General features: G+C 40.5%; 1 long non-coding RNA gene, 1 other non-coding gene and 1 pseudogene across 2 annotated transcripts; all 3 read right to left on the bottom strand.

Moving 5' to 3' along the window:
* Positions 1-43,501: 43,501 nt before the first annotated feature.
* LOC110128997 (small EDRK-rich factor 1 pseudogene) lies at positions 43,502-43,696 on the bottom strand (annotated as a pseudogene).
* Positions 43,697-48,264: 4,568 nt separating this feature from the next.
* LOC110129000 (uncharacterized) lies at positions 48,265-77,279 on the bottom strand. Its single transcript, XR_002311342.2, has 3 exons — positions 76,107-77,279; positions 71,126-71,261; positions 48,265-48,503 (listed from the first exon to the last, which is right to left on the bottom strand). It is a non-coding gene; the product is annotated as an uncharacterized lncRNA (long non-coding RNA).
* Positions 60,094-60,252, bottom strand: LOC139030724 (U1 spliceosomal RNA). The gene has a single exon (XR_011483130.1). It is a non-coding gene; the product is annotated as a U1 spliceosomal RNA (small nuclear RNA).
* Positions 77,280-144,179: the final 66,900 nt, after the last annotated feature.

Raw genomic sequence — 144,179 nt, 5'->3', positions numbered from 1 at the left:
TACCTGTATATCTACATATATAGATATACAGATAGTTTTCCTTGACATTTATGGTGCAAATGTATGCAGACACCTAGCAAATAGGTGGTGATTAACAGTTGCATCATCTTTTGATGAAATGACTGTACACTGAAAAAAATCCCCCCCCCCCAAAATGAACTGGAAGGAGAGGGTCCTCACCCCACTTTCCAATCCTTAGTCCCACTCTGAGTTTCTCATTGTGAAACTGTGGCAGGTCTGGATGAGATGATGAACATCAGGAGTGGGAGAAAGGATGGGGGTGCCTGAGGCTGGGTTTGGGGGAGGTAGCCCTGTCCACACTGCCAGGGGTGGGCGTGTTCTCCCTTCACCGCCAGCCATGCATTTTCTACTCCTTTCTCCCACTGCACACACTGTCTATGTCGGTTTTAAGTAAAGGGTACATATGATATAAATTTCTTACTGGAGTTAGATTTAAATAAATAAGAGCCTTAGAAATGTGTGGTAGCTTTGAGACACTGGGCTATCTAAGCTTGTGACTCTATCCGAATGGTGTGAGTTGCGTGTAAAAGTACCCAATTACCAAGATTCAAAAAGAAATTGGTAGGTTTTTGGCTGGCTTGCTTCTTGTCAGTTAGCAAGGACGTGATCAGAATCCCACTCCACCTCTTGTGGGCTCCTCGCTCGCCGCTTGCATTACTTGCAGATTCAGTTAGCGTGTCTCCAGCCAAGCGGAAAGCCGAGCGCAAAATGCATCTTACAAAACCCAACAAAGAGCGGGGGGCCAGCACGTCTTCCAGAGTTAAAAATCTAGTCTGTGTTGGTACATCTATACCATTTAGTGGCACAGAATAATCATTTTTTAAAGCCGCGATGCGCAGAGCACGCCCCAGCGTCTGATGTCATTTTGCTAAATGACCCTCTATAGAATGCACATTGAGGCTTCAGTCCCTTTCAAAGAGATGAGCGTAATTAAGGGGGGAAAAAAATCAGTAAATTCCTCATAGCCATAAATAATCGGACTTTCTGCCAGCAGTGGGCCAATTTAGAGCTTACTTGAGGGAAGTAATGCTTTTGAGATGCCTGCTTTATTTTTATCTTCTCATTTGTTGCACCGGACCTCGTTCCCCCCCACCCCGACCCTTTCCCAACCCTCCTGTGTTTCCTTTTTTCTTTTAATTTAGCTCCTTTGCAAGTTTCCAGATAAGGTACGCAAAGAAAGTGTAGCAAGTCATTTATGGCTATGAATATAACATTAGGATAATGTTTCAGCCCCCACAAAGGGGATTTTTTCCCCCCGTTCTTGTGAAGACAGGTGTTCTTTTACTCAGTTCTGAATGGGAAATATCCAGTCTCGTTAAACTCGGGGCAAAGTTAGCCGTTGTTTGCCACAATGCGGAGGCAAACTCTAAAAATTCACAAAAACACACAATTTTGCCGAAGCTAGGAAAGGCAAAGCGGGGATTGGGCAAAATCTCATTACATCTGCTCTAATCGCTTAGCAACACAAAGCCGGGGCTTGTGCGGCGAGGGGAAGCCGTTGAGGCCGCTCTGACAGGCCGCATTCAGCCAGCATTAGTCAGCTCCATAAATCACCGCTGCCCATTGGCTGCGCGGCGGGCTTTGGAGCGGCCCTGGGCTGTCAGCGAAATACAAAATGTAGACCCCAGCGGCTAGCAGCAGCGGCCTCTCCCCAGCGTGAGCCCCCTCTCCTGCTTTCTTTTTGGGGAGGGTGATGCTGGAGAAAAAACTGCCTTGACTTTATTAACTTAGAAATCTTAACTAGTCAAAAAAAAAAAAAAAAAAAAAAGAGCCTGGAGACCACCGAGTTAAGACTGGAGTCGCCTGAAATTGACCAGGAGGAGCAAGCAGGCGGGAGAGGAAAGATAAAAAATAGACCCGCCGCTGGCCGCAAAACTGTTGAATGCGAGTATTATCAGAGGCTGTACTGGAGCTCCTGGGACGCACATCGCATTTCCCTGACACTACCTTTCAAAATTTTAAATTGCGAGGAGGAGGATGTGCGTGGAGTGGAGAAATATCTTCGGTTATCAGACGGGCCCACCAAAGAAGAGGGAAAAATAACCGGTCTGTTCTCTGCCTAGAGCATCAAAGGGCTAGGACTGAGAAAGAGGGAGTACAATGTGCGTTAACACTTCACTGTTCTTGCAGAATTGGGGATGTGAGATGAGAGAATCCACATCTCCTTCTTGTTTGCAACATGTGGCTGGTGGTACCCACCGCAGCAACAGGATGCTATGTAAAAGGACTTAGCACATGGCCTTGTGGGGGAGATTACAACCTATATGTAAATGTGAGCACCTGGTGTTGTTATTCTAGTATCTCACTTTCACAGGGACTGGTCAGTTAGTTGATGCATCCAAATCAACCTAGATTTGAGGTTTACCCACAGGAAAAAGAAATCTGTGAATAGAGGTAGTCTTTCCAGGGAAGCCCAGCCCAACTTACCTCAAATGCCACCTCTTCCGAGAAGCTTTCCATGATCATCCTATGTAAAGCAGCTTTCTGCTGGCTATAGTCACGCTTTATCCATTTTTCTGTTTCTCCTTCCTGCCATCTACTACTACGCAAAAACCAAAAACAAAACAAACTCCAGCAAACAACAAAAGACCACCTATTTGTTTATGCAGTTGCTGTACGTTGCCCCCTATTGGAAGGTAAACTCCACAAGGACAGGGAGCTTACTTGTCTTGTTCTCTGGAGTCCCTCCAGCTCCTACCCTGCTCTGCCTCTTCCTTGCATACAAAGGAAGTAGGAATATAACTTCCACCTGAGCTTAGAGCCCAGCCCTCATCATTCCTAGTGGGAAAAGAACGTTAGTGTCAGCGAATCCACTTCCCTTCCTCCCTTTGACTCTAGATAACCTGGAGTTTCTGGGGAAATCTGAAAACAGATCATTTCTGGGTCCAGGATTGGAGAGAAGGAGAAAAGAGTTCAGAGACTTCTCAGCAACTGGAAAAGGAAAACAGCTTGGAGAGCACTAGGTACCCCAGAGAAGCATCCATTGTGTTTTGAAAACAGGTTGCCATAAAAGGAGCTGAGAGACTTCACTCTAGAAGATACAAATTAAGACAATTAAGTCCTAGAGATGTTGACTAACCTTAATCATCTGCCCTCCCCTTTCATCGATGAATGCAGACATGGACGAGTGAGTGAACGGGTGAATGAAAGCAAGAACAGCTTCCCAACAGCACCATGGTCTTAGTTTATCTTGGTGGCAAGACCCCTTTCTTCCCTAGGTCTCCCTTGCCCTCTGGCTTCCTGTTGGGTTTGGCCACTAGAAGGCGCCACTAGGAGTTTGTGAGGTAGGAGGGAAGGTAGGTCTGACCATGTTGATCCCGGCTCCGCACTGAAAAGATCCTCAGTTGCTTTAGCAGTGGCTCTCCTCTTCCGTCTCAGGCCTCGGCTCTTGTCAGGACCTTTCTCTCCCATAGTAACAACTCTTGCAAAGATGCAGTAACAGCTTCCTCTTCTGTCCCCTGAAATCCAGAGATGCTAAGGACACCCCCTTGTTTCTAGTCTCTAGGTGCTGCATCTTTTTGGTTCCTTTAGTTCCACCCACCTCTGTCTCTCCATTAGACTCTTTTCATTTGCCCTTTCAAGGGCACTGCCGGCTCCTGCTGACCCTGTCTGGTACCCAGGCTCTCCTGCAGAATCTCAGGGATGTACTTGTTTTGAGTAAGATTCTCAGGAATCCTATGATGGCCCTATGGCCATCATCATGAAGCTTCCTAGGGCAGAGGTGAACCTAGCTTTATTCAAAACCAAACTCTGGAAGAGCAATTCATCCTTTGGCACTGGGAATGACTTACTTGAAAGTTCGCAAAGTTAAGTCAATTTCAGCTTTCTCTTCTAGAAAATGGGTGTAATGACTTGTCCCTTGCATAGACAGATGGATAGAGAATGAAAGGGCTTTAGAGCTGGCCATGATTATAGCAGCTGAAGGGATACCCACTTCTCACGATCTTCCAAAACCAGGTAGAACGATGGTGCTGGGGACTTGCCATCAAGATAAACTAAGACCATGGTGCTGTTGGGAAGCTGTTCTTGCTTTCATTCACCCGTTCACTCACTCGTCGATGTCTGCACTCATCAATAAAAGGGGAGGGCAGATGATTAAGGTTAGTCAACATTTCTAGGACTTAATTGTCTTAATTTGTATCTTCTAGAGTGAACTCTCTCTGCTGGTTTTATGGCAACCTGTTTTCAAACACAATGGATGCTTCTCTGGGGTACCTAGTGCCCTCCAAGCTGTTTTCCTTTTCCAGTTGCTGAGACGTCTCTGAACTCTTTTCTCCTTCTCTCCAATCCTGGGCCCAGAACTGATCTGTTTTCAGTTTTCCCCAGAAACTCCAGGTTATGTGGAGTCAAAGGGAGGGAGGGAAGTGGATTCGCTGACACTAATGTTCTTTTCCCACTAGGAATGATGAGGGCTGGGCTCTAAGCTCAGGTGGAAGTTATATTCCTACTTCCTTTGTATGCAAGATTAGGTTGTTACAAAAGAGGGTGTGTAGGTTAATGGCAGGAAGCAAGTTGCAGCGCAGAGCAGGGCCCTGAGCGCGTGTCAGGCTTAATGATTTATTCAGGCTGCAGCGCATCCGGGCAGCGATTGGCTGCAGGCATGCGTCCGCTGTCAGCTGCGCGCGCCGGGACCTGCCCGGCTACCTGATGGCAGTGTTGGGGGTGTCGGGGAGAGGAGGCTTGTCACTCGCTCGGAGGCGAGAGGTGGGGAAAAGGGAGAGGGCGGAGGTGAGAGAAAGAGAGAGGAAGCCAAAGGTGGAGGAAGGGAAGGAGAGAGAAGAGATGGAGAGAAAAAGAAGAAAGAGAGGGTGGGATGGGGGAGAGAGGAGAGAAGGGAGGGAGGGAGGGAGAGAGAAAGAGGAGGAAGAAGAAACGAGAGGGAAATAGAGACAAAGCAGGAAAAGAAAGAAGAATGAATGAAAGAAGACAGAGGTTGGAGAAGGGAGTGGGACGCGCTCCCAGAACGCCCCACGTGCGCCCCCCTCCAGGCAGCCTGCCGGCCGCGGCTCACAAAGCCGCCTTTGATGAGCTGGCGACCAGGACTATTTTGGGGACGAGATGGGGGAAAGGCGCCAACCCACACTCCTTGAAGGGAGTCACTTTCTGCAAAGTGCGTTGGAGAGGACTGGGCCTTGGGTCCAGGCAGGAAGTGGATGCAGGGGACAAAAGCCAGGCACCTGCCAAAAGCAACAGCAAATCATCCTCGCCTCCTCCCTCCTCCCCTGCAGGTGGGGAGGCTGCTCCTGAACCCTCTTCCCACCATTCTTTGGGTCTCTAACTTCATCCAAGAGTCACTTTCTCCTACTCCTTTCTTCACTTTTTTACTCTCTCCCATTTTTCATTATTATTTACAATAGTAGGGCTTCACTGGTGGCTCAGAGGGAAAAGAATCCACCTGCAATGCCGGAGACCTGGGTTCCATCCCTGGGTTGGGAAGATTCTCCAGAGCATGGCAAACCACTCCAGTGTTCTTGCCTGGGGAATCCCATGGAGAGAGGAACCTGGCAGGCTACAGTTCATGGGGTCACAATAAGTCTGGCCTGACTGAGCCACTAAGCATCCTTTGCGTCTCTAACTTCATTCAAGGGTCACTTTCTCCTTGTCTTTTCTTGACTTATTTGCTCTCACCCACTTTGCATCATTATTTGCAATAATAATAATAAGCCAGCACTACCCAAATATTTGTAGACTGGAGTCTTACTCCAGCCCATGAACCCTTCGGAAAGAGGGATGGGGCGGGGGGGGGGGGGGGGAGAAAGAGCAGAAGAAAGCTACTGGGAGGGGAAGGGAGGGGATTTGAACATCAAATGGGAGAACCAGAGGCTGTGTGCATTTTCCTGGATAAAGTTGTAGAGCCTGGAAAGTCGGCAGTAGGAGGGCGGCTGCCTGTATTGGAGCAGTTGGAAATTCTATCAATAACCACCCCTCTGCCCAGGACCAGGACAGAAGTAAAGCTGCCCTCCGCAACCCTCCCTTCCCACCTCCAGGACACACAGCCCATGGCCTCCCCCAGCTTTTCTCTTTACCAGGAAAAACAGTCTGCCTCCATTGTCCAGGTGCCAGCGGGGCCTTTGGCGAAAGGGAGGCCGGCCAGCCCTCTGATCAAACTCAAAGGTTAGTTAAAAGACAAAAACAGCTGAAAGTCTTCATGAATAATGCTGGGCCAGCACCCTTCCCCCAGGATGCCCCCTCCCCCGCCCAACCACCCAGCTCAGCGCAGTGCAAGCCCAGCTCAATGCCCTGCCGTTTGGTTATGCTGCTCGCCTAAGTCAGAATTTCACAGAAAGCTCGAGAAGAAAAGCTCCCACAATTAGGGGTCGCCTGTCAGAAAACATTAACGCCTTCCTCTCCCAGCCTGTCAGGCCGGCTGCAGATACAAACCGCCATGGCGAATTGGCCATCCACCGCGTGAAGGGCCCGCCAGCCAAAAGAGCAGGGATTTCAAAGCCAAAGAAGCTGGAGGCCGCCTGAGTGTGGTTTCTGCAGTGTCAGGATGTGAGGAGATACACTCAGCTTCTTCCTTGGAAGAGTCAGCACAAGATGCTTGAAAGAGGTCATTAAGAGGATGGACAGGTAAACAGACCTCCCAGGTCTGGGCAGGAGAGCAGGACCTTTTCCTGCAGTGGATATGGTTTAAATGGCTACTGCTTCATCTCTTGTTTAATGAGCATTTTCCAAGCTCTGGGCATCTTATTTTGCTCATAATCAGGGCAATCCTATAGGGTGATGCATTATTATATTTGCCTTATAGATGAAAAAACTGAGGAACAGGGGGAGGTTATCTGACTTGTCCATGATCACAAACCCAGGTAGTGGCAGAGTCAGAATTTGAACTCAGGTTTGTCTGACTTCAGATTTCAAGTTTTTCCACCATAATCCAGCCGATAGTTTCTCCAATAAGATCCAAAGACCAACTCTATACTTGTCTGCATCTGAAAATGCTACTAGTATGTGAGCATTTCTTTGCCATCTTCCTTGTATTACCAAGAATATTTCCTGCTTCCAGAACATTCTGGCATGTGCTGGATACTAAAAACATATGAAAGGAAGGGAAGAGAGAAGAAAGGGAGACAGGAGAAGAGGGAGGAAAGGAGGGATTCCTTAGATTCCTTTTGATTTTCTTTGAATAAAATGTTCTAGAAGATACTTAACTTGGGGATTAAGAGACCTGACAGGGATTCTCCATGCATCATCACAAATCTTTGTTTCCTCATCTGCATAAATGGAGATGATAACACCTGTCTACATGGCTAATGATAAAGATAGAATTAAACACACTATGTAGAAGTGACTAGCATAGTATCTAGCACATAGTAGGTACTCAAGAAAATTCAGTTGAACATGATATAGGATTTAGTCTTTTATTTTTGTGTATCAGAAAATATGCCACACATCCAATTACATTCATGAAACATATGACATCAGGGAATTTTATCTTCTGTTGTATGGTGCTCATACCACAAGGATGGTGATCTAAAGCAGAGTCCATGTTCATGGATGTTAAGGGGACTGCCTAGTGGCGTAGAAGTGTTTCAGTGCCTCTGAGAAGTGAGCAGTCATTCTCTGGTTAGAGCAGAATATTTGTGCTGTTGCTCACTGCCCCTGGTGATGTAGGGAGGAGGTTGTCAGCCCAGTTCATGGAAGAAAAAAAAGACAGCCCAAGGAGTGATGACTTTGCTGGGAGAAAGTGAGCCCTAGAGTTAGAACTGGCCACTGGGCCCTGCTCCAGGACCTTTGGCCTCTCAGCATTCTGAACTGATTCAGAACTGTGGCCTCTTCCCAAGTCTTGGAAGCAAATTTTTCCAAAAAGGCATTTATAGAAATTCAAGGGATTGCCAGCACTTCCACTGCATCTCTCAAGATTATCTAGATTATTTAGATTTGCATCAACTCCCAAACCTCCAGTACTGCTATTGCCTCCCAACAATCAGTTTTTCCAAGTTCCAAGATACCAATTTAAAAAAAAAGTGAGTGGGAAAAGTTTATAATCCCAGTAAGGTTTCATAATTCTGCAACCAGATCAGTTTCTCAGTGACTGTTTTCCCACTGATTCCAAGTGTGAATTGTTTGGCTTCCAGAGATCAGGGATGATCTCCATGGCCTACTCTGTGTCACATTTCTCCCTTTTCCTCCTTCCCTGGTCCACCTTCCTCATATTCCTGAAGACAGATTCTGTCCTGGATATATAATCATTAATTCATGGACTGCTAGCCAAAAATAATGGAGGAGTGTAAACATGAGGTCACTTTTGAGCTATTTCATGAAAATATATCATTGGCTGAAGATGTTCAGAATGTAGTCATGTTTGAAAGGCAGGCCAACTATATGAACATGCCATGTCCCAAGAACATGATACCATATGGGCATTCTCAGTGAAGTCTGGCTCTTTGTGACCCCATGGACTGTAGCCCACCAGGATCCTCTGCCCATGGGATTTTTCAGGCAAGAATACTGGAGTGGATTTCCATGCCCTTCTCCAGGGGATATTTCCAACCCAGGGATCGAACCTATGTCTCCTGCATTGGTAGGCACACTCTTTACCACTGAGACACCTAGGAAGCTCAAGAACATGATATAAGACTGCTAAAGTGAAGACTGTAGAGTTTGTATAACCAGTGATCTAACATCGGTTCAGTTCAGTTCAGTTCAGTTGCTCAGTTGTGTCTGACTCTTTGAGACCCCATGGATTGCAGCCCTCCAGGCCTCCCTGTCCATCACCAACTCCCAGAGTTTACTCAAACTCATGCCCATTGAGTGGGTGATGCCATCCAACTATCTCACCCTCTGTTGTCCCCTTCTCCTCCTGCCTTCAATTTTTCCCAGCATCAGGGTCTTTTCAAATGAGTCAGTTCTTTGCATCAGGTGGCCAAAGTATTAGAGTTTCAGCTTCAGCATCAGTCCTTCCAATGACTATTCAGGACTGATTTCCCTTAGGATGGACTGGTTGGATCTCCTTGCAGTCCAAAGGACTCTTATAAGTTCAGACCACCTGACCTGCCTCTTGAGAAATCTGTATGCAGGTCAGGAAGCAACAGTTAGAACTGGACATGGAACAACAGACTGGTTCCAAATTGGGAAAGTAGTATGTCAATGCTATATATTGTCACCCTGCTTATTTAACTTATATGCAGAGTACATCATGAGAAATGCTGGCCTGGATGAAGCACAAGCTGGAATCAAGATGGCCAGGAGAGATATCAATAACCTCAGATATGCAGATGACACCACTCTTATGACAGAAAGCAAGAACTAAAGAGACTCTTGATGAAAGTGAAAGAGGAGAGTGAAAAAGTTGGCTTAAAACTCAACATTCAGAAACCCAAGATCATGGCATCTGATTCCATCACTTCATGGCAAATAGACAGGGAAACAATGGAAACAGTGACAGGCTTTATTTTCTTAGGCTGTAAAAATCACTGCAGATAGTGACTGTAGCCATGAAATTAAAAGATGTTTGCTCCTGGGAATAAAAGTTATGACCAACCTAGACAGCGTATTAAAAAGCATAGACATTACTTTGCCAACAAAGGTCCATCTAGTCAAGGCTTTGGTTTTTGCAGTGGTCATGTATGGATGTGAGAGTTGGACTGTGAAGAAAGCTGAGCGCTGAAGAATTGATGCTTTTGAACTGTGGTGTTGGAGAAGACCCCTGCGAGTCTAACACTTGTGGTTTATATTAATTAGTGATGGGGTCTTTCCTGTGAAAAGACAGAATGAGTCAGCACTGCAGCCCTAGGAGAGGGTCAGCATCCGTGGCGTTTATAGTATCTCTGCTTCCCAAAGACAGCGAGGCGGAGCTTGGTAGAGAAGGAGCGCATGCCCCGGGCAGGCACCTTCCCCAGGCTCTTCCTGTTGGACGATCAAGAAGAAACCTTCTCCACACCCATCTCCCCATTCCCAGGAAGTTTTGTCACCTTGCTTCCCTGGAACACACAGATGAAGGCGATTTATTCTGTGGCATCTAAAGCGGGTATACTTCTCAGAGAAGAGCTAATTGGTTGCTAGGCAGCCTCTACAGATGACAGCAGACATGCTAATTCTAATTCTAGGTACTTTTTCTAAGGAAAAAAAACCAGACATGCTCAAAAGACACACAGCAAATAGTGCTTTTTGTAATAGTAGTAGTTGTAGTGTTTTTCATAGTGTTGAAGAATATGACACAAACTGAAACTTTAATGCAGGAGACGTAAAACATGCAGGTGCAGTCCCTGGTTTGGGAAGATCTCCTGGAGGAGGGCATGGCAACCCACTTCAGTATTCTTGCCTAGAGAATCCCATGGACAGAGGAGCCTGGTGGGCTACAGTCCATAGGGTCAGACACAACTGAAGCAACTCAACACACACACACACACACACACATCATGGAAATAATCTGTGATATAAGTATCTTGTCATAAGTGAAAAGAATAGCCATCACCTATAATTCTGCCAGCCAAAGGAAACCAGACAATGTCTAATTACATGTGTGGTTATTTTGACAAGGTGGTACCATGTAATTCACTTTTCTTCTTAAAATATTAGCTTGGCCAAAAAATTCATCCAAGTTTTTCCCATAACATCTTACAGAAAAATCCAAATGAACTTTTCAGCCAACCCAATATGACCATTAATCAATTTAGTCATTAATTCAGCAAATATTTTCCCAGGCCCTATTCTATACCCTCGGGATACAGTAGTGGCAAAGACCAACACAATCCCACACCTTATCGTTTATGAGGTAAGAAAGACACTCCAAAATCTGCTAGTTACACATTTCTAAATCCTCACACAGTCTTCTGCAACATAATTTTAAATGTTAATTGAATAACATCTTTAACCAATCTGTAGTTTTACTCAGAGGTTTCTTTTAATTTCATTTTTGCTATTTGTGAATAAATCCTGTGATGAAAAATCTTATAATCAAACAATTATACAAGACTATGTTTCCAACACACAGCTGAAGAACTGTTTTGTTAAAGGGAATGTGTTTTCTGAAGACTTTTAGACTCATAACACCTACAACTGCCTTCAGCAGATATTAATATAATCAGTGTGGTTTTCACCAGCAGAGATTGAGTACACATCAGGTATTACATTTATTGCATTTTAAATAAGCAAACAATGTTGCCAATGGTAACTGATGCCTCGTCCTTTCATTCTGCTACATCACCAATGATGGTCAATTACTTTTTCATGTCTATTTGCATCAGTGATTCTCATATGCTGGACTGAGATGAACTGCTTCACAATGAACACAGGAGGATGTCTACTTAAAATACATGTTCCTTAAAATACAGATAAATCCTGATTAACTGTGTGCTCTGGACAGTGACTGTAATTTTAACCCTTCTGGGGAGATATGCCAGATAACTAACTTTAGAAGCAACATCTGTGATAAGACCACTCATGGGATAACGGTGACTTCTATTCCAAATTTACTTTCTCCAGGTGCCAAGGGTTAAATGCCCCCAGTGGTAATCTGTGGGCGGGGAATGCAAAGGATTACTCTAGCCTCTGACTCCCCAAGTGTTCCTACCCTCCTTTCCCCCCTCTTCCTATTCACGCTGACCTCCCAGCTCTGCCCCCCACCTGCTGCTGGCCTCAAGAAGAAAGCCATTTCCATTGGCCTTGGCTGCCTGGGGAGATCTATATTACTCTGGGGAAGACGAGAGCTGTCCCCATCTTGGTAGAGTGTGAAATTCAGTTTTGATTGCAAAGGGAAGCCATTTCAATGGGATTACACCGTGACCATGTAGATTAAACCCAGCCATATGGTCCGGGGATGCTTCTTCCTCCTGTCAGGTAACAGGGTCTTGCTAATGACGTGGTGATGACATTTTCAAATGAAAAAAGAAAGCCACCTGGACTTAGAATAAAAGAGGTGAAAAATGACAAGATGCTGGTAAGTGGCACAACAGAGCTTTCAGCCCTCCATGGGCTTTGAAGAAGAGGTAGGATTTGTTCAATTTAAAAGTAAAACCAATGATCATGCGCCTGACATTATGAAAGGAGTTCTGCCTGTTTGACACAGCAGAAAGGGATTCCAGTGTTGACTCAAAGGGATTGCTTAACCTCACTTAGCCTCAATTTCTTCATCTGTTAAGTGGGCAGAAAACCATATTTCACAGGGTTGCCACAAGAACAAAACAGGTTATATGAAGCTGATTTGCAATCTGCTAGTCACCCTACCAATATGAAAAAATATATATGTTTTTTAATGTCAGAACCCTCAGGTGCAAACAACAGAAATCAACTATGGCTGATTTAAACTGAAAAGAAACTTATCAAATGGCTTTGAGTCATTCCTAGAATTACTGAAAAGGTTAACTGCAGAGTCAGAAAGTGACCAGGAAAAAATGGGACTGAGCAGCAGCCAAAATCATTGATAAAATCACCCTGCACTGTAGCTGGGTGAGATTGCATCCACCTTGCCTCCAGCCTCTGGACTCTGCTATTTAGACTGACACCATCTCCAGGAACAGCCCTGGATGTCCTGCCAGCAGAGATGGTGCCACTGCTTGGAAACTCGTTGGCTGGACCCATAGCCCCAGATGCCATTGTGACAAAAATGGATTCTCTGCTGTCCTTGCTTCTTAATGACACTAGTTGTCCAGTCTATGGGCTTCCCAGGTGGCACTAGTGATAAAAATAAACCTACCTCCCAATGCAGGTAGACATAAGAGACGTGGATTTGATCCCTGCGTTGGGAAGATTCCCCTGGAGGAGGGCACAGCAAGCCATTCCAGTATTCTTGCCTGGAGAATGCCATGGACAGAGGAGCCTGGTGGGCTACAGTCCATAACATAGGGTCGCGAAGAGTCAGACATGACTGAAGCGACTTAACAGGCATGCATGCATCCAGTCTACATGTGGGGTGGGAGCTTCTGATTTGTCAAGACAGAGATGCAAGGGAGGCCAAGAAGGCAGTGTCTGACCTTGCCCACTTTTATAGCAGGAGATGGACTCTGCTTCCTACCAAAATGCTTAAGAACCTCCAGTGGAAGGGTGCTCAGATGCTGGGCAGCCCCAAAGCAAACCAAATAATGAAGAGCAGCAATGAGAAGGAAGACAGCTTTCAGAGCAGGGGTCAGCCAGCTATTTCCATGAAGGGTCGCAAGTAAATATTTCCTGTATAGCAGTATGAGAGAAGCAGGAACTCTGCAAACTGAAAAATACAGGTGTGTTCCAATACAGTTTTTATACATAAACAAGCTTTGGCTTTCAGGTCATAGATTGTATATCCTTGCTCTAGAGTGTGGATGGTGGTGACAACTTAAGGCAACTTGAGAAACTTGCCTCTGTGTCCTGGCTGGAGATGGGCGCAGGTGGAGAAAGCAGAAATTCTTTAAAATTTGCTCCTCTCATCTTTGTAACTTACTTCTGGTAACTGCTGGTTTTACAATGAAAACTGTTTCCTAGGTAGGGGTTTAATCGCATGTAAACTACTGTAGCTGTTCAGTCACCAAGTTGTGTCTGACTCTTCGAGACCCCATGAACGGCAGCATGCCAAGCTTCCCTGTCCTTCACTATCTCCTGGAATTTTCCCAAGTACACTATTGGGTTGGCCAAAAAGTTTGTTTGGGTTTTCCTGTGAGATGGTATGAAGAACCCCAAGTGAAACTTTTGACCACCCATATATTTGCATTCAAATAGAATTATAATTCAGATCTGAGCATTAGTGGAGCGCCCCCTCCAGGCGAGGAGTGTGGCAGAGGCTAGGAGAAGAGACGCCTCCTCCATCTTCTGCCCTGTTGCGTGACTACCCAAGCTGCCCCCGGCCTCCCAGGGGCTCCTTTCCTCAGCTCTGTGGCGATACCACACCTTTAGGGCCAGTGTCATCATTGCTGGCCACGGATGGTCTCAGAAGGGCATTTAGTTCACTCCAGGCGCCTGGGTATTAGTTTCTTCCTGAGGGGATGCCAGTCACATTGGTAAAACAGTCAGTAGCTTCTTATGTGAGGTCCCCATGGGTTGGTTTTATGTGACCTGGGTAGGCAAGAGAGTCAGGCCAGTGGACTGAATGACAAATCATCAGACATGAATGTTTGCTGTCATAGAGGTAAGATAATTCCTTGATGGAAAAAGCTTGTTTCCTTCTTTTCACTATATTTATTGACATCATAGAAGTTTTGACCCTAAAGTATGCCGTGTCTACACTGTGCAGTGGGGCCCTGTTGCTGCTTTTCCGAGACCAAGTCGTGTCTGACTCTTGGCAACCCCATGGACTGCAGCACGCCAGGCCTCCCTGTCCCTCACCCTCTCCTGGAGTTCGCCCAGGATCATGTCCATTGAATTGGTGACGCCACCCAACCATCTCATCCTCCGTCACCCTCTTCTCCTTTTGCCTTCAGTCTTTCTCAGCATCAGGGTCTTTTCCAAGGAGTCAGCTCTTCACATCAGGTGGCCAAAGCAATGGAGCTTCAGCTTCAGCATCAGTCCTTCTAATGAATGTTGGGGCTATAAAGATGAATAAAACATGGTCTCCATCCTGGGGGATGTTCAATTAGTTTTGTCATTATAAACAAGCTTTTTTTCTTTTTTACTCCTGGGAACACTCAGTTGTTATATCTGTTTCTCCCCAGCACATGTTGCAGGGAAGTGGGCTTATTCATCCCTCTAGGAGGGAGGTCAGCCCTCACTTTGATCAGAAAATTCAACCTGTGAGGGATCTTCCTTCCTGCTTCCCAAGGAGGAGGTCCGGATATAGCAATTGGGGTTGTATCCTGGCCCACAACACTCTCAGGCCACAGGTGCTGACTAGCTGCCATCCTTATTTAATGTTTGGCTTGGCGCCTTGTGGTCCCAGGATGACCGCCCTGACTCCAGATGATGTCTGCTTTCTAGGCAATAAGGGGAAGAATAAAGAGCAGAAAGGTTGTGCTGTCTAAAGCTGCTCTCCTCTAAAATGCTTTTCTATAAGCCCCCTCTGTAAATCCCAATCATAGCTCTCAGGTCAGAACTGTACGCACGGCTACGTTTAAAATAGATGACCAACAGGCATGTACTGTATAGCACGGGGAGCTCTGCTCAATATGATGGAACAACCTAAGTGGGAGACGAATTGGAAAAAAATGCATATATGTGTTTAACTGAATCACTTTGCTCTACACCTGACACTAATACATCATTGTTAATCAACTACACCCCAATATACAATTAGAAGTTATAAATAATAAAACATATTGGAGAATGGAAAAAAAAAAGGATGAAAACGAACTATATTGAATGGCTATTGGAAGGGACCAAATAAGCCAGGAATTGCCTTTTAAGCCAGGAATGTTGCTGCTGCAAACATGTGTTGTTGCTGTTGTTCACTTGCTAAGTCATGTCCGACTCTTTGCGACCCCATGGACTGCAGCAGGCCAGGCTTCACTATCTCCCAGAGTTTGCAAGTGGGATTCTGTTAATAAGAAAGAAGGGGAGGATGGATACTGGGTTTCAAAGAGACTCAAGATGCTTCCCTGGTAACTCAGATGGTAAAGAATCTGCCTGCAATGTGGGAGACCTGTGTTCTATTCCTGGTTTGGGAAGATCCCCTGGAGGAGGGCATGGCAGCCCACTCCAGTGTTCTTGCCTAGAGAATCCCCAAGGACAGAGAGGAGCCTGGAAGGCTACAGTCCATGGGGTCGTAAAGAGTCAGCCACGACTTAGCGACTGAGCACATCACAGCACCCTGGGAGTTGATTTGTACCAGTTCATGGACCCCCACCAGCAAGCTGGCTCTGCTCCCAGTCCTTTCAGCCTTCTATATTTGTCTGTATTTTTAAGTGTCATCGATATCATTTATAGAGCCATTGAATGTTTAAAGGTGGAAGCACTTAACCTCTATCAAGCTTTTGAGCTACAGATGATAAACGGAGGCCCAGAGTTATTAAATGACTTGCCCAACATCACACAGTTAGTAAGCGGTATTCCCAAAATTAGATTGAGTGGAGAGAATGCCAGATATATCCTTTCAAAATTATGTTCTCAATCAGATTTCAAGATTACAAGAATTTCAAACCATCAAGACTGGGAGAATCTTTTGTAACTAGTTCCTTTCATTAATAGAACCTGCAACTAAGCCCATAGCACTGGCATTAATGTTTGAATTGTATTCTCAGTCTTTCCTATTTTTTTCCCATTCCTAGAACCTCTCAGAGTCTCAGTCAATCCCTTATTAGGTGTTTGGTAGGCTCTGAATATGTTGGTTGAAAGAACATGCCAAACTTGCTTTCCAAATCTTGGTTTCTAATACTGTCATTCACCCAATATCTTCAACCAGAAATCCAAGAATTTTTTCTAATCCTCTCTTTCATCCTTTCAACTGGCACCTGGTACCTGAAAAAAGTCTGAAAAATCTATAGAAATAGGGAGAATATTCCAATTATTTATTGGACTATCCCCCCAGATTAATGATTATACCCTAAGACTTTGATCTGGAAGTTGAAGGAAACAAACATACAAAGCATGTTATTTGCAAATGTAACTAATGTATTGATTAAATACATTTTTCTCTGTTTCTGGACTTTCAAGATCTCCTGTATTTATCTCTTAGTTCAGCTCCTGCTTTCTCAGCCCCATCGTTTCTGCCTTTGTTCAGGATTTTATCATTTCTCCCTGGGCCCCTGACTCTTAATCTCCTTGTTCTTGTCACTCCAATCACCTCTGCATCACAGTCACCTGAGTACTTTAAAAATAATATGTAGACACACTGCTACCACTAAAGGGATCTTTCTGACATGTGATCATCCATATCTCTTGTTTAAAACATTACAAAGGTCTCCCCACTGTTCATGATAGTAGTTACCTTATTGGGTCTACAAACATCCATAGAGCTTCCCACTATATGCCAGTATTAAGCTATATGATGCTGAATAAGGCAAACATGACAGCTACTCTACTGGAGCTTCCACTCTAATGAATGACTGATGACCTAGCTTCTCTCTGAAGCCTCATCCAAATCTCCAACATCCTTGTTGATCTTTATAGCCTAGCAATACCAAACAGCTTACAGTCTTGCACACATTATACTTTTCCTCCTCACTATCTTTGCACACATCCTCTTTGTTGGTCTGGTATATTCATTTATCCTTTAAGTTTTAGCTCAGACATCACTTTCTCCAGGAAGCCTACCTTGACCTCATATTACACAGATGAATCACTTTTTCCTGGAACTTTTACATAATCTGTTGTTATTTAGTTGCCCTTATCACAATGTTCCCTAATTTATTTGATTACTGTCCTTCCTTTTTTCTTAGAGTGGAGAACTGAGAAAAAAAAGGATCTTTATTGCATTTAAAAATTTTTTTAATTGCCAGAATCACTTTTTTAAAAGACTCCACTGTATCAAGAAGAGAAATGATGACAATTTTCGTATTGACCACCAGGAGTTACACTGAGCATTCTGCTGCTCTGAGAACAATAGTTGTTAAGAAAAGGAGCCAGGAAGTTCATGATGCCTCATCTCACTCAACTATAACAATTTGTGAATTCTCATTTATTGTCTAAAAGTAACTGAAATAAAAGGGATCATTAGCGTATGCTTCATAATAGGGACAAACCCTCAAGTTTCAGAACACAGAAGAGAACTATTCCTTTTTTCTCTTTAGGTGTCAGAAAGTCTAGGGAACAGAAAGAATAGTCCATAGCAAAATGTGAGAGTTTTTTTTCCCTCAGCTTAAAAACAATCCTAGCAGTAAAATAGAGGCATGGAGAGAAAATTTAAGGAAAACTGACTCATGTAAAGGAGAAACTCATATTTCTATTCATAGAATACATATATATACATATATACACATTTATAAACTTATATAAATGCAAATTGTATAAAATGTATTTATATATATTGCACTCAGTCATGTCTGACTCTTTATGACTTCATGGGCTGTAGCCCCCCAGGCTCCTCATCCATGGAATTTTCCAGGCATATTGGAGGGGATTGCTGTTTCCTACTTCAGGGGATTTTTCCCACCTAGGGTTCAAACCCTCATCATGTGTGTCTCCTCTATTGGCAGGCAGGCAGATTCTTTACCACTGCGCCACCTAGAAAGTCCCATTTACATACATTATATAAGGTATATATATTTATAAAAAAGAGCTTTTATATTTTGCTTTCACAATAGACTGTTAGATATTTGGGAAAGAGATTTTTCTTTATATACTCAATGCTTAGTGGAGACATACAGTAGGCGCTCAATAAATGCAGATTTTAATTAAATGACAGTATGTTGCTGGTGACTGGTTTTGATGGAAAAAGATCTAAAATTTAATAAGAGTGACAGACATGACATGAAAAATACATTCACTACGTAAAACTGCAGGTCACAGAGCATTACCTCATTCTACATTTGGGGCAGTCAGGACCTGTGCCCAGCAATATATGTACACAAAGATATTGGAATGCAGATGGGCCATATATAGAATATATGTACACATATGCATAACTTAACACCCCTTTTTCTGGGGTCCCCAGAGCCCCCTTCTCTTCTATTGCCTTTGCTAGTGACATGGCACTATATTCCCACATTTTTTATTTTCAACTTTTCAAACAAACTCAAGCAGTCCAGGTATAAAGAAGTGGAGTGGTCCTGGGCTCCATTCTGGCCCTTTTGGGGCAGAGTTTAGGCTTCCATTCTTTCCATCCTAATTCGTAATTTTTCATTTTGTTCCTGGATCCCTCTTCTTTATAAATCCATTCAGCAATTTTTAAAATTACACAAGTTTAGTGTGTTCATGTGGGTTTTGGGTGGGCTGTGGAAATTGATTTTCGAGTCAACCTCTTTTTTTCTTGCATCTCCCGCTTGAGTGGTTTGTCGGCTCCAGGCCTTTCTTTCACTGGAGGAGAATAAGGTTGTCTGTGGAAGAGGTCAGCATTTCAAATTGGTGGAGTTCAACTGCACAAATGACATAGAACTGACAAGAAAAGACAGGGGGTTTGGAGGTCACAGACTGCATAGGTCTCGCTTAGGGTTTTGCTTTGTGATGAACCCTGGCACCAAAATGAATTAAATAACAGGCTTAAGGACTATTGAGGGAGGACTGAATGCAAATCAAAGATAAGTAGAAGTTTTCTTTCCTAAAAGGGGACTGATTTTTTTCTTTCCCTCTCCCCCTGCCATATCTATGCCGGCAAGAGCCGTATGTGAAACGTGATTTCGCTGGCATTATGCTGGGTGCTTTCACCGCGCTGGGGCTGTGATGGCCTAGCTTGGCCTATGATTAATGACCTGCTCGGCAATCTGGAAGCCGTAATAACTCCGCGGTCCACACACAAACCATATAGTCACATTCCTTTTGCGGATTTGCCAAGCTGTTACCAAGGGGCCCGCGTAGGAGCCGGATTGCTCGAGAGATAGCAAAGCATTGCTGCGAATGCCATTTGGGCCTTATCTGGCTGAGAAGTGAGATGAGCAGTGGGCTCATTTACAAAATCCAAAGCGCAGATCTCCTGGCTTTTTTTTTTTTTTTTTCAGCCCAGATTAAGGAAAACAAAACACAACAAAAATCACTCCAAAAAAAAAAAAAGCCTGGTAAAAACTGATCTCTAGGTTTTGAGTGATTACACAGACAGCAGGCAGGGGTGCTCCCAAATTTTGAATAGGATTCATCAAGGCCTAATCATGATAACACCCTCCAAAAACAAAAAGTGAAGTTCTAAAGACTCTTGGTGGAAACAAAGGCTCCTCTTTCATGTATACTGTCTGGAAGGGTTTGTGTGCACATGTCTAAATGGTAAACCTGTGTGTGGGCGTGAATGCATGTATATGAATGGCTGAATCCCCACCTGAAACTATCACTGACACTATTAATGGGCAATACACCAATACAAAATAAAAAGTTTAAAAAAAGCTTTTAGAAAAAAAATGGTATAGGTCTGGTCTTCCGTTCAGCCACTGCCTTGCTCGATGGCTGGGAATGCATTTCTTCTCCTCTCTGGGCTGTAATTTTCTCATCAGTTCAATGAGAAGGTTGGATTTAGCAAACAAGCCCATAGGCTTTTTCTGGCTCTAAGTTTTCTTCATGTAGCAGATATGCCCTGAGTGCTCACGGTGTACTTGGCACTCTTCCAGGCACTTGAGCTATTTAGAGGAAAAAGAAGACAAAGCCCCCTATACCCAAGAAGCTTACATTCTAATGGACTGAGATAATCGTTAACAAAAAAGATAATTAATAAGTAAATTGTTTATGTAGAGGATGATGAATACCACCGAAAAGGGAAAATTAGGGCAGAAGAAAGGGGAACAGAAGCACCATGTGTTGGGCATTGGAGGCAGACGGCATCATGAAACATAGTGGTCAGGATAGGCCTTGGTGAGAAAGTGGATTTTGGCCATAATCTTCAGGAGATGAGAGAGTCAGCCAGGCATATATCCAAGGGGGAAGAATTCTGGCAGAAAGAATAGTCTAGAACAAAGTCCTTAACAGTCTAAGAATCTACTGATGCTGTCATCTTCTTTGAAATTGACTGGCTTTCAATAACTTACCTAGCTGGTGAGAACTTTATTACCAAACCTCATGGTTTTCAACTCTGGCTGCATGTTGAAAGTATCTTGGGAACTAGAAAAATGTAGAGGCATGGGTCCCACTTACAGACATTCTGAGTTAATTGTTCTGGGGTATATCCTGAGCATCAAGAATTTACAAAGCTCCCTAGGTGTCAAGGTCAAGAACCACAGATCTAAAGCAAGCAGGTCAACTCCGCCATAACCTTTCCAGGGCTGTTTGTCATTGAGAAAAGCCATCTTACAATTCACTGTGTCAGGACGATTGTCACTCAGTCCACAGGCAGTATCTCATTAGGAATCCTCTATGCACAGGCTCTGTGCGTAGCCCTGGCCATCGCAAAGGAGAGAAAGATGGTCTAGGCTATCAGGGAGTTCACAGAGTATGGAGAAGACAGACACAAACACGATTCGATTCTTCAGACGCTGAGGTTTTTACAGAAAAACAGAGCCTGTTGTGCAAGGCTGAAGGTCAATTTTTCTCAAACATAACTCATTCAGTTATGACATCATTGCATTTGCCATATCCATGTAAAATCGACTCATGCCTTTAATTTAAATTTTTACTTTGTCATAGTCCTAATTGATAATATCTGTGAAATCCCTTGTTTGATGTGCTAATTATGTCTACTATAGGTCAAATGAATCACCTCATTAAAAAACAGCTGCACAAAGTTTCAAAGTATGCATCTACATCCTAAAGACAGCCATTGTTTGTCAATGTTGCCTGACTATCCGTGCAGATACTTCCCTTAGCACACACCTCGTCACACATTGATGAGTTTGTCTCCAGAATAGGCACTGAAAAGTAAAATTGCTGGCTTATGGGGCATTAGCATTTTTAACTTTAATATATATTGCCAAATCAGCCCCCCAAATAACCTAACCAACTTACACCAGGCTGTAGGATCATGTGCCACTTCTCATTTGTGTCCTTCAAGCAGTGCCACTGTTTACAGGTGACACATTCATTGAAATCGTCTCACCTATCACAGTAGGGATGTATTTGCCCACATATATCTATGTTCTTATTTACAGCACAGAGGAGTTTGCTAGAAGTGGCTGGAAACAGTATGGCATTATCTAGCCCAGGGAAGGTTGGCACTCCTCATCTGAGCACTGTGCTTTAACCAACTGAGCTGAGCAGTGCTCCAGCATCTTAGAGCAAGGAACTGAAAATCACAGTAACTGTGACACCTTCTTGGCATATATATGTCGCACTAATTAAGATATAAGGCGTTAGGATATAGAACAGACACCCAAAATACTACTGGCTAAAATCAGCTTAGACTAGGAATTCTCTCACATAATTGTCCAAGTGTAATAAGGTCAGGGATGGTACTGAAGAGTCAGTTCTCTTAAGGTGTTGTCCCAATCCATCTGATCCAAGATGGTGCTTGACCACATCCACGTTCTGACCAGGTGAAGAAGGGAATGCGCCCAGAAGTCACATTTGATCTGCTGATACACAACATGTAGTCACATGGCCACATTCATCTACAAAGGGATCTGGAGGACTTTTTTTGATAGCCGTGCACTCGTCTAAAAAATAAATTACAGGTCTACTATTTATGAAGGACAAGGTGAGAGCAGGTACGAGCAGACAATAGTAAACTTGCTACATATGTCAAAAGGGCCATTACTTGGTGTCTCAACCATGGGAACAGGGCTCATTACATACCTACAGTCATTTATATTTTACAAAGCATTTTCATATATGTGGTCTCTTTTTACTCTCACATAATGTTGTGAATTATTATAAAAAGTCAAAGAGGGAAAAACTCAAGAACCAACAGAGTAGATGTTTCAGAAAACCATACTATGAACGGCCACTGTCAGCTGCTATACTTGACACAAAAGCCTCATTTGGTCATTAACGAAACACACTCCATTAGCCAAATATTTGCTAATGCAGGAGAAGACACTATTTCTGAGAGTATCTCCACTATTTCTGAGTGGAGAGTTTTCTTATTAGGATGCAGAAATGAAAGCCAGTTGGAAATAACTACACAAAGCGGAGAGGTGGAAAATACAGGGAATAGATTTGAGGTGCTCAGCAGACACACAGGACTGTAGGGGTGAATGGCATTTTGAAGGGATGCACTCATTTTGTTCTGAAATCTATGAGGGGTAGAGGGACTGAACAAAATCTACCGGAGAGCCCTCCTGGGCAGCGATAGTGGCTTTCTATACCTCATGACGTAAATTCTCAGTAAAGGAGTCACCATTGTCCCCCTCCCTGAGTCCAAGTCCATTTGGCACATGGCTTTGCCATCTGCCCATCAAAAGAAAGGATTCATTTCCCCAGTTTGAATCTGGACTGGTCTTGTGACTTGTTTGGCCATAATATCACAAAAATTCCCTGCCAATTCCAAATCTAGATCTTAAAAGGTTTTGTGTGTTTCTGTTCTGTGTGCTTCTGGAACCCTATCCTTCTGCCATCAGAAGTAAACCAGGCAAACTTTCTGGAGGATAAGAGTCAGTGATGCAGAGACCAGCTATTCCTGCTCTGGCCTCCAGAGATCGGCTACTTCCTAGATGACTCAGCAGCTGACCGAACATGCATGATCATGTGTAGCCAAGACAAGAAGTGCTCACCTGAGCCCAGCCCAAATTGCTGACCCATACAATCATTAGCTAAATAGATAGGTGTTATTTTAACCCACTAAACATTGTGCTGGTTTTATTTTGGGGGCAGTAAAAGCTGACACTTCACTTAATGTTCCATAGTTTCTCAGGATTTATAATTTATCATGTACTTTAGTTTCCCAGGATTTCTGTAACAAGTAGCACACACACAAGGTAGCTTAAAACAATGGAAATTTATTCTCTCACCATTCTGGAAACAACAGATCTGAAAGCAAGGTGTGGGCAGGATTGATTTCATCTGGAGAGTCTGAGAGAGAATCTGTTCTGTGCTTACCTCCCCACTTCAATGGTTGCTGGCAATTCTTGACGTTCTTTGAATTATAGATGCATGATTCCAGTGTCTGCATTTGTTATCACATAATCTTCAGTTCTCTATATGTCTCTCCCATTTCCCCTCATCTTATAAAAAACATCAGTTCTTAGATTAGTGAAAGTCACTCAGTCATGTCCAACTCTTTATGACCCCGTGGACTATACAGTCCATGGAATTCTCCAGGCCAGAATACTGAAGTGGGTAGCTGTTCCTTTCTCCAGAGGATCTTCCCAATCCAGGGATCAAACCCAGGTCTCCCACATTGCAGGTGGATACTTTACTAGTTAAGCCACAAGGGAAGCCCAAGAATACTAGAGTGGGTAGCCTATCCCTTCTCCAGGGGATCTTCCCAGCCCAGAATTGAACCAGGGTCTCCTACATTGCAGGCAGATATATTCTTTACCAGCTGAGCTACCGGGGAACCTAATCTTGGATTAGGTTCCAATCCTAATCCAATATTACCTTAATTTGGTGACATCTTCAAAAACTATTTCCAAATAATGTCACATTCACAGATTCCAGGGGTTAAAATTTCAATCTATCTTTTTTGAGAGACACAAGTCAAATCACAACACACATGCTAAAATTTCTTGTCTTGAAAGATTCATTCTGGGTTCCAAATAATACGTGCTAAAGGAACCTCTGGAACACCATCCACTGGTAAGCTGGACCTTTCCCTATATGTATATTCATGTAAGCTTGTGCTATTTTATCAAGATTGGTTCAAAGATACAATTTGGAGAGGAAGAAAGAGGGTAACATTGATGGTACATAAATTGTCTCATTGAATTGAATTCTTACAACTCCCTTTTGTGTAGGCATAAAAATTCCATTTTATAGCTCAGAGATGTTGAGAAATTTGCCTAAAACACACAGTAAATACATTCTGCAACAGGCATTTGAATGTAAGTCTGTCTGATTTCAAAGACATGGTTTTTCTACCGTACCCATGTCCATCTCCTTTGTGTCAGAAGATCTGGATTCTAGTCCTGGTCCAGTTTCTACTAAGTACTGTGACCTGGAGCAAGCCTTATGATCTCTTAATTTTGCTAAAATCTCTCCTCTTAAAAAATGGAGTTGATAAATATTACCTTTATTGGCTTTCTTTATTAGTGTATAAAAGATGAAGTAGAATATGGAGGTAAGGGCTGAGATTTTCATTTAAACAGCCTTAATTTGGAGTCTTGGTTCTGTGTGCATTTGGGCACATCATATAACCTTTCTAAGTCTTAATATTTTTATCTATAAGAAGGGAATGATATCCCCTATTTTTAAGACTTGTCAAGATGAAATAAAATTATATATATATATATATATATATATAAAATGACATATAATGTATATATATATGGTGAAATATATATGTGTATATATAATATATATGTACATATAATATGTATATAGTGAAATATATATGTGTATATATAATATATATGTATATATTATATGTATATATATTATATATCATGCTTAGTTCAATATCTAGCCATAGTAACCCCTCAAAGATGACCTCTAGTTAGGTGTTTAAAAGCAAAGGGCAATTATCTAGGGTGAAACAGATCACCAGCCCAGGTTGGGTGCATGAGACAAGTGCTCAGGCCTGGTGCACTGGGAAGACCCAGAGGGATCGGGTGGAGAGGGAGGTGGGAGGGGGGACTGGGATGGGCAATACATGTAAATCCATGGCTAATTCATTTCAATGTATGACAAAAACTACTGTAATGATGTAAAGTAATTAGCCTCCAACTAATAAAAATAAATGGAAAAAAAAATTAACTACACCAAACTGTAATGATAAATGTATCTGGATTATTTAGAGAATAAAAATAAAGGGAAAAAAGGCTTAAAAAAAAAAAAGCAAAGGGCAAAGTTCTAAATAATACCAATTATTAAAATTCCATGTTATTTTGGTTTGCTGGAATCATGTGCTTTCTGAAGCTAGAGTGATTTCTCTGGGGTTTTTTCCTAACTGAGCATCACCCAGGTTTGACCATCAATCGTGACTCAACCTCAAAGGCAGAGCTACTCTCCTGGCTGGAGGCTGGCCACATAGGAGGACAAAAGTTCTTGAAAGCCCCACTGCTGGGGGAGGGCAGGGCTGTCAGCCCATCTTAGGCTCTGCGAGGACTCAGGATCTCTGACAAGTCCCTCATTAGCTCCTCCTAGTCCGCACACTCCGTGACCTGCTTGGCTCCCATCAGTCTGGGGTTGTTCCAAGTTACCATGTGACTGGTTTCCCTAGACCAGTTTCAGCCTGAGCAACTCAGGGCCAGACAAAGTGTCTATCAATGTATTCTCCAGGGTTCTCTAATCAGCCTTGAAAACATTTGCCTGGCTCCCTCTGCTGATACCCCCAGGGATCCCTCATTTATAAACTTAGCCTTTTAGTGTCCATCCTCAACTCTTCTTCATCTCACTCTCAATTCCTTCTCACTCAGACAAAGGCTGGTACAAAACCTACTGTACCAGTTCACCTCAAGAAACAAGAAAAAAGTCAAATAAATAACCTAACTCTACACCTAAAGAACTAGGGAAGGAAGAAATGAAGAACCCCAGGGTTAGTAGAAAGGAAAGAAATCTTAAAAATTAGGGCAAAAATAAATGCAAAAGAAACAAAAGAGACCATAGCAAAAATCAGCAAAGCTAAAAGCTGGTTTTTTGAAAAGATAAACAAAATTGACAAACCATTAGCAAGACTCATTAAGAAACAAAGGGAGAAGAACCAAATCAACAAAATTAGAAATTAAAATGGAGAGATCACAACAGACAATACTGAAATACAAAGGATCATAAGAGACTACACTACTACCAGCAGCTCTATGCCAATAAAATGGACAACTTGGAAGAAATGGACAAATTCCTAGAAAAGTATAACTTTCCAAAACTGAACCAGGAAGAAACAGAAGATCTTAACAGACCCATCACAAGCATGCAAATTGAAACTATAATCAGAACTCTTCCAGCAAACAAAAGCCCAGGACCAGATGGCTTCAAAGCTGAATTCTACCAAAAATTTAGAGAAGAGCTAACACCTATCTTACTCAAACTCTTCCAGAAAATTGCAGAAGAAGGTAAACTTCCAAACTCATTCTATGAGGCCACCATCACCCTAATGCCAAAACCAGACAAAGAGGCCACACAAAAAAAGAAAACTACAGCCCAATATCACTGATAAACACAGATGCAAAAATCCTTAACAAAATTCTAGCAAACAGAATCCAACAACATATTAAAAAGATCATACATCATGACCAAGTGGGCTTTATCCCAGGAATGCAAGGATTCTTAAATATCCACAAATCAATCAATGTAATACACCACATTAACAAATGGAAAGATAAAAACCATATGATTATCTCAATAGATGCAGAAAAAGCCTTTGACAAAATTCAACATCCACTTATGATAAAAACTCTTCAGAAAGCAGGCATAGAAGGAACATACCTCAATATGATAAAAGCTATACTCAATATAATAAAAGCTATATATGACAAACCCTCAGCAAACATTATCCTCAATGATGAAAAATTGAAAGCATTTCCCTTAAAGTCAGGAACAAGACAAGGGTGCCCACTCTCACCACTACTATTCAACATAGTTTTCCAAGTTTTGGCCACAGCAATCAGAGCAGAAAAAGAAATAAAAGGCATCCAGATAGGAAAAGAAGAAGTGAAACTCTCTCTGTTTGCAGATGACATGATCCTCTACATAGAAAACCCTAAAGACTCCACCAGAAAATTACTAGAGCTAATCAGTGAATACAGTAAAGTTGCAGGATATAAAATTAACACACAGAAATCCCTTGCATTCCTATACACTAACAATGAGAAAACAGAAAGAGAAATTAAGGAAACAATACCATTCACCATTGCAACAAAAAGAATAAAGTACTTAGGAGTATATCTACCTAAAAAAACAAAAGACCTATACATAGAAAACTATAAAACACTGATGAAAGAAATCACAGAGGACACAAATAAATGGCGAAATATACCGTGTTCGTGGATTGGAAGAATCAATATTGTGAAAATGAGTATACTGCACAAAGCAATTTATAGATTCAATGCAATCCCTATCAAGCTACCAATGATATTCTTCGCAGAACTAGAACAAATAATTTCACAATTTGTATGGAAATACAAAAAGCCTCGAATAGCCAAAGCAATCCTAAGAAAGAATAATGGAAGTGGGGGAATCAACTTGCCTGACTTCAGGCTCTACTACAAAGCCACAGTCATCAAGACAGTATGGTACTGGCACAAAGACAGAAATATAGATCAATGGAACAAAATAGAAAACCCAGAGATAAATCCATGTACCTATGGACACCATATCTTCGACAAAGGAGGGAAGGATATACAATGGAAAAAAGACAACCTCTTTAACAAGTGGTGCTGGGAAAACTGGTCAAGCACTTGGAAAAAAATGAAACTAGAACACTTTCTAACATGATACACAAAAATAAACTCAAAATGGATTAAAGATCTAAATGTAAGACCAGAAACTATAAAACTCCTAGAGGAGAACATAGGCAAAACACTCTCCAACATAAATCACAGCAGGATCCTCTATGACCCACCTCCAAGAATACTGGAAATAAAAGCAAAAATAAACAAATGGGACCTAAATAAACTTGAAAGCTTTTGCACAACAAAGGAAACTATAAGCAAGGTGAAAAGACAGCCTTCAGAATGGGAGAAAATAATAGCAAATGAAGCAACAGACAAAGAATTAATCTCAAAAATATACAAGCAACTCCTGCAGCTCAATTCCAGAAAAATAAATGACCCAATCAAAAAATGGGCCAAAGATCTAAACAGACATTTCTCCAAAGAAGACATACAGATGGCTAACAAACACATGAAAAGATGCTCAACATCACTCATTATCAGAGAAATGCAAATCAAAACCTCAATGAGGTATCATCTCACACTGGTCAAAATGGCTGCTATCAAAAAGTCTACAAGCAACAAATGCTGGAGAGGGTGTGGAGAAAAGGGAACCCTCTTACACTGTTGGTGGGAATGCAAACTAGTACAGCCACTATGGAGAACAGTGTGGAGTTTCCTTTAAAAACTGGAAATAGAACTGCCATACAACCTAGCAATTCCACTCCTGGGCATACACACTAAGGAAACCAGATCTGAAAGAGACATGTGTACCCCAATATTCATCACAGCATTGTTTATAATAGCCAGGACATGGAAGCAACCTAGATGTCCATCAGCAGCTGAATGGATAAGAAAGCTGTGGTACATACATACAATGGACTATTACTCAGCCATTAAAAAGAATACATTTGAATCAGTTCTAATGAGATGGATAAAACTGGAGCCCATTATACAGAGTGAAGTAAGCCAGAAAGATAAAGGCCAATACAGTATACTAATGCATATATATGGAATTTAGAAAGATGGCAATGATAACCTTATATACAAGACAGAAAAAGAGACACAGATGTATAGAACAGACATTTGGACTCTATGGGAGAAGGTGATGGTGGGATGATCTGTGAGAACAGCATCAAAACACGTATATTATCAAGTGTGAAACAGGTTGTCAGTCCAGGTTGGATGCATGAGACAAGTGCTCGGGGCTGGTGCATTGGGATGACCCAGAGGGATGGGATGGGGAGGGAGGTGGGAGGTGGGTTCAAGATGGGGAACACATGTAAATCCATGGCTGATTCATGTCAATGTATGGCAAAAACCACTACAATATTGTAAATTGATTAGCCTCCAACTAATAAAAATAATTGGGAGAAAAAAAACCTGCTGTACCAACTGCCCTCTCTGAGGGAAGTCACCTTATGCAGAAATCTTGATGCTTTCTAGCCACATGAATATGACCGCAGCTATTTAGATTGGGGATTAGTGCTGCCCCCAAAGGAATGATCTGCAGGCAATCAAAGAAGTAGCCTGGCTTTAGATTTCTGACCAGCAAGGGAGCACTAAGCCTTCAGGTGAACACAGCTCCCAGAGAACTCTTTTCTCCTAAGGAGGTTGGGCTGGAGACACCTGAAACGAAATATGAACAATGAAATGGCATCAGAAGAGGCAAAGTAGTAAACAGAAGCCACTGCGAGCATGCGTGCTAAGTCACTTCCATCACGTCCAGTCCAACTCTTTGAGACCTTATGGACTGTAGTCTGCCAGGCTCCTCTGTCTATGGGATTCTCCAGGCAGGAATACTGGAGTGGGTTGCCATGCCCTCCTCCAGGGGATCTTCCTGACTCAAGGCTTGAAACCCATCTCCTGCAGCTCCTGCACTGCAGGCGGATTCTTCACCGTTGTGCCACGAGGGAAGCCCAAACAGAAGCAATCAGGGAACAGAAACTAAGAAACAGAGGGAAGTCCTGTCCCAAGAGAAATGGAATAGAAGTAGGCAGAAAGGAAGTGAGTCCTGTGTATAGAGGAGTTGTGAATAAGATCCTATAAAAAGGTTGTTAGTCGTGTGGCTTTTGAGTCCCTAGAAGCTTTTCAAAGAATCTCAAAGAATAATCAAGACTAATCTAGAGTCTATTATTTTGTTCTTAGAACCACACAACAAAAATGAACCCTGGTAACTTGGAGAAAAAGGAAGTGTGTTGGCAAGATGTTGGAAGGCTTTGAAAACTAAAGCATCACTGAAGATGTTGGCTTGGTGAAGTGCGTGAGGCAGACCTCTCTAGAAACCCAGGAAGCAAGATCCTCCCGAGTTCTGCCTCTGCAACAAGTCAAGTTCAGCTCCAACTTCTCTTCACTCAAGAGTTAAAATCCCCAAGACTGAATGCCTTATCTCGACTTGCTTATGGTTAGAAAATTGTAGGAAATCACTTTTTTGGTAGAAATTAGGCTTCTTTAACTAAAATAAGTGGGTCTGGATGCTGGCAGGGCCAATGAAATAGCCATCTTGTCCTCTGAGGGCTGGCTGTGTGGCTGCTGATAGTGGTTGCTGAGGCTTCATCTTTCCATCTGTAAACTTCAGTCACCTGAGACTACTTGCGTCTGTTTCATGGAAGTGATACTCCTTTATCTTCTTCGGTTTTGCAAATCTTACCCATTCTGAAATGGCATTTTCTCTTTCTTCTATTGGTCCGCTCTTTTCCTAACTATATATACTCCCACCAGCAACATATGAGTTATCCAATTTTTCCAAGTCCCTACCATCATTTTTTGTCATAACTATTTTTAATTTTAGTCATTCTTACAGATGTATAACAATGTCTCATTATGGTTTTTATTATATTATCATTGTTTTATTTGTTGGTTGTGCTGGGTATTCACTGCAGTGTGCAGGTTCTTCATAGGCTTTGTCTAGGTGCAGAGCCTGGGTTCTAGAGAGTGGTCTCAGTAATTGCAGCATGGTGGGCTCTCTAGTTGCAGTGCCTGGGTTAGTTGCCCTGTGGCATGTGGGATCTTAGTTCCCCGACCAAGGACTGAACCCACATTGCCTGCATTGGAAGGCTGATTCTTAACCCCTGGACCCCCAGGGAAGTCCCTCATTGTGATTTCAATATGCATTTTTTCAGATGGCTAATGGTTGATTGATAGATTGTTTGATTCCTGGTGAATTTTGAAACTTTCTTATACACCATACATAGCTGTCTTTTGTTGGATATGTAGTTTGCAAATTCCCCCCCACCCCAGGGTGTAGGTTATCTTTTGATCCTTTGCACATGGTGTTCATAAAGTAGAAATTTCTAATTTTCTTACCATTTGATTTATTAACTTTTCCTTTTATGGATCATTCTTTTGGTGTCAAGTCTAAGAACTCTTTGCCTAGTCTTAAGCTGCAAAGATTTTTCTCTCATTTTTTTATTTCTAAAAGTTCCATAGTTTTACATTCTATACTTATGTTCATGCTCTATTTTAAGTTAATTTATACATAAAGTTTGAGGTTTAGGTTAAGGTTCATTTTTATAACTATGGATGTGCCATTGCTCTAGTACTATTTGTTAAAAAGACAATTTTTCCACCATTGTTTTGTTCTAGCATCTTTGCCAAAAAGTTGGGCATATTTATGTAGGGCTTTTTTGGATTCTTTATTCTGTTGCATTATTCTATATATTGATCCCTCCATCAGTACCACACTATCTTAATTATTATACGTATATAGTAAACCTTATTATTGGGTAGAGTGGTTCTTTCCATTTTATTCTTATTCGTTGGGATTATTTTAGATCCCCTAGTATTCAGAATCATGATTGGCAGTAGTTTCCTTTCAGCGCTTCAAAAATGTTCTGATTTCTACAGTTTCAGATGGTAAATCTAGTCAATAAGTTGGTATTTCCCTATAGGTCCTGTGTGGGCTTCCCTGGTGGCTCAGTGGTAAAGAATCCACCTGCAATGAAGGAGATGGGGGTTTCAGCCCTGGGTTGGGAAGATCCCCTGGAGGAGGGCATGACAACCCACTCCAGTATTCTTGCCTGGAGAATCCCATGGACAGAGGAGCCTGGCAGGCTAAGGTCTATATGGTTGCAATGAATTGGACACAACTGAAGTGACTGAGAATGCATGCATGCACAGGTACTGTGTATATTCAAGATTTTATCTTTGTGTTTAGTTTTCATAAGTTTATATTGTGTCTTTATATGAATTTCTTTGAGATTGTTCTCCTTGGGTTTCACTTGGTTTCTTAGATCTGTAGATTTGTGCTAAATTTGGAACATTCTGAGAGATTATTTCTTCAAATCCATTTTAGTCAGCTCACCTCCTCCTCCACCTCCTCCACCTCCATCTCTTCCACCTCCTCATCCTTCACCTCCACCTCCTCCTCCACCTCCTCCTTCAGTCACTCAGTCATGTCCAACTCTTTGCGACCGCATGGACTGCAGCACACCAGGCTTCACTGTCCATCACCAGCTCCCAGAGTTCACCCAAACTCATGTACATTGAGTTGGTGATGACATTTAACCATCTCATCCTCTGTTTTCCCCTTCTCCTCCTGCCTTCAATACTTCCCAGCATCAGGGTCTTTTTCAATGAGTCAGTTCTTTGCATCAAGTGGCTAAAGTACTGGAGTTTCACCTTCAACATTAGTCCTTACAATGAATATTCAGGACTGGTTTCCTTTAGGATGAACTTGTTGGATATCCTTGCAGTCCAAGGGACTCTCAAGAGTCTTCAACACCACAGTTAAAAAGCATCAATTCTTTGGCACTCAGCTTTCTTTATGGTCCAACTCTTAGAACCATACATGACTACTGGAAAAACCATAGCTTTGACTAGATGGACCTTTGCTGGCAAAGTAATTTTTCTGCTTTTTAATATGCTGTGTAGGTTGGTCATAGCTCTTTTCCAAGGAGCAAGTGTCTTTTAACTTCATGGCTGCAGTCACCATCTGCAGTGATTTTGGAACCCCAAAGAATAAAGTCTCCCACTGTTTCCATTGTTTCCCTATCAGTTTGCCATGCAGTGATTGGACTGGATGACATGATCTTGGTTTCCTGAATGTTGAGTTTAAGCCAACTTTTTCACTCTCATCTTTCATATCATCAAGAGGTTCTTTAGTTCTTCTCCACTTTCTGCCATAAGGGTCGTGTTATCTGCGTATCTGAGGTTATTGATATTTCTCCCGGAAACCTTGATTCAATCTTGTGCTTCATCCAGCCTGGCATTTCACATGATGTACTCTGCATATAAATTAAACAAGGAGGGTGATAATATATAGCCTTGACATACTCCTTTCCTGATTTGGAACCAGTCTGTTCTTCCATGTCCAGTTCTAACTGTTGCTTCCTGACCTGCATACAGATTTCTCAGGAGGCAGGTCAGGTGGTCTGGTATTCCTATCTCTTGAAGAATTTTCCACAGTTTGTTATGACCCACACAGTCAAAGGCTTTGGTGTGTCAGTAAAGTAGATGTTTTTCTGCTTTTTTGATGATCCATGATGTTGGCAATTTGATCTCTGGTTCCTCTGCCTTTTCTAAATCCAGCTTGACCATCTGGAAGTTCATGGTTCAGGTACTGTTGAAGCCTGGCTTGGAGGATTTTGAGCATTACTTTGCTAGCGTGTGAGTTCAGAGCAATTGTGCAGTAGTTTGAGCATTCTTTGGCATTGCCTTTTTTAGGGATTGGAATGAAAACTGGCCTTTTCCAGTCCTGTGGCCACTGCTGAGTTTTCCAAATTTGCTGGCATATTGAGTACTGCACTTTCAAAACATTATCTTTTGGGACTTGAAATAGCTCAACTGGAATTCCATCACCTCCACTAGCTTTGTTGGCAGTGGTGCTTCCTAAGGCCCACTTGACTTTGCATTCCAGGATGTCTGGTTCTAGGTGAGTGATCACACCATTATGGTTATCTGGGTCATTAAGATCTTTTTTGTATAGTTCTTCTGTGTATTCTTGCCACCTCTTCTTAATATCTTCTGCTTCTGTAAGGTCCATACCATTTCTGTCTTTTATTGAGCCCATCTCTACATGAAATGTTCCCTTGGTATCTCTAATTTTCTTGAAGAGATCTCTGGTCTTTCCCATTTTATTGTTTTCCTCTATTTCTTTGCATTGATCAATGAAGAAGGCTTTCTTATCTCTCCTTGCTATTCTTTGGAACTCTGCATTCAAATGGGTATATCTTTCCTTTTCTCCTTTGCCTTTAGCTTTTCTTTTCACAGCTATTTGTAAGCCTCGTCAGACAACCATTTTGCCTTTTTGCATTTCTTTTTCTTGGGGATTATCTTGGTCACTGCCTCCTGTACAATATCATGAACCTCCATCTATGGTTCTTCAGGCACTCTGTCTATCAGATCTAATCCCTTGTATCTATTTGTCACTTCCACTGTATTTGGCAATAAGGAGTTCATGATCTGAGCCACAGTCAGCTCATGGTCTTGTTTTTGCTGACTGTATAGAGCTTCTCCATCTTTGACTGCAAAGGATATAATCAATCTGATTTTGGTGTTGACCATCTGGTGATGTCCATGTGTAGAGTCTTCTCTTGTTGTTGGAAGAGGGTGTTTGCTAATTGCACTCATCTCACACTCTAGTAAAGTAATGCTGAAATTTCTCCAAGCCAGGCTTCAGCAATACGTGAACCATGAACTTCCAGATGTTCAAGCTGGTTTTAGAAAAGGCAGAGGAATCAAAGATCAAATTGCCAACATCCACTGGATCACTGAAAAAGCAAGAGAGTTCCAGAAAAATATCTATTTCTGCTTTATTGACTATGGCAAAGCATTTGACTGTGTGGACCACAATAAACTGTGGAAAATTCTTCAAGAGATGGGAATATCAGACCACCTGACCTGCCTCTTGAGAAACCTGTATGCAGGTCAGGAAGCAACAGTTAGAACTGGACATGGAACAACAGAATGGTTCCAAATAGGAAAAGGAGTATGTCAAGGCTGTATATTGTCACACTGCTTATTTAACTTATATGCAGAGTACATCATGAGAAACATTGGAAGAAGCACAAGCTGCAATCAAGATTGCTGGGAGAAATATCAATAACCTCAGATAGCAGATGACACCATCCTTATGGCAGAAAGTAAAAAAGAACTAAAGAGCCTCTTGATGAAAGTGAAAGAGGAGAGTGAAAAAATTGGCTTAAAACTCAACCTTCAGAAAACTAAGATCATGGCATCCAGTCCCATCCCTTCATGGCAAATAGATGAGGAAACAGTGGAAAGAGTGGCTGACTTTATTTTTCTGGGCTCCAAAATCACTGTGGATGTTGATTGCAGCCATGAAATTAAAAGGCACTTACTCCATGGAAGGAAAGTTATGACCAACCTAGACAGCATATTAAAAAGCAGAGACATTACTTTGCCAACACAGATCTGTCTAGTCAAGGCTATGGTTTTTCCAGTGGTCATGTATGGATGTGAGAGTTGGACTATAAAGAAAGCTGAGCGCTGAAAAATTGATGCTTTTGAACTGTGATGTTGGAGAAGACTCTTGAGAGTCCCTTGGACTGCAAGGAGATCCAAACAGTCCATCCTAAAGGAGATCAGTCCTGGATGTTCATTGGAGGGACTGATGTTGAAGCTGAAACTCTAGTACTTTGGCCACCTGATGCGAAGAGCTGGCTCATTAGAAAAGACCCTGATGCTGGGAAAGATTGAGGGCACGAGGAGAAGTGGATGACAGAGGATGAGATAGTTGGATGGCATCACTGACTCAATGGACATGAGTTTGAGTAAACTCTGGGAGCTGGTGATGGACAGGGAGGCCTGGCGTGCTGTGATTCATGGAGTCACAAAGAGTTGGACACGACTGAGCGACTGAACTGTACTGAATATTCCACTGTGTGTATGTACCACAGCTTTTTTATCCATTCATCTGCCTATGGACATCTAGGTTGCTTCTGTGTCCTAGCTATTGTAAACAGTGCTGTGATGAACATTGGGGTACATGTGTCTCTTTCAATTCTGCTTTCCTCGGTGTGTATGCCCAAGAGTGGGATTGCTGGGTTGTATGGCAGTTCTATTTCCAGTTTTTTAAGGAATCTCCACACTATTCTCCATAGTGGCTGTACTAGTTTGCACTCCCACCAACAGTGTAAGAGGTTTCTCTTTTCTCCACACCCTCTCCAGCATTTATTGTTTGTAGAGTTTGACAGCAGCCATTTTGACCAGTGTGAGATGATACCTCATTGTGGTTTTGATTTGCATTTCTCTGACAATGAGTGGTGTTGAGCATCTTTTCATGTGTTTGTTAGTCATCTGTATGTCTTCTTTGGAGAAATATCTATTTAGTTCTTTGGCCATTTTTTTTATTGGGTCGTTTATTTTTCTGGTTTGAGCTGCAGGAGTTGCTTGTATATTTTTGAGATTAATTGTTGGTCAGTTGCTTCATTTGTTATTATTTTCTCCCATTCTGAAGGCTGTCTTTTCACCTTGGTTATAGTTTCCTTCATTGTGCAAAAGCTTTCAAGTTTATTTAGGTCCTATTTGTTTATTTTTGCTTTTATTTCCATTACTCTAGGAGGTGGGTCATAGAGGAAGTTTAGTCTAAATTTAACTTCAACCTAACTTGAATTTCTAGAAATGAAAATTACAATGCCTCAGGTGAATAAAAACATTGATAGGCTCAGTGGCAGATTAAACAGTTGAAGATTATTTAAGTTGAAGACATAACTAAAGAAGCTATTTAAAATGAAATGAGAGGGAAAAAAGACTAGAAAAATAAATAGAACATCAGTAGTCTGTAAGAAAAAGATATGTAGCCATGTACATATGTAAAAATTGAAAATGTCTTTCTTTTCTTCTGTTCTTAGAAGAAAAGAATCTAATTTTTCCCCATTAATTTATAACATTAGCCATATGTGCTTCATAGATGCCATTCATCAAGCTTAAGAACTTCCTCTAGTCCTAATATTCTGAAGGTTTCTCTCTTTTTTTTAATCAGGAGTGAATGCTAAATCTTGCCAAATAGTTTTTTTTTAATTTATTGACTTAATCATGTTTTTGTCTTTATTAGTCTATTAATATGGTGAATTAGATCGATGAATTTTAAAATAGTAAGCCATCTTTGTATTTTTAGGATAAATTTCACACTTCATGATCTACTGATAAGTTTGTCCTTAAAATAACTTTATTTACTTATTTTTGACTCTGCTGGGTCTTCATCGTTGTCTTCAGGATTTCTCTTAGTGCGGAGAGCATGGGCTACTCTCCAGCTACAACACATGGGCTTCTCACTGTGGTGACTTCTCTTGGGGAGCACAACTGCTAGGATGCTCTGGCTTCAGCTGTTGCAGCATGTGGGCTGTAGTTGTGGCTCCTGGACTCTAGAGCACGGCCTCAGTAGTTGTGGCACATAGGTTTAGCTATTTTAGGGCATGTGGGATCTTTCCTGAACAGGGATCAAACTGACATCTCCTGCATTGGCAGGAGGATTCTTTACCACTGAGCCTCCAGGCAAGCCTGATAAATTTGTTTTTGAAAGATTTTCACCAAGTTCAGAATTCTAGGTTGGCGGGGTTTCATGCACCCACCCTGCCCTTGCACTTAGAGTGCTATAAAGATGTTGTTCCGTTATCTTCTCACTCATACCCTTTTCTGATGAGTTTCTGATGTAATCCTTATGCTTGCTTCTCTGTATGTAAATGTCTTTTCCCCCCCTCTGTTTGATTTTAAGATTTTCTTTTCACAACTGGTTTTAAGCAATTTGATTATGATGTACCTTGGTATTTTTTTCATATTTCTTTACTTAGGACTTGTTGAGATTCTAGGAATTTTGAGTTTATGGTTTTCTTTAAATCTGAAAAAATATTGGCCATTATTTCTTTTTTTTCCCCATTATTTCTTTAAATTTTTTTTTCTAGATACTCCCCTCATCAAACCCCTGCAATTTGGTGGCTCCATTTATGTATGTGCAGGTGGTGGATCAGATGGTAAAGAATCTGCCTGCAATGCAGGAGACCCAGGTTCAATCTCTGGGTCAGGAAGATCCCCTGGAGAAGGGAATGGCTACCCACCCCAGTATTCTTGCCTGGAGGGTTCCATAGACAGAGGAGCCTGGCGGGCTACATCCATGGGGTTGCAGAGTCAGAAACTTTGAGTTCTTATGTATGTACATGGTTGCACACTTTTTCTCACAGTCTGTTGATGTTCTGTTTATTTTTCTAGTAATTTCCTTCTCATTTAATTTTAAATAGCTTCTTTTGTTATATCTTCAAGTTCAGTAACCTTCAATCTGCCACTAATCCTATCGGTGTTTCTTTTCACCTGAGGCATTATAATTTTCATCTCAATAAGTTAAATTTAGGTTAAAAGTTAAATTTAGACTAAACTTTTTCTACACACTTGAATATACTTGACTCCTCACTTCCAGTTTAAATTCCTACAGATCAAGGACCAAATCTTAATTGCTTTGTCTCCCCTTGAAACTAAAAGAAATATATGGCTGAATGACTTTGGAAACATTAAAAAACTTTTCTGAGTCTCAATTTCCTTGTTTATAAAAATAGCGATAATATTACCAGGTTATTATGATGATTATTAAGTGCCACCTGAAATTATCCCCACATTGTTTGTCAGTTGTACTCCAAAATAAAATAAAAAGGTAAAAAAATACATTAATAAAAGTATGTCCTAGTGCCTTCACATACTATGGTCTTAACAAACCTGAATCCCCTTTTATCTCAAGTATAGCAATATTACATTAAACTTTTCTATAGCCCTAGAATCAGGATTAACTAGGGATGTTCTAGAAAATATTTAACAATTGGCTCTGTAGTGGGGGGGAATAGCAGCCTGATTTGTAGTATTCTCTGTTATCTGGAAATCTTTCCATTGCAGTTGATTTCAAGCAATCAAAATGATATCACTGAACACAGAGCTGGGAAGAGTTGACTAGTAACACAGCATTCCATAATATTTCCACCATACAGTTACAGATATAATAGACATAACCCCAAGAGCATAGATAATAATACGTAGGGGAAAAGAACATGATGAGTTTTGGATATAACTTATTTTGGAATAGTTTATTTTGGTGTAAGCTAATTTAACTTTTATTAGTGGTCATATTTAAAAACTGGCTCACAAATCCAGAAAAATTTAGCAATTGGCTCTTGTAAAGCAGTATCAGCCAACTTTGATACCTGCCCCCCCATCTCCTACTTTCCCCAACCCACCTTCCAGACTTTCTTCCTTGAGTGTGCAGTTGAAACAGTGGGAGCTTTCCTCTCATGTTCCTCTGGAACTGAGCTTCGGAGCCTGCTTCTCAGCATCCTGTGTTCTCTATCACTCCCACTTCCACCTTGGGTCACTGCCTGGATGACCGCAGAACACCAGAGAAGTGGCTGAGGGTGGGCAGTCTCTTCTCTGACAGTCCTGCCACTTTAACCTCCCAGCACCACTTCACACAGAGCTGCAGGGGTGATTACGGCTTTCCTTAATGAGTCATTGAAGAGTAATTAGGGAAAATTATAATGTTGGAAGGGAAAGAGAATCTAAAAGCTGTTCGATAATGGTGACTTCTCCAGAGTCCAAGGGAAAACATATAAAACACTAAATTCTTCACTTTTTAAATTCAAGAACTATTTATTTGACACATACTCTGTGCTAGGCATGGTGTTAGATCTATTTAATAAGGGGACATATTCCAAGTTTTCATTTGGCTATCCCATTCTTGGTTTTTATGTGCAAAGATTAACTTATTTCATTAAGCACATAAATATATCTTTGAAGGGCAAACACTAATTCTCAGTGCCAGTAAACACTAAGTCCCTAAGAAAGAATAAAATGTTTACCCAATGGTCTTATAGCTTGCAAAGCACCTCTTGCCATGGAGAAAGAAAATGTACATTATTACACAGAGAATTTGAGCTCCTTTGTTTTACCCCATTACTCCTAAATTACACTCATTCATGACTTCCAGGAATAAGGAACAAGCACATTGCTGGTCTACTTTGCCTCTTACAGGTAATGCTACCAACTGAGTTTCAGATGGTGATACTGAAATTTCAGAGAGATGAGATGAGACCCGGTCCCTATTATTGGGGAAAACACAGATGGACAAATGAAAGTCCATGATATTATATGATAAATGTCATAACAGCATAAACTCAGTGGTGTGGAATCTCAGAATGGACTCCATTCTGGCTGGAAATGCAGAGGGTCTTGGGAAGTCTTCACACTGGCAATGACAGTGAAAGGTTAGAAGAGGTTTGCAGGCAAAGAAGACTGAATGATGGTAAACAGGCATGCAAGTTATAGAAGGTTGTGCTTACAAACAGAAACCTTTGAGTGGCAGAATTGTGTGAAGTTTACTATGATAATAGTGCATGTCTGTGTGTGTGCGCATGTGTGCACATGCATATGTTGGGGAAGGAATGATAAGGTACGAGACCAAAAAGGGTAGAGCAAAACGTCAAGGGTATTTGATTATGATAACAGGTTTGGACTTTACTTTGTAGGTGTGTTGGCCCCAGATGATATAACCAATTTATGTTTTCAAGTAGAAGACTGAGGATTGTTGAGTCGGCTTGTTGGGAGACACTGGAGGCAAGGAGATTATTAATAGACTGTCAGGGTAATCTACACTTTAGAGGTCTGAACTAGAGTACTTGGAGTGGTAGGCAGGCATAAAGAACATGATGGAGCAACATTTCATAGAAAAGAAGGAACAAAAGAAGAACCGAAGAAATCTTCAGTTGAATAAGCCTCTTCCAGGCAAGTGGTGATGCTGTTAACATGAGAACATGCACCAGTAGAGGAACAGGAGTGGGAGACAACATTCATGTGTTGAATTTAAAGTACCTGGAAAACACCACGGTGGAGATGTCCAAACCACGAGTTACAAATGAGCTCAGGACAGAGGTCAGGATGGCAGATTAATGGATTTGGGTGAAATGGGGGTTATATTAGCTTTTGACTGATGTTGTAATAAGTTACTAAAACTTAGGGGCTTAACACAAACTTACTATCTTTCAGAAGCCTGAAGTGAGTCTTTCAAAGCTAAAATCAAGATAGTCAACAGAGCTGCCTTCTTTCTGGAGGCTTTAGGGGGAGGTTTTGTTTCCTTATCTCTTCAAGCTTCTAGAAACTGCCTCCATTCCTTGGCTCATGGCCCCTTTATCTATCTTCAAAGTCCATCACCCAATGTCTGCTTTCTTTGCTTTCATTGCCTCATCCTGGTTCCCCTTCTGATTTAGATAGTTCAGAGTAATTCTCTCATACCAAGACATTAACTTAAGCATATCTGAAAAATCCCTTTTTTTTTTTTTTTAACAGAAAGGCACACATTCACAGGTTCTAGGGATTAGGATGTGAACAATGTTGGAGGGAAATTGTTCAATTTACCACAGGGGTAGATGACAAAAAAGCAATAGAATGAGGAAATAGAAGGGCTGAATGCAAATACCTGGGGAACATCAATGGCAGAAAGAGAAAAGAAATACCTGAATAATAAGTGTTTCTCAGAAAAAAAAAATGAAGCAAGAAATTTCTAAAAGAAGGAATTAAAACTCTCTAACAGTCTTTCCTCAGACCCTCTAAGCCTCCTGTTGTTGTTGTTTAGTCACTAAGTCATGTCTGACTCTTTGTGACCCCATGGACTGCAGCATGCCAGGCTTCTTAGTCCTTCACTACCTCCTGGAGTTTGTTCAAACTTATGTCCATTGAGTCTGTGATGCCATCCAACCATCTCATCTTCTGCCACCCTCTTCTCCTGCCCTCAATCTTTCCCAGCACCAGGGTCTCCTACTCTCTAGATTTACCTTTTGCTGACCTTTAAAATGAGCAAAAGCACCAAATCAGATATGATTTGATCATCCAGGACCTATTTTCCAGTTCCTGATATATTAGCTCTCCAGACCTTCTCTGCTGCTGCTGCTAAGTCACTTCAGTCATGTCTGATTCTGTGCGACCCCATAGACGGCGGCCCACCAGGCTCCCCCGTCCCTGGGATTCTCCAGGCAAGAACACTGGAGTGGGTTGCCATTTCCTTCTCCAGTGCATGAAAGTGAAAAATGAAAGTGAAGTCGCTCAGTCGTGTCCGACTGTTAGCGACCCCATGGACTGCAGCCCAGCAGGCTCCTCTGTCCATGGGATTTTCCAGGCAAGAGGACTGGAGTGGGGTGCCATTGCCTTCTCTGCCAGACCGTCTCTAATCAACTCTAAACTCCAAATTTGACTCTCAGATCCAACTCTAGACTTGATATTCAGAAATGTGGTCCTTGACCTTCCTTTCAGAATTCAGGCCGACTTGCCGTCTATTTTCATTGTTTCTCAATGTGGTAGCAGTGAGAACAGTGGCTTTCAAGAGTCTTAGGGACCTTCAACTTCTAAAGTTCACTCTTGCTTCCCTCAGGCCCCTTGAGGAGAAGTGGAATCCTGGGTTCCAGAGGTGTCACTTGGATCTTTAAAAAGATAGAAGCACCCACAGGAAGGCTGTTCTCTGTTTCCCTGGTGCTATGTTCTCCATCTCTGGTGCAATGAATTAGCCAGGGATTGTCTGTGCCTAGGATATCTGCCTTCCATCCAAGTGAACAGAAGGGTACTCTGAATTGCAATAATTGCAGGACCACATGGAATAGGAGAGCTAGTTCCCCTAAGAAGAGGAGGTTGCTATAATGACAAGAAGGAAAGGAAGGATGCTGGGCAGGTAACAAAGCAGATGTCCACTATACTGGGGATAGACTTCTAACTTTTCTACTAAGGAGACTATGGAGTTCATTTAGCATCATCAAGAACTCCATGCTTAGATAATATGTATCAGTGAGGCCAAGTAATGATCATTCCTTAAATCATGCAACCTACAAAGAGTACATTCCGTTCTCTAGAATCTAGTCCATGCATGTATGCGTGCACAGGCACTCAGTCATGTTGGGCCCATTGCAACCCTATGAACTATAGCCCTCCAGGTTCCTCTGTCCATGGGATTCTCCAGGCAAGAATACTGGAGTGGGTTGCCATGCCCTCCTCCTGGAGATCTTCCCTACCCAGGGATGGAACCTGAATCTCCTGCTTCTCCTGCACTGGCATGCAGATTCTTTACCACTGAGACACCTGGGAAGCTCCCTAGTACCTGGTATTCATATAAAATGCTGTGGAAATGATATATCTGTGTAGCCCCTAGCGCACTGCTTGGGACATAAGAGGGATTCAGTGAATACTTGGTTAATTAATGAATGCATAAATGAACATCCTGCATATAGATAGCGAAAATGAAAGTCACTTAGTCATGTCCAACTTTTTGTGACCCCTACTGAAGTGGGTAGCCTTTCCCTTCTCCAGGGGATCTTCCCAACCAAGGGATGTAACCCAGGTCTTCCCATATTGCAGGAGGATTCTTTACCAGCTGAGCCACAAGGGAAGCCCAAGAATACTGGAGTGGGTAGCCTATCCCTTCTCCAGGGGATCTTCCTGACCCAGGAATTGAACCAGGATCTCCTCCAGGCAGGTTCTTTACCAACTGAGCTATCAGGGAAGCATATAGATATGTCAGCTCTTAATCTACAGGTGCTTCCAGGAGGCAGTGCTGTGTTTTTTTTTTTTTTTTTTTTAAGTTTAAAATAGTTTCATAAGGATATAACACATGTATGGCTGTCCATTCTATAAAATCTTCATCATAGAACTTATGATACACCTAATTAGCAGTAGCACTCAGAGTTTCTAAATAGTCATTGTTTTTCTCTTCTCTGCATAGCCTTCTTTTTGTTGGCTGCCTTCTGCTTTTGTTGCATGATCTCAGATTCCTTCTGTTTCCTCTGAGAGGTAGTCAAACGACCTGCTTTTCTGTTTCCCTTACTAAGCTCCTGGGATTTCTTTATGTATTTCTGATGGGCAACTTCTCCTCCTTGATTTCCACAGGCCATGCTGACCAGCACACTGAGCCTGGAGGAGAGCAACTCGGGAGAGCCATGACTTCCTTACAGGCTCTGCGGCGGAACCCCTTTGTCTGGAAGACTGAGCTTGCACGGGTGCCCCCAGTGCTGACTTTTTTCCTTAATGAAGAATTTATTTTGTGGACCTACACCCAGCAGTAAAAGTTTTAAAATTTTGACTTTTGAGGCAGCATTTTAGAAAATCTACTTTATCCTCACACGCTGGCATTGGAAACCAAGAACGTCTGAAAGCTTTTGTATAATCTGATTAAGAGCTGAATAAGAAGAGGAAAGGGGTTAACGATTAGTGGTTTAACACCACATTTACCTAAGCTGAAAAGGTTTTTCTAAAGATCTTTTTAGAAACTTTTGTGAAGTATGTAATATGAGGGCTGGGCTGGAAGCCCAAAGTTAACACATCCACCATCCTTTCTGCCCATTCTTGTCACTTTCAATGGCTAGAATTCTTCCACACCTAAGCTCTGAGACAATCCTCCTCCATTTTCATCAGGCATGGAATTAATTCACTGGTTTTTTAGCACCAACAGAAATCTGTAAGCTTTTACTCTGAGTGACTGTTGTTGGTTATCACATGCCTTCTCAAGGAAGCTGACATCACTCTGAAAGAGGCAAAATCTGGTCCTTAGGGTGGGGAAATCTTAGACATTACACTGACTTACAGCTTTTAAAGGACCACAGTACATTATTAGATATAGAACATATCTCTGATAGTTTCATAGGAGACAATGAGGTAAAAACAATCTTTAAAGCTCATTTAGTGGAGCAGTAATAATAATTTTTTTAAAGTTTGGGAAACACTAGGGTTATATGGAAGGACTTAAAAACACATGAACACTATTCCTTTTCTCATCCCACAATGCCCTCAAGAAAAAGGACATTGCATTGTGAATTAGAAGACTTGAGTTCTAACTTTCATATCTACCACCAATGAGCAAATACCTTCATTTATTTATTCAGATATTCATTGAGTACCTTCTATGTTCCAGACACTACACTAAACTCTGGGGGTACAAGATAAACAAGGTGTAGGGTTCTAATAGAGGTTATGTTTGAGCCTGGAGCAGATAAGAAATAAGATCCAAATATATATAAATAATAATTATGATGGTATTAAATACAATAGGTGGCTATGATAAATTGTAATTAATTATAAAAATTATAATACATGCTATAAAGAATTTATAAAAGGACAAGAGGAAGTTAAGTCAGTAGAATGTGAGCAGGGATGGTCTTCTAGAGACAGTGGCATGTGAGATGAGTCTTGAATGGTGAGAAGAATCCAGCCCCACAAGATCTGGGGACAGGGTTTCCAGGCAGAGAGAAAAGCAAAGATGGAAATCCTGAGGCAGAAGTGAGTTTGTTGTGTACAAAGAATGAAAGGATGTGGCTGGCATGGGCTAAGCCAGGAAGAGAGAGGTAGAAGATGGGACAGAGATGGGCCAGTCCAGATCATGCAGGGCCACGCAGGCTGTGGGGCAGAGCTTGGTTTTATGCTAAGTGCTCTGTGACTTTGGGCAAATTATTTGATGATTTCTGTCAAACGATGAGTGTGGGGTGGTGGGGGTGGAGCAGTTGAATGTTCTAGAATGCTAAGTTGAGCCTCCTCTAATTGAGGACCTGGGAGAGACGCCATAAATCTCCAATGTGAGGAGAAAGTAAGGTAGCAGGTAAAACAGACTGCAAGGAGATCCAACCAGCCAATCCTAAAGGAAATCAGTCATGAATAGTCACTGGAAGGACTGATGCTAAAGTTGAAACTCCAATATTTTGGCCACCTGATGCAAAGAATTGACTCACTGGAAAAGACCCTGATGCTGGGAGAAATTGAAGGCAGGTGGAGAAGGGGATGACAGAGGATGAGATGGTTGGATGGCATCACTGACTCAACAGGCCTGAGTTTGAGTAGGCTCCAGGAGTTGGTGATGGACAGGGGGGCCTGGTGTGCTGCAGTCCATGGGGTTGCAAAGAGTCAGACACGACTGAGTGACTGAACTGAACTGAAAACTGAACTGAACTGAACTGACACCTCCAGGGTTGCTCATCACTGGGCTGGGGCAAACTCACATTTGGCCTGGAAAGGAAGGAGCAGGAAGGTCTGGGAGACGCATTCCTCCGAAAGTGGAACCTGCCTTCCTCCCATTTTCAATTTTTGAGATGCACGGAGTACTTTTTCCTCACTCTGCCAATCTCCTCCTCATGTGACATTGGAGCTGCCTAGTGAGCATAAGCCTGGGATTGGGGGTCAGGGACCTTGGGCTCTGGACCCCCACCTCTAAATAACTCGTGACACCAGCCAGTCTCTTCCTGGGTCTGGGCCTCCAGACCCTCATCTGGGACCATGATTAAGATTCCTTCTAGAGCATGGACTCTGATTCTATTATCTTCCTCTTCACCAGAGATGAGAAGGAGTATAAACCGTGCATGGAAGTGCACCCAAACTCTCCTAAAATAATAAAGCAATTTCCTTTGAGACGGTTGACAAGGAAAGCCAGGAGGCCCTTGCAGAAAATGATGAAACCCAGTCCCAGCTGAATATTAAGTTAGAGAGAGGTCTGCAACCGGGCCGGGGGGCTGAGAGAGGGGGAGATGCCAGGGTGAGGGGAGAGAGAAATTTTAATTGCGATTGTTTGGCCTGCTGAACCTAGGCAAATGACAAGGAGCCCCCAAGCAGCCTCAAACACGGATATTTGAAAGGCAGAGAAGGCTGGGGGATGGTTTGGCTTCGCCCTCCCCTCTGAGGCTGTTTGAGGAGCAGTCTGCGGCGCTGACAAGCACGGGTTTTGGAGGCCATTGAAAAGTTTTGGGCCTAAATAGGGTAGGCAGCTTGGCTTAAGTGTTGCTATGGAATACCTGGCAACCGGCAACAATAGGCCTTTTAGAGAATCCAGGGCAAACAGTGACCGTGGTAATGGGGTGGGCTTAAGGGTCTCCTTGCCCGGCTGGGCCCCTCCTCTCCTCACAGAGGCCTGGGCGCTGGGCTATGTTCCGGAAATTCCCCGCACAAAGCCCCATTCAGTGGGAGGAGGGTCAATGCGTGTGCTTTTGGAGGGGGCGGCGGCGGGACTGGGGGGTGGGGAGCGGCGGGGGAGGGGGTACAGGCGAAGGAGTTTACTGCCAAAAAAAAAAAAAAAAACTCCCTCAAGTCTCTTTCTTCTCGCCAAGACTAAAAGAGGCACAGAAAGTGCTAAGTTTGTAAAAGAGGCTGAAAAGGTTCAGAAAAGTAGCATAAAAGGGCCGGGGAACGCCCCGTGAATTTTGAACAGAGAGCAGAAAAGAGACCCTAAAAAGCAATTAGTGATGCTGCTTGTAAATGGAGGCAGCGCGCTGGGGGTGGGAGCTGAGGGCTGGAGGTAGGTGCGGAGGCGGTGAGAGGCTGGGGTGGGGGGGTGGTGTGCTGGGAGCAGGTGAGGAGAAGGGTGGGATGGGTGAGGGGCCAGGGAGGCCGGGGAGTCTTGGAGGGGTGGACAGCGGCGAGCCCTCCGCCCCAGCCAGTCCTGGCTCTAATTGCATGCCTTCAAGCTGCTCTCTGCTGGGTCTGTGCGGCTCAGACTGTCCCCTGGTTCCAGCAGCCCCCCCAAAAGGCCGTGGAGCCTGAGACGGTGACCGGCCTCCCGCCCTTTGGTCCATGATGACCATGAAGGAATCCTCAAGTCTCTGAGAGAGTGGCTACCCGCATTCTCTTGGCAGCGGAGTGATGGCAGGGTGCTGGGGAGCTGGGTGTCTTCCTGAGTTCCGGGGCGAGGGTGGGGGAGGCTCGTAGGACAACCCGCGGAGCCCGGCAGGGCAGCCAGCAAATTAGCACTCTGCAAACCCCACGTGCCCGCGCTGCCTAACATCCGTGCTCCAACACCCTACTCCACCGCTCTAAAGATAATAATTTTATATTTCCAGCAGAATGTGCACAGTGACAATTATCTGTATTCCTACTGTGTCGCAGCATCAACGGATCATCAAGAGAATTATGTTCCAGTTGAAAGCAGATTTAAATAAACAGACACTAAATGGGAGCCAATAATAGATGTACCAAAATAGTCCAGGCGAGAAAGCAGCCATTTAAATACAGAACTGTTGAGTGGAGAAGGTAAGAGGCGTCCAGACCCCAGGGTTTACAGTTCCCAGACTGCAGCTCAGCCCGGCTGATTCTTTCCAATGATCTCTAGGGTTCTGACCAGAGCGCTATCCTAAGCTGCTGCTTCCCTTTCCCTGCCTCCCTCTCTTATTCCTTTCTCCCCACCTCTCTCCTGTCCTTCCTCCTTCCATTCCTCCCTCCTTCTTTCCCTTTCACTCCCTTCTTTATTTCAACAAACATTCATTATTCATTATCAACTAGCCGCCTTTGGGTGCCTTTATCAAAATTATTAAGCACCACACATCTTGATATCTGTGACCCTCTGCTCCAGATTCAAATTGGATCTTGTTGCCCCTGTATGGGGCAGGGGAGGAAGTTGTTAGCCCCCAAGGAGAAAATCAAGCTGCTGTTTCCATAAGAAGGGAGAATGGAATGCTGAAGAGGCAAAATAATGAAGGTCCAGTACATATTCATTCAACCATCACATATTTATTAGAGGTTACTCTGTGTGCCAAGCGCTGTTCTAGGTCCTGGGAATTCAAAGATCAAAGTGTAGGTCTCTCTCCTCAAAGAGCTTCCAACCTTGCAAAGAAAAGATAACCAGGCCGCTGGATGTGGGTGGGTGTCACATACACTGGAAGCACCAGAGAAGGACCTGCCAGAGTGAGGCGAAGGAGACTTCAAGAGGAGCCAGCTGTGACTTGAAGGCTGAAAAACAGAACACATTTTGCTGGGCAGAAACCTAGCCAGGGGACATTCCTAGCAGAGGGAAGAGGTTGTGCAAGGGTAGAGAAACAAGAGAAGAGTTGGTGTGTTCAGGAGCTTGCGAGTGCTTCAGCAAGAGTAGCTTCAGGATCTGGAAGTCCGACAGGGAAGGCAGTCAAGAGGGCTGGGATGGGGAGGTGTGGGGGAAGTAATTGGCGACAACATAAAGGGCTTCGCTGGCTCTGTCTGCTCTTGAGGTTGGGGTGATGAGCAGAAACCTCATTTCTGCTGGCCTCTCGCTTCCCTTCGTGGGGACTTCTGTTAGCGTTACTCTCCTGGCTTCTCTGTCTCTTCCCTCACTCCTGTCCAGGCCCGAGGAGTTGGGCTTCATTTCTCTTCTGTCCTGTATAGAGCAGCCCCTCTGATGCATTCCCAGCCACCTGTCATAGAAGTCTGTCCTTACACAGAGAGACCTAATTGTGGGTGTTCCACTGTTAGGCAATCTAATTCTGGGGTATAGGGTTAGGGAGCTAGTGTTTCCCCAAACCTAAGCCTGGTTTTGACTGTATTTTCATAAATAAAACTGCTGTTTTGATCTCTGTCCATTTTTGACTCCTTTCAAGTGAGCCCTGCTTTTTAAACCCTTGAAAAGTCCAGGCAAGCTATAGAGGTTAGGAAGGGGACCAGTGGGGGAGGGTGAGCATGGGGACAAATGGCATGAGGAAGCTTTTGTGTTAAAAGTGTCACTTTGAGAGCAGTCCTCCTGGGTTCTCTTATCCCCCTGCTGGCCACCTGGATGCCCCTTCCTAGTAAAGTCTCTTGCTTTGGGGAAAAAAAAAATGTCGCTTTGGCAGCTGGGCAGAGGATGGATTGGAGAGGGTAAGGAGATTTAGAAGGAAAGAGATGGTAAAGATTTTTTTTTAAACTGAACTACAAATGTATTTATATATCTAATAATTATATTTTCCAGAGATCAAACCGGGTCTCCTGAATTGCGGGCAGATTCTTTACCATCTGAGCCACCAAGGAAGCCCTAGTCACTCGGTCATGTCTGACTCTCTGTGACCCCATGTACTGTAGCCCACCAGGTCCCTCTGTCCATGGGATTCTTCAGGCATGAGATGTATGCGTTGCAATGCAGGAGATGCAAGAGTCACAGGTTTGATCCCTTGGTTGGGAAGATCCCCTGGAGTAGGAAATGGCAACTCGCTTCACTATTCTTGCCTGGAAAATTACATGGACAGAGGAGCCTGGTGGACTACAGTCCATGGGGTGGCAAAGAGTCAGACATGACTGACCATGAACACACACACTCAAGTAATCAGCCATATCCCAATACAACTGCTAAGTCACTTCAGTCGTTTCCGACTCTGTGTGATCCCATAGATGGCAGCCCACCAGGCTCCGCCGTCCCTGGGATTCTCCGGGCAAGAACACTGGAGTGGGTTGCCATTGCCTTCTCCATCCCAATACAAAGTAGAAGTTAAAAATAGACATGAATATATTATGTTTTATTTTAATGAAAATACATAAAATTACAAAACATGATGTTTCATTTTAAATTTGTAATAGAATTCAATACTAGAGAAAATATAGCTAAAATGAAAGGTCCAGCAATCTTGAATTGGGTTCTTTATGACATAGGGGTTGTTTGTATACATGGAAGAGAGGATAAATGTGATATACATGACATTTGTAAATTCACTTAGAAAGACAAGAGATGATGAAAATGTTAACTAGGAAAACAGTGGCAGTGGATGATTTGAGTGGAGATAGAGAAGGGATGTGGAGGGAGAGACAGTCTGAAGATAGAATTAATAGTCGTTGGGGGCTGATTGGATGTGAGGGTAAGGAAGAATCTGGGCTTCTGGTTAGTCAATAGGATTCTCATTTGCTGGGATAAGGAATGGACTTGAAGTGCAATGGACAGAGAGCACAATAATGGGCTTATTTTGTGACATACTGACCCCAGGACACAGAGCAGTCCGTTAGGGAGTTAGATATACAGGTCCACAACTCTAAAAAAAAAAATAATCTGGCTGGATTTAGAAATGCATCTAGAAATGATTACTGAAGCACAGAAATAAGAATAGTTGCTAAGAGAAAGGGTATGGAATGAGGGAAAGAGAAGTGTGTGGAGGCAAACCAATGTTTAAGGCAAGTTTGACGAAAACATATTGAGTTATACCTGAGAATTAAGGGGGACTATTATCTATACCTCCTGTTATTGGCATCTGATGTTACTTGAGAATCTAAGCTATCACATAATGTACCTTCCAGAAAGCCCCCCAAACCACTTTCTTTTGTTTACTAAGGGTTCAAGCTGCTATATGCTAGGTAGCCATCATTGTAACCATCTATCTGAATATCTCACACATATGTAGCATATATAAAAGCTAATATTTATTGAACATTATGATGTATCATCTTTGATACTTTGCTAAACTTTTTACACACATTTATACTAGGCAGGTATGGTCAGGTTTGTTTTGAAAATGAGGAAACTGAGGCTCAGAGAAGTCTGGCAGTTCAAACTTTGAAACCAGAACTGTCCAACTACGAAGCTCATGCTCTGACCATAGGTCACGCGGCTTATCTTTATCAAAGAAGATGCCATATGAGTTGAAGTGTTTAGGAGTTTACTACCTGGCCACCTTCCTCAAGAAGAATGCTAACACTAAACGTAAAATTAGCTTGAATCCTGCAACTTGTTTATTGAACAATGTTAAGTGCTGTGAAACTCAGTTTTCCTCATTGGTGGTATGAATGTGTAATACTTTCTTCACAGGTATACTTCTCCCTGCTACCCTGCGGGAATCCGTATTATAGAAAGCTCAGTGACTAAGATAGATGCCCACATTGCAGAAATGTTTCTTTTCCCTCTAACTTTAACAGAAAAAAAATCCAAAACACAACAAACCAACCTCTAAAATGTGCTGAAAATAGGAAAAACACCAAGAAAACATCAACAATATAGAACATTTATTTAAATATCATAATAAGATAAGTAGCATAACTGTGAAAAGGCCCTTGTTTATAAATATTAGAAAGAAAAATCTAACAAAGAAAGCTATGTGACAATACTTAAGTTTTGATATGAGAGTTAAATGTTTTTCCTTGTTAGAAAACTATAATTGAGATCAAGAAGATTAGACTTACTAGTTCCTATTTAGTATTTTCTCCTATTTGTATTTACTATTACTTTGTAGCTGTACATTCTTGTAACTTAAAGCTCTCTGTCAGAATAAATAATCTGCTTCCTTAATTCATCTGCCTAGGAGTACTTAAAGTCAAAGAAAATGAGATTAAATTATCTGGATTCAGAATTCAATCATTCTGTCTTTATGGGGAAATGTCTCATCCTTCTTGTAATAAAAGTAATAAAAAGTATCCATGTTTTTAATAACGGATTTTCAGGACCACAGACAGCTCTATTTTTTCATCAAATATTTCATGATCAAAAGTAAAATTACACATGCATTCTACCTATATATTCTTTATTTTTAGATTATATTTTTACTCCAAAAAAGACTTGTTTGGGAGTGCTATGTTTTTAGTTAATTTTTTCCACTTAAAAGTGGACAAAATAAATTTTGGTATTCCATTCTCAATTTTAATTACTCACTTGATGTTACTTAGTAATATGTGATACCAAGTTTACCAAGACCTATGTTTTTCTCACATTCTTCCCGTAAAATATCCTTGATACTTTAAGGCAAAATTTTCTCTAACTGATGTTGGATGTGTGCTTAAAAGGGAGACATAGGGAAAATCAGATTAGGATTACCTTTCCCTTCAAGTTTCATTTAGAGTAAGGGAGATTAAAGATGCATAAATGCTACTTAAACTCACTTCTGTACTGGAGTTTCTCCATGAGTGTAAAGCAGGGTGGCGGGGTAGGGGTGGGGGTTGCGGAACTCTTGGATGGAAAATTCAGGATGGGATTAAGAAGCAAAGAAAAATGTGACCAAAGAAAGTCAAAAGGCAGTTGGAAGCAGTTAGGTATAATGAACAGTATCATTTAATACAAACTCTTTCAGTTGATATGAAAGAAACCCAAATCAAATCCAAATAAAAGAGAAATTGTTGGATATATATGGAAAAGTAGGGGAGTATGCAATTTCAGGAACACTTGTATCCAAGTGCTCATATTACATATTGTCAGAATTCTTTTACTCCCATCTCTCTTACTGGCTTTTCTCTGGACTGGTCCACTCTCAGGAAGGTTATTACTTCATGCTAGCAAGGTGAACACCACTAGTTCCAGGCTTACATTCTACCAGCATAGCAACTCCCGAAAAAGATTTCAGCAAAAAAGCTGGCCTGTTTTCACTGACCAGTCATTGTGGTCAAGGGATGGAATACACTGATCGATTAAGCCTGGGTCATTGCTAACTCCTGGAGCTACAGACTGAATCAGATCCAGAAGAACCGCGTGAACTAAGAGGAGGAGGGAAGAAAGTCTCCAAAAGAAATAGGGGGAATGTAGGATAGGCAGGCAAAAACAATAGAGGCCTTATATTCATTTGACAGTGCTGTCATAACAAAGTGCCACAGGCTGGGTGGTTTAAACATCAGAAATGCATTGTCTCAGTTCTGGAGGCTGGATGTCTAAAATCAGTGTCAGCGGGGTCACTTCCTTCTGAGGGCCGTGAGAGGAGCAGCTGTTTCAGGTCCCTCTCCTTGGCTTGTAGATGGCTGTCTTCATGTTCACCTGTGTTTCTGTCGTGTCTAGATTTCTTCCTCTTATAACAGCACCATAATGGATTAGAACACACTAAAATGACTTCATTTTATCTTGATTATCTCTCTCATGACCCTGTCTCCAATGGTCACATGCTGAGGTAGTGGGAGTTAGGACTTCAATATACCTCTTCTGAGGGGAACACAATTCAACACGTAACATGCCTCTATATAGGATGTACTTTATTTCCTGGTCTAAATAGTCTGTTCTTAATTATCCATTTGACTGAGTCATGTCTTAGCTGGAGCATGCAGAATCTTTGTTGTGTCCGGTGGGATTTTTGCTGTGGCTCACGGGCTTCCTAGCTGTGGTGAGTGGGCGGGGTTGCTCCACAGCATGTGGAATCTTAGTTCCCAAAGTGAAAGTGAAGTCGCTCAGTTATGTCCGACTCTTTGTGACCCCATGGACTGCAGCCTGCACCATGCAAGAGTACTGGGGTGGGTCGCCATTTCCTTCTTCAGGGAATCTTTCTGACCCAGGGATTGAACCCGAGTCTCCCACATTGCGGGCAGACGCTTTACCCTCTGAGCCACCAGAGAAGCTTAGTTCCCAATCAGAGATCAAACCCAGGTACCCTGCGTCACGGGGTGGATTCTTAACCACTGGACCACCAGGAAAGTCAGTCTCTGCTCTTTTGATTTAACCCTTTGTTATAGGAAATGCCTTTCACCTAGAAAGCCACGATGTATACTGAGTATATTGTATGTGTGCATATGATGTATACTAAGGGTATTATATGTGTGTATGAGTGAGAGGAGGTGTGTGGGGTCAGATAGCTTATTTCTTATTTTGACTTGCTGTATCACAGGAGTTACATCTGGACCTGATGAAGAGGACTGCATATGACCCAGCAGTTAGGACTTGGAGCTGGATGTGGCAGATGGCTGAGGCTTTGGGTTGCCCTGCGGAGTGGCATGCATGTGTTCTGTATAGGGAAGACCTTTGATGATTGTTGTGTAAAGTTGTTATATTGACCTGCCCAGCATCTTTTTCTGTTGTTTGTTTTTACTGCTGAAATGTCTCCTGCTGATGTGATGGTTAATTAACTTGTCCTGTATTCCCCACTGCAGAAGTACTCATCACCCAGGCTGCCCGACCCAGCAACTGGTTCATGGTCAAACACCTTTCCCAAATAAGGCCAATCATGTCTGTATTTAGGGGTTTACATGAATACGGGGGGGGGGTTGGTTTCTTTTGTAATGTCCTGTGTTAAAAACCTAGCATGGAGTTGGGGAGAGCCATCTTTACTGTGAAATAAAATGAACATACCAAGAGCAAAGCCCAAACAGTGGCAAACAGAGGTGATAGATCCAGTGAGGCAGAGTCCTGCTGTTATTTAAATCCCTGGATGCAGTCATGTCTGAAATTAATGTCACCCTTTGGACTTGCCAGTTAGGATGACCAAACAAATTCCCTCTTTTCCTTGACTAGCTCAGATGCGGTTTTGTCACTAGCAATGGAATGCATCTTCAACTGCCTTAGTGCTGGAGTCGAGACTCAAAACCAGGTCTTCTCATCCCAATTTAGGGCTCTTTTCTTCATCCCATGATAGTTTAGGACATAGTTTTCATTTAAAATTGATAAAATACAAACTGTGAAATGTGACAGAGATACTAGCCAGGTATCAGACCAATATTTGCAGAAAAACAAGAACAGCTCTCTTCTGGAGAGGTGGAACTGTATGGCCCTGCAGAATTGGTAGAAAGTCTAACTATAGAGATGGTACTAGAATACTCAGGTACCAGCACATTAAGTCACTGGCTTCCTGCTGAGCCCCATGGATACATGTGATCAAAATCTTGTAATCATATTAGCAGACTGGCATCAAATAGCCAAGAGGCATGGAGTCAGAGGAGCCATGAGCCTGCCTTGAGATTGATACAGTAGCAAAAATTAAGATTCTATACTCTAACTGTCTAAGTTCAGTGGCAGTGTCATTTGCTAGCTATTTGAATTTGGGCAAATTGATTAACCCTTCTGAGACTCGGTTTCTTTGTACATAAAATAGTACCTTCCTTACTGTGTTGTAGTAAAGATTAAAAGGGCTCCCTGGTGACTCTGGATGGTAAATAATTCACCTGCAATGTAGGAGACATGGTTTGATCCTTGGGTCAGGAAGATCCTCTGGAGTAGGAAATGGCAACCCATTCCTGTATTTTTGCCTGGGAAATCCCATGGACAGAGGAGCCTGCTGGGCTGCAGTCCATGGGGTTGCAAAGAGTTGGACACGACTGAGTGACCAAGCATGCACAAAGTTATCTTAGTATTTCACGTATAGTGCTTAGTTCAGGTTTTGACACATAGTAAGAGCTCAATTTGTATTTATTTTTGTTAGGAATAAGATCTATTTTTACTATTGGCTAGAATAAACAATTGGATATGCCAACTGGCGTTCCAAGAACATCATTAGAGAGAAAGAACTACTGAAGCCCAAGGTGGATGACAGTGGCCAGGTATGTCAGTCCTGCAGGTCTATGAAGGGAGAAAGGGGCTGAAGGAGGATTAGAGCAAAGATGGCCTGAGAGAGGAGCTCTGACTAGGCAGAGCCCTGGCTAGGAGCAGCGTGGGGAGAGTGTAGCCTCCCTGAGAATGCTGCTGCATGGCATCTGGGGTTCAGATAGGGTCATCAACCAGCCCCCCTCCTCAGGAGCTTTTCTCTTAAAGGAGGATCTGAGCAAGTCACTCCCCTGACTGCCTGCCACTCCTGGGAGCATTTTGCTGGGAGGGCTTCCGCCCTCACAGTGTCCCCGAGACACTTAGCAACCAACCCAGACAGGCAGCAACAGGGTACAGCCAGCCCTATTTCTTTCTGACCACTTTTATCATCTTCCTGGTGGAAGCCAATAGTAATCATTTTTTGCCTGTTTTAATTTAATTTAATAATATTATAATTATTATTATTGTTGCTATTTACCTCCTAACTGTTTTTTCTTCCTCCATTATGGACGCTTGTTCCTCTGTTCTCGGCACAGACCTAGAGCTTTCTTTATGACATGTCAGATAATGGTGTCCTTTAATCAAAATCCTCAAATAGCGTCCATTTCACTCTGAAAGCTCCTCAAGCTGGCCTGAGCCTGGCGCTGTTTGGCCTCTCATTACCCTGGGACCTCCGCCCTTCCTCCTTCACTCCTGCCCTCACAGCTCCAGCCGCCTTCGCCTCTGCCCTATTCCTTAGTCAAGCCAGGCAAGCACTGAGCTGGGGACCACTGCTTCTTCCTCCATCTGAAATGCAGATTCACTCTCTCACCTCCCTCTGAAACTTTCTGAAATGCCACCTTTCAGGGAAGCCTCCCCAGATGACCTGATTTAAAATTGCAACTTCACTGTCTCCTGAAAATCCTTTCTAGCTTCTCCATAGCACTTACAACCATCAAACATCCAGTGTCTTTTCACTTTTTTTGTGAATTGTCTATTTTTCCTACTAGAATGTAAGCTCTATAGGGGCAGGGATTGGGGGTCTATTTTGTCCACTGCTGTGATTTTTGTTGAACAAACAAATAAATTTTGTGAAAAGCATCAGAAGCAATGGAGGTATAATAAAAACCCGGGTCTCTTCTGGTAAATGGGAAAAGCACAGAATTTAGAGCCAGTGAGGCTAGTCTGGGTCTAATTTCATCCCTTAACTAATTGTCAGACTTTTAAAGTCACTTACCCTTTGTGAGCACTAGTTTCCACATCTGCAGGTTGGTGATAACAATATACGTCTTCCTAATCGTGAAAGCTAATGACTACAGGAGAACAGACAGCATGGTGTTTTTCGTATTGTTTCTATGGCCTGAAAGACAGTGGAAGTGTGGTGGCTGGCATGCTAAGGTGTGTGTGCACCCTCATTCACTCAGTTATGTCTGACTCTTTGAGACCCCCTGGACTATAGCCCATGAGGCTCCTTTGCTCATGGGATTTCCCAGGCAAGAATACTGGAGTGGGTTTCCATTTCCTACTCCAGGGGATCTTCCTGACCCAGGGATCAAATGTGCATCTCCTGCATTGCAGGTGGATTCTTTGCCACTGAGCTACCAGGAAGTACATGCTAAGGCATGGAAGTCATTTACAGTTCCTTCCTCCAGTGACATGTAGGGCTTCCCTGGTGGCTGAAATGGTCAAGAATCTGCTTACAATGCAGGAAACCTGGGTTCAATTCCTGTGTTGGGAAGACCCCCTGGAGAAGGGAAGGGCAACCCACTTCAGTATTCTTGCCTGGAGAATCCCATGGACAGAGGATCCTGGCAGACTACAGTCCACGGGGTCACACAGAGTCAAACACAATTGAGCGACTAACATTTTCACTTTCCGGTGATATGTGACATTTTGGGTTGGTTATTATTAATCAAAGGCTGGGTCTTTGTCCCAGCCCCATACTCTTTCACTCTATCCCCCTAAGCAAGGATCTTGGACTCAGTTTATTTATTTGTAAAAAGAGGTGATGAAATTTACCACACCTAGCTTGGAGTTTGGAGGAATGAGGATCAAATGAAATAATTTGTGAAATCCCTTTGGAAACTGGAAATATCTATACAGACACAAATGATTCATGATGGTTGGTGACAAGGTTTCATGTGTCTGATACTAGAATTCCCAGCTGGAGTGAAAAAGGAACCTGAGAAGAGGAATCTTTACTAATAACATTTCCATATCTTCATCTCTGCCAACACAACACCATCTCCAACTCAACCATACAACAGACTCTCCTTTGGGGTCTGCTGGTTGTCTGAAAAGCACAGACTTCATCTGACATTTTATTTGTCTTTTATTCAACCTTTAGAAAATCTGTTAGACCTGACCTAATTTGGGGGGGGGTATGTATTCATGGCTGGGATACTCTGATAGTCTTAAGTGGAATATATTATGAAGGAATAGTTAGGATCGAGGAAATCTTGCTTGACGTAATGCTATCTTGAGTTAGGTTTTCACATTACTCAGTGAATTCACACATATTTATAAGGAAGAATGTACTTTTCCATCCCTTTACTTAAAAGCTATACAGTTTTATGGCTCTAATTAACTTCTGGGTGCTGATACCTTTGTTTGTAAAAAGCCTATCCTTCTTGCCATCACAGCTTGCTGTCCCAAATGGACATAAACAGGGCACTGTCATATATACATGAAAAAAAGATGACCTACATACATGATGTTACAGTAGGGTATTAAAACTACAATTCCAGCCATTTCTCCCAATTAAGGCTAACTCATCTGTGATTTCAGCCTCCCATTTGAAATAAAAGTCTGACGGTAATTGGAGCACAGAGCTATTCACCACTGTACTTCAATCTGGAAATAATTGTCTTTGTTCAATTAGGAATCTGCATTTTCATGCCAGTCTTCACAGATTATCTTGAATGGAGAATGCACTCTGATTAAGAGCTATCCTTCTTGGAATGAAAAAAAGCAGCCTGAAGTCTTCATCTTCTTGTTGGGTTTAACATTTTTTCTCCTAGCATACTGAGAATGATATCATACAGTGATTTTCTAGATGGGTTTAATATAACAAAAACCTCCTAGGGAATTCATATATAGTTTTTTAAAAATTTCAAGAACTGTTAGAGATGATTCTCTATAGAGTTGGGCTGGAAAAGGTTTAATTTGTCTGAAAAGTGAAAAAGTGAAAGTGAAGTTGCTCAGCCATGTCCTACTCTTTGCAACCCCATGGACTGTAGCCTGCCAGGTTCCTCTGTCCATGGGATTTCCCAGGCAAGAATACTGGAATGGGTTGCCATCTCATTCTCCAAGGGATCTTCCCAAACCAGGGATCAAACCCAGGTCTCCTGCATTGCAGGCGGACTCTGCCATCTGAGCCATCAGGGAATCCCTAATTTGTCTGAGACCTTCAGTTAATTTGTCATATTATAATAATCAAATTTCCTATGAAATAAAATCTGACTGCTGTCTATTTCTGTCTTTTATAGAACCACCCACTCTCTTAGGTGCTTTTAAAATACAGACTAATATGTAACTTATAAAAAAAACTTTGAGAATCCTTAATTCTATTATTCCCATTTAACAGATGAGAACAATAAAGGTCATAGAGCTTATGTGATTCCCCCTACTCCCCTCATCAACAATGTCACTCAGTAACTTATTGGTAAAACCAAGAGTCAACTTGGGTCTGGCTGGCTTTAAAACCTCTAGCACTTTTTCTTATTAATTTAATACAGCCAAAGGAAAATAGTAAGAAGCATTCCTTTTAAAAATAATAAGATTCTATCTGCCTTGCAATGCAAAGGACACTGATTCCATCCCTGGTCCGGGAAGATCCAACATGCCACGGAGCTACTAAATCCATGTGCCACAACTACTGGCCCAGCGCACCAGAGCCTGTGAGACACAGCTGCTGAGCCTACGAGCTGCAACTACTGAAGCCCGCATGCCATGAGCCCACGCTCCGCAGCAAGAGAAGCCACTGCAATGAGAGGCCTGCCCTGCAACTAGAGAAAGCTCACAGACAGCAAAACCACCACAGCCAGATAAATAAACAAATAAATCTTTTTTAAAAATGATAAGATTCTGATAGCTAGAACTATGAAAACACCAACACATCAGATGTCTTTGCTATACATCATCCTGCTCCAATAATTTTGAAAGCACCTATATCCAGCCGTTCTGGATGAAAATAAAAGACTGACAATTATGAAACCATTTTAGCACAATGAGCACTTTTACAAATAATGTGAGCTACTATCTATATCATGACCTCATTTAATCCTTTCTCCAAGTTGGATTTCTTTACAAACTAGACCATGTCTTTTCCATTTTTGGATCCCTTCAACCAAACATACTTATTAAATGAGAAAATGGATGCATCATCCTTCCTCCCTCTCTCTATCTCCCTCTCCCTCATTTTTTTTTTTTAAACAGGGGAAAGCACGAACTCAGTCCCCCACTACCACAAATTATGCAGTTTTCCACCTTCGGGGACATTGCAGGGTTTAGCACCTCTAGAGTGCAATGAATAAGCTTTGTCCTAGGAAAACCACCTTTGTGATCATGGTATTTTTCCTGCCAGATAAGTACTGAATCACTCTCTTGATAATTCCAAGAGGCGAGCAGGATATATGGAATCCATATAGTATGGATATATAGTGTGTGTGTGTTTAACATATACATACAAGTCAAAAACCCCTGTGTAAGTATAAGATGTAGAACTCTGGCCAAACCTTTCATTATCCCCTTTGGAAACATTATACAGGTATTGTAAATCTCCACCTTTGAAGCAAAGTAATTCCTTCTCTTTAATAATACTCTGGTAAACGTACCCAGGAGTGTTACCCATTCTTCTCTGTCTTTGACCATGCCGTTTCATAACGATGAGGGGAAGAAAAGACTTATTTAAGCACCTGGATGGAAAGTGATAGCTAACCCAACTTTTCTTTTTGAAAATATAGCTTTAGTATTTGACTCTGTGTGTGTCAAACAGGACTGATATGCACAGGGCGTGGGGGCCATCACTTGTACATTTCATGCTGAATCTGGTTCTGACTTTGGACTGTTTGGGGCTGTGGGTTGGTGGGAGGAATGATGCATGTTCTGTTTATCAGTCTGCTCCATAGGCTACGGCAGGTGTGGAGATTACTTTCCAATAATGCCTGGAAGCAATATTCCCCCACCTTCACAGGAACTTGCCATCTGGCTCTGAGGGCCAGAGATCATTCAGTTTCTAAATGAGCTCAGCTTTAGGTCCTCCAAAGCAAAAACTGATAAATGAGTGAGATTACCCTGTTTTATGGCAGTGTCAATAACACACCAGCATTGGCCACTCAGATGCCTTCAGAAAAGAAAGTGAAGCTTTTATTGAATTAACCTATCTCAAATCCAAGCACATTACTTAAGGGCTCAGGGGAGGGAGTTGCCAAACTTTATACATATACATAGAAAATCCATTTGCATAGTATGTAGATCTTTTGTATGCAATCCTTGGTCTTGTCAAGTGAAATGCCAGAGTCAATTTTGGCCTTGTACACTCTAAAATGAATAATTTTACCCATTAAAATTTTCTTCCCAGAAAAAATGGTGGCTAAAGCTTAAAATTTACTAAGCTGCCTAGATAATAAGCTCTTTGGCTGGAGAAAACATAGGTGCACCCATCAAGTGAAGAGAAGATACAAAACTGTGACATGAACAATTTAGACCAAAAGACAAACCTTGGAGAAAAAGAGATCTTTTCCTTTCTGCTCTAATTATCTGAACCAGCTGTCAAAATTGATCAAATTGATCAGATAATACCTTCAATCTCCATTTGGATTTGTCCCTGTGGCCATTACCATCTTGGGAAGGTTGTTTTGTATAAACAGCATCAGGTTGAAGAAAATTATGATTTGATGAGAAGAACTGGAGATGCGTGGAATGCACAGCATCCAGCATGGCCCTACTTCCCAGGGTCCCCTGAGATTATGTTTAGCAATGACAAGATGACATAATTAAATGAAGTGGCATGGCAAAAAGTAAGAAAGTAAGGCCACAGGGCTCCCTGGGGACAACGACAGCTCAAACAGTCCTGTAAGATGTCTTATTAAAAAGAGGTTCAAGAAACTGGAATTGCCCTAGCTTGGGAAAATAAAATATAGTTCTCTTGGGAAAACAGAATTTTCTTCTCTGGAGGAGGCATGGGGAGAAGAAACCTTCTTTGGGAGAGTAAAGAGTATGTGAAGTGAAAAGTCACTCAGTCGTGTCTGACTCTTTGCGACCCCATGGACTATACAGTCCATGGAATTCTCTAGTCCAGAATACTAGAGTGTGTAGCCGTTCCCTTCTCCAGGGGATCTTCCCAACCCAGGGATTGAACCCAGGTCTCTCCTGTATTGCAGATGGCTTCTTTACCAGCTGAGTTACCAGGGAAGCCCAAGAATACTGGAGTGGGTAGCCTATCCCTCCTCCAGGGGATCTTCCCAACCCAGGAATCAACCCGGGGTCTCCTGCATTGCAGATGGACTCTTTACCAGCTGAGTTACCAGGGAAGCCCAAAAGAGTATGCATCTCTCTGAAATTTAAAAAAAAAAAAAAAGAAAGAAATACAGTATTTGACACGTGGAAAATGAAGTAGAAATGGTCAACATATTTGGGGTGTGCTTTTCTCTACAGAAGTCTCTTTTCTATCCCTCTCTTTCCTGGCAGGCAAAACGAAGTGACTGTGTATGCACCATATCACGCCCCTGATTGGATCGGCACGGACACCTGCTTTGGTGTCAGGAAGCCTATTGGGCAGCTTACGGCCAATCAAATTCTTGCTCTTGAGAGAATGCCCAGCACACCAAGTGGGAACACAGACAGTTCTGACCAAAACTAGATGCAAACCAAATTGAATAAGGAAAGAGAAGTGATGAGTGAGATAGAAATAAGAGGATGAAACCTCCAAAGAGAAATGAATGAGGCAGATACCATGGATGCGGCCCAGCTCCCAAAGCCTTCCCAGTGAAGCTCAGCTGAATCTAATTTCCTTTTTAAAGAGTTATGTAAGGGTGCTTCTTATAGTATTATAATAATCATCACTTCCCCCTACTTTTCTTTTTAGTTAATTTCGACAGGCTTTTACTAGTTTACAGCTAATGAATCCCTGAATAAGACAAAGAACAAGTATCTAAAGATCATATCCTTGGAGTATGAAAACTATAGGAAATTGGGAATAAGGAAGGAGGGGATTTAATATTTATTCAAATATATTCTATGTACCAGACATTCTGTTAGGTGTGTACTATTTTCATCTTTTTAGCAACTACATGTCTCCAGGACATTTTTATTTTAATCATACTGAAAAGGAAATGAGTTTCAGAGAGCTTAATAAACTTGCCCAAAGTCTCACAGAGTCAGGATTTAAACTCAGTACTGCCTGGCTTCAGAGTGTCTTCCCTTACACTGCCACCAGACTTGGGAATAATACAAATATTGTTACCGGGTGACATCAAGGCTCTCGAAGACAATGATGATACAGGCGGCCATAAAACGATGGTTAATCTTATGTGTCAACTTGGAGGTGTTCTTGGATAAGAATAACATTTATGTTAGTGAACTTTAAGTAAGGAGACTGCCCTCCATCATTTGGGTGTACCTCATTCAATGAGTTGAAGGCCTGAATAGAACAGCAAAAAAGATCAACTTCCTGGAACAGGAAGGAATTTTCCTTCAGATGGTCTATGGAGTTCATCTGTACCATTAGTTCTCCTGGGTCTGGAGCCTGCTGGCTAACACTGAAGACTTGGATGTGCTGTTCTCCATAATTATATATATATATATATATGTACACACATATATGTGTGTGTGTGTGTGTGTGTGTGTGCGTATGTATATATAGTCCATGGGATTGCAAAGAGTCAGACAGAGCTGAGCAGCTAACACACACACACACACATAAAATTACTTCTGTTTCTGTGGCGAAACCTAACATGCCTTAGAAAAAAACTGGATCAGAAAACCAACATTATGGAGAGTGATGAAAGCAAGATGGCCAAATAAGTTGTCCCCTCTTATACCACCTCTGAGCAACAATAATTTGGCATCCATCCATGGACAAGGGGAGCTTTCCAGGTGGTGCTCATGGTAAAACCCACCTACCAATGCAGGAGATGTAAGAAACATGGGTGTGGCCCCAGGGTCCAGAAGATTCCCTGGAGAAGGAAATGCAAACCCACTCCAATATTCTTACCTGGAAAATTCCACAAACAGAGGAGCCTGTCGGGCTATAGTCTATGGGGTCACAAAGAGTCAGACACGACTGAGTAACGGAGCATGCACGTATAAACAAAAGCATCTCTGTGGGAGCTCTGTAGTCCAGGTAGGAGACAGTGAATCCCTGGTGAAGGCTAAGACCAGGGAGAACCATTCTGAAGCTAGCTGCCATGCAGCTGACTCACCAACCACGGTCCTGGTGGCAGACCTGTAAACAGCTCCGTATTCCTGAAGACTCAGCCACAACCCATTTACCTTCGTCCTGTCACCAGCACCATTTACCCAGGAACCCTGGAGGACTTGCACTCACCTGTGCATTGGGTAATAAGCAGACAGAACTTGGTCCCAGCTGTAGTCTTGAAAAGGCCCATGAACCAGTTCTAGCCCCTTTGAGCTGTGGTTCCTGAGCCTCTGGAGGCAAACCCACCAAATTCAGTCAGACTGTAGATTCTGAAAGATCCCCCACAAGGGAACTTCAGACCATCCCAGCCACAGTCTGTAAACTGTCCTGCTCACAGAGGGACCTGATAAAACACACACCTGTCTATACGCACCCCACCAATTGATCCTGAAAAGGCCTGTACTTAGCTCCAGTCTCCCCAGCCACAGTCAGGGAGTAGTCCAGCCCACCCCAGTTCTGCCAGCCAGCCAGGCAATAGTCCAGCCCACCCAGGGAACTAGCGGGAGACTCAGAATCAGGTCTGCAGACCTCAATTTTGGCTGTGTAATCTGAAACAGACCTGTGGGTTGGTTCTAACTCCCCTCAACCAGTCCAAGGCCAGCCCTGCACACCTAGGGACATGCTCAGTGGCTAGGCAGGGACCTCCCAGGGCCCTGGTAGGAGCCGCACCTGGGTGCACCTGTGATAAGCCCACTGACTGAGGATCCAACCAGGGACTCTGAAGTGAACCCTTGTCCCCATGTCATCTTACTGAACAAGGTACTGGAATCTGATGCTACATCTATCCAGTGACTTTATTGCTTATACTACATCTTTCAGTTATAAAATTTCCTTTTGAATTTTATGCTTTCTATTTTTTGTTGGTTTTCCTGTCCTTTAGATTATGAGGATAATAGCTTATTTTAAATTGCTGTCCAATAATTCTAAAATCTGTGTTATCTGAGTTAGTTTTCATTGTCTCTTAACTATGAGTCACATTTTCCTATTCCTTTAAATGTCAAATAATTTTGAGTTGTATCCTGGAGACTGTGAATGATACATTGTCTAGACTCTTGATAGTGTTATATTCCTCTGAAGAGTATTGATTTTTGTTTGTTTTTTTCAGTTAACTTTGCTGAACTCAGCTATAAAATTATTTCCTCTTGCAGTAGGCAACAGATGAAATTTTAATTCAGTACTTTGATCTTTGAATGAACTGTTAGGAGTTTGTATCTAAATTATGCATGTATAGTTTAGAGATCAGCCAGAGACTTGATCAAAAATTTATACACAGACTTTATGACTCTGTCTCTCTATTATATTCAGCCAGGGACTCTCCTCTTTTTCTATAACTGCTTTGAAATCTGTCTTCTAATTCTTCAAGCCAGTAATACTGTGGATTGCTATAAAAACAGGAAACTCACTCAATGCCATTTCCTTTTTCCTAGTGTCAACCCACCCACAGATTCTGCCCATTTTGGTAATCCCTTCAGGTAATTATTTCTTATTTCTAGACTTTATATTGTTATGTCCAAGAAGGTCTGTCATATAGAAGTTACTCAGCTGTGACCAAAAGTGGCAGGTTAGCTAGAACATTTGAGACAAATATTTGCAAATAACCTTGCACAAGCCTCTTGGGAAGTATTCCTTTAGGTTCAAATATTAAGAAGGTTTAGTGTTCAAGGACTAATTTTAAATAATGCCAACCTCAGGCATTACATGCTAACGTCACATTTCTAATAAGTTGTGAGACAGGTAATTAGACACAGATGTTTTAAACTGGAATTTCCTTAAGTTCCAAATATCAAATTTCTAGTTTAGTAAGCAGCACATAACAAATATGTAAACTGTACAGTATGTGAGAATGTAATACATGCTATAAAAAAGCAAAATCATAATAGGGGAATTGGGAGGGCAAGATAGGGACAGAGAATATGGTTATTTAAATAGGACAGTCAGGGAAATAGGATATTCATTGAAAAGGTAGCATCCAAGCAGATTCTTGAGGGAAATAGGCAATTAACCTTGCAGATATCTGGGGAATCATTTCCAGGAAGAGGGAACAGCATCATATACAACATGGACTAAGTGCTGCATATTTAATTCTCCTAATAATCCAAGGAAGAGATTTTGTTATCTCTGTTTCACAGATGTGGGAACAGGTCCAGGGAGGTTAAACAATCTGTCTATGGTCATACAGTTGGTAAGCAACAAAGCCAAGTTCTTTCAATCAATTGTTGAAAGGCCTAGTCCCAACCCTTGAGGTGCATGTAGTGTAACACAGATTAGGCAAACAGATGTTTCAAAATAATGTCGGAGGGCTTCCCTGGTGGCTTAGCGCTAAAAGAATCTGCCTGAAATGGAGGAGAATCAGGTTCGATCCCTGGGTCAGGAAGATCCCCTGGAGAAGGAAATGGCAACCCACTCCAGTATTCTTGCCTGGAGAATCCCATGGGTAGAGGAGCCTGGCAGGCTACAGTCCATGGGGTGGTGAAGAGTTGGACACAACCAAGTGTTTGAGTGTGTATGCAAAAAAGGGGGGGGATTTTAACAGAGGTCTACAGGGACATGGAGGTGAAGGCTTTTTGCATAATTCACACTGAAAGTTGACTAAACAAAAGAACACCAGAAAATCCATCATCTACTACATCTGGTGGAGTTAGTAATATTTCTGTTTGCTTGTGTAAACCCTGGAGTGAGTCATCTTGCAGTTCTTAATAACCCTGTTCAAAGTTGCTTTGGATCTGAATTCAGGTCATCTTTCTGCAAGAGAGAAAGGAAGGAAGAAAGGAAAGAAGGAAGGGAGGAGGGGGTGGGAGGGATGGAAGAAGAAAGGAATGGAGAAATGAAGGAAGAAGCAAAGGAAGAAAGAAGAGAGGAAGGTAAGAAAGAAGAAAATTTCCAGAGAAAATTCTTGATAGAATTTCACCTTCCTCTAAGCAGGTGTACCTTCCTTATATCAAAACATCACAATGTACACCTCAAATACTTACAATGTTTACTTGTCAACCACACCTTATAAAACAGAAAGCAAAGAAATAAAGAGGCACTCCTGAAAAAAAAGTTTTGGCCACTAGACCATGTCCCCAGGTGAACTGGTAAATACTGTCAATACTGATATTGACCAAGATCCCAAACTGAAACTGTATACCTGAGGTAGAATGCAGACATCTCTAGAAACACTTGTTTAACTGCTCCAAGATTCACACTGTTTATTTGTAAAACAAAAAAAAAAGGGTCATATTATTTCCTCTTTCATAGGACTGTCATGAGTGTTAAAAAGGATAACACAATGCTTATCATATGTTAAGTGCTCAATACATTATAACAGTTTCTATTTCTGTTCCAACCTGTTTCTTGAACTCTAATCTCAAGAAGTGTTTGGTGGTTATTGATTTTACTTTTATTTCCTGGTTGGTTTATGTAAAATATCTGGAAACTAAGTCATATAGCACAAGTAGTGACAAAAGCACAGCAATTTGGAGAAAAAATAACTTGGATGTGACCCTGCTTCTGTCAGTTATTAGCTATAGGAACTTCTAGAAGTTACTGATGACTCACAAGCATGGAATCAAGATTGCCAGGAAAAATATCAACAATCTCAGATATGCAGATGATAACCACTCTATAGTAGACAGTGAAGGAGAACTAAAGAGCCTCTTGATGAGGGTGAAAGAGGAGAGTGAAAAAGCTGGCTTAAATTCAACGTTCAAAATACTAAGATCATGGTATCCAGTCCCATCACTTCATGACAAATAGATGGGGAAAAAGTGGAAACAGTGACAGATTTTATTTTCTTGGGCTCCAAAATCATTGCAGGCAGTGACTGCAGCCATGAAATTAAAAGATGTTTGCTCCTTGGAAGAAAAGCCATGCCAAATCTACACAGCATATTAAAAAACAGAGACATCATTTTGCCAATAAAAGTCTGTCTAGTCAAAGCTATGGTTTTCTAGTAGTCATGTATGGATGTGAGAGTTGGACCATCAAGAAGGCTGAATGCTGAAGAATTGATGTTTTTGAACTGTGGTGCTGGAGAAGACTCTTGAGAGTCCCTTGGACAGGAAGGAGGTTAAACCAGTCAATCCTAAAGGAAATCAACCCTGAATATTCATTGGAAGGTCTGATGCTGAAGCTGACACTCCAATACGTTGACCTTCTGATGCAAAGAGCTAACTCAGTGGAAAAGACCCTGATACTGGGAAAGATTGAAGGCAGGAAGAGAAGGAGATGACAGAGGATGAGATGGTTGGATGGCATCACTGACTCAATGAACATGAGTTTGAGCAAACTGAGGGAGATAATGAAGGACAGGGAAGCCTGGCATGCTGCATGCAGTCCACAGGGTCGCAAAGAGCTGGACACTTTGTGATTGAACAACAACAGAAATTACTGAACCTATTTCCTCACTGGAGAGATTTTTTAAGAGAGCAATTTTTAAATATTAGCAATAAATAGCTATAAGTTATTGATGCTTACTCTGTGTCAGCAATTGTTCTAAATATCTATAATGTTATGGAATCCTTACAAGGTAAATATTATGTAGTAATATTAGGAGTATCAAAAGAGTATGATGATGACTGAAAAGCTTCTGGTATTCTTGAAAATTTGCCTCCTTTGGGAGTATTTTCTCATTTCCCTGGTCACTTCACTTTAGAATGACCCAAAGCTCAGACCTATGTCCTACTTTTCTTTATCAGTTCCACCTCCTGTGGAATCTCATCCAACCCCCAACTTTAAATACGTCTATCAACTGATCACTTGCCAATTTGTGTTTTCCAGCCTCAGCATCTCCCCTGAGTCCTAAATGCTTATATGCTAGTGTTTAGTCTGTATTTTCAAACTTAACATGTCCAAAATGGAAGCTTTTCCCTAAAACACATTCCATCCACAGTATTCTCTATCACATTTATTGGCAATTCCATTTTCCTATTTGTAAGCCGAAATTCTTGTAGTCATGTTGACCCGCTCTGACATCCTGCAGTCAATCTTCTGCATGCATTGTTTGTGCCCCTTCAGAAAACATCTAGTATCATATCACTTATCACTTCCACTGTTACCACCTTGGTCTGGACCTCCCTCCATCATCTTTTACTTGGTTATGGCCAGTGCCTCCTAATTGGGCTTCCTGCTTTGGCCTTAATATTCTCCCCACCAATTCCCCACCTTCACACTCCTGCTGGAATCTATCCTCAACGCTGAAGCAAAGGTGATCAGAAAGTAAGTCAGATCATGTCACTCCTTTGCTTAAACCCTTTTTCTCATGGGCTTCCATGCCTCTCAGAGAAAAGCTGAAAATCTTCACAATGGCCTTCAGGGTCCTATGCTAGCCCTCACTCCTCTTCCCTCATCTGCATCACTGTGATCCCAGCTGCTTTTCCTCCTTTCTCGCTCATGTCTCATCTTCCTTGAGGTGCCTAGAATGCCCTGGGCACACTGCCACGAGTGCTGGGTGTTTGCTCGTCCCTCTGCCCTGAATGTTCTTCCATAGCCTCAGCTTCTCTCTTCCATCCTTCATGTTTCTGTGCAAATGTTCCCTTCACGGTTAAACCTTCCCAGCAAGACCAGCTATATAATCTTTGGACTTGGTTCAAAACAAAAATTCAGAGACCTCTTATTCAGAAAATATTAATAGATAGTCTAAGAAGTCCAGCAGCAGTAACTTTATTTAACTCAAAGCTAACCAAACTTATTTAAGCACAGTTTTTTTCTCTATATATAACTTTATATATATATATATATATATGCAGTTTTTGCATTTGCAAAATGCCTGGCAGAAATTAGAAGATCTCTTTCAATTCCAAAATTTCATAAATCTATGCTTGTATCAATATTAATAATCTATAAAATCACATATTACATCTTATCACATATAAGTTATATAAATGTATCACATATACTGTATGTGATAAAATGTGATTTATGCAATATAATGCATAATATATATTTATAATATATAATAACATTTGTAAAATATATAATATGTATTTATATTTTATCAAGGTATGAACTTTTAATCATTTTCCTTTAGCTTTATAGGAAGTTTATTAAGCAAATATGGAAAATGGGAATATGCCTTTTATGTGATTTCTCTATCCAAATACATTCGAAAAATAATATAACAAACTTGGACAGTATATCTTTTAAATTTTTATGTTAGCATTCTTCTAGTTTTCTTTTCTTTAATATATTTGCAAGATTCTAGTGTTTTGGCTGGAAATGTGACTTTCATTCTTTGGATCTAAACCCTTAGGACTGAATTATGGTACTGAATAACTTCAGAGATGACAGTCTCTATACTTGTAAAGGTGGGAGATTTCTTCTGAGACAGAAGAGGCAGGGTGTCAAATGAACTGAGCACTGTCTTTTTCTGACCATAACTGAGGAGGAGGGGAAATCCACTTGCACTCACTTCCAAGGGGTATTTCTCTACTTTATTGCAGAGAGGATGCTTAGCCATATATATACATACATAATTACATAGGTTGATTCGTGCATGCTAAGTTGCTTCAGTCTTGCCCGACTCTGTGCCTATGGACTATAGCCTACCAGGTTCCTTTGTCCATGGAATTTCTGAGGCAAGAAGACTAATGGGTTGCCATTTCCTTCTCCAAGTGATCTTCCGGTACCAGGGATTGACCTGCATCCCTTGTGTCTCCTGCCTTGGCAGGCAGGTTTTTTACCGCTAGCACCACCTGGTAAGCCCATATAGACAGGTATATTTAGAATATATAGGTATATATAATATATATCATATAGATAGATATATATAATATGTAATACAAATAGAAAGACATATATAATATACATAGGGATATATCATAATTATTGGAGAAGGGCATGGCAACCCACTCCAGTATTCTTGCCTGGAGAATCCCATGGACAGAGGAATCTGGTGGGCTCCAGTCCATGGGGTTGCAAAGAGTCAGACACAACTGAGCAACTAACACATATCATAATTATATATATAATATAATTATACATATAGACAGGTAGATATGTGCTATCTCCGTGTTGCTCTGGGTAAAAGATCAGGCTTCTTTTTTAAATCGCCATTCATTTACTTACATTTTTGAAAAACATAATTTAAAAAAATACCGCTGCTGCTGCTGCTAAGTCTCTTCAGTCGTGTCCGACTCTGTGCAGCCTCACAGATGGCAGCCCACCAGGCTCCGCCGTCCCTGGGATTCTCCAGGCAAGAACACTAGAATAAAGGAATTTAAAACAACAAAGCCATATGTAGTACAAGGTCAGAAACATGAGATTCAATAAGCATAAAATCACTCTGTCAAATTTCTATAAAGTTTCTCAGTGCATATCCTGGGTTCCTGTATTTGTATCACCTCAGACCAGTACAGATACTTTGCGGGGATTGGCCACAGCCCGTGTGCTGCGTATCGAGCAGCACAGATCTGGTTCTCTTACTTTCGCCACTAATTTGTGTGCTTAGTCACTCAGTCATGTCCGACTCTTTGTGACCCCATGGACTCCTCTGTCCGTGGAATTCTCAGGGCAAGAATAATGGAATGGGTTGCCATGCTCTCCTTCAGGGCATCTTCCCAATCCAGGGATCAAACCCGGGTCTCCTGTATTGCAAGCAGATTTTTTATCATCTGAGCCACCAGGGAAGCCCTTTACCACTAATTTAGTATATAGTAAATACTAACATTTAGTGCGATTTATCTTTTTATTTCCTTGAGAGCAACTTGAAGTACATTGGGGTAAACACTGTACACAGTAGGTGCTCAATGAATATGTCCTGATGTGCACATACCTGATAGACTGTGTAAATGAGAAATAGATAGGTAAGTAGGTAGATAGAGCTTTAAAAAAAAAAAAAAAAAACCCAAACAGCATTTTTATCTCCTTTATACCCATTCCTGGCTCAAAGCTAACAAAGAAACAAAAGTCCCTTTGAAAAATTTCCAAAATAAATAAAAGCCATTTAAGGGCAAAAAGTTTATAATATACAGAAAACCAAAACATAGTGATTTTAGAAAGCTTTTAAATCTTTTTAAGGGAAAGTTGTACTTATCCATTAACAAACCTGTATGTAGCTGTCTTGCTTTAAAAGGTCTCTTGAGACAGAGATTTCAAAACTCCCCATAGGTATCTCAGTTGTGCATAATGTTACTTCAAAGCAACTGTGTATGTCATTTTCATAAGAAAGAAAATGAATTTCTTGTATCATTTAAGCTTTCTTGATAGAAAATTCAACTCTAAAATTCACAAAAGGAGAGAAGTGTTGTGCTAGTCGCAGAGTCATCTCTGACTCTGGGATGCCATGGACTGCAGCCCACAAGGCTCATCTGTCCATGAAGTTCTCCAGGCAAGAATACTGGAGTGGGTTGCTATGCCCTTCTCCAGGGGATCTTCCTGACCCAGAAGGGAGATGCCTAATTAATATGCTTTTAAGAGTTGGATGTTTTTCTTCATTTGCCTTTACAGCTCAAATGGCAAAAGGTTGTCATAAATTGAACACATTTTTCATGCAGGCTGCTAACCATTTTGTAGGCACTAAAGAGCAGAAGGATCTTTAATCTGCAGTTCACTCCTAGCAAGGAAGAATTCTTTAGTGCAATACTATATGGTTAACTTCTTTTGTACAAACTAAGTTACGCTAGCAAAAAGATGGGCGCAATTCTTGTCTAGAAAGCAGGGTTTCCTAGGAGTGAAAATCATTCTGCTCTGTAATCAACAAGTGGGCTGGTGACTACTGTTTTACAGGAGGACAAGGAAGGGCAGGCATGTCATAGAATCCCAGATACTGAACTTAGAGATGTGCTCCATTTAATTAGCTCTTCATAGCTATCTCATATTTTCTCTACTTCCTCCACCTTCAGCTTCAGGATAAGTTGATCCACTGCCTACATTTGGACTGTAGGCAGCTCATTGTTCCATAGAAAATATTTATTGGGATCACAAACCAAAAAACTGGTTAGCTGGGAAATATAAAGATTTGAAAGTACTTTTACAGTAATAAAGAACAAAACTATAATAAAATAGAAACAGATTAGAATGATTCAAGTGCGTCTGAATGTTCATGTTAAAAACGGCAAAGATTCATTTAAGTTTATAAAAGTGGTCCATATCAAACCCATTAAAATGGGTGAAGAACAGGTAGTTAGTTCATCCATGAGAAAACACAAATAGGAAACACATAAATTAAAACATTTTAAAATCTTTGCCAGTGATGAAATAAATAGTAAAAATATATTTAGAAATGTTGAATTATATTGAAGTTAGACTCGTTGGAAAAGTCCCTGATGTTGAGAAGAATTGAAGGCAAAAGGAGAAGAGAGTGGCAAAGGATGAGATGGTTGGATAGTATCACTGACTCAATGGACATTAATTTGTTTAAACCCTGAGACATAGTGAAGGACAAGGAGGCTTGGCGTGCTGCAGTCCATGGGGTTGCAAAGAGTTGGACACGACTTAGTGACTAAACAATGACAACAAGAAGATTTTAGAAACAAACATTCATTAAAAATTAACATTGATACAGATTATATACTTGAATGGAAACTAGAAAATTCACACACATTTGATAGCATTCTGAGTTGGTAATTCACAAATGATAAGCCACACATAAAACTATAAAGAGAAACAGAAAATGCAGAAAAATATTTTTAAAAATCCATAACCATTTGGGCCTAAAAAAAATCACAAAGGAATTTATTCTAAAGCTGTAACTCAACAGACTCAAAAATCTATAAGCACAGAAGATATTTATTGTAACTAACAGAAACTTACTATACAACAAAGGAAGATTAAGGAGCCGATAAAAATACTATTTTACAAAGCTACATAGACATCTAAAAGAATAGTGATTACAGAATGTAAAATGAGCACCCAAAAATGCAAAACAACTCCAGTGATTTAAAAACTGTGTACATGTGGTGAATTGCACAATTAAAAATATGCAAGTGGTTTTCAAATGATAGGGTAAGATTTTTTTCTCCTCTTTTTTTTTTTTTTTTTTGCAAATTCCTTTGCTAGGACTTTGTACAGTCTATGTATTTTTTCACTTTAAAACTTTTTTGAGGGAGAAAGAAGGAAAGGATGAATATTTGGAGAAGACATTCCCCCCTTCACCTTACAGTCAGGTTTCTGCCGACACTCAATTTTCTGCAGTGCTGTCAGCTCCCTTTCGGAGGAGTTGATGTGTAGCGCTTAATCCTGTCTGCGGGCTGCCTCTCTATTCAAGACGGTATGCAAATACTTCCAAACCAGAGCATTTTAGACCTATTCACGGCTCAAGACAACACACTTTGCATTAGCATTTGAAGTGCGAGGGCTGAAAAAGGGGAATGGACAACTTTTTTTTTTCTTTTTTTTTTTCTTCTTTTGGCTCGAAGCTTTGGGGAGACTTGAAAATGTACGTTTTTTCATCCCTTTGCAACACATCAGCATTGGCGCTAAACTTCAGAGAGACGCATTGACTGCCCTCAGGGGAACGCATTCAGGGGGATTTTTATACATACACAGAGGGCCATCGCCTGAAATAAATCACACAAGGAAGGTGGCAGAGATGAAGAGAGAGGGGTTCAGTGGGCTAAGCTACGCGTCCAGAGGCATGAATTTAAATCACGATTTATTTTCTTCTCACTCTGCTCTTGCGTGAACCTCAGTTTCTTAATCTCCAGCCATGAGGAGGGGATGCTGGGGGGAGAAAAGGCCCCAGATTTAAGATGCAGCGCAGGATGCTCAGAAAACAGCCCTCCGGAGGGACTGTGTCTTGCAGCCCAGTGGTTAGAATGTGGTGCTCTGAAATCTAGGTCACAAGTTCAATCCCCTTCTGGGTCAGTTGGCTTTTCTCTGTCCCACAGCCGCAGACTCAAGGCCTGAGCCCCTTATTCAGGCCGAATGTCTAACAAAATGTGTGTCCTGATCACTGCACACAACAGCCCCACTAAAGCCTAGCAAATCTATCCTCCACTGTGGAGGCCCGTGGGGAAGCAAGCCGTCACTGGGGCCTCAAAGGCAGGAGAACCTCTGCAAGAATACAGTGCAGCAGGGGTGGTGAGGGGTAGGTGCTGGGAGCAGCCCGACTCTGGGGGTGGGAGGAACCTCAGCCCTGCAACTTACTATGTGGCTCTGGGTATGTTATTTAACCTTCCTGAGCCCCAGCTGTAGACAGGTAGCTCCTCCATAGGACTGTATCAGTGACCGAATGTGTTAATGGATCTTAAGAAACTAACATTCTCCCTGGTGTGTCCTGAACACTCACTTAAAACTTGCCAGGGTTGTCATCACTGATCCCCAAGGTAAAGCAGTACTCTAAGGTTATTTTAGGATTATGAAGAAGACGATTGTGCGTATGAAGGTAAAAAAGAGAGGGTCTCTGGATGATATCAGGAAAGATTATATTGTTCCTGAGATATACCAGGTACCATGATAGACTTGGGGGAGCAGTGCTGAAAATAATGGGCTTCTCAAGTGGTGCTAGTGGTAAACGGACTTGCCTGCCAATGCAAGAGACGTAGAAGACATGGGTTTGATCCCTGGGTCAAGAAGATCCCCTGGAGGAGGGCATGGCAACGCACTCTAGTATTCTTGCCTGGAGAATCCCACAGACAGAGGAGCCTGGCAGGCTGCAGTCCATAGGGTCACAAAGAGTTAGACATGACTGAACCAACTTAGCATGCATGCACTTATAAAAATAATGAATTCCAACACGAGTCTTGTCCCAAGGAACTTATAAAGCTAGATGACCCACCTATAGTTGAAACTATAGTTGAAATCCTGATTTCAATCAATCCCCAACTGGGTTTCACTGGATCAGATAAACTTTTGATGCTTCAGTTTCCTTAACTATTATAAAATGGAGATAATAACTACATACTGGTTGTTCTGGAATAAAATGAGTAACACTGGGTACATGTGAAGCACTTGATATTTATAGTTAGTCTTTAAATGAGTGACTGTGTCTACTGTAAGAAAATGAAAACACATTCTTGCCATTCTTCAGCTTTGAAAATGTTACAGTATCCAGTTGCAAACTAGATCACAGTGTTGGTATTTTTAAAATAATCTGATGATAGCTTACCTTCATAGTTATGCTTTTGTGACTCCCATCCACAGCATTCCCTGTATAACATGCCTCGCAGTCCAGGTAAAGCGATGGGTTCACCTTTCCTCAATGCCTCCTTGCTTTCACTTCATTCTCACACATATCCTCAAGAGCATCTTTCCTAAACAAACTTTTTCTCTCTAATTTGTTCACCTAGTGAAAAATGCTCAGAATGTCCTTTTCCTCAGAAGCCCTCTCTGAGCCATCCAGAAGAGTTTTTTGCCTCCTCTAACTACAGGATTCTGTGTCAAAGATAAATGGCTCAGACCCAAAGCCTCTTAGAGTGGATCTGAGACAGGAGGGAAGGTGGCCGAGCACAACCATTTAAAGAGTGATATAGCCTAAAGGAAATCAGTCCTGAATATTCATTGGAAGGACTGATGCTGAAACTGAAACTCCAATACTTTGGCCACCTGATGCGAAGAGCTGACTCATTTGAAAAGACCCTGATGCTGGGAAAGATTGAAGGTGGGAGGAGAAGGGGACGACAGAGGATGAGATAATTGGATGGCATCACCGGCTAATGGACATGAGTTTGAGTAAACTCCGGGAGTTGGTGATGGTCAGGGAGGCCTGGCATGCTGCAGTCCATGGGGTCTGCAAAGAGTCAGACATGATTGAGGGACTGAACTGAACTGATAGCCCTTGAAGGGGCTTCTCTGGTGGATCAGACAGTAAATAATGCGGGAGACCTGGGTTTGATCCCTGGGTTGAGAAACATGGCAACCCACTCCAGTATTCTTACCTGGAAAATCCCAAGGACAGAGGAGCCTGGCGGGCTACAGTGCATGGGGTCACAAAGAGTCAGACACGACTGGGCGACTAAGCACACAGCACATGCATACATAGCCCTTGAGCCAGTGAAGTTGCTTAGTCGTGTCTGACTCTTTGCGACCCCATGCTTATTGTAATACATTAGCCTATGCTAATGACATACACACAGGCATCAGGACAGCTCCCATCATAAAAGGCCAGAGAGTGGGCCATTGCCCAATTCCTGGAAATCCCCATCACTTTCCTAAAATAGTTGGTATAATCTCCCCACTGTTTAGCCTAAAAAACTACCCAGCCTATAAAAACTAGCCACCCCATACTTCAGGGCTGCTTTCATTTTCTGAGATGACCCCATGCCCTGGGGCCACTCTCGGCTTCTGAGATGGACTGAATTCTGCCTATGGAATGTGCTTCTCACCTGCTCTCCCTTTATTATCACTCACTCTTGTGTTCTTTCCTGCTTGAAGCTAAGGACCCTTACTTAGCTGCCCAGGAACTTGCCTGAGACCTAGAACATGACCATCCTTTTGTGCCCCATCTTCCTGCAACATCTTTACAAAGGAAGAGGAAGAAGTTGGTCTTCTTCTCCTTCCCACTTTTCCTTTGATCATAAAAATGCAGCCTACTTAGTTCTTGGGGTAGAACCTTTTGACTGCCCACTTGTATCCTTCAAACACATCCTTTATTAATAAATCTCTTGCGTGCGTGCTCAGTTGCTAAGTCATATCCAACTCTTTGAGACTCTGTGGACTGTAGCCCGCCAGGCTCCTCTGTCCATGGGATTCTCCAGGCAGGAATACTGGAGTGGGTTGCCATTTCCTCCTCCAGGGAATCTTCCTGATCCAGGGATCAAGCATGCGTTTCCTCTGTCTCCTGCATTGGCAGGCAGATTCTTTACCACTGAACCCCCAGGGAAGCCCATTAATATATCTACTTCTTATCTATTTCTTTGCCTCTCACTGAATTCCTTCTGTGCAAATATATAAAGAACTGAGCTTAGTTAAGTCCTGAGATGAGTTGGGTGGTTTCAATTGGAAGACTGTGGGTTCAAGTTCCATCTGAGGCATGGTTTCAGATCTGCTTAAATCAGGAACAAAACTTAAAAAAAAATAATGAAATAGAGGTTTCCAGTTGGTCTTTTAAGGGGAGGCAGTCTCTCTGCCTTGGAAGGATTGAACTGAGGATTGCTAGACTGAGACTGCAGCTAGGAGTAATGGGAAAGAGTGCAGTGGTTGATTAAGGATGTCTGCATCAGGTGCTAGAAAGGAGAGTGGTGGTTGTACTTTGTTACATATTTGCAAACTCTGCCTGAGGAGTTGTAATATGTTTCTAACAGTTGCCAAACATTTTATCTGGAAGTCTGAGGTCAACTTAAAATGAGCTCTGCCGCATTTCCTCTTCTCTTCCTAATTATTTCCTAATATTTTCACCTGTACCTGGAAAAGGTCAGTTTTCATTCCAATCCTGAAGGCCATGCCAAAGAATGTTCAAACTGCATTATCATTGCACTTATTTCACATGCTAGCAAGGTAATGCTCCAAATCCTTCAAGCTAGGCTTCAGCCATAGGTGAACTGAGAACTTCCAGATGTACAAGCTGGATTTAGAAAAGGCAGAGGAAACAGAGATCAAATTGCCAACATCTGTTGGATCATAGAGAAAGCAAGGGAATTTCACAAAAACATTTACTTCTGCTTCATTGACTACACTGAAGCCTTTGACTGTGTGGATCACAATAAACTGTGGAAAATTCTTAAAGATATAGGAATACTAGACCATTTTATCTGTCTCTTGAGAAACCTGTATGTAGGACCAGAAGCAACAGTTAGAACTGGACATGGAACAACAGACTGGTTCCAAATTGGGAAAGAAGTATGTCAAGGCTGCATATTGTCACCCTCCTTATTTAACTTATATGCAAAATCCATCGTGCAAAGTGCAGGGCTAGATGAAGCGCAAGCTGGAATCTAGATTGCCGGGAGAAATAACCTCAGATGTGCAGATGACACCACACTTATGGCAGAAAGCAAAGAGGAACTAAAGAGCTGATGAAAGTGAAAGGGGAGAGTGAAAAAGTTGGCTTAAAGCTCAACATTCAGAAAACTAAGATCATGGCATCCGGTCCCATAACTTCATGGCAAATAGATGCAGAAAAATGCAAACAATGACAGGTTTTATTTCATGTGCTCCAAAATCACTGTAGACAGTGACAACGGCCATGAAATGAAAAGACACTTGTTCCTTGGAAGGAAAGCTATGACAAACCCAGATAGTGTATGAAAAGCAGAGACATCACTTTGCCAACAAAGGTCCATCTAGGCAAATCTATGGTTTTTCCAGTGGTCATGTATGGATGTGAGAGTTGTACCATCAAGAAGGCTGAATGCCGAAGAACTGATGTTTTCAAACAGTGGTGCTGGAGAAGACTCTTGAGAGTTCCTTGTACAGCAAGGAGATCAAACCTTTAGGAAAGAAACCCTGAATATTCATTGGAAGGACTGATACTGAAGCTGAAGCTCCAATACGTTAGCCACCTGATGAAAAGGTCCAACGCATTGAAGAAGACTCTGATACTGGGAAAGACTGAGGGCAGAAGGAGGAGGGCAAAAGAGGATGAGATGGTTGGATGGCATCTCCAACTCAATGGGCATGAGTTTGGGCAAACTCTGGGAGACAGTTAAGAACAGGGAAGTCTGGTGTGCTCTAGCCCATGGGGTCACAGAGTCGGACATGACTAAGCAACTAGACAACAAGTTTCCCCTTGCCTCTCCTACTGAGCAACTCCCTTAAGAGAAAAGGTAACTTCCCCCTCCTATCCTTGATCCAGTCCTCTCCTATCTGCTCCATATCTGAAAAAATAAAAAATCCAAAGGCACACTTTCACTGCCTCCTTCATAATTCCATTTGAAAAATGGAAATGAACATGGCAAAAACAAAAATCTTATGCTCTTCCCACCAAAATCTGCTTCTTCTGTTATTTTTGCTGTTTCTATGAATAGCAATACCATTCTTATAATTGATCAGGCCACAAAATTTGGAGAGGTCCTTGATTCTTTTTTTTTCTCTCGACTGATTAACAAATACTCTTGACTCTGTATCTTCTAAGTAATCTGAATCCTCTCCCTTTTCATATCCATAATGATCCTCCAAATCCAAGCTACCTGCTTCTCTCAGCTGAATGTTACCAAAGCTAAGCTAGGTCAGAGGATATGTGTTAATTTCTTTCTTTCTGCAGTCATTCATGGGTGGGCCTGATCTGGATATTTCCTGTGAGCCAAACAAAAGTATTTTAGCTTAATGCTTGTTACCTGGAAGGCAGGGTACCTGGTCATGAGCCATTATGCATAACTTAAATTTATAGGGAATATAATATCCCTTCAGTGATTAACTTGTAATAGAATACAAAGTTTCTTTCCTATTAACAGCAATGTCTTCTTAACTAGTTTCTTTGTTTCCATCCTTGCTCCCTGCATCCATTCTTATCATAGCAGTCAGTGTGATCCTATTTAAAATAGGATTTTAACACTCTCTGCTCAAAAACCTTCCAGTGTTTTCCCTCTTTTCTTTATGATAAAAGGCAGTGTTCTCTCAACGGCCCTTTAGAATCTAAGACCTCATCTCTTACTACTCTTCCCTTGCTCACTCTATTTTAGGCACATTGGCTCTTTGCTGCTCCCAGGACACACAGATCTCATTCTTACCTCGGGGCCTTTGCACATGCTATTTCCTCTGGCCAGAAAGCTTTTACCAGAGGTAAATCTTTGGAAAATTCTATGATCTCCTTCTGTTCTTTTCCCAGATGTCGCCTTCTCAGTATGTCCTTTCCAACTACCCTGCTTAAAATACCCCTGCCCCCACCCCCACCCCAGCACTTCCTACCTCTTTCCCTGCTTAATTTTTCTCCAAAACATTTCTTCCAACAGAGGCTCTGTGCATTTATTTCTTTGGTTGGCTGGTTATATGTCACTCCTTTAAAATATGAGCTACACGAGGGGAGGAACTTTTCTTCCCTGTAGTATTCCCTGGGCCTACAAGAGGGCCTGGCACAGAGTAGCCCATTGGTGAAAATTTGCTGAATGAATAAATGAAGTGATGAATCTAACAAGCTTAGCCCTGTGCCTGGCACACAGCAGGTGTTCAATAAATGTATTTAAAAAAATTTTTTTCTCTGGGATTTTGTGTGGACCAAACAGGGTTATGAATGAAGAAGAAGGATGCATTTCTATAAAATACTACACAGTTCTCAGACACTACTACTTTTATGGCTGTGTTCATCACAGTGCCTTGTATTTAGCGCATATGGGTTTTGAGCTGGGATTTAGATGGGATCTTTGCCAGAAATAGACACTGGGACAGCTATAGCCTCTTATCTGCTGCAGGCTAGAAATCCAGATGACTGAGTAATTTTAATTATGTTTAAAATGAGAGTAAATGTTTTTATTGTGTTCTCATGGCTGTATATAAGAGATAAATCCTATACAAAATTGTCGCAAGGGTTCAGAAACCATGGCCACCTGAGGCCATTTAGTAACAGAGCAAGGAGGCCTGAACACCTCACCAGCTCTACAGAGTATCCTGGATAAACAAACCTTAGCCATTAAGATAAGATTAGAGGTCCAGTTATATTAGATACCAAGAGGTCCAGTTATATTAGATACCAAGAAAGAAAAATGTAACATATTTTAGGAAGTTTTTCATAACAAATGGTCAATATTTTATAAAACCTTATTATTGAATCTCATAAGAGCAAGCTTCAAGCCTCTAGAAAATTTGTGTGAATTTCTCCAGCTTTCAAAAATACTAGAAATGGCATTATTATTTACACACTACAAATATCCTGGAAATACTAGACTTAAAAGCTTGTCTGTTGTTTCTACTACCTTCCCAATGCTGTTTTCTATACTGACAGTCAAGTATTTTTCATACATTTCCAAATGACCCATTTGTTTTTATTGTACTTCTAATGGGTTTCCTTCAGAGGTTTGAGAAGGATGATTTTTCTGGAAAGAAGATAAAACTGAAAGTGTTCAGTAACGACCAGTGATAGGATGAGGCAAGCAAATTTGAGGAAAACTAAACTAAATGACCCAGCAAGTTTATGCTGAAAGGGGCCAGATAAACAAATAACAATAGATAATTCTGACAAATCATCAGGGCATAAGTTAGATCTTCATCCTGCTCCTACTTGGAAAAGACTCCGAGGAGGTGATCAGATGGTGCTTGTCCCAGAGATACAAGCAGAACTCCATTTGGTTATCTTGGTGTTCAAGGTTTAGAAGGAGAATCTATGAGCCTTGTGACTCAGACAGTAAAGCATCTGCCTGCAATGCAGGAGATCAGGCTTCCGTCTCTAGGTCTGGAAGATCCCCTGGAGAAGGGAATGGCTACCCACTTCAGTATTCTTGTCTGGAGAATTCCATGGCCAGAGGAGCCTGGCAGGTTACACACCATGGGATTGCAAAGAATCAGACACAATTGACTGACTAACACACATATACTAGGTGTCTCAGGGGGATGAAAACTAACACTCCTCTTCTCTGTTCAGGCCAGGACAAACGGGCTCAGGGGAGGCAGCGAAAACCCTCATAACATGCTGCTCCCAGAGGTCCACAAACACGTTGTCCATTTCATTTTTTTCACCTCCTTTTTAGGATCCAACTATGTGCTTAGTGGGTCTCCCTGATAGCTCATCTGGTAAAGAATCCACCTACAATGCAGAAGACCCCAGTTCATTTCCTGGGTCAGGAAGATTCCCTGGAAAAGAGATAGGCCACCCACTCCATTATTCTTGGGCTTTCCCGGTGGCTCAGACAGTAAAGAATCTGCCTGCGATGTGGAAGACCTGGCTTTGATCCCTGGGTTGGGAAGATCTCCTAGAGGAGGGCATGGCAACCCATATAACATATAAATATTCTTTTTGGAGAAGTATTTGTATATAATCACAATGGAGAATAGCCAAAATCAATCATAAAGAGCCGTCAGCACTTAGTGTGAGCAGGCTGGCTTTCTGATTATGGGTGTCAGACCAGGACATCCACTAATCAATGAAAAGTACTCTAGGGAACGTAAGTCCTTGAATCCGTGTCTTCCTGCCCTTCTGAGACTTGGCTCCATCAGACTCCTCCTTCTGCTGGCTCTTCGGCCTCTGCCCCTCAGCCCAGAGGCATGCTCAACTGTCCTGAGAAAACCATGTTCCTCCAGTTTTGTTTTGTTTTTCTGTTCCGGGTTTTTCATAAGTGAAGACACACTTGCTCTCTCCACTTCCTAATTTTCTAGTCTTGCTCACATCCCTCCAACCTGCCTTCCACCCCTTCATGGACATGAGCTTGCTAAGTTCACTGTTGACCCAATGGACATCCAGTTATACATTTTCACTATCTGCATGAGGTGTTTTATTTCCCAGTGAATTTCCTTCATGAAAGGTTCAAAATCATGGCCTCTCTATGGAAAGGAGAAAAGTAGGGCTTCCAGAGTTAAGGATATTTGCCTAAAAATATACAGGTAAGTCTGCTCAAGCAGGATTTGGACCCAGTGAGAGCGAACACTGTAGCCTAAGCCCTCCCACCTGCCACAACACTTGCCAGTCTGAAACCCTCCTAGAGCCTCATAACAAAGTAGGACTGAAATAAATGAGCATCGCTGTAGGCAAATAAAATGTAAAGAATGCATTTAGAGAGAGAGAGCATCTGAGTAAAACTGAAGGATGAGGAGCTATGAGTTAAAAGTTAGAGTCCCAATGTTGTGTTACTTTCTACTATACAGACATGCATCTGCTATATCCCAATAAAAACAAAACAAAACAAAAAAGTAAAATTGACAGATATCACACACAAAAAGCTATCATCCCAGAGAAATTATCCAAAAAGGGCTGAAAACCATAGAACACTATGTTAGGAAGAAACCTGACCTTTTCTTGAAGACAGCCGCTCCAAATATTACAACATTTGTTTACGCCACAAACACTTTTTGTTTCAGCACCTTTAAAAATACTTGGGTTAATGCAAAGCTTAATTATACAAGCTTACCATGGAGCAGAGTAGATACTGCATGCATGTGAATATCTTCCCAAATTATTTCCACCAGAAAGAGTACTGAATACAAGACAGGAAATCTTACTCTGCTTTCAGACAAAGACGGGGCACACTCCCAGATAGTGGGCTAGATAAAAATTTGACAGGTGGAGGAAGTCCAGTTAAGGGAAACCAAAATGCTTAAGCCATAGAATGGTTTCTGAATAGGATATCAATAATACAATTAGGATTCAGATCTAGGTTGAGAAGAGCTAAGAAAAATAATGTAGTGGCATCTATAAACTTAGTAAACACATACACTTAGAAGTCTAAAACTAATGTAAGGATACCCCCAAGTTTGGATGTAGGTAGCTTTATGGACAGTAGTGGGTTGTACTTTACACAATTAATAGAAATTGAAAATACAGAGTAATTTTAGCTGGAATGGTTGATAAATGAACGATTTTGGAGAACTGTGACAGGGTTGAAACATTATCTTTTTTGATAGCAATGTTTTCTGCAAGTCGAATGGCCATAGCATTGCACTGTTTTTAGTTGCTGTGTTACTTTTTGTGACAGTTCTCTTTCTTCCTTGTGGTCAGCTGTCACTTTTGCTTGCCATCAGTGTTTCTCCTTTTCCCTTATCTCCTAATGCTATCATCTTAATCTGTTGTAAGCTTGGAAGCTAGATAATTGAGCTTATTAGGATTCTGTGTGAATCAGGACTTACTTCCAAAGGCAACAGAAGTGCTTACGAACAACAGGCACATAACATTTCCCTGACTGATGATATTTTCCAAGAATATTGTCTTAGCTGTCAGGATCAGTGGTGACACTGACTTTCTCATCAACCAAAACCAAAGTGCAGTATAATTATGGGTTATATTTCAACTTATCAGAATTTGATCTATATCGTGTTCTTGCTAATTTATACCTCTTACTAACTTCACAGATCCTCCACTAGTCAACTGATCCATTTTAAGCACCCAATTAGACAAATAATAATGAAGTCTCAGTGTAACCTTAGTTGTGAACAGTAGAAGGTCTGATCAGAATACTGGCTGTGGGAGAGGAGGAATATCACAGGACATTTTAGATACATAATTACTAAGATTTCATGCATGGTGGAGGGAGGAGCTGAAGAGAAAGTGTAAAATGTTTAACAGGACTCTACATTTCAGGTGAGGGAGCACAGAGGACTCAAGGGGAGTTAGTATGGTGCAAAAGGAAGGGATGTATTTGAGTTTGGTTCAGGATAGGGTGGGGTCTGAAATGCTTTGAGACATCTATGTCATTTCCAAAGGTTGTGTTGTCTTCAAGATATCAGCATATCAGCATATATTAGCATATTTAAATATCAACATTTTAAAAACATACATCAAGCAAGCTTCTCAAACACAAGTAAGGTCTGTGTTGGAATTCCCTAGGTTACTTATTGGGTGACTTATAGGGAGTTAATGTTCTCTGTGATCAGGTGAAAGGAAGAGGCAGAGAAATAAAAGCTATCACTGTTCCCACTTGAGCCCCTTGTGTACCTTTGAGCTTATGAAGCCCAGAAACATGCAGAGTTCCAAAGAATAGCAAGGAGAGATTAATACAGAATTTCTAAGTGATCAATGCAAAGAAATAGAGGTAAACAGTAGAATGGGAAAGATAAGAGATCTTCTCAAGAAAATTAGGGATACCAAGGGAACATTTCATGCAAAGATGTGCACAATTAAGGACAGAAATGGTATGGACCTAACAGAAGCAGAAGATATTAAGAAGAGGAGGCAAGAATACATAAACTATACAAAAAAGGTCTTAATGTTCCAGATAACCACTATGGTGTGATCACTCATCTAGGGCCAGACATCCTGGATTGTGAAGTCAAGTGGCCTTAAGAAACATCACTATGAACAAAGCTAGTGGAGGTGATAGAATTCCAGCTGAGCTACTTCAAATCCTAAAAGATGATGCTGTGAAAGTGCTGCACTCAATATGCCAGCAAATTTGGAAAACTCAGAAGTGGCCACAGGACTGGAAAAGGTCACTTTTTATTCCAATCCCAAAGAAAGGCAATGCCAGAGAATGTTCAAACTGCTGCACAATTGCACTCATCTCACATATTAGCAAAATAATGCTGAAACTTCTCCAAGCCAGGCTTCAACAAAATGTGAACTGTGAACTTCCAGATGTTCAAGCTGGTTTTAGAAAAGGCAGAGGAACCAGAGATCAAATTGCTAACATCTTCTGGATCGTCAAAAAAGCAAGAGAGTTCCAGAAAAATATCTACTTCTGCTTCATTGACTATGCTAAAGCCTTTGACTGTGTGGATCACAACAAACTGGGAAATTCTTAAAGAGATGGAAATACCAAACCACCTTACCTGCCTCCTGAAAAATCTGTACGCAGGTCAAGAAGCAACAGAACCAGATATGGAACAACAGACTGGTTACAAATTGGAAAAGAAGTATGTCAAGGCTACATATTGTCACTCTGCTTATTTAGCTAATATGCAGAGTACATCATGTGAAATACTAGGCTGGATGAAGCACAAGCTGGAATCAAGATTGCAGGAGAAATATTAATAGCCTTAGATATGCAAATGACACCAGTCTTATGGCAGAAAGCCAAGAGGAACTAAAGAGCCTCTTGATGAAGGTGAAAGAGGAGAGTGAAAAAGCTGGCTTAAAATTCAACATCGAAAACTAAGATCACAGCATCCAGTCACATCACTTCTTGTCAAATAGTTGGGGAAACAATGGAAACAGTGAGAGATTATTTTCTTGGGTTCCAAAATCACTGCAGATGGTGACTGTTAGGTAGTTAGAATAGGAAACAGGAGTCCAAAATGGCGGTGGCTAGAAGACAAGAAAGGGAAAAGCCCATGAAAATAAGAACAACGGAAGGTCAGAGGAAGGTCTGAGGACTGGAGTGAGGACTTCAGGTAGAACAAACAGCGCTCCTGGCTAGCCCAATTTGCATAGGGCAGGCCCAGGGGGAGGGAAAAACATATAAAAAGAAGAGCTAAAGGGCTCTTCCTCTCCCCCAGGTGCGCTCCTCCACTCTCTTCTCTTCACGTCTTTGGGTTGGCATGCCCTCACGCTTTGAGGATGGATTCTCCTGCTATCTTCTAAATAAAACAGAGCTATACACTGATTTGTCTAAGAGCTATAACACGGTCTGTCCAAGACCTGAGAGCTGCGACGCATCAAGGGCTTTAATGTCCGTCACTCCAAATCTCTGTTGTGATGAGACAGAACCGAGAAGCATACATTCGCCTGACAGTGACTGCAGCCATGAAATTAAAAGACGCTTGCTCTTTGAAAGAAAAGCTATGACAAACCTTGACGTCATGTTAAAAATCAGAGACATTACTCTGCTGACAAAAGTCTGTATAGTCAGAGCTGTGTTTTTTCCAGTAGTCATGTATGGATGCGAGAGTTGGACCTTAAAGAAAGCTGAAGGCTAAAGAATTCATGCTTTTGAACTGTCGTGTTGGAGAAGATTCTTGAGAGTCCCTTGGACTGCAAGGATATCCAACCAGTCCATCCTAAAGGAAATCAGTACTGAATATTTATCGGAAGGATTGATGCTGAAGCTGAAACTCCAATACTTTGGCCACTTGATGCAGAGAGCTGACTCACTTGAAAAGACCCTGATGCTGGGAAAGATTGAAGGCCAGAGGAGAAGGGGACAACAGAGGATGAGATGGTTGGATGGTATCACTGACTCAATGCATATGAGTCTGAGCAAGCTCTGGGAGTTGGTGATGGACAGGGAAGCCTGGCATGCTGTAGTCCATGGGGTTGAAAAGAGTCCAACATGACTGAACAATTGAACTGAACTGAATATGCTTATTCTAAGGGCAGAGAATTCTGTCTCATACTCATACTAGAACTGAGTTCAAGGCCATTTTTTTTTTTTTTTTTCAAAATCACGAAGGGATTTATTCAGTGACTCCAGAAAATGGACAAAATCTCTTTTGGTCTTGATGGATAATGTTGGAGAAAGCCCAGTGAGAATTACATGAGAAAATCTCTTATTGAAATCATTCTGTTCTATGCTAGTCATTCTAAGGATACTCAACACTTATTTATGTAATTAAACAAATATGTATACAACACTCCAATATTCCAGTATCTGTGCTAGATGCTTTATAAATACAAAGTCATTTAATTTTATATCAACCCTATTATAAGGTACAATTATTATCCACATTTTATAGATAAGGAAACTATGGTAAAAGGTTAATAAAATTTTCCAGAGTCACACAGATGGTAGACATTGGAAATGTGATTAAAATCCAGGATGTCTGACCCCAGAACCTAAAATGCGCTATTCTTCATATCAGCCAATTAACTTAAATTGAGTTTCTGGTTGAAAAAATAACAGTTGCACCTGTATACAACTTGTGTGTAAGAAGATCTTGTACTTTGCTCTAGTTCCATTTGCTCTAAGTGTGTCCAATTTGATATCAAATTATTAGGATTGATATGAAGAAATGGATTTGCCTGTTTGCTTATGCCCTTCTTTCAAAAATAATTGAAGATGTAATTAACATGTTCTACAAATCTGGAGGCATTGAATTTAAATTGCTAGTTGGAGTACCTCATGTAGAAAACATCCATTAAGCATTATAAAATACCAGCCCACAGGAAAGAAAGGTAGAAATGTTTGGGGATTGGAGATTCTAAAGTCAGGATAAACTCACACTTGGGAGGAAGCCTAATAATATTAGCAACAGGAAATACATTCTATTTATGGTGTTCCAGGCCCTCTCCTATAAAATTTATACTTAGGGACTAAGTTTACAATGGAGAAACCAAAGCACAGAGAAGTTGAGTAACTTGCCCAAGGTCACCAACAAGTATACATGGTAGAATTGAACCTGAACTCAGGCAGCTAACACCAGATCCTGTTTTCCTACCCACTCTGCTGCATTAACCCAAGCTAGCTACATAGCAGCTAGTGACAAAGGGGGAGAGCAATTAGCATCCTTAATGTCCTTAATGGAGGCTTTCTGGGCTAAGTCCCATAGGAAGTCAAGATAATCCCTGGAGAGATTCCTGGTGCCATGTGATCCCTTCAAGACATAAAAGAACAACTGTCTTTTCTTGGGACCCACTAAAGTCTGGGGTGGGGGAAGAGGTGAAAGTGAGACTTCCTGTGGGTGTGTCACTGGCATCATGGAAGGGATGGGACTGGGCCCTTTGCACCTTAATCCCCAAAGTCAGTGTTAGGGATCTAAGTTCTGATTTTAGTCTCTAATAGTCCCCTCCATTGAACTCATTTGAATCACTCTCATTTTTTGCCCTTGCAGTATAGCAAATTAAAATTTGATTTAATGAAAATAAAAACTCAAGAAAAAGTTGATAATAATTTACACAAGTTAAAGTGGCACTGAATTAAGGGTTTAAACAAGATGACTGGCTTTGGACAATTCTCTGACACACTACATTAAACATTTGCTTAATCACCTGTAACAGAAAAAGCAGTGAAGAAACCTACAGTTATTGATTGCTTTTCATGTTCAAGGTATTTTCCTAGGTACTTCACATATATTTGACTCATTAATCCTCATTTGTTTTTGTTGCTGTTCAGTCACTAAGTTGTGTCCGACTGTTTGGGATCCCATGGACTGCAGCATGCCAGGCTTGCCTGTCCTTTACTATTTCCCAGAGCATGTGTAAACTCATGTCTATTGAGGCTGTGATGCTATCCAACCATCTCATTCTCTGTCTCCCCCTTCTCCTCCTGTCCTTTATCTTTCCCAGCATTAGGGTCTTTTCCAATGAGTTGGTTCTTTGCATTAGGTGCCTGAAGTGTTGGAGCTTCAGCTTCAACATCAGTCCTTTCAATGAATGTTCAGGGTTGATTGCCTTTAGGATTGACTGGTTGGGTCTCCTTGCTGTCCAAGGAACTCTCAAGAGTGTTCTCCAGCACCACAATTAGAAAACATCTATTCTTTGGTGCTCATATATTAGTTATTGATGGATTAATATCCATTTTCAAGATTGAGAAAATAGGAACTTAGAGAAGTTAAGAATTTGCCAAAGGATATACAGTGGAAAAAAGACAACCTCTTTAACAAGTGGTGCTGGGAAAACTGGTCAACCACCTGTAAAAGAATGAAACTAGAACACTTTCTAACACCATACACAAAAATAAACTCAAAATGGATTAAAGATCTAAATGTAAGACCAGAAACTATAAAATTCCTAGAGGAGAACATAGGCAAAACACTCTCCGACATAAATCACAGCAGGATCCTCTATGACCCACCTCCCAGAATTTTAGAAACAAAAGCAAAAATAAACAAATGGGCCCTAATGAAACTTAAAAGCTTTTGCACAACAAAGGAAACTATAAGCAAGGTGAAAAGACAGCCCTCAGATTGGGAGAAAATAATAGCAAATGAAGCAACAAAGGATTAATCTCAAAAATATACAAGCAACTCCTCCAGTTCAACTCCAGAAAAATAAATGACCCAATCAAAAAATGGGCCAAAGAACTAAACAGACATTTCTCCAAGGAAGGCATACAGATGGCAAAAAAACACATGAAAAGATGCTCAACATCACTCATTATCAGAGAAATACGAATCAAAACCACAATGAGGTACCATTACACGCCAGTCAGAATGGCTGCTATCCAAAAGTCTACAAGCAGTAAATGCTGGAGAGGGTGTGGAGAAAAGGGAACCCTCTTACACTGTTGGTGGGAATGCAAATTAGTACAGCCACTATGGAAAACAGTGTGGAGATTTCTTAAAAAGCTGGAAATAGAACTGCCATATGACCCAGCAATCCCACTTCTGGGCATACACACCAAGGAAACCAGATCTGAAAGAGACACGTGCACCCCAGTGTTCATCGCAGCACTGTTTATAATAGCCAGGACATGGAAGCAACCTAGATGCCCATCAGCAGACGAATGGATGAGGAAGCTGTGGGACATATACACCATGGAATATTACTCAGCCATTAAGAAGAATTCATTTGAATCCATTCTAATGAGATGGATGAAACTGGAGCCCATTATACAGAGCGAAGTAAGCCAGAAAGATAAAGACCATTACAGTATACTAACACATATATATGGAATTTAGAAAGATGGTAACGATAACCCTATATGCAAAACAGAAAAAGAGACTCAGATGTATAGAACAGACTTGTGGACTCTGTGGGAGAAGGCGAGGGTGGGATGTTTCAAGAGAACAGCATCGAAACATGTGTATTATCTAGGGTGAAACAGATCACCAGCCCAGGTTGGATGCATGAGACAAGTGCTCGGGCCTGGTGCGCTGGGAAGACCCAGAGGGATCGGGTGGAGAGGGAGGTGGGAGAGGGGACCGGGATGGGGAATACATGTAAATCCATGGCTAATTCATTTCAATGTATGACAAAAACCACTGCAATGCTGTAAAGTAATTAGCCTCCAACTAATAAAAATAAATGGAAAAAAAAAAAAAGAATTTGCCAAAAGTCATTTGACTAGTAGGGATCAAAACATCGAAGTTTAAGTGGTTTTTTTTTTTCTTTTTTTGCATTTTACCTCCCTTTCACACTGCAGACCTACAACACCAAAATTTTAGAAGTCACAAAGGGACATAATATTGTTGCTATTCTTCAACTCCAGTGCTACTACCTAGGGGACCACCACATAAACTCACTTTTACCTCCGTTTTTGGGGAATTCTCCTGGAATTCTGACTTAATATTTTTATTCTCATTACCAAAATTTAGATTTCATCAACTGTAGGATGGCTGCAAGTTCAATGCTTCCTGCAGTGGGTCCATGGTAACCCATTAAAGTGAAAAACTCAAGTGCATTCCCTTAGGAGGTTAACATATGTCTAGGGAGTGACAGGTACTGGGGAAGAAAACTTGATTATAGGTATTGTTTGCATGGTCTATTTTTATCTTGAAATATTTGAAAGGACATGATCTCAAGACAAGAAGGGATCTGTTTCTGGCAGTGGGTGTTTTCTGTTCTTACAAATGTAATTTTGTCCCTGCTGAAAATTCAGAAGTTGCTTTATCCAAAGGACACTGACATCCTATACTATGCTTTATTTGACATCTTATACCAAGCACTAAACCACATGGAGTGAACTTCAAACAACTCAGCTATAGGAATGTATATCTGGTTTGAAAACTGAGGTCAGCTCCAGTGTGCTTCCTTCTGTTGCTCCCAGAGGAGGTGAAGACATCTGTGAATACATCTTCTCACTACTTTTGTCTTCTTTTATTTTTATAAAATGGCCATCAGTCACCCAACCACTTAAACATCTTCCATTACATCCAGCAATTACCATCTCTGTCGCTTTGTTTTGGGTATTAGTAACAAAGCCAAATATGGACTTTTGATGACTTCCAAGAAAGAATGTGAGTGGAATGGATCATTAGAGTAATTTTTAATTGATTGAGAAAATGTTGCCCCACCACAATCTCTGGGATTATTATGGCTAAATGATTTACTGATGTAAAAGTTAGATAAAGAGAACTAAGAATGCTCAAACTACTGCACAATTGCACTCACCTCACACGCTAGTAAAGTAATGCTCAAAATTCTCCAAGCCAGGCTTCAGCAATACGTGAACTGTGAACTTCCAGATGTTCAAGCTGGTTTTAGAAAAGGCAGAGAAAAAAAAAAAAAAAGAAAATGCAGAGGAACCAGAAATCAAATTGCCAGCATCCGCTGGGTCATTGAAAAAGCAAGAGAGTTCCAGAAAAACATCTACTTCTGCTTTATTAACTATGCCAAAGCCTTTGACTATGTGGATCATAATAAACTGTGGAAAATTCTGAAGGAGATGGGAATACCAGACCACCTGACCTGCCTCTTGAGAAACCTGTATGCAGGTCAGGAAGCAACAGTTAGAACTGGACATGGAACAACAGACTGGTTCCAAATAGGGAAAGGAGTACATCAAGGCTGTATATTGTCACTCTGCTTATTTAATTTATATGCAGAGTACATCATGAAAAACGCTGGGCTGGAAGAAGCACAAGCTGGAATCAAGATTGCCGGGAGAAATATCAATAACCTCAGATATGCAGGTGACACCACCCTAATGGCAGAAAGTGAAGAATAACTAAAGGGCCTCTTGATGAAAGTGAAAGAGGAGAGTGAAAAAGTTGGCTTAAAACTCAACATTCAGAAAACTAAGATCATGGTATCTGGTCCCATCACTTCATGGCAAATAGATGGGGAAACAGTGGGAACAGTGGCTGACTTTGTTTTTCTGGGCTCCAAAATCACTGCGGATGTTGATTGCAGCCATGAAATTAAAAGACACTTACTCCTTGGAAGGAAAGTTATGACCAACCTAGATAGCATATTAAAAAGCAGAGACAGTACTTTGTCAACAAAGGTCTGTCTAGTAAAGGCTATAGTGTTTCCAGTGGTCATGTATGGATGTGAGAGTTGGACTATAAAGAAAGCTGAGCACTGAAGAATCGATGCTTTTGAACTGGGGTGTTGAAGAAGACTCTTGAGAGTCCCTTGGACTGCAAGGAGATCCAACCAGTCCATCCTAAAGGAGATCAGTCCTGGGTGTTCATTGGAAGGATTGATGCTGAAGCTGAAACTCCAATACTTTGGCCACCTGATGTGAAGAGCTGACTCATTTGAAAAGACCCTGATGTTGGGAAAGATTGAGGGCAGGAAGAGAAGGGGATGACAGCAGATGAGATGGTTGGATGGCATCACTGACTCAATGGACATGGGTTTGGGTGGGCTCTGGGAGTTGGTGGTGGACAGGGAGGCCTGGTGTGCTCTGGTTCATGGGGTCGCAACGAGCCAGACACGACTGAGCAACTGAACTGAATGGAAGACTTTTCTCTTATACAGAGATGCAAATAACCTTGGCTGATATCACCAAAGGCATAAATAGAAGCCCAAACTGTGCCATCGTAAGTTAGAAACAAAAAGAGATCATATCAAAGAAAACAGGCATTCATATATCCACATGGCTCACTTTGTTAATCCCTCAAATCTATGCTCAAATACAGTGTATCTGATCAGCCCAGTCTAAAAACTACCAGTTCCCACCTACCCACAGAATTCTCTGTTGTCCTTAACTTGCTTACTTTATTTATTTTCTTTTTTTTAATATTAAAAAGTTATTTATTGAAATATAAATGATATAAAATGAACCACACATATTTAAAGAAACAATCTGATGCATTTTGACACATGCCCATAAAACCATCACAACAGTCAAGAAAATCAACACATTCATCACCCCTGAAAAATTCCTCATATCCTTCATAACTCATCCTTCTGCTTTGGTTTCTTTTACTCAGCATAATTATTTAGAGATTCACCTGATAGTTCATTCCTTTTTATTGCTGATTCATATTCCATTGTATGTATTTGTTATGACTTGTTTTTGAGTTTTTCCAACTTTATTAAAAGTTTTCCTCCACATTTTTTTTTTAATTTTTAAAAGTTAATTTATTTAATTGGAGGCCAATTACTTTACAATATCGTAGTGGTTTTTGCCATACATTGACATGATTCAGCCATGGGTGTACATGTGTCCCCATCCTGAACTCCCCTCCCACCTCCCTCCGCATCCCATCCATCAAGGTCATCCCAGTTTGCCAGCCCTGAGCACCCTGTCTCATGCATCCAACCTGGACTGGTGATCTATTTCACATATGATAATATACATGTTTCAATGCTATTCTCTCAAATCATCCCACCCTCACTTTCTCCCACAGAGTCCAAAAGTTCTTTACATCTGTGTCTCTTTTGCTGTCTTGCCTACAGGGTCACTGTTACCATCTTTCTAAATTCCATATATGTGTGTTAATATACTGTATTGGTGTGTTTCTTTCTGACTTAGTTCACTCTGTATAATATGCTCCAGTTTCACCCACCTCATTAGAACTGATTCAAATGCACTCTTTTTAATAGCTGAGTAATATTCCATTGTGTATATGTACCACAGCTTTCTTATCCACTCCTCTACTATCTTCTCTTCACTAGGATTTCAACTCTCAAAGGGCTAGAATTTTGGTCTGTTTTGTTCATCTCTCCATCTTTGAAAGAACTCAGAGTCAAGGTTTGGGAAAACCAATGATCAGAGTTGACTTCAACTGGGCTGGTAGGGGGAACAAAGAAAAGGGGTGGTAATTAGGCAGAAAATGGATAAACTCTGAAAGAGTACAGGTCAAGAGCAAAGAGGGCAGCCAAGGACAGTTTTCTGGAATAACATAAAAGCAGCTACACTCAAAGTGATGAGCTGATGAGGAGGAAGTTTGTGTATGGCTGGACAAGTTTCAAGATGCTTGGGAAAACAGACAAGTTCTATGGTGAACATTTGCCATGCTTTGGCTGCCTAGCAGCTGAATCACCACCATCAGTCAGGATGGGGCACAGCTAGGCTACAGTAACAAGCAATTCCCCCTGGTTTCTGTGGTTTTAAATAAGGATGTTGATTTCTGACTCACACTACTTGTCCATCACTGGTTGGTAAGGAAGCTTTGCTCTCTAAAGCCATTTGGGGATTTAGGCTGAAAGAAACACCTTCTGACCATGTTTGCAGAGGTAGGGAAAAGTAAACTAGGAGAACCACATGCTGACTTTAAGTGCTTCTGCCCTGATGTGATACTTGCCATTGTTACTCGTATTTAACTGGCCGAAGTTAGTCACGTTACTAAACCTGAGTTGATGGAGGTAAATCTTGTGATAGGGGTAGTGAATATAGATGATGCTTAACAGTCTATCTCATCCAGTCTGTCACTGGGAATTTACCTGTTTTAGGGCTCTTGGAGGGTAGCAGATCTTGTCTTTGCCCATAGAGATTATAAGTACCTGATAATTTGTCTCCCCAGACTTCCTGCCTCTAATTATATGCACAGGGGTATGATTTGAGCTGGGGTTGATGATATAAAGCAACACGGGAGGGGAGAATTCCTTCTGGCAAGACTCTGGGGGCAGCAGCATCTGATTTCCAGGCACAGTTGTGGCGACCACGACAGTAACACGTTCCAGCATCAGAAGTGTAAGATGGGGTACTGAGAATCCAGTGGTGATCAACCTGTAATTGTATGTGATGCAATTCAGAACGTAGTTATGGCTATGCTGCTTCCTGCCACACCCCTACATTTTAAGCCCTAGTTGTCCAGCATTCTAATCAGTTCTGAGTTTCCCATTGTCTTTTCAATGAATATCTTTGTATTTAAATCAGCTCAATACATCTCTGCTGCTTGCATCTTAGGATCACGATTAACATAGGTGATCTGAAATAGTGTTCACTCTTCTTATCCTGTTCATCGTAATATTTGCAAACACCTGAACAAAAGCTGCTTTATCCAGAACTTGGCTAAATGAAAGAATATGATTCCTGTGGCTTTAAATTTAGTTTTTGGGGTGTGTATATAGAGTTATCCATGAACATAAACTGAAAAGAAAAAAAATCAAATGTCTCAAAGGTATGAAAAGCAGCACTCTTCTCTCCCCTGTATTGGTCTCTTCTAATTTTGACATGGTTGACAACATCATCTGATCACTGAACAATGAAATTCAGAGTGTATACTTCCTCCTTGGGAGAGGGTGTCAGTGACTTGGTTTCATGGCCATTCGTTATGCTTACAAACTAGATTCTGTGGTTGTACAGGAAACAGTAGCCTGTTTCTCTTTGCAGCTGTTTTTATATAAGTGGGAGGTACTTGAGGATGTGTTGGCATAATCTAACAACAATAACAACAACAACAACAAAACATGTATTGAGACATTGCCATTTGTCAGGAGCTAAGTCCCACGTTTCATACACAGTATGTGTTGTGCGTGCATGCTCAGTTGCTCCAGTCATGTCCTGCTCCTTGTGACCCCATGGACTGTAGTCCGCCAGGCTCCTCTGTCCATGGAATTCTCCAGGCAAGAATACTGGAATGGGTTGCATGCCCTCCTCCAGGGGATCTTCCCGACCCAGTGATTGAACTCTCATCGAACTCGCATCTCCTGAATTGCAAGCAGCTTCTTTGCTGCTGAGTCACTGAGGGAGCCCCATATACACTATGTTGGCTAAAATAAAGACATACTGTGGTATTCTGGGAAGGTCTGGAAATTTGGTGGTACCATTCAGTTCTTGAAATCTGAAACAGTTCAAGCAAAGGCAAGGCTGAAGGCTTATCCAGACTGCCAAATAATAAATGTATGCTATTCATCTCCAGGGAAGCTGGGTAAAAGAGTACTGAAGAGTTGATAAAAATGGAAGAAGATCATCTCTGTATAGCAGCCTCAGGACCTCTGAATTTCCAAAGTTAAATCATCTGGAACATTTTTTGCAAGTAAATAATAATAAAAATAGCTGTGCCAAATGAATGGAACTACCATTATTTTGAAAAATGGATACATTTGTGGGAAATCAATATAAAGTCCAACTGAGAATGTTTAGAATTCATGAGTTTGCTTCTATTTCTAAGCTAGACTCATTAAAAATATTCTTAATTTGCCAACATGAAGCCCATTTGACTTTCCATCTTCACTGTTATTTTAAAGGTAGTAGCTGTTTTGCTTTTCCTTCTTTTGAAAGTCACCAGTTTCTCAAATATGAGCTCATTCAAATCAAACTCACTTTTCTCTCCAGCACACAGGTCACATGAGTAGACCAGGAGAGAAAAAAGAGATTTCAGAAAGCACAATTCTTTTGAGGAGTCCCCGTGCCTGCTGCAAAATTATTCCAATGAAAAGATTTTCTTTTTGAGGTAAAACGACAATTAAGGTCGACCTCCTCCGTTTAAATTAAATAAAGAAAAAAAGGAGTGTAATGAAGAATCTGACTCCTTCCTCTAATTTTACAAGTTCAATGGTAATCTAACCGTGCCATTCATTTACAGAAACCATTAATTTTACTATGTGGCTGAAAGTAGTAGGCCTCAGCTTTCATTCTCTTACTTTTCCCCTCCCTTAGTCTTTGTGTGTGCACCTGTTCAGGCCACTTTAGCATCCCATTTGTAAAACTTTGGATAATCCTCTGGCACTAACCCTGGTGTGATAATACTTCTGTTATTCAGCAGCCTAATTACAAAGGACAACACAGATAAAACACTTCAGTCCTATTTTTTAATAGCTGATTTGCCAATTTTGCCAAGCTCCAAAGAGAATGGTCTCCAAACCTTGCTGAATTTAAACTTAATCTGAATTTGTTCAACACGTGGAACACCAAGACCTCAGAGCCAAACTTTTGTTCCTAGATTTTTGGATATCCCATCCCATTTCTTCTTCCACCTTCCCTCCCATTAAATGGTGACATTAGGGGACTGTTTTTTTAGAATATGGTTTAATAATATCATTCGAGCATTTTGAAGCATTCCCCAACACCCTCTGGGTGTTGACATACTCCCAATAACATGACAGAGATTTGGAACTTTAGGCATGAGTTACTTTACTCAGTAAAGCTAAGTGAAAGATGAGCTGGTCATACTTCTTAATTTAATGAATTTTTTGGAGGGTTATATCTTTAGAATTGGAGCTCCATAAAGAAAAAAAAAATCTGTCCAGTATTTCTTTTCTGGCTTACAACAGAAAAAGAAAAAAAAGAGGATTATTTTTAATTCATGGCAAACCCAAGGAAAGGATCATTACTTCAGTACAGATAAGCCTCTGAGCATCTGTGTACTTTACTTCTTTGATCTAGAAATGGGACTGGAGAGCTGGCAATAAGAGACAATCTTATGAATTCTGGGGACTTCTCAGTCCATGGAGAATATCCTGAGGTTTTGAGGGATCAACTAAATCTCTTCCCCAAAACAAGTCTTGGGGGTATCTAAGGGGCACTGTACAACTGATGGGCAGCCCCTACCACTTTCTTAATCCCTTGATTTTGAAACCTCAAATAACTCAAGGGAAACTCAATACATATGTTTCTGATTCACTTACACTGCTTCATCAGAATGGTGTTATGTAACAGCTATTTGATATCTAAGAAGCCTTCTCAGTCTTCTTTCTAAGCCTTTTATTTTGCTCCAGGAAATCACATTTTCTTCGTGTTCAGCAGAATTGGAAGCAGGGAAGGAGTACATTTGGTTCTAAAGGTCATACTCACAAAATCAGCAGAAGTTTGGATGTTGGCAGAATATGTTGCAATCTTCTGCTACAGCATCAAACAAGTGAAAAACTCAAGGATATTTTCAAAAGCAGGAGATCACAAGTTAATTGCACTGACTATCCTATCTAGAAATTTCATCAAAATGCACATTTTCCAAGATACTAATTGTCACATGTTAAATGACAGAAGACTAATAAACACATTCATCCCATTTTATAGATGAAAAAGTTTGTCATAGACTAAAGTGACATTTGTTTTAGTACAAAATGACACTATCATTTGTTACAAATACCAGCTACACTGAGGCATATAACCAGTTTCTGAATCATATAACTGCACTGAAAAATATGTGGAAGAAAAGACACCTATTTTAGATCATAGGAGAGCCCACTAACTATGGGAGATTAATGCTTTAGGGGAGAATTTTCAAAGTTTGAATTTTTAATTCTTGATTGAGCACTGAAATCCTCAAAAAGAATGATAATAAATGAAAATCAACAGAGAAAACCAGTTATCTGAGTGGTTTAGAGTAATACAGTGGTATATTTTACCATTTAAGGGACACTTATAGTTCAGGCACTGTACTAAGTGCTATATATAAATTATTTCATTCAATTTTCACATAATCTATTATTTTATGCCCATTTTTTTCTAACAGGTGCAATGATATTCAATGGTTTAAAGGGAGAAAGACTGTCAGGTCAGGTACAGCTATTTCAGTCATTTCTTGTATTAGTGCAATGTTTTAATCCAATAGGACAAGATTAACACGTTCAGTTTTATGAATAGTGTAAAATTTTCTTATACATAGTCTAAGTAATGCTATGAGTTGGACATTGTAAACCAGAGACCAGGTTTTCCCTCTTTTATAACCATCATAAGTACTGCATGACAGCTTTTGCAAGTTCACTTTTGCCAAAATGTTCTTTCCTTGTTGGGAGATGTCTCTTTCCTAGGTCTGGTAGTTTTTTGATACTTACAGAGCAAAATAAGTCAAGTTTTCCCTAAGGATAAAATAAGGAGCCTCAAACCTGGATTATTAAGAGAATTCTCCATGAGGGGATGGTACTTCAGTGGTACCATCTGAGAAGGTGGCAGTTGAATTCTAGAGGGTACATCCTAGATACATTTATTATTGTTGTTACCCAGCACCTATCATAGTGCCTGGCAGGTGGCAGAGCCTCAGTAAATTTTTGTTGAGTAAAAGGATAAGAAACAGATGTCTTTATATTTCCTAGCCATGAGTTAGACATGAATAGAAAACTGGTGAGATAGCTTGTGGTTTTCATTCCTGAGGTCTCCACTTCTGGGTAGACTTCTGTTTGGAGGATTAACCTGTTGGCTCTACTCTGGTTGTTCCCTCCACCAGTATTCTTGCTGGTGCAGTCCTCTCTTTTGTTGAGTAGGAATGACCTATGCAACCAATAAGCCATTGAAGAAATGGTGGAATGTGACCTCTGAGACCAGGTCATAAAAGGCAGTATAGCTTGCATCTTGTTCTCTCTTAGGTCACTTGCTCTGTGGGGAGCAGTCACCATGTGTGAGGACACTTACTCAGCCCAATGGAGAGATGCATGAGGTAAGACTCTGAAGGGTCAACTAAACAGTCATGTGGGCCAACAACCTTCCAGCCCCAGGCAAGCCTCAGATAGCTGCAGTTTTGGCCGACATCTGGACAACCGTCTCGTGCGAGACCCCGGGCCAGGATCACTTAACTCAGCAGCTCCTGAGCTCCTGGCCTTTAAAAACTGAAACCAAAACATGCTCATTGTTACCTTCATGTGCTAAACATTGGGACGGTTTCTTTGGCAGCAATAAATAATACAGAGTTTTCATTGAATGACACAGAATCAGACTCAGACACTTAAGATAATGGTCATATATTATCAGTAGGCTTATCTTCTTCATATGGATCCATCAGAAAGCTGTTATGAGACTCCTATCTGTCATATAAGAATTAGACCTAGCAGTATATTTTCCTGGGCTTTCCTGGTGGCTCAGTGGTAAAGAATCTGCCTGCCAACGCAGGGGTCTGGAAAGATCCCACATGCCTCAGCGTAGCTGAGCCTGTGCACCACAACTATTGAGCCTGTACTATAGAGTCATGAGCCGCAACCACTGAAGCCTGTGTCCTCCAGAACCTGTGCTCCGCAACAAGAGAAGCCACCAAATTGAAAAGCCCTTGCATCACAACTAGAGAGAAGCCCCTTTTCACCACAAGTACAGAAAAGCCCATACAGCAAAGAAGAACCTGCACAGTCAGATAAGTACATAATATTATTAAAAAAAATTTTTTTCCTAGTGATGCTCACATGGGCTAGGGTGGAATTTGTGGAGATTTTAGTGTGTGTGCTTACAGCCACCAATAATTTTGATTCATAGTGAAAATAATTCTGGAGCATTATGAAAACTAGATTGTGGTATCAGGACTACTATGTGACAATGGTTATAACAATGGTCAGGATGCTTAAGCTCTCTGAATTGTAAAATCAGAAGTCCCTTTTAGTTAAAAATTGTATGAATAAAGTATATCAGCTAAACAAAATAAGACCTGACAATGGTAGCTAGTATTCTTGGAGTTTAAAGCCAGTTACACATCAGTGAGCCACACAGAAGAGAGTTTATTTTAAGGTGAGCACCCATGCAATGTTATCCAAAAGATCTTTGGCTCACAGCTGCCCTGATACACCGCATTAGAAGCTCACAGAGCATCTGGCCTGACTCCCAAAGAACAGCGATGTAGCAAGTCATTCGTGCAGACAAACGACATTTTAGAGATTACTTATCAACCACCAAAGATTTCATTTTCCACGGCTTGTTTGGAGATAGCGTGGTCTGATGCCTGAAGGAGGGGAATTCAAGCAAGTTCCTGAAAGTCAGTTCCTGGCATTGGCCAGAGCATGACCTCAGCCAGGTTTCTTACCTCTGGGGAAGAACATTTCTGCTGACACCAGAGAAATGAACGGCTGTGACCTCTCGTGACACTGGGTGAGATGTGGGGTGAGAGGCATGGTCACTACTGAAGCCTTGGAGTTTCAGACAAGACAAGTGCCCCCCTGTAAGAAACAAACTGAAATTGTGGTATATCAGCAGCTTGAATCCTCTTACTGGAAGTATGACGGGGTATATTAGTTTATCACTCTACATGGCATCCTGTGAAAATGGGGCTAAAAAAATAAAATCCAATTCAGAGAGGTATTGAAGGATCAGATAAATCATGCAGCATCTCGTGCTATCTAAATAATGGGATCTGATATAATAGTTATTACTACAGTTCTACCTAGGATCCAAGTGCTTTGGCTATGAATAATCTCTTTGGAGCTAGGCTTGGAGAAGTTTAAGCTTGTTTCTTTTTTTTTTTCCCCCTCACAGAGAGATACTTACATTTCTATTGGGAGTTACAGAATATTTATAAATTCTATCTCTAAACCAGATCAGAGAGAAGACATGGATTATTTGGCAACAAGGAAAAGCAGGAAGTTAAAAAGAAATGTATGATTTTAGAAGACTTACTTCATTTGGGCTGATGGATAACTTTTTGTTCCTGAAAGGGGGAGGGTGCTTCATGAGACGGACAGTAATGTCATTATTCATGCTGTAAGCCAGCCCACTTCAACTGCTGGTCTTCACAATGCTTACAAGTGTAATAAAAAAAGAATACAAAAAAACCACTTGCTTCCTTTTTTTTTATGAGTATTGACATTCTTGTGCAGTATTAGGAGAGCTAATTTAGCTTCCAGTTCTAAGAATTTTTGAATCTATAGCCAGTAATTATTGGCATTCAGAGGTACAAAAGAGGAAAACAAAGCTTGCAAATTCTAGCACATTCATGTGGGATTGGGAGCTGAATTAGGATCCTCACACCCCATTGAATGATCAGCCCCCCTATTAGAGCCTTATTAAAATGGTAATGATTATATGCCAGCTATAGGCAGGCAGCCGCACCTGTCAAAAACTACCCCGATTATCCTGTTCATTGAACTGTCTGGCTCTTGAATCAGTGTCTCAGGTTTACTTCTCTGTGAAGTTTTTTTTTTTTTTTTTTCTTCCTGTCTTAATTTTAAAAGATACAAGAACAAACGTTTCCTTGGGGTCATGGAGCACTCTTGCTGTTCGTTATATCTTTTCCTCATTTTCTGTTTTTGTGTTTGGTTTGGCAATATGATATGGGAGTTATCCTCTTTGGGGTTTAAGGACAGATACAGGAAAAAGAAACAGAAGAAATGTAAAGTCCCATCCAAATAAAAATTCTCATGTTAGCAAAAAGGAACGCAAATCTCTAATGCATCCAAAACCTGGGATCATTTGATTTTTAATTACAAATACTGTGATCAAGGCAGAAATTTTTTTTTTTACTCATCCATCTCTTGCCAAGCCTAGAGATCTGTTGTGCTTCATGTAAAAACACATAAAAGAATTGTGTTTCATTTGAAATGACTGTGTTTTTCTTAGATGAACCATACGACTGAATGTAAAACACTGTTTTCTTACAAGACCAAATTCTGCCCTTACAGAAGGAAAAGTGTCTTTTAAAATACACTCACCCCTCCATGTCCAAAGGGGATTGGTTCTAGGACCCCCAAAGTAACCAAAATTGGCAGATGCCGAAGTCCCTTATGTAAAATGGCATAGTATTTGCATATATGGAGAAAGGAACGGCAACTCACTTCAGTGTTCTTGCCTGGAAAATCCCAGGACAGAGGAGCCTGGAGGGCTACAGTTCATGGGGTCACAAAGAGTTGGACAAGACTAAAAGACTGAGCACATTTGCATATAACCTACATACATCTTCTCAAATAGTTTAAATCATCTCTAGATTATTTATAATACCTAATACAATGTAAATACTATGTAAATAGTTCTTTGCAAATTCAAGTTTTGCTTTGGGGAACTTTGGGGAATTTTAAAAATTATTTCCTAGCCTTGGTTGAACCCGAGGTGGGGAGGGATGACTGTATTTCATCTAGTTGCCTGTCATATTCCATAATATAAGAGAATATCAGTGTAAGAGGGAGCTGAGAAGTTGGACGTCATCAATAGCACTGAGACAGATGCTCTGATGGTAACTGATCAGAGCACCTGGGAAGAAGAGTCAAAGTACAGAGAAAAGCAATTAGTGTGGTTTCTTATTGGAGAATAGTTTTCCCTGATCCCTAGCATTTCTTAAGGGGAACCACAAAGAATCTTCTTTCCTACAATAGTCAGTGTACTGAGAAGCTTTCTGTTCCCTGTCACCCCCAAGTCTCAGACGTTGGAGAACAGAGCAGAAAGAACAAGGATGTTTCCATCATCTACTTCTCGGTACAAAGTGCCCTCGGAGGTATTTCAAAGATCCAGGAAACTAATAATAGAAAGATTCTTAAATTCCTTTTACACACTGTTTTGTTACTTCACAGGAAGAAAAACAGGGTTCAAATTTGGGATTTTGTGACTCTATCCAAACTGACAGCATCTTGGTTCACAACTAGGTCTAAGTTAAGGGATTGGTAAAGTTGAGTTGGTAAAGAATCTGCCTGTCAATGCAGGAGACGCAAGAGATGCGGGCTCAATCCCTAGATTAGGAAGAGTCCCTGGAGGAGGGCATGGCAACTCACCCCAATACTCTTGCCTGGAAAATTCCATTGACAGAAAACCCTGGTTGGCTACAGCCCATGGGGTCGCAAAGAGCCGGACATGACTGAGCAACTGAGCACCCACACATGCTGCTTCTATTACTGTAGCAACAAAATAACACATCTTCTGCAGCAATTCACAATTCATCTAAGACATTCTTCCTCAGAATGCTATTTATTGAATGACTTCAGTGCAATGTATTCTCTTACCTCCCCTCCACCTACCACCCAATCTATCCTGCCCTCGTCCAGCCAGTACTGATTCACTATCATGTAGTCAGTGAAACTAATTCTCAAGCTTTTATTGCCAAGGTTAAAAAAGGTTGCATTATAAGGAGAAATTTAAAAAAAGACAATATATATTTTAAAAATTAAAAAAAAAGAGAAAAAAAGGTTGTATCATGGGATAACTCAATATTGAAATAATTGATAATTATTCAGCCAAGATTATTATCAGAGTGTCTGAGTCCTCAAATCCTTTTTGCATTCCTTAAGCTCCTTGACCTTGCTATAGCATGAATAACTCTTGCCCCTCTGTCTAGGACCATTCAGCCTGACACTTCGGTAATTCAGTATCCTGGGTCTCCTTCCTACTTCTCTTCTTTTTTCTTTCCACATTTTTCTTCTTAGCAATTTATTTTCTCCAATGACTCCTAGTAATCACTTCTAAAAAAAAGACAATCCTAGCTTTCAACCTCAAGCAGAGACTCCTGCAGTCATTCATTCCCAACACATGGTTTCCTATTTCCCCAAGGACATCCCCAGCGTCTCCAACTCAGCTTAATGACATCTGAGTCCACTGTTGTTAAACCTGCTCCCATTTCTTTAGCATCCTCTTCATCTAATGAGTCACCAAGGCCTAGAGATTCAAGTTCAACAGTGTCTCACAGCAGAATAGTATTTGGATAAATTAGTGTATTCCCCCTCCGTCTCCCCCTGCTGCCTCCTTCCACACTCCATGCTTTTACACACACATTTTGTCTTGCAATGATCACCATTAACAAAGCAGTAAAGGTTATCACAGAAGAAAATAACCTTGGGTCTCTGGGTTCAAAAATCAAACCTCCAAAAGAACTCTGTGTATAAATACTGCAGCTGGAGAAACATGTGGTCAGTTTCAGCTCCCCTATCTACACCCAGAAGGGAAGGATATCTTGAGTTGAAGGCAAAAATGAGAGGACCAGAGGAAGTGTGAATAAGGAGTGAAGTTTGTGGATGTCAGAACAAGGAGACCAAGATTGATTGCTTTTAAGGCTTGCACAGCCTCCATTCACATGGATATCATTCTTAGTCATACCCATAAACCACGGGGAACTGAGCCTGTGCCCATTGTGGATACTTCACAACAGTGAGCAATACACATGGCTCCGTGTAGCTCTATTAATGGTCCTTCATGATGGCATCTGGTACTCACCTAGGTAAAGTCATCAGTAGAAATGATTTATGACATCTAACTTCTAAATGACTTACCATGACTTACCAGCTTACCATGTGTGGCAACCTCCTGTCATTGACTTTGTAAACCTCTCCCCTCCTACCCATCTCTTGAGATGGAAAATGGTCTCTTCTCTGCATATTTGAGAGAGCGTGGTAATGTGAAAGGAAAATCCCTCCAACAACATGAGAAAGATCTGCTCAAGGTCTTCCTCCCAGCAATGGTGGGAGAAACAGCCAATCCTACAATCTCTTAGATCTGTGACCTTGTCTCTACTTTCCCTGTCATTAGCCTATTTGAGGTCTTTATTACCTTGTTACATATGCCATTTGTTATTGGTTTCTCATCCCTCCCATCTGTCTCCCATGTTGTGTTCCTTCAAGTTAGCTCCCTGTAGAAATACCATGAGTGGTTCTCTATTTCACATTACACCAAGTTCAAACTCTGCTCAGGGTTTTTCCATATAGGTATCAAAACCAGCCTTACCTCCTTAAAGGGAATCATCCATTCTTAGCTCTGTTTTAATTCATAGACCACAGGGGTTACCTTTCCACTTTATGTCTACAGGATTAAGTTCCATCAAACTAGTAGAGATGCAGTTCACTCATAAGTTCTTTTCTCTGATACTCTACTTATATATCAAATGCTAGAAGTCACCTCTTCCTCCTCTGATTGGCACAGCACTTTATCTGCACCTCTTTTCTGGTTCTTTTATCTTTACATAGTTTATGTGTGCATTCATGCTAAGTTGCTTCAGTCCTGTCTGACTCTTTGCAAGCCCATGGACTGTAGCCCACTGGGCTCCTTGGTCCATGGGATTCTCCTGGCAAGAATACTGGAGTGGGTTATCATTTCCTTCTTCAGGGGACCTTCCTGACCCAGGGATAGAACCCGGGTCTCCTGCATTGTAGGCAAACTCTTTACTGTCTGAGCCACCAGGTGAGCATATGTAAATCATATTTACCCTCTTAAACTGCAGGAACAAAATATGAATCATCTCTGAGTCACCTGGAAAGCCTAAACCTTGCCTGCTACATAAAATTCAAGACTCATATTTTTTAGAGAAAAGATATTAATATTTTATTAAATATTTGTTGTTTGTGTTATGTACCTTGTTGGATTGGGCTGTTATTAATGTATTCTGAAGTAACAAGTAAAATTGCTTAACATCTGAGCTAAGTAGCACTGAGTGCAAAATGTGAAAAAAATAGAAATGCTCAAGATCAAGCATCAAAGTTAATTTTATTTATGGACTGAGTGATAGTAATGTTTTAAAATATTTTAAGTTGTAGCATTTCATTTTTATCTCATGCACCAAATCTTGGAGTCACTTTAACTTCATTCTTTCACATTCTAGAATCCACCAGAACATTTCTTTGTCTATATTGGGTATAGGATAAGCTACAAGGATATATTGTACAACACAGGGAATATAGCTGATATCTTATAATAATTATAAGTGGAGTATAAACTTTAAAATTGTGTTATACACCTATAACTTATATAATATTGTACAGCAACTATCAGTTCAGTTCAGTCGCTCAGTTGTGTCCCTCTTTGTGACCCCATGGACTGCAGCAGACCAGGCCTCCCTGACCATCACCAATTCCCAGAGTTTACTCAAATTCATGTCCATCGAGTTGGTGATGCCATCCAACCATCTCATCCTCTGTCATCCTCTTCTCCTTCCTCCTTCAATCTTTCCCAGCATCAGGGTCTTTTCAAATGAGTCAGTTCTTCGCATCAGGTGGTCAAAGTATTGGAGTTTCAGTTTCAGCATCCATCCTTCCAATGAATATTCAGGACTGATTTCCTTTAGGATGGACTGGTTGGGTATCCTTGCAATCCAAGGGACTCTCAAGAGTCTTCTCCAACACCACAGTTCAAAAGCATCAATCTTTGGTGCTCAGCTTTCTTTATAGTCCAACTCTCACATCCATACATGACTACTGGAAAAACCATAGCTTTGACTAGATGGACCTTATTGGCAAAGTATTGTCTCTGCTTTTTAATATGTTGTCTAGGTTGGTCATAAATTTTCTTCCAAGGAGCAAGCATCTTTTAATTTCATGGCTGCAGTCACCATCTTCAGGATTTTGAAGCCTAAGAAGATAATGTCTGTCACTGTTTCCATTGATTCCCCATCTATTTGCCATGAAGTGATGGGACCAGATGCCGTGATCTTAATTTTCTGAATGTTGAGCTTTAAGCCAACTTTTTCACTCTCTTATTTCACTTTCATCAAGAAGCTCTTTAGTTCTTCTTCGCATTCTGCCATAAGGGTAGTGTCATCTACATATCTGAGATTATTGATATTTCTCCTGGCAATCTTGATTCCAGCTTGTGCTTCATCTAGCCCAGCATTTCTCATGATGTACTCTGCATATAAGTTAAATAAATAGGATGACAATATACAGCCTTGACATACTCCTTTCCCAATTTGGAACCAATCTGTTGTTCCATGTCCAGTTCTAACTGTTGCTTCCTGACCTGCATACAGATTTCTCAAGAGGCAGCTAAGGTGGTCTGGAATTCCCATCTCTTTAAGAATTTTCCACAGTTTGTTATGATCCACAGTCAAAGGCTTTGGCATGGTCAATAAAGCAGATGTTTTTCTGGAATTCTCTTGCTTTTTCAATGATCCAATGGATGTTGGCAATTTGATCTCTGATTCCTTGGCCTTTTCTAAAACCAGCTTGAACATGTGGAAGTTCATGGTTCATGTACTGTTGAAGCCTGAATTGGGGGATTTTGAGCATTACTTTGCTAGCATGTGAGATGTATGCAATTTTGCAGTAGTTTCTGCATTCTTTGGCATTACTTTTCTTTAGGATTGGAATGAAAACTGTCCTTTTCCAATCCTTTATCTACTGCTGAGTTTTTCAAATTTGCTGGCATATTGAGTGTAGCACTTTCACAGCATCATCTTTTAGGATTTGAAATAGTTCAACTGGAATTTCATCACCTCCACTAGCTTTGTTGGTAGTGATGCTTCCTAAGGCCCACTTGACTTTGCATTTCCTGGCTGTCTGGCTGTAGGTGAATGATCACACCATCATGATTATTTGGATCATGAAGATCCTTTTTCTATAGCTCTTATTTGTATTTTTGCCACCTCTTTTTAATATCTTCTGCTTCTGTTAGGTTAATACTGTTTCTGTCCTTTATTGTGCTCATCTTTGCATGAAATGCTCCCTTGGTATCTCTAATTTTCTTGAAGAGATCTCTAGTCTTTCCCATTCTATTGTCTTCCTCTATTTCTTTGCATTGATCCCTGAGGAAGGCTTTCTTATCTCTCCTTGCTGTTGTTTGAACTCTGCATTCAAATGGGAATATCTTTCCTTTTCTCCTTTGCCTTTTGCTTCTCTTCATTTCACAGCAATTTGTAAGGCCTCCTCAGACAGCCATTTTGCCTTTTTGCATTTCTTTTTCTTGGGGATGGTCTTGATCCCTGCTTCCTGTACAACATCAGGAACCTCCATCCATAGTTCCTTAAGCACTCTGTCTGTCAGATCTAATCCCTTGAATCTATTTCCCACTTCTACTGTATAATCATAAGGGATTTGATTTAGTGCATACCTGAATGGTCTAGTGGTTTTCCTTACTTTCTTCAATTTAAGTCTGAATTTGGCAATAAGGAGTTCATGATCTGAACCACAGTCAGCTCCCAGTCTTGTTTTTGCTGACTGTATAGAGCTTCTCCACCTTTGGCTACAAAGAATATAATCAATCTGATTTCGGTATTGACCATCTGGTGATGTCCATGTGTAGGTTCTCTTGTGTTGTTGGAAGAGGGTGTTTGCTATGACCAGTGTGTTCTTTTGGCAGAACTCTATTAGCCTTTGCCCTGCTTCATTCTGTACTCCAAGGCCAAATTTGACTGTTACTCCAGGTATTTCTTGACTTCCTACTTTTGCATTCTAGTCCTCTATAATGAAAAGGACATCTTTTTTGGGTGTTAGTTCTAGAAGGTCTTGTAGGTCTTCATAGAACCATTCAACTTCAGCTTCTTCAGCATTACTGGTTGGGGCATAGACTTGGATTACTGTGATATTGAATGGTTTGCCTTGGAAACAAACAGAGATCATTATGTTGCTTTTGAGACTGCATCCAAGTACTGCATTTTGAACTCTTGTTGACTATGATGGCTATTCCATTTCTTCTAAGGGATTCTTACCCACAGTAGTAGATACAATCATCATCTGAGTTAAATTCACTCATTCCAGTCCATTTTAGTTTGCTGATTCCTAAAACGTTGACATTCACTCTTGCCATCTCCAGTTTTACTATTTCCAATTTGCCTTGATTCATGGGCCTAACATTCCAGGTTCCTATGCAATATTGCTCTTATAGCATCGGACCTTGCTTCTATCACCAGTCACATCCACAACTGGGTCTTGTTTTTGCTTTGGCTCCATCTTTTCATCCCTTTTTTCTGGAGTTATTTCTCCACTGATCTCCAGTAGCATACTGGTCATCTACTCACCTGGTGAGTTCATCTTTCAGTGTCCTACCTTTTTGCCTTTTCATACTGTTCTTGGGGTTCTCAAGGCAAGAATACTGAAGTGGTCTGCCATTCCCTTCTCCAGTGAACCACAAAATGTGGTCTCCACCATGACCCGTCCATCTTGGGTGGCCCTACATGGCATGGCTCATAGTTTCATTGAATTAGACAAGGCTGTGGTCCATGTGATCAGATTGGTTAATTTTCTGTGATTGTGGTTTTCAGTCTGTCTACCCTCAGATGGAGCAGAATAAGAGGCTTATAGAAGCTTCCTGATGGGAGAGACTGACTGAGGGGGAAACTGGGTCTTGTTCTGATGGGTAGGGCTATGCTCAGTAAATGTTAAATTCAATTTTCTTTTGACGGCTGGGGCTGTGTTCCCTCCCTGTTATTTACCTGGGGCCAAATTATGGTGGATGTAATGAGGATAATGGTGACCTCCTTCAAAAGGTCCCATGCATGCACTGCTGCACCCAGTGCCCCCAACCCTGCAGCAGGCCACCGCCAACCCACACTTCTTCTGGAGACTCCTGGACACTCACAGACAAGTCTGGGTCAGTCTCTTGTGGGGTCACTGCTCCTTTCTCCTGGGTCCTGGTGCACACAAAGTTTTGTTTGTGCCCTCCAAAGAGTCTGTGTCCCCAGTTCTGTGTAAGTTCTGTTGGCTCTATGGTGGGGTTAATGGCAACCTCCTCCAAGAGGGCTTATGCCATACCCAGTTCTGCTGTACCCAGAGCCCTTGCCCCTGTAACTGTCCACTGCAAACCCATATCTCCGTAGGAGACATTCAAACACAGTTCTGTCTCAGTCTCTGTGGGGTCTCTGGGTCCTCATGTGCATAAGGTTTCTTTGATCCCTCTGAGGGTCTCTGGTGGGTATGGGGTTTCATTCTAAATGCGAAATATATCTACCTAACGAAACAGAAGACCTAAAGAAATAAAACACTAATGAAAGAAATCAAAGAGGACATAAATAGATGGAGAAATATACCATGTTCATGGATTGGAAGAATCAGTTTAGTGAAAATGATTATACTACCCAAAGCAATCTATAGATTTAATGCAATCCCTATCAAGCTACCAACGGTATTTTTCACAGAACTAGAAAAAATAATTTCACAATTTGTATGTAAATATAAAAAAATCTCAAATAGCCAAAATAATCTTTAGAAAGAAGAGTGGAACTGGAGGAATCAACTTGCCTTACTTCAGGCTATACTACAAAGCTACAGTTATCAAGACAGTATGGTACTGGCACAAGGAAATATAGATCAGTGGAACAAAATAGAAAGCCCGGAGATAAATCCACACACCTATCAACACCTTATCTTTGACAAAGGAGGCAAGAATATGCAATAGAGAAAAGACAATCTCTTTAACAAGTGGTCCTTAATTGGTCAACCACTTGTAAAAGAATGAAACTAGAACATTCTCTAACACCACACACAAAAATAAACTCAAAATGGATTAAAGATCTAAATGTAAGACCAGAAACTATAAAACTCATAGAGGAAAATACAGGCAAAACACTCTCCAACATAAATCACAGCAGGATCCTCTATGACCATTCTCCCAGAGTAATTGAAATCAAAGCAAAAATAAACAAATGGGACCTAATTAAACTTAAAAGATTTTGCACATGAAGGAAACTATAAACAAGGTGAAAAGACAGCCTTCAGAATGGGAGAAAATAATAGCAAATGAAGAAACTGACAAAGAATTAATCTCAAAAATATACAAGCAGCTCCTGCAGCTCAATTCCAGAAAAACAAATAACCCAATCAAAAAATGGGCCAAAGAACTAAACAGAGATTTCTCCAAAGAAGACATACTAATGGCTAACAAACACATGAAAAGATGCTCAACATCACTCATTATCAGGGAAATGCAAATCAAAACCACAATGGGGCTACCATCTCATGCAGGTCAGAATGGCTGCTATCCAAAAGTCTACAAACAATAAATGCTGGAGAGGGTGTGGAGAAAAGGGAACCCTCTTACATTGTTGGTGGGAATGCAAAGTACAGCCACTATGGAGAACAGTGTGGAGATTCCTTAAAAAACTGCAAATAGAACTGCCATATGACCCAGCAATCCCACTGCCGGGCATACACACCGAGGAAACCAGAATTGAAAAAGACACGTATACCCTAATGTTCATTGCAGCACTGTTTATAATAGCCAGGACATGGAAGCAACCTAGATGCACATCAGCAGACAAATGGATAAGAAAGCTGTGGTACACATACACAATGGAATATTCAGTTCAGTTCAGTCACTCAGTCGTGTCCGACTCTTTGCAACCCCATGAATCACAGCATGCCAGGCCTCCCTGTCCATCACCAACTCCCGGAGTCTACCCAAACCTGTGCCCATCGAGCTGGTGATGGCATCCAGCCATCTCATCCTCTGTCGTCCCCTTCTCCTCCTGCCCCCGATCCCTCCCAGCATCAGGGTCTTTTCCAATGAGTCAACTCTTCGCATGAGGTGGCCAAAGTACTGGAGTTTCAGCTTCAGCATCAGTCCTTCCAATGAACACCTAGGACAGATCTTTAGGATGGACTGGTTCGATCTCCTTGCAGTCACCATTAAAAAGAATACATCTGAATCAGTTCTAATGAGGTGGATGAAACTGGAGCCTATTATACAGAGTGAAGTAAGTCAGAAAGAAAAACACCAATACAGTATACTAACGCATATATATGGAACTTAGAGAAATCATAACAATAACCTTACATGCAAGACAGCAAAAGAGACACCGATGTAAAGAACATACTTTTGGACTTTGTGGGAGAAGGCAAGGGTGGGATGATTTAAGAGAAAAGCAAAAGAGAACAGCATCAAAACATGTATATTATCTAGGGTGAAACAGATCACCAGCCCAGGTTGGATACATGAGACAAGTGCTCAGGCCTGGTGCACTGGGAAGACCCAGAGGGATGGGGTGGAGAGGGAGGTGGGAGGGGGGACCGGGATGGGGAATACATGTAAATCCATGGCTAATTCATTCCAATGTATGACAAAAACCACTGCAATGTTGTAAAGTAATTAGCCTCCAACTAATAAAAATAAATGGGAAGAAAAAGACTTCCTGAGACCCGACTGGCGGTGCGTGCTGGGGCCGCGGAGGGAAAAGGCGTGCTGCACCCGGGAGAGTACGCCCAAGCCTCTGGCTGCCTGGGCCGCTCAGGCCGGGGAAGGCACAAAACGCAGGAGCAACCGAATCTGCGCTTTTGTGGAGTACCCGAAAACTGGAACCGCACTCAACGCAGGGCCCGCTCCATATAGAGCAGCCGGGAGCCTGAGCAGTGTAGACGGCGAAAGCACTGACACCGTGAGCAGGGCAAACCCAGTGTGGCCGGAACATGGTGAGTGCTATCCACACAGAGCGGTATCTGTCTGCAGCGCCCCGCCCTCCCCGTAGCAGGACTGAACTGAACTAGCGAACCTAAATAAGAGATCACCTCCGCCCGCCTGTGTCAGGGCGGAAATTAGACACCAAAGAGACGGCGAACAGAAGCCAAATAAACAAAGGGAACCGCTTCAGAAAGGACCGGTGCAACAGATTAAAATCCCTGAGGGTAACACCGACTACACGGGAAGGGGCCTACAGATATCGAGAAGTGTAAGCTGGAAAGAGGAGCTATCTGAAATTGAACTGAACCTACGCTGACCGCAACAACCTCAGAGAAATTCCTAGATATATATGTACTTTTTTTTTTTAATTTAAAACAAAAAATTTTTTTTCTTTCCCTTTTTTTTTTAAATTTTTTACTTTTTCTCTTTCATTTTCTTTTATAATTCCCTATTACTCCCCCATTACTCCTCAACTTTCATTTTCATATATTTTTACGATTTTTTTATTTGGGAAAAAAAATTTTTTTTTTCTTCTTTTTTTTTTTTTCTTTTTCTTGTTTTTCTCTCCTATTTCCTTTTAGAGTCCTCTAATACTCCTCTATTATTCCTTAACTTTCATTTTCATTTCACTATAACCTTGCCACAAAAAAAAAAAAGAGAGAGAGAAACCCTATTTTTAAACTGAACTTCATATACAGTTCTAAATTTTTTTGTGTGTTTTTGTTTTTAAATATTGTATTTCAAAGAGTCTAACCTCTACACTAGATTTTCAATCTTTGTTATTCTCCCTCAGAACACCTCTATTTCCTCCATTCCCCTTCTCTTCCCAGTCCAATTCTGTGAATCTTTGTGGGTGGCTGGGCTATGGAGAACACTTTGGGAACAGATAACTGCGTAGATCTGTCTCTCTCCTCTTGAGTCCCCTTTTTCTCCTCCTGCTCACCTCTATCTCCTTCCTCCCTCTCCTATTCTTCATGTAACTCTGTGAACCTCTCTGGTTGTCTCTCACGGTGGAGAATCTTTTCACCATTAACCTAGAAGTTTTATTATCAGTACTGTATAGTTGGAGAAGCCTTGAGACTATTAGAAGAATAAAACTGAAATCCAGAGGCAGGAGACTTGAGCCCAAATCCTGAGAAAACCAGAAAACTCCTGACTACACGGAACATTAAGGAATAAGAGACCATCCAAAAGCTTCCATACCTACACCAAAACCAACCACCACCCAAGAGCCAATAAGCTCCAGTACAAGACATACCACGCAAATTCTTTAGCAACGCAGGAACATAGACCTGAGTGTCAACATACAGGCTCTCCAAAGTCACACCTAACAGAGACCCATTGCAAAGCTCATTACTGGACACTCCATTGCACTCCAGAGAGAAGAAATCCAATTCCACGCACCAGCTGACACAAGCTTCCCTAACCAGGAAACCTTGACAAACCAATCGTCCAACCCCACCCACTGGGTGTAACCTCCACAATAAAAAGGAACCTCAAACCACAAGAATACAGAAAGCCCACTCCAGACACAGCAATCTAAACATGATGAAAAGGCAGAGAAATAGCCAACAGCTAAAGGAACATGAAAAAAGCCCACCAAGTCAAACAAAAGAGGAGGAAATAGGGAATCTACCTGAAAAAGAATTTAGAATAATGATAATTAAAATGATCCAAAATCTTGAAAACAAAATGGAGTTACAAATAAATAGCCTGGAGACAAAGATTGAGAAGATGCAAGAAATGTTTAACAAGGACCTAGAAGAAATTTTTAAAAATCAATTAAAAATTAATAATGAAATAAATGAGACCAAAAACACTCTGGAGGGAACCATGAGTAGAATAACAGAGACAGAAGATAGGATAAGTGAGTTAGAAGATAAAATGGTGGAAATAAATGAAGCAGAGAGGAAAAAAGAAAAAAGAATCAAAAAAAATGAGGACAACCTCAGGGACCTCTGGGACTATGTGAAACGCCCCAACATTCGAATCATAGGAGTCCCAGAAGAAGAAGACAAAAAGAAAGACCATGAGAAGATACTCGAGGAGATAATAGCTGAAAACTTCCCTAAAATGGGGAAGGAAATAGCCAACCAAGTTCAAGAAACCCAGAGAGTCCCAAACAGGATAAACCCAAGGCGAAACACCCCAAGATACATATTAATCAAATTAACAAAGATCAAACACAAAGAACAAATATTAAAAGCAGCAAGGGAGAAACGACAAATAACACACAAAGGGATTCCCATAAGGATAACAGCTGATCTATCAATAGAAACCCTTCAGGCCAGAAGGGAATGGCAGGACATACTTAAAGTAATGAAAGAGAATAACCTACAACCTAGATTACTCTACCCAGCAAGGATCTCATTCAGATATGAAGGAGAACTCAAAAGCTTTACAGACAAGCAAAAGCTGAGAGAATTCAGCACCACCAAACCAGCTCTTCAACAAATACTAAAGGATCTTCTCTACACAGGAAATGCAGAAAGGTGGTATAAAAGTGAACCCCAAACAACAAAATAAATGGCAACGGGACCATACCTATCAATAATTACCTTAAATGTAAATGGGTTGAATGCCCCAACCAAAAGACAAAGGCTGGCTGAATGGATACAAAAGCAAGACCCCTATATATGCTGTCTACAAGAGACCCACCTCAAAGCAAGGGACACATACAGACTAAAAGTGAAGGGCTGGAAAAAAATATTCCACGCAAACGGAGACCAAAAGAAAGCAGGAGTCGCAATACTCATATCAGATAAAATAGACTTTCAAATTAAGTCTGTGAAAAGAGACAAAGATGGACACTACATAATGATCAAAGGATCAATCCAAGAAGAAGATATAACAATTATAAATATATATGCACCCAACATAGGAGCACCGCAATATGTAAGGCAAACGCTAACGAGTATGAAAGAGGAAATTAATAGTAACACAATAATAGTAGGAGACTTTAATACCCCACTCACAACTATGGATAGATCAACTAAACAGAAAATGAACAAGGAAACACAAACTTTAACGGACACAATGGACCAGCTAGACCTAATTGACATCTATAGGACGTTTCACCCCAAAACAATCAACTTCACCTTTTTCTCAAGTGCACACGGAACCTTCTCCAGAATAGATCACATCCTGGGCCATAAATCTAGTCTTGGTAAATTCAAAAAGATTGAAATCATTCCAGTCATCTTTTCTGACCACAGTGCAGTAAGATTAGATCTCAATTACAGGAAAAAAATTATTAAAAATTCAAACATATGGAGGCTAAACAACACACTTCTGAATAACCAACAAATCATAGAAGAAATCAAAAAAGAAATAAAAATATGCATAGAAATGAATGAAAATGATAATACAACAACCCAAAACCTATGGGACACTGTAAAAGCAGTGCTAAGGGGAAGATTCATAGCATTACAGGCCTACCTCAAGAAACAAGAAAAAAGTCAAATAAATAACCTAACTCTACACCTAAAGCAACTAGAGGAAGAAGAAATGAAGAACCCCAGGGTTAGTAGAAGGAAAGAAATCTTAAAAATTAGGGCAGAAATAAATGCAAAAGAAACTAAAGAGATCATAGCAAAAATTAACAAAGCTAAAAGCTGGTTTTTTGAAAAAATTAACAAAATTGACAAACCATTAGCAAGACTCATTAAGAAACAAAGGGAGAAGAACCAAATTAACAAAATTAGAAATGAAAATGGAGAGATCACAACAGACAACACTGAAATACAAAGGATCATAAGAGACTACTACCAGCAGCTCTATGCCAATAAAATGGACAACTTGGAAGAAATGGACAAGTTCTTAGAGAAGTATAACTTTCCAAAACTGAACCAGGAAGAAATAGAAGATCTTAACAAAATGATCACAAGCAAGGAAATCGAAACTGTAATCAGAAATCTTCCAGCAAACAAAAGCCCAGGACCAGATGGCTTCACAGCTGAATTCTACCAAAAATTTAGAGAAGAGCTAACACCTATCTTACTCAAACTCTTCCAGAAAATTGCAGAAGAGGGTAAACTTCCAAACTCATTCTATGAGGCCACCATCACCCTAATTCCAAAACCAGACAAAGATGCCACAAAAAAAGAAAACTACAGGCCAATATCACTGATGAACATAGATGCAAAGATCCTTAACAAAATTCTAGCAAACAGAATCCAACAACATATTAAAAAAATCATTCATCATGACCAAGTGGGCTTTATCCCAGGAATGCAAGGATTCTTTAATATCTACAAATCAATCAATGTAATACACCACATTAACAAATTGAAAGATAAAAACCATATGATCATCTCAATAGATGCAGAAAAAGCCTTTGACAAAATTCAACATCCATTTATGATTAAAACTCTCCAGAAAGCAGGAATAGAAGGAACATACCTCAACATAATAAAAGCTATATATGACAAACCCACAGCAAGCATCACCCTCAATGGTGAAAAATTGAAAGCATTTCCCCTGAAATCAGGAACAAGACAAGGGTGCCCACTCTCACCACTTCTATTCAACATAGTTTTGGAAGTCTTGGCCACAGCAATCAGGGCAGAAAAAGAAGTAAAAGGAATCCAGATAGGAAAAGAAGAAGTGAAACTCGCGCTGTTTGCAGATGACATGATCCTCTACATAGAAAACCCTAAAGACTCTACCAGAAAATTACTAGAGCTAATCAACGAATACAGTCAAGTTGCAGGATATAAAATTAACACACAGAAATCTCTTGCATTCCTATACACTAACAATGAGAAAACCGAAAGAGAAATTAAGGAAACAATACCATTCACCATTGCAACAAAAAGAATAAAATACTTAGGAGTATATCTACCTAAAGAAACAAAAGACCTATACATAGAAAACTATAAAACACTGATGAAAGAAATCAAAGAGGACACAAACAGATGGAGAAATATACCGTGTTCATGGATTGGAAGAATCAATATTGTCAAAATGGCTATTCTCCCCAAAGTAATCTATAGATTCAATGCAATCCCTATCAAACTACCAACAGTATTTTTCACAGAACTAGAACAAATAATTTCACAATTTGTATGGAAATACAAAAAACCTCGAATAGCCAAAGTAATCCTGAGAAAGAAAAATGGAACTGGAGGAATCAATCTGCCTGACTTCAGACTCTACTACAAAGCCACAGTCATCAAGACAGTATGGTACTGGCACAAAGACAGAAATATAGATCAATGGAACAGAATAGAAAGCCCAGAGATAAATCCACAAACCTATGGTCACCTTATCTTCGACAAAGGAGGCAAAGATATACAATGGAAAAAAGATAACCTCTTTAACAAGTGGTGCTGGGAAAACTGGTCAACCACCTGTAAAAGAATGAAACTAGAACACTTTCTAACACCATACACAAAAATAAACTCAAAATGGATTAAAGATCTAAATGTAAGACCAGAGACTATAAAACTCCTAGAGGAGAACACAGGCAAAACCCTCTCCGACATAAATCACAGCAGGATCCTCTATGACCCACATCCCAGAATTTTAGAAATAAAAGCAAAAATAAACAAATGGGACCTAATGAAACTTAAAAGCTTTTGCACAACAAAGGAAACTATAAGCAAGGTGAAAAGACAGCCCTCAGATTGGGAGAAAATAATAGCAAATGAAGCAACAGACAAAGGATTAATCTCAAAAATATACAAGCAACTCCTCCAGCTCAACTCCAGAAAAATCAATGACCCAATCAAAAAATGGGCCAAAGAACTCAACAGACATTTCTCCAAGGAAGACATACAGATGACTAACAAACACATGAAAAGATGCTCAACATCACTCATTATCAGAGAAATGCAAATCAAAACCACAATGAGGTACCATTATACGCCAGTCAGGATGGCTGCTATCCAAAAGTCTACAAGCAATAAATGCTGGAGAGGGTGTGGAGAAAAGGGAACCCTCTTACACTGTTGGTGGGAATGCAAATTAGTACAGCCACTATGGAAAACAGTGTGGAGATTTCTTAAAAAGCTGGAAATAGAACTGCCATATGACCCAGCAACCCCACTTCTGGGCATACACACCAAGGAAACCAGATCTGAAAGAGACACATGCACCCCAATGTTCATCGCAGCACTGTTTATAATAGCCAGGACATGGAAGCAACCCAGATGCCCATCAGCAGACGAATGGATGAGGAAGCTGTGGTACATATACACCATGGAATATTACTCAGCCATTAAAAAGAATTTATTTGAATCAGTTCTAATGAGATGGATGAAACTGGAGCCCATTATACAGAGCAAAGTAAGCCAGAAAGATAAAGACCATTACAATATACTAACACATATATATGGACTTTAGAAAGATGATAACGATAACCCTGTATGCAAAACAGAAAAAGAGACTCAGATGTATAGAATAGACTTGTGGACTCTGGGAGAAGGCGAGGGTGGGATGTTTCAAAAGAACAGCACTGAAACATGTATATTATCTAGGGTGAAACAGATAACCTGCCCAGGTTGGGTACATGAGACAAGTGCTCGGGCCTGGTGCACTGGGAAGACCCAGAGGGATCGGGTGGAGAGGGAGGTGGGAGGGGGGACCGGGATGGGGAATACATGTAAATCCATGGCTAATTCATTTCAATGTATAACAAAAACTATTGTAATGATGTAAAGTAATTAGCCTCCAACTAATAAAAAAAAAAAAGACAAAAAAAAAATAAATTGACTCACTTTCAAAAAAATAAATAAATAAATGGGAAAAAAATTAAAAAAAAATAAATAAAACAATATTCTAGTCTTAAACAAAATATATATATATTATCATGTGTGAAACAGATCACCAGTCCAGGTTCGATGTGTGAGACAGGGTGCTCATGGCTGGTGCACTGGGATGACCAAGAGGAATGGGATGGGGAGGGATGTGGGAGGGGGGTCAGGATGGGGAACACATGTACACCCATGGCTGATTCATGTTAATGTATGGCAAAAACCACTACAATGTTGTAAAGTAATTAGTCTCCAATTAAAATAAATAAATTTAAAAAAAAATAAATAAACACGATTTTGCCCCTCCTGCCATCTTGCTGGGGCTTCTCCTTTGCCTTGGAAATGGGCTATTTCCTCAAAGTCGCTCCAGCACAGCACAGCCGCTGCTCCAGCACCTACCATCTCGCTGAGGCTTCTCTGCCCTTGGACATGGAGTATCTCCTCACAGTCGCTCCAGCTCCGCACAATCATACTACAATTTAAAAAGATAATCCAGCATACAAATTTAGGGGATATGATAAATCTTCTGGTTTGATATATTTGGTCTTTATTTTGTTTTAAAATATGTGTATCAGTCAAGCAATAGTGTTGCTAGTCAAAAAAAGGACTCTGTAGAGTCTTAGACTCTCTGGTCTAGTGGTTCCTGACTTGAGGGTCTCTGAAAGTCATAATGACATCACTGAGCTCTTTTCATAATTTTAAGAAATTCTAGTGAAAATTAAGCATTTGGCTATGATGAAATTGCCTAGTTCTATGGTTCCTCAACAGTATGTTAAGGACTACAGGAGTGAGGGTGGCCTGAGGGAGCCTCAGTGAACTCATAGATAATCCTGATGGAAGTTCTATATTTCTGGAAAACATAAGTACAGACGTCAGGAAAATTTTTAGCTCAAGACAGTCCACAATTTCAACATTAAACTGCGCTACATTTCTTTTGATAACATCCTACGTATGAAAGTGAGCTTTCTGTAAGTGCCACAATAAAAAGCAAGTGAGTGTCATGTGAAAATCAATGTGGGACAAGAAAGGATTTACCATTATCTGTTAAAAATCTGTTTACAGATCTAATTTCAAGATTTACTAAGGGGTCCTGTGCTCAACAGGCACATACACCTATAACTGCAGTTTTATAACAATGAAATAAAAAATATTTTAAAAGTTTAGGTGTATTTTTCTTCAAATGGCTACTAAGTGGACCTAAACACCCACTACATATTTTGGATCTAAGTTCTTAATAAACAGAATGGCTAGATTTTTTTTTTTTTTTTTTTGGCCTTGGATAACCATGGAAAAAAAAAAATTGAGGCCCTGAGAGTGCCATGAATTGACAATGTCTGATCATGTTTGGCTTTTGCACACAAAAATTTATTTATTAATTTCAGCAACAGTCCTCAAATCAGTGCAACTTTGTGGTGCCATGTTTATGAACAGGTTTGACTGGCAATACTATGGATGCTTCTAATAGAAAATAAATCATTAATGAACAAAAAGTTAATCATTAATAAATGTTCTTTCTTAGACTAAGCCTTTCCAAACATAAGGAACTGGAGAAAAAGATATTCAGAGGGTCCTTGGTGGGAGATGGACAGAAAACCCAGATCTTTGTCCAAGGGCCTGCTTCAACACAAGAGGAAATAGACATGTCAAGATTGAGTTACATGAGCACAGTCACACGGCTGATTAAGGAAGGACCAGCGTCACCATCTAGTTTCTTGTCCCTTTTCCAATATGCTTCATTCACCAGGCTTCCTCCCTAAGACTATATGGAGTTTAGGGAGGGAGTTTTGTCTTTTATTTAAATTTAGTTCTATTTTAATGTATTTTTAAAAGTCTTTATTGAATTGGTTATAACATTGCTTCTGTTTATGTTTTGGGTTTTTGGCTGTGAGACATGTAGGATCCTAACTCCCCGACCAGGGATCGAACTTGCACTTCCTGCATTGGAAGGTGAAGTTTTAACTCCTGGACCTCCAAGGAAGTCCCTAGGGAGGGATTTTTGAATACATTGAAGTTTGGTAGGTAAATGATTACTCTGCCTGTACTCTGGTGAAGCGACATCCCTCTCCATGCTGGGTGTTTTGGGACTGGGATAATTCCTAGAACATATTTCAAAAATGCACACTAAACTGAATTATATAGTAACCATTAAACCTATAGATTGTATTTCTTAATTTCAGAATATATTGATGATAACCAACTGAACAGGGAAGTTAGAAAAACCACTGAGTTTAGAGAAGGAGAGAAGCGGTATTGGTTAACATGTCCACATTAAAAAATTGTGTGTTGAGATGTGTTTGGAGATGGCTTTGTTTTGCAGCATTTCTTGTGAAATGCTAGAGAGGCTAAAGCCCTAGAGAGCTATGTACATCTATTAAGCCAAAGCTTTCATCATTTTTTGTGTAGCTCATGTGTTAAGATTTGAGGATAAGAATATTTTGAATGCCATCCTAGATAAGAGAAACACCAGTCTTACATACCAAATCCAAGTCAGTGATCTGAGAGATGCTCTGAGTTAGTATCTGTAAGTCCTCTGAGCAGTGTACAGAGTAGTTTCAAAAACAAGAAATGAGAAAATGCAGAAAAATTCCCGCTTCTTGAACGTTTTGTGCTCCACAGACGGTCCCCTGGTCAACATAATTTTCTCTCTCCTCTTGATGATATGGCTGGAAAACGTCTCAACCAAATTAAGCTAATGGAGGTCAGTGTGTGGTATGTGGCATTAATTTGAAGAACAAGGAGATAGATGGAGGGAAGACAAGGTAATGATTTGTGACAGGGGCCCCCAAATTTGATTTCAACAATTCAATTACCCTTTTTAAAGTCCCCTGAAGTAATGCGCTGCAAAACCCTCCCTTCCCTACCCATGCAGATGGGACCAAAAAACTCCTCTTAATCACAGTCTATATTACTTCCTCTGGGACATGCTATGGGGATTGTAAGACAGAAACAAAATGAACCCAGTATTTTAAAATAGAGGTGATCAGGCGGCAAAAAGCTGTTCTTACATGGCTGGAAGTATAGAAGATGGCAGGTCACATGCAGAAAGGCCTTCCTGTGACTTCCTGCTGGGAACACTGGACCAATATTACTAATGTAGCTCTTGGCACTAGATTCTCCCCGATGGCTCAGTGGGTAAAATGTCCCCTTGCAATGTAGGAGACACAGCAGACATGGGTTTGATCTCTGGGTCAGGAAGAGCCCCTGGAGAAGGAAATGGCAACCCACTCCAGTATTCTTGCCTCAAAAATCCCATGGACAGAGGAGCCTGGCGGATTATAGTCCATGGGTCGCAAAGAATTGGGTCCAACTGATCACTAAGCACATGGACACGGAGTTCTGGCATGCAAGAGACTTGGGGACATTTCCATCTGTGGCAGCCCGAACATGCAGGACAAGTTTAAACCTCAGCCACGGTTTCCTTATGGAGGATCAATGGAGACATACACTCTTCTCCAGGACACAAGACCTACATTATGCTAAGTGAGATAAGTCAGACAGAGAAAGATAAATACTGTAGTACATCACTTACATGTGGAGTCTAAAAAATACAACAAACTGGTGGATATAGTGGAAAAGGAGACCTAGATACAAAGAACAAACTAGTGGTCACCAGTAGGGAGAGGGAAGTGGGGAAAGGCCACGACAGCGGTGGGAGATTAAGAGTTACAAATTATTCGGTATAAAATAAGCTGCAAGGATATATTTTTAACATGGGGAATATAGACAACATTTTATAATAATCATAAATGGAGAATAATCTTTAAAATTTGTGAATCGCTGTATTGTACACCTGTAACTTATGCAACATTCTAAAGTAACATACTTCAATTAAAAATTTTTGTAATTAAAAATTCTTTTTTAATTTAAAATTGAAAAAACCTAGAAAGAGGCTTGAATCCTGGTTCCATGACATTTTAACTCCTTAACCTTGGGCAGACTGGTTAACTTACCTAAACCTCAATTTTTCATGTACAAAAAATAGAGATAATAGTAAGATTTATTACATAAGATCCTTAGAAGGATTAAGTGGGATAATTTATATAAAGCATTTGTAACCCAACTGCACTTGTAAAGGTTAATCTACTATGTATACCAAAAATAAAAAAAAATTTTAAAGGAAAGCACAATGAGTTCATATATATATATTTTTAGTTTATTAAATGTAAAAGCACTTCAAGGCCTGAGTTTTTAGTCACCATTTGGGCACTTCTTTTCAAAACTAACATATGTCATTGCTCACCTTAAAAAGGAGCAAGGGTCATATGCTTAACCTTGGCATTATGTGTCTTCACCCACAGAAGTAAAACCCACTTGTGAATCAATGATCTTTCGAAAGTGCCAAATGAGAAAAGCACCACAAAGAAAACCAGAGTGGCCCATTTGAAAAATTTCCTTTCCATCAGAAAAGAGGAGTCCCTTTCCTTTTAATATGTCTTCAGTATCTGAAACAGAATATCCACAAAGGGATTTCAGAATACTTTAGGGACACACAGCCTGTGCAAAGGGCTACAGCTACAATAATGCACAGAAGGACGGCAAAACCATCATTCTATCCTGCATATTCATGGAACTAATAAAAGTGGATGGGAGGATTTGAATGAGCAAAGACTAGCTACTAGTCTGTGACTGGCATAGAATATGGGTTCAATTATTGGAAACTATGATGATGGTGCAAACAACAACAGATAACTGTAAAGAGGAACCACATCGTAGGAAAGCGCCAAAAAATTTGGGAACATACTGTGTGTCAGAACATGGATATTCAAAAACTTGCTCCTCTTACTCCAAGTATTTCAATCAGGAGGTGATATTTACCTAACTATGTATCCCAAAGTCCCAGGCTTGCAGTGTGAAATAGAGGTAATGCTCCAAAATATTTAACAGCTTGATCACTTTTTGTGGTACCTCTAGGCTGAAAATGCAAAGGCATATGTGACCTTGTTGACAGTCACATTGACTACTTCAGCAAATTATCACTGAGCATCTACTCTTCGACATGTGCTAAGTCACCTAACATGAGCAAGAACTAGAAAGAGCTTTATAGCAATTATCAGTCTAGCAAGGGATTCAGACACAGAAACTAACAATTCAGAAATCTAATTGGGTCTGGATTAAAGAATAAGTAAATATAGAACCATATACAGAAGCTGGACACAGAAGGAAAATAGTGGCCAGCCCTGGGGCTTAGACAGTGAGCTGAGAGGATCTTTATCACTTCAACTATTGCCTACTTTGTCAAGTACAGACTGAAATACAGTGGACACTTTTTTGGGACAACTCTGAAAGAATAAAGAATTACATCCAAGGACAGGAAATTTTATTCTTTGAGTTAAAATAGAAAGCATTTTTTGAGGAGTAAACTAGGACTTTTTGATTAACAGGTATACTATACTATATATAGAATAAACAGCAAGGCCTTTGTATCTTGTATTCAATACCTTGTGACAACCTATAATGAAAAGGAATATGGAAAAAGCAAAGTGATACAGATATCAAAGTGATATCTGTATCACTTTGCTGTATACCTGAAATTAACACAACATGGTAAATCAACTACACTTCAGTGATAAGTTTTAAAAAATCATGCTTCCAATGTACGAGAGGTTATATTGGAGGATCTTTTTTTGGGGAGCATTTGTATTTCAGGCAAATATGACCACCTGGTTATCAGAACATTGCACAAACAAAAGTATCACCTTATCTTTCTAAAAACCTAATAACATGTGTTAGAAAGTTTGCATGGCATTTTATAGACAACATTCATTTCTATGTACTGGGCAAATGGACCAAGTTATTTCTGAATAAAAGGATATATATCCTTTGCATAGATAAACCTACCTATTGGATGCAATATCCCCCTTGATCAGAGTTCACTTTCTTTTCCAAATGAGAGAATAAACCAATCTTGCCACACCTGCAATTTTCCTTTTATGCTCTTGAAACCTTCTGAGCTCAGTTCTGTACATTACATTGTCATTTTGGCGGTCTCTCGGGTAGGGAAATCAAACCTTATACATGTGCGCTGTTTGGATCCCCAAGGCAGGGTGCCACAGGCCCCATGTCCTGCCTCCAGACCCACACATGCCAGGCCCACGGATGGGCCCACACTTCGGTGGGCAGTCTTGCCCGCGGAATCGGTGAGCTGATGATGAATGGCTGTGAAGGCTTTGTGATTGCTCAGGCTCCTTTGTGGGACTGGACAATGCAGGAGGACACAAGTCTGGCTCAGGAGAGCAACGGATAAAACTGCTGGGCAGGATGGCGGGCTCCTGCCGACACGACCACTTGTTGACATTGAAAGGATTTCACAACAAGTGAGCAGAAACAGAAACGATTCTGTTCGGCAGGGCTATTAGTTGCAACGTGTGGCACTGAGCGGTCACTCCCGATGTGTTTCCTCCCTAATGAGCTCTGAATGCCCATTAAACTGGGCTGCTATAGGCCCAGAGCCACCCGGACAATGGCATGCATGAATGCCTTCCCCATTTGCTATTGGCTGGCCCAAGGGAGAAACGACTGGTATCACTCAGATTTAAGCAGAGTTGACAGTACAGTTAAATGATCATTAATTAGAGGTTGTGGGCAGATAAAGACTCAGAGCCATTTCTAATGACAAGATAGGTTAGCGTGACTCACTTGGAAGCATAACCCTGTCTGGCCCTGCCCTATTTCTTGGACCATGTGGAAGGTGTTGTGGGATTTCAGACAGGGTGATATACGTCTGCATAAAAACATGTTGCAAAGGACAAACATAAAGCTTCATAAGACATAGGAAGTTTTCAAATGATGACTAATACTGCTCAGGGTGGTGAGGACCGAACTCGGTTGTACGCGTGGAAAGAACCTCACCTGGGATGTGGGGGTGGGTGGGAAGTGCAAAAGGCTTTGCGTTAGAAAACCAGGTTTGAACCCTGGCTTTTCAATGTATGTGTTGAGTGATCTCAAGCAGCTCTTAAAACTCAGAAATCTCTATTTCTTTATCTGTAAAATGGGGATAACCATTGACCAAGAGAAAGAAGTGAAGTGTTCAGGGCCTCTTGATGCCTAGACTTACAAGTGGCCCATCAATACTTCCTCTGCCTTGTATTGGCCAATGTAAGCCTCAATGCCAGCCCAGATTCACAAGGTGAGAAGAGGGATGGAATAGATTCCACTTCTTGGTGGTAGCGTCTCAGTGCAAAGAAGTATGGATAGGGAAATAATTATGACCATTTTTGCTAAACTGCCAAACTATCCATTACAATCCCAAACTGAGCTCATCAACTTCCAAATAAAACTTTTCTCACCTCCACTTTCCTCAATTTAGCTAAAGCCATCAAGGTTTACTCGAAATCTTTCAGGTCACTCTGGAACATGCCAGGCTAACATTTAGTGAGTGATTGTTATTTCGTCTGCTTTCTCAATAAATCTTTTTTTAATGCTCACATCATCTCCATCCCAACAGACTCAATATTAATATAGATCCTTCTCATTTCGGTCTGGACTATTCTGATACCCCAACTAATCTCTCTGTCTCTGGTGTTTTCTTTTGTATTAGTTTTCTATTAACATGTAATAAATAACCAACATTTTGGAATTCTAAAACAATACGATTATTATCTCAGTTTTTGGAGGTCAGACATCTAGGTCCAGGATGGCTGGATTATCGATTTGCAAGGCTGAAGTCAAGATGTTGATGGGATCACATTCCTTTCTGGGGCTTAGAGTTCTTTACCAAGATCATGGGACTGTTGGCAGAATTCAATATCTTGCAGTTGTAGGACTGAGGTCTCTGCTTCTTATTGGCCATCAGCTGGGGGGCGCTCTTGGTGCCAGACTCACCTACTGTTCCTGTCACAAAGACCCCTTCAGAAACATAAGAGTTGCTTTCTTTTAGGTCAGTAGGAGCATATCTCATTGATTTTCATCCTTCTTCTGGCCCAGTATACTAAGATAGACTCTTATATACTATACAACTTGGTCATAGGAGTGACTCGCCATCGTAACCGAAGGAGTGGCTAACCCATAATATCCACAGGTTCCTCCCACACCCAAGAGCAGATTATTATACAGCACATGCAGATGAAGGAGTGGGAAACTTAGGGTCCATTAGATACTGTCTAGTACATCTTTCTCCAACCCATCTTCCAAAAACAGCTATCTCTTAAGACTACAAATTGAATATCTTGGCTTTTAATCTTTTCATAGATTCCTATTGCCTATAAGATAAACACCTTCTGGACAGACTGAACCTTATCCTTAAAAATCTTTCTCGCATAAGCCACAACACAGGGAAAAGGCTTTCAGATTGAGGTATATCATATCAATTCAGAGAGGTGGCTAGGCTGGCAGACAAGTGGCAGATATGTAAATGATTTGGGCCCAAAGCACACTATCTGTTCAATTTGGAGGCTTTAGTTAACCATGGGCTCTAAGATACTGAAAAACCATCGGATGGGGTGGAGAGGGAGGTGGGAGGGGGGACCGGGATGGGGAATACATGTAAATCCATGGCTAATTCAATGTATGACAAAAACCACTGCAATGCTGTAAAGTAATTAGCCTCCAACTAATAAAAATAAATGGAAAAAAAAAACATCAGAAAGAAGATATTGTAAGACAAATGGGTTTTTATTCCCTTTAAGATTCTGGAGAATAAAAGAAGCACATTACATAAAAACATAAATTTGTGTTTATTAAAAATAAATAAATAAAGATTGCAATACTTTCTAAAATGAGTGGAGATATATTCAACATAATTAAAGTTTGTTGACAATACTCAATCCCACTTAATCAACAGCTCACATTTATTTTGTAACCACTCTATACCAGGCACTGTGTCTAACTTACATGCATCATTTCATTTAATCTTTTTGATGGTCAAATGCAGTAGGTATAATTAATCCCATGTTTTGGATGATGAAACTGAGGTAGAAGGAAATTAGGTACATCATAGCTAAAATGTAGCAAAAGACTATACACAAATATGTTTGTATGAACGAGAACTTTCAGTTCTGGAACATGGTAGACAGATCTAGTACAAAGCCCTTTCCTGGACTAAACACACACTTTTTAGATAAAATATAACATCATTTATTTAAACATACATGAGTTCAAAATAAAGAGAAACTTCTAGATACCTGAACGAACAGTCAGAATGAAGACTGAACTGATGAATAAGACAGCAGCTCAGATGTATATCCCAATAGCTAGGAATTAGGGTTTCATGTTCCTGTAGGGAAAGAACACAGAGAGGATGTGACCTTGGGCCTGCCTTAATGTGCCGCTGGAGCTGAAGCACAGGCATAAGACTCTTACCCTGGTGGGGCTGCCTCACCATCCAAGAATCCCACTCACAAAGTCAAGAGAGCAGCAAGAATGTTGGTCTTGCCCTGGGGCTCTAGGCAGGACAAAAAGTCACCACTTTACTCAGAAATGTCAGATATTGCAGAAGCTTGAAACCGCTGCAGGTATGGTCTTAGAATGTACATAGCACTGGTAATATAAGCAAAGAAATGCATGGAAGAATTTGTCTTAGATAGAAACCAGAAACACATGAACCTATTGCATGGAATGTGGAATCCTTCTACCTTGGCATGTGGGGTATTTCTTTGTTTATCTGTATAAGAAAGAAAATACAGATAAAGATGAACTCACAGCCAACAATTACAAATTACATAAGGGAATGATTCCCTATAAGGGAGAATCAAGAAAGGATTAGCACCTCCATAATTTCAGATATTATTATGTCTGAAGGAGATTATAAAATAGGAAACAAAAATCTTTATTTTCAGCATAGACTGAAAATTAAAAGACAACTAGCTCAGAAAGAATACTAAATGGAACTGCCTAATGTAACCTTAGTTAAATTAAAAATCTGATACATGAATTAACAACAGATTATACACAAGAAACAAAAATTACTGATCGGAAACTATATATGAGGAAATCACACAGAATGATGCATAAAAGGATGGAAAGTTGGAACATATGACATTTTAAAGGCATGTTAATGATAGGGAGTATAGAATATAATGATATATTACCATTTCAATAGGTATTTGGGAAGAAGAGAATTAAGAAGGAAATGAGAAAATATTCGAAGATATTTTTGAAAATTTATTAGAAACATGAATCCATAGATTAAGGAAGCACATTAGTACTAAGTAGGGTAAAATCCACATCTGATAAATCATAATGGAACTGCAGAGAAAACTTATTTTAATGTAGTAAAGGGCCAAAATATATTCCCCCCTGAGGAATGATAATTAGATGGACAAAAGACTTCCCAGCAACAAAAATCGAAATTAGTAAAGGGTGTGGAACAATGTCCAGTTTAACTAAAATTCAAGAGAGAAAGTGAAATAAAGATATTGCAGACATGTAATCACTGAGGCAGTTTGTCATCAGAGATACTTAGTGAAAGAAGGTTACTAAAGGATGGACTTGAGTAAGAAGGAAGTTGAAACTGAAGGAAGTAGGATGCAAGAAACAATGCTGGAAAAATAAAATATCAAACACATGGGAAAATATAAACAAACATGAACTGTTTTTCAAAAGAAGAGCAATTGGGAAGGTTTAAAAAAACATATTGGAGTTACAATTTAGACAAAAATAACATAAACTAAGGAGTGGGTGATCTAAGTGTTTCATTTTGTTCAGGAGGAATATAGAAATATTGTTATACTTTATACTTTGGGAATACAGAGTTAAAAATTATGAGTATCCACTAAAAGTATGCAAATAAAATACAATTTACCCTTGACAACATGGGTTTGAACTGTGTTGGTCCACTTATATGTGGATTTTTTCTAATAAATACACTGGAAAATTTTTTGGAGATTCACAACTTGAAAAAACCCACAGATAAACCAGATAGCCAGCAACTATTGAAAAAATTAAGAAAAAGGTATATCATGACTGCATAAAATGTATGTAGATATTAGTCTATCCTTATATAGGCATAAGGTGAGCAATATTTAATATTTAATTAGCAATGTACTAATTTTCTTATTGTTTTATAACTTTGCTTTCAAAGAATTGCATTACTATACCACATGTCTCCTCTCTCTCTCTCACAACTGGAGAAATTTTGTATCAGCCTATTGTCACAATTAAGAGCTTTTTTTAAAATCAGGAGCAATGTCCTCAAAACTGTATTTTTACTGTAATACTGTATCCAGTAATTTTTTTAAATAACCATTCATTATTGTATAGGCTAGGCTACAATGAAGCAAGCACATGGATTACTCTAGGCTACTATTAGTGAAGGAAATGGTAACATACCCCAGTGTTCTTGCCTGGGTAATCCAATGGACAGAAGAGCCTAGTGGACCACACAATCCAAAGGGTCACAAAGAGTGGATACGACTGAGAGGAGCACACACAGAGACGACCGTAAAGCAATCGTATTGCTGCTGCTTCTTGTTAATGCAGGAATCTTTACTCCTGTACATAAGTATGGATTTCTGTTTCATGTTGTCTTTTCATTTCTGATGTCTAGTATTAGTAATAAGTATGATATCTACAGCATTTCACATCATATAAGACAATATTGATGCAGGCACTCACAGATGGTTCATCTTGAAATAAATGATATAAACTTACAGTATTAATAAATATAGAATAGTATTACACATATATTTTCTTTTATGATTTTCTTAATATTTTCTTTTCTCTAGCTTACTTTTTTTATAACTTATTTTTATAACACAGTATATAATACATAAACATACAAAATATGCGTTAATAAACTGTTTCTTTCATTAGTGAGGCTTCTGGTCAACAGTAGGCTATTTATAGGTAAGTTTGGAGGGGGTCAACAATTATGTGAAGATTTCTGATCACACAGGGAACTGGTGATCCTACCCCCTGCATTGTTCAAGGGCTAATACATATTGATCACTCTACTGTTCAATACATACACAATACATATAATATGCATATTGTTTCTAAAGTTTAATGGTAGGGAAAGAGAGAATAAAGAAAACTCAATTAATTTCAAGAAGGCAGGGAGAAAGAAAGCACCAAAAAAAAAAAAGAAGGCATGGAAAAAATAAAACTAAAAACTAAGCAACTAAAAGAAATCATATATCAGTAATCACGATAAATAGGAATTTGTTAAACTTCAGAGCCAAAAGACAAATATCCTCAGGTTGAATAAAATTATATAGTCCTGCTAAGGATTATTCCAAGAGACATTACTGATAATAAAAGATTGAAAGTAATTGGAAGGAAAAGTATATACTACGAACATATTTACCAAAATAAAGTAGGTGCAGCATGATTGAAGGGAAAAAGCATTATTAGGAATAATGCTAAAATGAATCATTTATCATAAAACTATAGCAATTCTGAACAGTAAGAACCACACCATCTAGATTCACACTGTATAAAGCAGCAACTAGATGATGACAAATTCACAAGCACATTAGCAGTGGAGAAACTGATAGGTCAGTTAAACATACAAACTAATTAGTAAAGCCACAGAACATTTTGAAAACAATAAAAAATGCAAATACATATCTTACATATTGGAAACTTGCACTCCAAAATTAGAGAGTGGTATTCTTTTCAAGCACACTGTGGACACTTACAAAGTTAACCACACACAATATCACAAAGCAAATGTCAAAAAGTACCAAAGAATCAAAGTACAGATCTGATTTTTATTCATGACATAGGTAAGTATAAAAAAAAAAAAAGAATAAAATTGTAGCTAGAAACCTCTTGTATGTTTTGGAAATTAACAAGATGTATTTTAAAATAATTTACTGGTTTAAATGCTATTGAACTACAAAATATTTTAAATTAAATGAGAATGAAACCACTACATTTAAAAAATTGTGGCATATAACTAGTATGCAGAGAAAATTTATATTTAACACATAAGTTAGGAAGAAATATTAAAAATTGATGGGCTAAATGTTTAAATTTAAAAGTTAGGAAAGAACACTGTAAACCTAAAGTAAGTAGAAGGGAGGAAATAATAAAGAAAATATATTAGTGGAAAGAAAAAGAGCAACTAAACTAAAGCTGTCTTATTGAAAAGACTAGCAAAATAATTCTCTAGCATAACTAATTTAAAATAGAGAAAAAATAAACAAAATCAGGAAATTTAAAGGAACAAATAAGTGCAGGCATAGAACATAGTTAAAAATATAAAGTGATCAACTGCTTAGTGCAAAATAAAAATTTAAATTATTTAAATGAACAGTAGTCTAGTCAAATGCAGATTACTATAATTAACTAAAGAAAAACTAGAAGGCCTGAGCAGATTTATTTATAGTCAGTATATAATTTGACCTACATTCAAATTTTCCTTATTATAAAAAAGAACTGGCTATCATCATTTTACTGGAGAGACCTATCAAATCTTCCACGAATAGACAATTTTTATGCTATATGACATTTTGGAAAGCATCAAAGGAAGGAAAGCTTTTAAATCATCTCATGAGGCTACGAACATCTTAACAGCAAAAGCAGACAAATCAGTATTAGAAAGAAAACTTAAAAGGCACATCTCCTTCATGAGTATATATACAAAAAAAATCATAAATAAAATACAAGTAAATAGAACCCAACTCTGTGTGTGTGTGTTTAGATGTAGGATTTATCATAGGAGGGTATTAGAATATTAGATATTAGGGTATTCATATTAGAAATACTGTTAATGTAGTTTATCACATGAGCAGAATAAAAGAGAAAAAATACTACATTGTCATTTGAAAAAAATAAATACAAAATATAATGCAACCATTATTTTAAATTCCAAATAGGAATTGAAAGAACCTTTCTTAATCTGATAAACAGAATCTGCCTCAAACTGAAAGCAAACATTACAATTACTGATAAGGAACATTCCCATCAAAATTAGAGATAAATAAGGATACCAATTATTCATTTCTACTTAGAATTGTATAGATCGTTAAGTAGTTCCAATCCAAAAAAATGTAGGTTAGCTATAGACTTAGGTAAAATATTCACAAAGCATATATTTGATAAAGTACTTATATCCAGAATATAAAAGGAAATTTCTCCAAAATACAATAGTTACTAAAAACTATCTGCTAATCTAAATAACTACTTAAGCAGCTATAAGTTATCCAATTTGTGAAAGACCCTATGGAGAAAATAATAAAAAATTGTTGAAATACATAAGGGAAGATAATCTCTGGACAGATACATGTCATTAGGGGAAGACTTAATATCAGAGAAATGTCAACTTTCATCTAATATATCTCTAAATTCAATGCAACTAGTCACAACGCTGACAGTTTTCATGGGCTTGACAGAAAGTTAATCTTAAAATTTATGTAGATGAATAAAGGGTCAAGAATTATCAAGACAATTTTGAAGAAGAATTAGAAGGAGATATTTGCCTGGTCAGATATTAAGAGTTATTATAGAGTCAGATTAGCATTAATAAAAGCAGGGTGATATTATTGCAGGTATAGAGAAACAGACTAACAAAACAGAGTGGACAACTCAGAAACACGCCCATGTGTGTGTGTGTGTGCATGTGCATGTGTGTGTGCGCGTTATAAATCTAGTGTATGAGAGAGGTGCCATTACACATCGGTGCAGTGGGTGGGGGAAGAACCATTTACTATTTGGTTCCAGGACACTTGGCTTCTATAATAGGAAAAAGGCCAAATTAAATGTCCACCTTTCACAAGGAAGCAATTCTAGATAGGTCAAAGTTCTTGATGTGAGATGCAGAGCTTTAACATTTAGAAGAAAAAATCTTCTAAATGTTTGGATAAAAAAATGATATCAGAAATAAGATACAAAAGCATAAAAACCATAAATGAAAACTTATATAAATGACACTACATTAAAATTTAAACATCTCTGTAAAAATAAGTGCAATGAACAAATTGATAAGCCACAGATTTTTTAAAATGCAAATTAAAAGGCTAAAGGCAATTTTAAAATATATAAACAATTTCATTAATTATTAGGTAACTGGTAAAACAATCTCTCCCACACCTCCAGGTCCCTGCAATGAGAAGGGGTTATGAATAAGTAATTCACAGAGAGGAAGTAAAAACCCCAATAATACCACCAATAGTAATCAGAAAAATTCAATAAAGCAACAGTGAGAGAGTATAAACACTTCCAGTTTATAAAATTAAAAAGCCCAATGATGTCAGATACTTGATAATGTCCAGTACAGGGTTTTGATGCTAGAATCAGTATCTCAGGTAGCCTGCTACCACCTCTTTGGAGAATAATCATACACATGTCCATGAGCGGAGGATACATGAATATACTACACCATGAAATACTATAGAGCAGAGAAACCAGTGAAAAATCAGATTTATAAGTATCAACATGGTCAAAGCTAAAAAAACAATTTGGACTCTCTTGTCCTAGCCTCTCTGTGGTTATCCAGCATCCCTAAACTGAAGTCATCTTGAAGTATGAGAGATACTATGGTATAACTTCCGGTGTTCCTGCAACTTTGAAGAATTTCATTGAAACAGACAAGCAGTGTTTAGAAGCTCCCCACAAAAAACACATTTAGTGGGACTTCAGGAACAGCGCTCAAGAAAAGATGTTTTAGGGTTGATATCACTCCCATAATCTTTCAAATCACATTAAATGAGACAATGCAATTATCTAACATGGAAATACTTTGCCCAGCCTGAAGCACGGAACAGGAACTCAGTTTGTGTTCCCTCCTCTTAAAGTTTCGGTTCAGAATATTTGGTCATGTCTGGAGCCATTTTTGGTTGTCACAACATAAGGAGGTGCTCCTGGAACCTAGTAGGCAGAGGTCCGTGATGTTGCTAAACATCCCACAATGCACAGACCGGCCTCCCTCCCTCCTCCACCCCAACAAAGTAACATCTGACCCAAATGTCAATAATGTTTAGCTTGAAAGACCTTGGTTTAAAGTTGAGTTGAAGTTTCATATTGAAAATTTGGAATAGGCTATTGCTTTTCAAATGAAATGAATAGGTTTTTCCTAGGTGCTAAAGAATCTTTCAAACATGTCTCATTTTGTGAACACATACACACAGTTTGGGGCCAGAAAATACCAATTCCAACCAAACTATGCCTTTGCTTTATCTATTAAATGTCTTATTTCAGTAAATAGGGCCATTTATGTGAATGCTACAATATGTTCAACAGTTCACATTTTATTGTCAAATCATAGTTTTTCTTTAAATAATCTTTAAAACCATGATTAGTGATTGTTCTACCTGTAGAATAAAAATGTTTTCCGTTTTTGTTAAAACATTCAAATAAGGTGAAAGATATTTAATTGTAAAGGTTTGAATTGTTCAAATAAAATTTTGCATTTTATACTTCAGAGAAAGATGAATTTTAAACGGCTGGACCCATTCATAGGAAAGTGTGTAGAGAGAAGAGACCAGGCTTAGCAATTAGAAGAGCTGGCATTTAATCTGGTCGTTCTCAAAGTGGGGGTCTTTGGAGCAGTAGTGGCATCAGCAACACCTGGGAACTTGTGAGAACTGCCAGTCCCCAGGCCCCACTCAGACGTGCGGAGTCACACATTCTGGAGTTGGGGCCCAGTGATCAAATTCTCCATGTAACTCTCAAGTATGTTCAGGTGTGAGAACCATGGATCTGAACTCTCACTTTCTATTTATATCCCTTGGGCAAGTCAGCTACCTTCTTTGACCCCCAGTTTCTTTGTGTATTTGCCTCCCTGAATGAAAAAAGAAAAGAGACTTGGATATAAAGACACATTATCAACTACAAAGCATGACATTGATATTATGCATCCAGGACAATTCAGAATCAATGATGTTGAGGACAGAAAGCTTGGACTTCACTTAACAATGTATCCTTGACTGTTCTACGAATCCCAAAGAAGAGATGTCCTCCCCTGTGACAAGTTGCTCAGGACATTTATCAATCAGATACAGGGTTTGCGGAAATCACTCTGTGTTTACCAGGGTAAGCAAGAAAACTTGCAAACCGTGCAAAAACAGAACCCCAAAACATTTAATGAGTGCATCCTGGCATAATCGTAACCAATGGACCCGGTCCTTGTTGATAACAAATTGTACCCTGAACTTCAGTCTCACCGATAAATTCTAAGAACTAAAAACATGCTGTGGAAATGGCATTTGGTTCTGATCAGTCACATATCACCTCACAAATAGGAATGAAATCTTTATATTAATACCTAAATTAATAATTTCTAAACTAATCTCTCACACTATTATTTTCTTCTTCATTATGAAGATGTCCTACTGCCAAACGCTCTCAGAATAACACAAGTTGTAGAATCTCTGCTAGATTTCTCAATAGTCATTAGATCATTTTTTGATTATCACTATAAAATAATCTGGAGATCTTTCAGTATCCTAATCAAGGTTCCAATGTGATATTATGAGTATCTGGCCCTCCTCCACCCAAAGATGGCGGTGGTATTCAGTCGCTCAGTTGTGTCCGACTCTTTGCTACCCATGGACTGCAGCACGCCAGGCTTCCCTGTCCTTCACCATCTTGCAGAGCTTCCTCAAACTTATGTCCATTGAATCAGTGATGCCACCTAACCGTCTCATCCTCTGTCATCCCCTTCTTCCCCTACCTTCAATCTTTCCCAGCATTAGGGTCTCTTCTAATGAGTCAGCTCTTTGCATCAGGTGGCCAAAGTACTGGAGTTTCAGCTTCAACATCAGTCCTTCCAATGAATATTCAGGATTGATTTTCTTTAAGATTAACTGGTTTGATCTCCTTACAGTCCAAAGGACTCTCAAGAGTCTTCTCCAACACCGCAGTTCAAAAGCATCAATTCTTTAGCCCAAAGTACAGCTTAGCAAAGCCTCTGTTTACTGGAAGTTTATTACCTTTATCTCATAAAGTCAAAAGAGCATCTTAGACAGTTGTACAGGTGCCAAAGTAAAATCAGTGTAGATGTTATTTTTATTTAGAGCATGTGAAGAAGTTTGTAATTTATTCACAGCTGACTCTGGTCTTGGTACCCATCTGTAAAGGTAAAATCATATTACTCAGAATATGAGTAATATTCATATTATTATAGTCATAATATTATTCATATTCATATTATGAGTAATATTCATATCACCTCCCAGAATTATATGGATAGTTTAATGAGATAATAAGATATTTAGATAACATAAAAAATTTAATGTAGTGGTGGGCACACGGTTTAGTGCTCACTGAAAACATATATTTATCTCCAAAATTAGTTCAGAGACCCATACTTGCTTTTGGGAACAAATAAGGGCCTTCTCCCCAGTTCTGTCCAGACTGAACTCACTTGTGGAAATTGTGAAAATCAGGACAGGTTTTATAGAAACAATTGCTTTTTTGTCTAGCTGTCCGCATAGGTAGCAACGTGAATAGGACTTCAGTCATGGGATGCTCTGGACTTGGAATTTGGGTTATAAAAGAACATTTGTGAAACAATGGATCAATATGTGAACATATCACTGCCCCTGCTGATAAGGAGAGTCAAACAGAGCAGATTTTTTCTGCCAAAATAGGGTGTTGATAAAGCTGTCCTTCACCTCCTGAGGACATTTAAATTTGGGGTGATAAGGTACCTGCTATAGTCCATATGTCATACTGACCCTCCAGAAAGCCCAGCTGTGCTGTCTGAGTGCCTGCCCCAGCCTCGGCCCTGACCCCTAATATCAGCAAGCATTATTAATAAAAATAGCCATGAGACATTGAGCATTCATCCTTTCCCAGTAATGTTCTCTCGTTAACTCACAAGATTTCGCTGTGTGGAGCTGCTGGCTAACATGCTGGGAATTCAACAGTATACATGCCGAAACCTGTCCCCTGCCTTACTGAGTTGTCCATTAGGTTCTTTACATTCCTATTATAGTCTTATCCTCATTTCACAGATTAGAATAGTGAGGTTCAGAGAGTTTAAGTAACTCAGAGACTAGATTCAATTCCAGATTTGCCTAACTCTGAGCTCCATCTTGTTTTTAAAATGCCATTCGATCTCCAACTATTTTAGTGTTTACACTAAAATATTGTCATGAGAATTACAAACCCTAAATACTCTTTCAATTCAGTGGTTACTGACCCAGAATAACTCTGCACTTAATTTTGCTTAATATATATTTCAGGATTTAAATGATGATTGCCATCCATGTACAGGTTACTTATTTCTTATTATGTTGACCATTTGCTTATATTTTCTTTTTTTTACCCCGATGTCTGTATATTTATTTACACATTGTTATAAAACTTTGGTATTCTAAACTGTTGAATTTGGGGCATAAATTTATGATGGTAAATAGCTAGTGTTTTCAGAACTCCAGAGTTTTAGAGGGAGTTCTTGCCTGGGGACATCATGCCAGTGCAGTTACTAGGTACATAGTACATGTCTGTCTCCCTCACTTAACTACGAATACTGGGAGGACAGGTACCATGACTTATTCAATTTGTTTATCTCCAGCAGCTGCACACATATAAAGGGCATTTATGATTAATAAATATTGTGAAGAATGAATGAATGAGTGAATGAAACTGTCTATTGAGAGGTGTAACTAAAAAGAGAACATCATGCCCTGTAGCTTGTTATAAGGTTCTATCATTAACTCAATGGCATGAGTGCCAATAGCAATTAGAGTTGGTCCTAGATAATATGTGGACCTTTTGTTTACTTTGTAATTTACTTGTCTCCCTAAGCATTAGATCCCTTTAAGTACCTAGAACTATAAGAACACCAGATTTCATAAGCTATGCCTTATAAAGGCAAAACACTAGATTTCATAAGTTGTGAATTTCAGGAAACCAATGTATCTAATGTTTTACATTTGTTATTTGTACACGTTCCTGAAGACACAGCCCTGAAATTGTTTATAAAAGTCTCAGCTTACATCTGCTATCCTGGGGATAATTATTAATAGTTCCCTCTTGCATTTTCAAAAGTGTACTATTTTGATAATTAAGATACACTGACATGAGAAAGACAAATACCATATGATAGCACTTATAATTGAAATCTAAAATATGATACAAATGAACTGATCTATGAAACAGAAACAGACTCACAGATACAGAGAACAGATTAGTGGTTGCCAAGGAGAGGGTAAGGAGGAATGGATTGGGAATTCGGGATTAGTAGACACAAACTATTATATGTAGAATGGATAAATAACAAGGTCTCACTGTATAGCACAGGGAACTATATTCAATATGCTGTGATAAACTATACTGGAAAAGAATATGGAAAATAATGCATGTGTGTGTATAAATATATACAAATAACTGAATTACTTTGTTATACAACAAAAATTAACACAATGTTGTAAATTAACTATATTCCAATAAAACGAATTTTTACGGAAGATGAGCTGGCATGGATGCAGCTTGCTGGACTGCTTTGTTGCCACTGGAACTGAACGCAGCAGTGTATTCATGGCTGAGCACATACGGGCATTGGGTTCTGACAGTCCCGATCTTAATTCCACCCCCTTAAGCTACTAGCTGTTCAATACTGGGAAGGTTCCTTAGGCTATTTAAATGTCATTAGCAATTTCTGGTATCAAAGCAGGCTTAATGAGGGCATCTACCTCAGTGCTCATTGTGATAATTAAATGATACAGACCATGAGGAGGTGCATGGCCTGGTGTGTGATCACCACTCAGTAAATATTGGTCATCAGCTATGAACAGTTTCCTTTACCATTTTTTGAGCCACTGAGGTGCAGCCCAGCCACTACATGTGGTTTTTATGTCTGGCCTCAGGCCTGAAGGAAGAACCTAGAACAGAGACTGTGGCAGAAGAGAAGTGTGGAGGTTACTGGCCGATAAGTAATGAGGAATAGTGATCTGACAGATCTGGATAACTCGTCAGAAAATAAAATCAATGGTCATATCCCTCCCTACCCCTAGTCAGCTGTATGCTCCGTGAGGGCAGGGACCATTATCTGACATTTCCATTATTTGTATAAATTGTATTCCCAGCACCTAGCCCAACGCATGCAATACAGAAGACAATGAACAAACATTAGTTGAAAGATAAATTGAGCAGAAGGGAATGACCCCCATACAAGAGTGTGTATATGCACATACATGGAGTCACCATTTCTGACCTTTTACCCGCAAGCTAAGCACTACCCTTCATGATAGGTAGAGGCGGGCAATAGATTTTGCCAGCTCAATCCCAACTTGCCCTTTGGCCTTGCTTTCAGCTGAGCATCTTTGGTGGTACAACCTGGGTTCTCTGCTTCTGGGGAAATCAGCCATTGGACATCTCACTCAGTTACCAACTAGGGAGACCCCACAGCATTAGGGACCTGGGAAGAAGGAGTGGCAGGCAAGGATGAAAGACACAGAAGAGCCACTTCTTGTTTTGGGGAAACACATTACATTTATAAAACTATCCTTCATATAGCACTTATTCTGAACTGTACCATGAACTGCAGGTATTCCACTGTACCATGCACTGGAGATAGAGATGTGAGTAAGAAAAGCTAAAAAGCTGAGTTCAAGGGACAGACAGGGAGCATGTTTCTGGGACAAAGTGAAAAGTGCAATAGAAGTCGGTATAAAACATAATAGGAACACTGAAGAGAGGGTGACTAATCCTGCTTGTGAGTGCTGTGTAGGCCCTCACGGAGGAGGGGGCACTGGGGTTGGGGCTTGGGGAGTGAATTTGGGGGATGAATCAGGAGAAAGAGCATATGCATAAGTTCATCATTTCCAGAAGGATATGATGAACAATCAGTGTGGGAAACGATCAAGCACATTCTAGAGGTGAGACTATTTGAATCATCAAAGCACGAGTGAGAGAGAGAAGGGGTCCTAGCAGCTTAAAATATCAGTTGTTTGACTTAAGGCACATAATTTCATTTCTCCAAGCTTCAGTTTTCTCATCAGTAAAATGGGGATGATAAAAATATCAACATCATGGGTCCTTTGAGAAAATTAAAAAGAAATAACAGCTATTCCTATACTGCTATCATTACTATAATATTTATATGATTAATATAAATATCTTAATATTCATTAATAGTATTATGATTATTGTATTGTTTATATTTGTATAATAATTATTATATCATTGTTAAATTACTTCTTTGAAGAAACCTAGATAAGAAAGCTAGAAGGTAACAGTAGAATGTTCATGGATTGACAGAGGGAATGAATAAAGGTTTCTCAGTATAGTATTGCATATCAAAACCTTTAGCTAATATAAATGCTCCAGAAGTCTGTTGTTATTGTTCAGTCCCTAAGTCATGTCCAACTCTTTTTGACCCCAGGGACTGCAGCATGCCAGGCTTCCCTGTCCTTCACTATTTTCAGGAGCTTGCTCAAACTCATGTCCATTGATTCAGTGATGCCATCCAACCATCTTGCTCTCTGTCATACCCTTCTCCTCCTGCCTTCAATCTTTCCCAACATCAGGGTCTTTTCCAATGAGTCAGTTATTCACATCAGGCAGCCAAAGTATTGGAGCTTCAGCCTCAGCATCAGTCCTTGCATTGGATATTCAGAATTGATTTCCTTTAGGATTGAATGGTTTGATCTCCTTGCAGTCCAAGGGACTCTCAAGAGTCTTCTCTAGCACTGCAGTTGTAATGCATCAATTCTTTAGCAATCAGCCTTATTTATGGTTCAGCTCTCACATCCATACCTGACTACTAGAAAAACCATAGCTTTCACTATAAAGATCTTTGTCAGCAAAGTGATGTCTCTGCTTTTTAATACGCTGTCTGGGTTTGTCATAGCTTTTCTTCCAAGGAGCAACCTTGTTTAATTTCCTGGCTGCAATCACCACCCACAGTGATTCTGGAGCCCAGGAAAATAAAGTCTGTCACTATTTCCATTGTTTCTCCAACTATTTGCCATGAAGTGATGGGACCCAATGCCATGATCTTAGTTTTTTGAATGTTGACTTTTAAGTCAGCTTTTTCATTCTCTATTTTCACCTTCATCAAGAGGCTCTTTAGTTACTCTGTACTTCCTACCCTTAGGGTGGTATTATCTGCATATCTGAGGTTATTGTTATTTCTCCTGGCAATCCTGATTCCAACTTGTGCTTCATCCAGCCCGGAATTTTGCATGATGTACTCTGCATATAAGTTAAATAATCAGGGTGACAATATACAGCCTTAACATACTTCTTTCCCAATTTGGAACCAGTCCATTGTTCCATGTTTGTTTCTAACTGTTGCTTCTTGACCTGCATACAGGTTTCACAGAAGGCAGGTCAGGTGGTCTGGTATTCCCTTCTCTTGAGGAATTTTCCACAGTTTGTTGTGATCCACAGTCAAAGGCTTTGGCATAGACAATAAAGCAGAAGCAGATGTTTTTCTGGAACTGTCTTGCTTTTTTGATGGTCCATTGGATGCCAGATCCAACTGTCTTGCCATTGATGATCCAGTGGATGTTGGCAATTTGATCTCTGGTTCCTCTGCCTTTTCAACATCCAGCTTGAACATCTGGAAGTTCACAGTTCGCATACTGTTGAAGCCTAGCTTGAAGGATTTGTGCAGTACCTTGCAAGTGTGTGAAATGAATGCAATTGTGCGGTAGTTTGAACATTCTTTGGCATTGCTCTTCCTTGGGATTGGAATGAAAATTGACCTTTTCCAGTCCTGTGGCC

The sequence above is a fragment of the Odocoileus virginianus genome, chromosome 23 (assembly GCF_023699985.2).
Source record: "Odocoileus virginianus isolate 20LAN1187 ecotype Illinois chromosome 23, Ovbor_1.2, whole genome shotgun sequence".
NCBI lineage: Eukaryota > Metazoa > Chordata > Mammalia > Artiodactyla > Cervidae > Odocoileus > Odocoileus virginianus.
Note: the sequence above shows the minus strand (reverse complement) of the source record. Positions and strands in the feature narration are given on the sequence as shown.